General features: G+C 39.1%; 2 protein-coding genes and 1 pseudogene across 2 annotated transcripts; 2 read left to right on the top strand and 1 right to left on the bottom strand.

Annotated features, from left to right (window-relative positions):
* Positions 1 to 6,525: 6,525 nt before the first annotated feature.
* syt6a (synaptotagmin VIa) lies at positions 6,526 to 97,016 on the top strand. The gene is made up of 8 exons (XM_072367212.1): positions 6,526 to 6,682; positions 51,712 to 51,867; positions 82,376 to 82,766; positions 84,297 to 84,858; positions 91,778 to 91,898; positions 92,841 to 93,012; positions 94,137 to 94,287; positions 95,703 to 97,016. The coding sequence occupies exons 1-8, from the start codon at positions 6,526 to 6,528 to the stop codon at positions 95,772 to 95,774; spliced, it is 1,782 nt and encodes a 593-aa protein (XP_072223313.1). The 3' UTR covers positions 95,775 to 97,016.
* Positions 97,017 to 98,588: 1,572 nt separating this feature from the next.
* olfml3a (olfactomedin-like 3a) lies at positions 98,589 to 108,284 on the bottom strand. Its single transcript, XM_072367541.1, has 3 exons — positions 108,136 to 108,284; positions 102,777 to 103,083; positions 98,589 to 101,033 (listed from the first exon to the last, which is right to left on the bottom strand). The coding sequence occupies exons 1-3, from the start codon at positions 108,244 to 108,246 to the stop codon at positions 100,249 to 100,251; spliced, it is 1,203 nt and encodes a 400-aa protein (XP_072223642.1). The 5' UTR covers positions 108,247 to 108,284; the 3' UTR covers positions 98,589 to 100,248.
* Positions 108,285 to 131,759: 23,475 nt separating this feature from the next.
* Positions 131,760 to 132,841, top strand: LOC140271911 (general transcription factor II-I repeat domain-containing protein 2A-like; annotated as a pseudogene).
* The last annotated feature ends 11,338 nt before the right edge of the window (positions 132,842 to 144,179 follow it).

The raw sequence follows: 144,179 nt of genomic DNA on the forward strand, positions 1-144,179 counted from the left end.
GTGAGACAATCTGGCAAAGACTGGTTGGTCCTGCAGATCCTTAAGGGGAAAGAAAGTTAGGGGGTTGTTTCCAACTTTTCAGTTATTTGTTGCATTTAAATGCAAAGTACTGACTGTCCTACTTGGTATTACAGACTTAACAAGTTCAGCTCAGAAGTACATAGTTGTATGGGAGGCCAGCAGCAGCTGCGTCCTTGATGTTTCACTGTAGCAACATGCCTATAACATGTCTGAACCAGTTCATTTTCCAAACATTGAGCTGGTTTGATTATTATTATGACAAGGAATGATATAAACAGTGAAAAAAACAATAATAGTAGTTTATGGTCACTACTGAATTTTAGATCAATTGATCATTAAAACGACTTTCTATTTCCCTAACACATGAACATGTCTATAAACCTTCAGACGGACCTTTACTGAGAAACAATTTTCTAGGTCATGTTTATTGATTGACTTTGTATGTGATTTATTGAGCTAACTTACATGCTAAGTAAAGAATGCTAAAGAAGAGATGTTTCTACAATTAAACATTTAAATGGAAGTTTGCTTCATGAGGATGAAAGAGTTTCTCATACATATCTGCCTCTATTAGTATACTGTATCTGTACATCTTACCCATATCTATATCACCCACTAAACATTACTGACACAAGATTATCATTATTCATTTACATTATAACCAGTTACACACACATGTTCATCAGAAATACTTTATTAATCCCCTGAGGGGGGAATTCATTAGTTGGATTCAGTGTTGGATCTAAGGAACCTGTGGTAGTAGAAAAACGTTTTAGATAAGCCACAGAACAATCAGAAGAACAATATCCTTCTCTGTCATGTCATCATTAATCATACAAAAAATTAAATTAAAAAAAGAAAACAATAATTAAATCAATTAACAATTCATACATTATACAGGTAATGAATAGCTTAAACACAAAAGTAACAACATGTTCAATACGTTTCAAAAAGGAGGAGGCGGTGGAGCCTGCTACGAGGCATGACTTGGATAAAGGAACAGAAGATCACAGGGAGCTGTTAGGAGACTGACTGGAGCTGTGAAGTCGTTTCTCCTCCTGCAGGGCAAACATGACAAGATGATGGAGAGGGTCTCCTGTCTGATGTGTTATGTTTACTTCAACATACAATCAATAAAGTTTGCTGGAAATATTTTTAGTTCTGCTGTAACAGATGGAGACTTTTAAATGACAGTAAATTATCTTTGTGGAAGCACAATGAAATGTTAACATTACTGATGCTATGCCTGTTTGCAACTTTTGTTTTTCTTGTTTTTTCTAGAAAATATAAATAAACGCTAATAAGGCCCCATCCTTTGATTAAAGTATTGCCTAAAGAATAGTTTTAATGCCAGCTAATAGGTAGCACAAGTGTAACTAGAAAAAACTGTTCTTGCGAAACAGCACTGAGAATACTGAAAAGCTGAATAGGAATAGCTGACCATGCTAAGAAAGCTGAATATACTGAAAATTTAGCTGAAGTCAAGTGAGTAATCGTTAAAATGGCTGCAGTGTAATATGTAGCAGAGTAGTGGAAGAGATGTCCTCACAGTGATAGGAATGTGTGTAAGCAGCTGCGGCTTAACAAGCTCACACCCAGTAGAAGGCCCAGAAAATGGCTGAACGGTTACTATGACCTCCTGTAAGAAAACTATAACTACTACTAACTACTACCTGTGCCCAAACCATTTTGTATCTGATGTTGAACACAACAAACACAACAGTGTCACCTCACAGCAAGAAGGTTCCTGGTTCAGATCTTGGCTTGGGCGTATCTGTATCTATTGGGATCCCACAGGATCCGACCTCAACTCTTTTGGGAAGGACAGTAATGGTCAGAAATAAAGCTGGAGCAGGTAGGAGTTGGATTAGGAAAAGAGGACCAATCAGTAACCAAGCAGGACCAAGCAGGACTTCTTCTGGGTAAAGATCTCAGATCATCTTCTTTTTCTATTTAATCGTTTAAGAATTATGTGGCTTTGCAGTCATTTTGACAATAATCTTCCACGCATGCATGCATTTTGAATATTGAGATAAATGAAAAATCCTGTTCTTCATGGACTTTGAAGAAAGAAATCAGGGAATCTTTAAGCATGCAGCAATCACAGTCGAGCTGAAAAATGTATCCATCCATCCATTTTCTATACCCGCTTAATCCGTTGGTCAGGTTGCGGGGTGGATGGAACCTACCCCAGCGGTCATCAGACGAAAGGCAGGGTACACCCTGGACAGGTCGCCAGTCCATAACAGAGCCACACAGAGACGAACAACCACACCTAACATGCATGTTTTTGGACAGTGGGAGGAAGCCGGAGTATGCAGAGAGAACCCACGCATACACAGGGAGAACATGCAAACTCCACACAGAAAGGCCCCAGCTGGGAGATGAACCTGGAACCCTCTCAGTGTGAGGCGACGGTGCTAACCACCACATCACCGTGCAGCCCCTGAAAAATATAGACATGCTTTTTTCCTGTGGTAAATGATGGAGTAATTGCAGTGAATTGTGAGAGCAAAGCTTTGTAAATTGTAAATGTGCAGTATTCATTTAAACATTTCTCCTCTCCTTTGCATTGCAAAAGGGAAAAAAACTGCTAACCTACCATCATGCCTCATTGGTAAAAACAGTCCAAAACAGCAATGGAAACCATGAATTGGCCTTAAACAGCTTAAAAAGATCTGTTTCATAGTCAGTGCTCTTAATTTCCATGACAAGCAGGTGCATCCTTCTGCTTCTTATCTTTGCCTCACTGAAGGTTTTTCTGTATTAACCTGTAAACCATTTATGAGAATGTTGAGTAGCAGAAGGCTGTTGCCTGAGGATTGATATTTGCGGCAGGAGGCACACAGAATCAACTCCTCTGGAATCTTGTGAGCCTTGCTGACAGTTGGCAGGAGTTTGGTTAAACCTCTCATCTCAGTGACATAGAGACATGTTTGAATGAGATACTGTTCTGTGTATATTTCCCTAGGACACAGAATAATAATGCTGATCCTATCCATACCAAAGCGGATGTCATTGTTCTGCACCAGCGTGCTGTGTGCTCAGGCTTACTGAGACACACTGTTATTCAACCTCTTAAGTATTTTAAGATCCTTTAAGGGCCTTTGGAAGTTAGCATGTCTGTATGTAAGTGTTGAATTATTTGGCAAATCACAGCTCACAGATCATTGCTTCATGTGAAGCTTCAGATGCTTCTTACACATTTTAAGACTGTTCATAATGAGCTTAACTATGAGTCAGAGTAGAAATTTGTGTTGCCCCGCAGCCGATGGAAATCTTTGATTAACACATCATGACAATGAAACTCACACTCACACTGTAGGACACACTAATACACGCTCACTGTATGCTGCAGAAGTCCTGCTGTCATGCCCTGCAGGACAAGTTTAAAAGTACTGATGTTGATTAGCATAGCTTTGAGTGAGCCAGCCCTTTGTCATGCATTTAACGCGATGAATCAAGTTCGACATCTGCAGCCACTGGGGCTGCCATCCCTGAAAGATTTGCCATAGATGAAAATGATTTGCATATCAAACCGAAGACCTCATTTGCGACTGCCCCCTCATTTGCTGTGAAAAATATGCCCGCACCTGCTTCAAAAGTACCAATACGATCATCTCAACATTCCTAATTTATTTCTGGCTTATAGGCAGAATCCCTAATGACTGTAGAGAGTTTTAAATATGCTGGATTATTAGTTAGCCTTACCATTAAGAACAAGTTCTATCAGCAACTGTCTTGATTATCACATTTATTTTCCATTATCAAAACTCCATTATCCATTTGTTTTCCTTTCAGCACTTTTTTGGCTGCAGAGCTCTAAACTATTTGGAAATGGAAGTACTTTCTTAAGAGAGACAGTATTTAATGATTGTTGCAGCAGATCTTCATGAATAATGAATGAAAATGATAGAATATTCTTTGCAGTAAGACCTGAGCTCTTTAATCACTGTTTTATTTTTTCTTGATTTTGTAGAGGTTGCTTATTCTTTCTTTTTTTTCTTTCTGCACATTATGTATCAGCTGTGACCATTTTTCTTTTTCAGCTGTAATATGTATACTATGATTCCCTTTTTCTTCTGCTGATTTTTATCTGCAGAGTAAATTGTTTACCTACACTCAAAGATAGATTTTTTATTAAAGGGGACAAGAAGTACGAAGCTTCAAACTTTTTTAGGTAACAGTGCATGATCTTTATCATGTCAGATTATTTCCTGGTTATCTCAAAGTGATGGAATATGAGTTAACAAGAAACCATTATATGCAGTCAAATTATGGTTGGACATCCCTGAATAAAATGTTCTAAGTAACATTACTGCACAAGGGAGATCCCAGGTCAGTTTCTTTTATCATTAGGACATCAAGGTTATATTGGTGGTTTCAGCAAATCTGGAGGTAATTTCCGTGTTAGTTGTTTTCACTGTAAGCTTCCGAATACAGGTATTGAACTTGAATGTATCAATAAGGAAGCACAACAAATGAAAGAGTGGGAGTTGGTATCAGGTGCAGCAGAAGCAGCAATGTAAATGACTCTTTAGAAAACCCTAAGCCAGAAGCAATCTCGTATTTATATCTCATGGAGGCAATCTATCAACAATAGTCCACCAATGTAGATGCCAAACTTGGTTTAAGTAGTTAAGGAGGAGATTCAAACAGGGTCTTGATAAAGGCATGAAATCATTTTTTAGAAGCTTAATTCGTCACAGAGTTTATTCACTTATGGTAGTGGTTATGTTTAATTAAGAGAAAAGTTCAAGCAAGTTCACTTGTAGTTCAGTGTTAGAAGTTAAGCTAGTTCCAATTTCTCTTTTCTCATAGCATTTATTGAAAATATATATATATATATATATATGTATGTATGTTCAGACACAATCTGAGAAATTAATTTGCATTCTGCCTTGAGAGGTTTGTGTGAAAGTAGCACAGTAGTCAACAAATAAAGATGTAGTTGAGCTTCATCACCTGAAATGTCCTAACAGATGCATTAGGGAACTTTCATAGTTGTACAGTTGCAAAGTTGCATCTAATCATATTATGTTATTGTCCATCACCTCCATATTAACATCTGACACTATCATGGTTTCATGAAGTCAGTTTGTAGTTATTCCTGGCCTTATTCTGCGTTCTGATGTATGCACTACGTTTGTGCCCAATTACTATATTTAAACAGTTGATAAGGCATGGTGGGCAATGCCTGCAGACTATGCTTGCGGGGGCTGGGCAGCTTGTCTTGCTTCTCTTCTTACAACAAACATGTTAATATGTGAAAGCACTTAGAAATCTGTTAAACATTTCATGAAGACTTTAATAGAGACATGCACTTTTTTCACAAGAAAACCCAATTTTGAAAGTGATTTTAAAATTTCACAGTCACTGTTTAACAGCTCCTTTATCAACCCGTATTTATAGCTCTGTTCATAGCAGCCAGTAAATTCAGCTCAGACTACCACACTCCAAAGTGATACTAAAGATTGTTGGCTATGATTTTATTCCCTATGTCTGCAGTTTTGTAACAAATAGTTGGTACTGGTCCCTCTTTGTGTTTTTAATTGTGGGTGCCAGTGTAATGCTGAGTTAATTATAAATGGGAATTTAGAATGTCTAACATTTAACTGCAAAAAAGATAAAAGAAAATGCAAAGCAGCAGAGTAGTTTTTCATTACATGTTGCCTTTAATACTATACCTTTCACATTTTCCCAAATGGTGATAAAGTTAATATATTATTTTGACCAGCTATTTGAGCCTAAGAAACTGGCATTTGAGGGTGCGTCTGCATTTATAAGTGACTCACTCTCTTTTTGCAGTTTTGTCTTTTCATACAAACAGCCATCAACATTACAAACTGTAAACGCTCAGGGATTACAGTCAGTGTTATGGGTGGGAGCAGGGAGACCTGGCGGTCTCAGGTGGCTTAGCTCAGGGGAGATTTATCACAGGAGATTCTCTGAACTCCAGGGACCGGCTATGTCAGTCGATCTGAGAAAAACAAGTCTGGTGGTCATTATAAGGGTTACGCTTTTTTTCCTTCTTCTTTTTTAAGGTTATGCCTTGTTAGTTTGTGGTGAGGGGGCTGTTGGTATACATTTTTTGCCATTTCATAGCCTGTAAAGTTTTTGTCCTTGATCACTGTGGTTCATCTGACTTGCTGTCTTTACATAAATATGATGCAATAATTCCGTCCTTATGTCACCTTGAGGCAAGAGTGATTCATTAAGTCTACAAACACTGTTGTACACAAACACACATTTATATGGAATAACTAACACGTGTTCACACAACACTGGCTCAGCTTACACACACACATCAAACACCCACACGTGCACACCAACTTGTGTGTATCTGTGTGGAAACAATGTTGAGAGACCGTGGAAGAAGGAGAAGAATCGGCCGTGGAAGGAGACAAGTTGCATTTATCTTGTGCATGCTAAGCTGCTGCGCGCGTGTGTGGGTGTGTTAGTCCCCTTGGATGAGCACACACGGCTGAGGATGCAGCTGGGAGCATGAGTTCTGACCGAGAGGAATATGACATGGTCTGTCAGAAAGCTGTGACCCTAATTGTTGACCTTTGCCTGCACAACAGCACCCTGTTGGATCAGGACACCTGTCAGGATTTCCTCTTTGTATTGACCAGCCAGGGCTCTCACCACAAAGAACTGGGTAAGTAATATAATTAACTCCTGCTGTACAGTATATTGCACGTAAAGCAGTGGCTTTCCTTATGTGCCTTTTTAGTCTTTGTTCCCTGATGAAGGGCTAATTTAAAAGATTTGCTGAATGATTTTTATGGATGTGAGTGGCAGAGACAAACTACAGTTGGCTGTTTTTGTCATTAAGCATCTGGTTGCGCTTTTCCCTTTACTCATTACATGGCTGGTCACAGATGGTTGCTCGGACAGAGCTTCGACTGATCACTCAAAGCCATGAATTCATCCTTAATGAGTTTTCACCCCCAGGGGCACAGGGAGATATAAGTGGAGACAACAATTTCACGTTGACTCCCACTTTGCTTCAGAGAGGAGAGCTTATATTCTTTGAAGATCAGCAAGAGACAGACTAATGCCATCTGATGCCTTCCTCACAACTAAAACTTACCAAGAAAAGAATGAGAAAAATAATTCCTTTTCAGGATTTTGTGTTTTATCTCTGAGTGAATAACAAATGTGTGTGTGTGTGTGTGGCAGTTAATGCAAAAGAAGTAAGGGTCTGTGTTTAATTTAATGATTTACACATTTGTTGCAGCCGTGTGCATCTGTTGCTTTGGCAGTTGTTGTGAAATTCATTCTCTCTAAAGGAATAATCCTTCTATTTAAGTACATTTAAAATGCAGCCACTCAACTATAAGCTCTGGTTGCTACACTTTGTGTCTTTAATTAATTCCACCCCTTCAGTCTGGGAAACTTAATTTAATTTGATATAACAATGCAGAAAAAATAGTCCAAGATATGACTGAAGGCTGTTTAAAGAACTGTTTCATTAGAAAGCAAAGGCAGGCTTCCCACAGCCCTGATTGTGTATAAATTAATCATTTTTAGATACCAGTATCTAAACGTCAAAAGGGACACAATTCTATCTGATAACTGATAATTTGTGTGAAAATTGAAAATTTTAACTGATGCGGAACCACTCTTTTTTCAATACTAAGTCTTTCAAGAAATACAATTTCATACCAGATCTGTTGCATATAAGATAACCCAAAATAGTTGTTGTTGCCATATCCTTTTATTCTATATTTCGACGTCTTGTGCATGATTAGTGATTTGAGGTTCTGTGTTTGACAGAAAAATGAGTCTTTAGTTTTGTCAGCAGGTGCACAGCAAAGAGGAAAGATTTTTCGAGGATGGTTCCCCATTCACAGAGTGCATGTCACACCAATCCTGACCAAATCCACTGTCACATCACATCATCCTCAGAAGAGGAATTGAACGTACATCACAGTGCCAGTGGCATCCACCACTGAGCTGTGGGGACACTAAATGCCATTGCATGTTATGTAGCCATTGATGTAAATTCTTTCTGCCACGTGGAAGCTAAAGACAAGCTGCTTCTCATAATGTCGGAGGATGTGTAGGTTGGGGGTTGAAGAAAATGTCGTCTTACATGTATTTTTTGTGCAACAATGCGGAAATCCCACAGAGAGCAAATAGGACCTATAATGGAAGTTTGCAAAGAAACTGACATTAAAATGAAATATTTTCTGCAGACTGGGAAGGTATTGCCTGCAGCTGCAGCCGTTTTGTAAATGAACATGTAACTTATTAGTCCTCAAAAGTCATAGTGACTTAAGTTTGAGAAAAGTTTTCTCACTACACAGCTCTTATTCTAACATGCAAATAGGTAGATAGAGTAATAACTTATTTATACAGTAGAGACCTACTGTAATATTTGTAAAGAATAATACAGCTCCACTGAAAAAAATCTCAGCACGGCGACATAGATTTATGATAGCATAGTCTCTTTTTGCATCAGATAATTGAATAGCTCAAGAAACACAAGCCTTTCCATAAACTACTTTTTTCATTACTTCAAAATTGATTTTCTGCTAATCTATTCAGTTGAAAATAACTTGATTATCAAGATTTCAATACTGGTTGTTTTAAGTGGGATCTTTTTTGTTTCGTGGAAATGAGATGGTCTTGGTCTATGGTTGAATCAAATTAAATTGAACTGAATTGAATTGAATTGAACAATACTTTTTAATGGCTCACCATCCTTAAAACAGTTTACCTGCAAGGGAAGGGAATCGACTTGATGACTTGTTGTTGTATGACCAACGCCACAACACCGTTGACTGTGTCAGAGGTTACTTCAATGGGGATTTTTTCTCAGATGATGATGCACTGATAAAAGCAGGATTTTAATAAAGCAGATTGACAGTCTGGAAATTCTGCAAGTGACTACAAGTTGACACATAGTAGAACCTGATTTTCAGTCAAAATATCAGATGCGTTTACCTTTAACAGAAAAACATGTGAATGAGGGCAGGTTTCTTGGGAATTTGGCTGTATTAATATACATTTCACACCTTATGCTTCTCTGTTTTTACAGGAAATTGCAAAAAGATTCAACTTTGGAGCATGTGCAGAGTGCCTATGCCTATTTTAGGTTTAGGATTGGCGTATTAATACAAGAATAATTTAAACCTAAACCACATTCTTTTCAAGTGTCATATAAACATGCTAAGCAGCTCAGATGCTGTTGCCGTAACAGATGGCTGCAAAGCAGATCGCACTCTCCATCACAACAACTTGTGCAGCATTCTTCTTGGCACATTAGCTGGGGCTGTGCTGCACTGATGCTCCAGCACAGAGCTAGTCTTCTTTATCAGTTTGATCAGATTATTAGTGTCACTGGCTCTGATGCTGCTGTCCAGACAAATGGTAGCAAAGCAGATACCACTTCCCACTGCAGACTTATAGAGGAAATGGAACATCTCGTTGCACACACTAAAGGACCTAAGTTTCCTCAAGAAGTCGATTTTGCTCTATCCTTTTTTTATTTCAGGTACACTCATGCATCTTTAGTCCTTTACCACTTCCACCTCTTCTCCTAGGATAGCAATAGCCTTTGGTTTATTCCTGGTCCTCCTAAAATCCATAATCATCTTCTTTTTTTGGTTTACATTCAAGATGAAGTGATTGCTCCTGCACCATGCCACAAAGTGCTCGACCTGTTCCTTATACTCAACCTCAGCGCTCAATATCTGCAGAGTCAGCTGTGCATTTAGGGAGATGACAAGACTGAGTTGTACTAGAGTCCCTTATGATACTCCCGTGCTGCTGACCTCATTCTCATACAATCTCTCCTTTTCACAAACTGTGGTCTGTTTGTCAGGTAGTCAATAATCCAGGCGGTTGTAGAGACATCTGGCTCGATTTTCTGCAACTTCTCATATAACAATGCGGTCTTAAATTCAGATGCAAAAAAAGATGGAACTTTGGAGTGTATGTGGAGCACCTGGGCCCATTTGAGTCTATTTGAATATGTACAACCATAGCCTGGTTTTGAGAATCTTGATTGCATATGATTCTGGACAGACTGACATATTGCATGTGTTTTAAAAGTCCAATTTTGGTTGGACTAACACAGTAATTGTCTTTTTCAGATGTCTTGTAAGCTTGCTCAGTGTGTCCGGATGTGGGGAAAGATGTTGGTGAGGCTGTGTTAAAATTCATGACTGTGGTGCAGGATGATGCTGTAGAAGTGTTACATGAAAGCTGTGGCTCCCGGGAGGGTGTGAGGTCTTTATAGCTGGAGGCAGGGGAGGAGAATGCTGAGCATCGTCCTGAAATAAACCTAAACAAATAAACACCATACTCACATTTTATAGTTGGAAACAAAATAGGCTTTAGGTTCACATTGGTAAGCATTCAAGCAGAGAAGCACACTGTGTCTGTAATAACTTAAAAAGTATTTTTGAGATATACAAGCTGCAGTGGTCATGTGAGTTTGACAGTGAGCAGGGAGGTGGAGAGGTTACGTTGTTATTCTATGTTTAATAGATGAAATCTGTCTATTCTAGGTATTTTTGTTTGGTAAATTTGTCATCAATAACTGATGATATCATGATCATGTGAGGGCAATGTGTCAGCTTGAGGCAGTCTGCTAAACACGGGGAGGCACGTTTGAATTGATTAACTAAAGTTAATCAATTAATCAATTTAATTTTAAGTCCTTATCTTATTGCCAGTTAGCTTTGTCCCACCTCTTTCTCATGTTCCTAGCTACACACGTGGACAAAATTGTTGGTACCCCTCAGTTAAAGAAGGAAAAACCCACAATTCTCACTGAAATCACTTGAAACCTACAAAAGTAACAATAAATAAAAATTTATTGAAAACTAAATAATCAAAATCAGCCATTACTTTTGAATTGTTGATTAACATAATTATTTTTAAAAAAAAAACAACTAATGAAATAGGGCTGGACAAAAATGATGGTACCCATAACTTAATATTTTGTTTCACAACCTTTTGAGGCAATCACTGCAATTAAACGGTTTCTGTATTTGTCAATGAGCGTTCTGCAGCTGTCAACAGGTATTTTGGCCCACTCCTCATGAGCAAACTGCTCCAGATGTCTCAGGTTTGATGGGTGTCTTCTCCAAATGGCATGTTTCAGCTCCTTCCACAGATGTTCAATGGGATTCAGATCTGGGCTCATGGAAGGCCACTTTAGAATAGTCCAACGCTTTTCTCTCAGCCATTCTTGGGTGTTTTTGGCTGTGTGTTTTGGATCGTTGTCCTGTTGGAAGACCCATGACCTGCGACTGAGACCAAGCTTTCTGACACTAGGCAGCACATTTCTCTCCAGAATGCCTTGATAGTCGTCAGATTTCGTTTTACCTTGCACACATTCAAGACACCCTGTGTCAGATGCAGCAAAGCAGCCCCAAAACATTGCTGAGCCTCCTCCATGTTTCCCCGTAGGGACAGTGTTCTTTTCTTCGTATGCTTGGTTTTTGAGTCTATGAACATAGAGTTGATGTGCCTTACCAAAAAGCTCCAGTTTGGTCTCATCTCATCAGTTTGGTCTCAAAGGACATTCTCCCAGAAGCTTTGTGGCTTGTCAACATGCATTTTTTCCAGTCTCGCTTTTTTATGATTTTTTTTCAGCAGTGGTGTCCTCCTTGGTCGTCTCCCATGAAGTCCACTTTGGCCCAAACAACGACGAATGGTGCGATCTGACACTGATGTACCTTGGCCTTGGAGTTCACCTTTAAGTTCTTTGGAGGTTGTCCTGGGCTCTTTGGATACAATTCCAACGATCTGTCTCTTCAATCTGTCATCAATTTTCCTCTTGCGGCCATGTCCACGGAGGTTGGCTACTGTCCCGTGGGTCTTGAACTTCTGAATAATATGAGCCACTGTTGTCACAGGAACTTCAAACTGTTTAGAGATGGTCTTATAGCCTGCACCTTTAAGATGTTTGTCTATAATCTTTTTTCGGATGTCCTGGGACAATTCTCTCCTCCGCTTTCTGTTGTCCATGTTCAGTGTGGTACACACCTTTTCACCAAACAGCAGAGTGACTACTTGTCTCCCTTTAAATAGGCAGACTGACTGATTATGAGTTTGGAAACACCTGTGATGTCAATTAAAGGACACACCTGAGTTAATCATGTCACTCTGGTCAAATAGTTTTCAATCTTTTATAGAGGTACCATCATTTTTGTCCAGCCCTATTTCATTAGTTTTAAAAAAAAAAAAAATTATGTTAATCAACAATTCAAAAGTAATGGCTGATTTTGATTATTTAATTTTCAATGAATTTGTATTTATTGTTACTTTTGTAGGTTTCAAGTGCTTTCAGTGAGAATTGTGGGTTTTTCCTTCTTTAACTGAGGGGTACCAACAATTTTGTCCACATGTGTAGCTAGTGCATGCAACTATGTCACTGCTCTACCTAGACCCACCTCCCCATAATGCTTAGTTTATGCTTCTATGTAATGTCGACGGCATTGACGTGACGTCGTCATTGAGCATTCAAAGTTCTGTGTCCAGGGAATGCGTTGCTCTGCACTTTCACCATGCCGCTAGGGAGTTGTGGCTGTGTGTTTGTGTGGTTTCAGGTTTTAGCCGAATCCTTGCTTTTTCTTCCGGTCACATTTGACAGCAGTAAACAATGGCAACCGAGGTGGAGCAGCTGTATTTGCAGTTGGAGCTCATCAATATTGAAGAACAAATGCTTATATTGCGCAGGCGACAGAGAAGACGTTTGCGGAGGTGGTCTGTGCGGCCACTAAACCGGTCAAGGCTGGGAACGGGTGAATTTACAACACTGGTTCATCCACTGGGGGACCTGGATGAACAAATGCACTTTCAAATGTCAACGGGATGATTTGACGAGCTTCTTTGCCGTGTACAGCCATTACGACCGGAAAAAGCAACTGCTGGAAATTATGTTCTGAGCGGACCAATCACAGCCCGTACAGTCCGCCGTAGCTACGCCGTCGAAATGACGGAGGAGCATAAACTACGCTCAAGGGGCAAAATACTCAACATGGCTGCTAATGCTATAACAAGTGAATGTCACCTCTAATTAAAGGTTGTTGGTCGCGACAGATATATTTATAACCTGACTCACACTGCACAGCAGAACAGAGATTGAGCACAGATAAAGCAAAAAAAGAATGGATCATGGATAACACAGCTATGGATAAAGTAACATGACCAAACTTAAAGATGGTGATGAAATGGAATAAAAGGAATGAATAAAAAGAAGCTTGAGGCAGGTGCGTCAAAGTGCCTAAGAATTGCATACTTTTTGATGTTGCTGCTACTTATGCCAGGATGCCAGTGAAGACGAGTGAAGATGAGTGGGTGAGACGAGACTAAAGACTAGAGAGACAGACAGCAAAGCTGAAAGCAACAGGCATCAGGGAAACAGCACACTGGCTAAAGAGCAGAGCAGTAACAGGGTAAGGTTAAATGAGATTATAGGACTATATATATATATATATATATATAAACATGTTTACATAATGTGTTTATGAAAAAAAGGAACCAATATCAAATTTAAGTTTTAAAAATAATTGTGTTTTTTTCTTATTGAAAATCATTTGTACAACTAATATCTGAAGGATAGTAAAAAAAAAAAATTCTAATTTACTCAAATACTGAAACACAAATGCCAGGCTCTTTGCACACCCTTATGAAGCACAGATAAAGATAGCTAAAACACAGCACAACCATGTAGCAAAGTGTTGTATTGCCACTTTAAGTGAGAGTGCAGCTGAGTCACACTGCTTCCTTTCTGCACACTGTGGATTAGAACTCCGGCTAAAGCAATGAGAGCAATGAGGAGAAATCTGAATAATTTTTGGGTGACCACAGTGGAAATTCATACAACAACCTGAATGAGTTTTTTAATTCTTTGAAAAAAGTCACTGGGATTAAAACTATTGGATACTTTGAGTTGAAATACAGCTTAGATGCAGTACACTGTGTGCAAAATGTATTTACTTGCAGATTTCTTTAACAATGTGCTGTTTTCTGAAATTGATCAGATGGCTGCAAGTTCTGCGCTGAAATAACATGACATTTCCATGCTAGTCACAGCATCATGTTAGCAGTTACAAGGTGTTGAGCCTCTGACCACTCATCTCAAATGTCAGTGATGGTGTCAGTTTTATATGAATAAAAAACATACTCACAGCACATGTAATGTTAAAGCCTGAAAAAACCCTGCCTGGTAGCTAGCTAGCTTTAGAATTTCCATTTGGAATTATGCACCTTCCTTTTTTACTGTAAGTTGGTTAGTGGCCCCTCCCCTTTCTCCCCATTGCCTATATGGAGTCATTTGTGCGGCACTCTGAAAGATTTTGACCAGTGGCGAACAGATTCAGAAGCACTGCTCATTAAGTCGTCATGGTTATTCCAGTTCTATCATACTGAGAGAATAGAAAAACATGATACTTCAAACACAGGATTGGAATATTTTGAAAAGAGACAAATAGAACTGTGACTTTCTACAAGAGACTTGTAGAAGAGTTTTTTTAAATGATATTGTGGTCGAGGGAAAAACAATATGTAAATATACAGGAAACAGTTGTTCCTTCGCCTTTGCAATCATCTTAAGACAATAAATAAAATATTTTTTCTGTGTGTATGTTTCTGTTAATTTACTTCAGACTCCTTCCATTTTAAGTTTTTAAGTGGAAGTTCATCACAGCATTTTTCTCCCTCATCTCATTCCATTCCCTTGTTTCCTTTTTATTCTGAAATTGAATTGCTCAAATTACTAGGCACAACTTTTACGTTGTCATTCTTTCGGATGGCCTTATTCATTTCTCATACTGCTTGAGCCTTGCCTTTAGGAAAATGTGAGGATAAGAATCTTTTGCCCTCATTTCCACGTTCTTTCCTGTGTGACAGCACAAAAGAGTCAGGTTTAGGTTTGTGAGTTTACAGCTGATTACATATATCTACAGCTATCATTTTCACAGCAGCAGAGTCATTTCACCGTTGCAAAATTTTCTCCAACAAACTCCCCGCTGTTGGCTGAGTAACCCCTCATTCACTTCAAACTGATTATGATGAAATAAGAATGACTAATTAGAGAGCCTTCAATTCCCTTGTCCTGATGTAGCAGGGAGATAATAAGCTGTCTTTATCCACCAATTTGTTGAATCCAAAGCTAGCTGATTGTATCCTAATCAAGTTGCAACTTCAGACCCACCTGCTGTTAAAACCAACAGATGATGTTTTAAGCCAATCCAACGATCCAGTTTTATTTATAAAGGACCAAAGTGCTGTACACAATAAATAAAAACAATAAAATTACATACGCCATCATACAGACACAAAAATATAAAATACTAAAAGCCATAATACTGCGCTGTCCCCCCTTAGCTTACGTTGTGTCTGATCAGCTGACCTGAGTGAGCGGGAGGGTGTCCAATGGTGCAGCAGCTCAGAGGTAGGAAGGCCATGGAGATTTAAAAACAAATAAAAGAAGTTTAAAACAAATTGTAAAATGTATGGGAAGCCACTGGAGTGAAGCTAAAATGAGGGGCATGTGCTCATATTTGCGGGTGCCAGATAAAAGACGTGCCGCAGCATTTTGTACTCTCCGGAGCTGAAGGCATGGATTACTGTCTCAAAGTGCTTCCTAGGGAGAATTGGTTTTATTTTGGCCAACTGCCTTAACTGATAAAAACTTGACTTCACAACTGCCCTAATCTGACTGTCAAATTTAAGATCAGCATCCACTTTAAAGCCAAATGTTTGTAATGGCAGACTTCTTATACTGTGCCAACTAAGCTCAAAATAATCTCATTAGGGGGAGTCTCAGCTGTGCCACTAAAAACCATGACTTCAGTGAGACAAATGAAAGCTCAGATCAGCATAACACTCTACAGAGTGAACATTTCCCACAGATCAGACGCTTGTCTTAGATATTGATAGTCACTGCAGAGCCCTGATAAAGGTTACAAAGCCTATCCCTTAAGCCTGTGTAGCTCCTAAATGGCTGAATGCACCTTTCAACCCCCTCCTCCACACACTCAACATCATTATGAATTCCACTTTCATTATCAGCTGCTGCTTCAGGTGTGTGGGCTTGAATTGTTCACGGCTTATTTTGATCATGTTATTTCGAGCAAGCCTGTCTCATCTCCAGGTTTATTAGGCAAGACCTTGGCTGGCAGAGGACATTAGCATCAGCAGATCATTCATTTAGTTCCCACTGGTGTGCTCCTCTGTGTCTATGATATTTGCAGGAACGGATGGTGCATTGCAGGTTGAATCCTTAACAAAAAACAAGAACATCAAGTTAACTGCGGTGTGGAGATTAGCTGAACCACTGTGCCTTTCAATAATTCATACCCACTGTTTTCTGTCTTGGTATTTTATTGATACAACATTTCACTGGAGACCACAAAAGAAAGCCGGAGACAGCTCATTCCTGTTGCAAGAGATAACGCACAGAAAAATGTCTGTCTTAGCTGTCATGAAAAGACCAAACGCCAGTCCTCAAAGGCTTGTGCTATTATTGCTGCAATCGCTGGAGTAGTAAAACACATTTTTGCACTTTGAGTTGCATTTAGTATTTCTTCACACAGCATTTAATTCCCTATGTGTGCCTTAATATGGGAAGGTACAAGATAATATTGTCAGGGTCTTTTATTGACCTGGGGTCAAAATCAAACAGACACAGAAAAGAACTGGTTTGGAATCAGTGAGGCAATTCAGTAGGAAGAGGAGATAATGATAGGCTACGTGGAAGACATTTTTCATTAAAGCGAATGCTCTAAAGACAAAGGTTCAACAGTGGCTTGCATACCAATCAGATCCTCTGTAAGCAAATCTGTGAACAGCATTATAAATGGAAAGTCCTTGATCTCTTTCTCTGAAAGGTTCACTTTTCTCTTCTTAATTTTGAAGCTCCAAAGCAAAGGACATCCCACAAGATGTTCATTTTAAGGAACGATATGTGTTCAACATCTGGGAAGTACACAGAATGTGAATCCATCTTCAGAAATAAATGATACAAATCCTTCCTCTAGGACTCCATAGCACATGCGACAGCAATCTTTTTGTCTCTGCAGTGTGTCAGAAGGCAGCGCTCTCTTTCCTTCCAAAAAATGTTGCAGTGGTAAAAATAATAAACATGTTTGCTGGTTTAGTAATTAGGAAATCAGACTATTTTGCTGTTACACCCACAGATTATGGAATCATGTTGCATGACTGGCAAATTTAATCATAATTAACAGGCCTGCCTTCATATTCTCTCCACTCTATGTTTTTGGATGGTATCTTACTAAATCTTAATCGGTTGTTGGTTTTGTTCAGATTTTGTGAAGTCCTTATCTCATTGATTATATTGATATTGGCCTTGATTTATTTTTACTGCTCATGGTGCTTTTGTTTTAAGCTTTTTACAGATTGGTTTAATTTAGTTTACTCATCTGTATAGCCAGTTTGACCTTATTCAGCACGTCGTATGTTTCACTGTTAACTTGTTCATTCTTTGTTTGCTATTCATTGTCTCCAAATAGGATATTATTTGGTTGTCTTGGTTTGTTTGTGGATTTATTATCAGTATCACTCAAAAATTCAAAACTTATAGATGGATTTGCAAAAAATGTTTTTTAGTGGTAAAAATTTGGCTCCTATCAAGATGACATTATTGGAGTTTTGAATCAATTTGGAAACTTCTCTCTGTCATGAACATCTTTATCAATTCAATAGAGGACAAGAAAATAAACAAAAATCAATAGGGCAATACTCTGAATATAATATAGTCATAGTGTGCAGGGAAAAAAACTGTCCAGTACAGGCTTCTAGTATGCAGTCTTGGACTGCTCCTGTATTGCTTAACACAATGCCTTAACTTGAATGCACTTTGGACCAATAGCTGTTGCCTTTGAATGCACTAAATACACCAATAAGATACACTAATAAGCTCTAAAAGCAGCTGCTTAACAATGTGCAGGCCACCCTTGTGCTGCAAATACAGCTCTGTGGGATACAGGTCGACTGTGGGTTGGGAATCTGTCGATAGCATTTGGGTGGGTCTAGATCTTTGGAGACAATTTTTGCAACAGCCATTGAAATGTATTCTAGTTCTTCTCTAATAATCACTTAACCTGACATGTTATGTAGGAATTACCATGGACCATGTGTCTTACTGAAATGTTATTAGAGAATCGATCCAATAGATTTTGGACCTACAAATTTGTTGCCGATTGCTGCACACACACACACACACACACAAAAACACACACACACAAAAACACACACATACAGAAACACACACGCACAAAAACACACACACACAAAAACACACGCACCCAAAAACACACACACACACACACAAAAACACACGCACCCAAAAACACACACACACACACAAAAACACACACACACAAAAACACACACACACACACAAAAACACACACACACAAAAACACACACATACAAAAACACACACACACAAAAACACACACATACAAAAACACACACACACACAAACACACACACACACAAAAACACACACGCACAAAAACACACACACACAAAAACACACACACACACACACAAAAACACACGCACCCAAAAACACACACACACACACAAAAACACACACACACAAAAACACACACATACAAAAACACACACACACAAAAACACACACATACAAAAACACACACACACAAAAACACACACACACACAAAAACACACACGCACAAAAACACACACACACAAAAACACACACACACACACACAAAAACACACGCACCCAAAAACACACACACACACACAAAAACACACACACACAAAAACACACACACACACACAAAAACACACACACACAAAAACACACACATACAAAAACACACACACACAAAAACACACACATACAAAAACACACACACACAAAAACACACACACACACAAAAACACACACGCACAAAAACACACACACACAAAAACACACACACACACACACAAAAACACACAATCGCAAGGTCGGTGGTTCGACTCTGGCTTCCCCAGGATACATGTCGAAGCGTCCTTGGGCAAGACACTGAACCCCACGTTGCTCCCCCAGTGTATCATTGGGGGAATGAATGTGTGTGAATGATTAGAAAGCACGTAGTTATATCCTAAGACGTGCTGTATGAATGTGTGTGAGTGGGGTGAATGCGGCATGTAGTGAAGCGCTTTGAGTGGTCAGCTAGACTAGAAAAGCGCTATACAAGTACAAGTCCATTTACCATTTACACAAAAGCACACACAAAAACACACACATAGGAATATCACATACCAATTACTTAATATGTAGAGAACAACTACAACACTTTGCAGGTTACTTAAATAAAAACAGTGTTGAAAAAGATATGAGCAATTTTTCTATTTACACAGAAAATAATGCTTAAAGCTAAGTATGATTTGTCAGATGCATAATATTAGTGGACTACATATAGAGAAATAACACACTAATTTCAAGCAGTAGCTACAGCAGCTTTAGAGCAGAGATATTACTGGAGCAGATTTTGTTTATTGATCATGGATAAAAATCTATCTTGTGGTTCTCTAAGCTCATGAAACACAGTAAACAAAAATAAAGAAAGACAAAACAAACGTCATCTTATTTTTGTTTGTTAATTGAATGAATATGTTGAGTGATTCAAGTCAAATAAACCAACTGTACCTTGTCACTGTTGTCTTGCCTGGTCTTTTAGGGCTGTGCTCAGTGCTGTTTGACAACGCCTTGGGCTCACAACTGTGTGCCTCACCAGTGCCACTGCTAGCAGCTAAGTGCAGCTGCCATCTTCGCTGGTGTGTCTGATACCTCCGCAGCACCTTAATAAAGCTTGTCATCTAGAGGCTCTTTGATGCACCTGCCGTAAAAAAGCTTTTTTTTTTTTTAATCTACCTACCTTTTTGGTAACATTGTTGATTTTCCACATATCCATTTTTTTTTAGCAATTACTGTTCAAGCATCCATTATTTCCTCCATTTTAAGATCTTTGGTTAAATTTGGAAGAAGACTGCATGAAAAAGGGCGAATATATATCCACGTGAACCAATTTAATGAAAAACATACCGATTCATATCAAATGCCCTATGTTACCATCCTCGTCTTGGCTAATAACCACACACTATGGGCCATTTGATTAAGGCACAAACAAAATTATTTTAGACAGCAATATTTCCTCCCCTTTAATACTAGGTAGTATATCACTCCAGTTTTTCATGGCTGGGAAAACTGGGAAAACTTGTGCTCTCGGTGGCCAGTCCACTTTGGTATATTCTTGTGTTTACACCATAGATAGTGTTGACTTTATTTTTGAAAATTTCTTTCTGTTCTGTTGCATACAACAGCCTGCAGAGCTCTTCTTGCTGTCACTAAGTCACTATTTTTTCTTCCTTGTATGGAATGCCTTGATGTGGCAGACATGTATGGAGTTTATTTATGGTAAGAATGACGGTATGTGCAAAATTCCAAATCATTTTGCACATGCAGACACAGACAGCTCAGGCTGGCTTTAAAAGTGTCTCACCTTAACTAGAAACCTGCTGTGATACTAACAACAACACAATGTGCAAGGCTTCTGCTGAGCTATTGAGCAGTAACATCGGTTTATTGATTAAAGAATCAGGCCCCAAGCAAGCACAGCGGTGAGAGCCAAAGAGGACGAGGAGAGCCACAACAGAGCATGAGAAAAATCTTTTTTCCTCTCATTTGCACTATTGGAGCTCAACACTATACAACAATGAGATACAGACATAAAACAGCCTTCTTTTTCAAGTCTGTTGTTGTTAGCAGGTGTCCATCCTCACAGTGAGAAATCTATCATTGAAAATTCCATGTAAGTTACTTTCTGATTTTAGACACAAAAACAGGCATGTAGCTTTTAGCCAGCAGACCATTTTTTTCTGCTCATTTCAGGACAAGCTGTCACACACTAAACAGACTAATATGATTATGTTTTAATGTCATAAGCTGACAGAGAGAAACATTTTTGATCTGCTGTTTCATTTTGTCTCATGACATCCTGGCGTTGCTCATGTTGATTCCTTCTAGAAAAGCCTGCGCACATCATCTGTCTCAGAGTTTCATGGCTGGTTCAGTTCATGCAACTGTTTAGTCATACAGGCTGTTGAGCTGTCCATCACGGTGAAGGCTTCAGGCCTCTGCGGCCAACATCCTTTTCATGCTCATCGGGTTGATGGTTTGGAATCAGACATTGGGCCTGCACACTTCATCACACAAATTAATGTGCAGTCTAACAGGGTATTATCACGAAATTGATAAATGCCAAAAGTACTGTATTGTTCCAGAGTAGACCAAACCAGAAGTGACACTGAAAAGACAACTGAAGAAAACTTTATGATATTGAAAGGTTTTGTTTCCCTTTGGTGCTGTCAGAGGAGCTTGATGTGACTGATATCACATAGTTATTGTCCCAAGATAGGTGTGAGACGGTCGAAGACTAAAGGATGCTTCTTTTTGCAAACTTATATTGCAAAGAAAACATTTCTCCACACATGCAAAGCTGAAAATCACAAAGAAAAAAAAACTAAGACAGAAAAAAAGGAAGAGAAAGAAAGAAAAAGAAAGTAACTCACCAAAGAACCAATGTGACCTAGTGAACTTTCAGTGCTTTATTTATATTAAAAGGGAAACTAACTCAAACTTGCACCAGTTTTCAAGCATATGCATGTGGGCTAATCTATTTATGTTTTTCCGGTTTTAATTTAATCATTGACCTGTCCAGGGTGCAACCCGCCTCTCGCCCTCTGGAGCCTATCCCTCTTATTTATGAGAAATAAATAAACTTATAGCTAACTTAACCAAAAGTGCAACAGGGAGCCCAAAAGCAGAAATCTAAAAATACAGAGCGAAGTGAGGCATGAATTGACCTAATCTTAGCATGGAGAATTAATACACTACAGCAAAGATGACAGTCTGGGACTTCAGCAAAGGAAACCTGATAGTTTACATTCTAAGGTCGGTCACTTCTCTCAGAGCAGTTCGCCTACATTTCAAGGAGGGGCACTCTTTTGAGGGTAGTAATTCACACACTCTGGACAGAGAAGACAAGTAGTTTGAGACAATCTATGTTAAACTGGAAAAAAACATCTTTGAATAGAGGGGTGATCTCATATCACCTTCCCAGCAACCTCGACTCTCCTTTCCAGATGGTTTCGAAACCATTAACATGTTGGACATTGTGACCAAAACGTACTTGTTCAGGCAGCTCAACTATTTTCAAGCCGATACTAACCATCGACAAGTTTAGAATTGAAGAAACCTTTCTGATGAGAGATGAAACCTCTTCAAAAGCCAAGAAGAACAAGTCCAGTTGCCCTTTATTCAAGCTCTTAGAACTTTTCGAGTATTACTTTAAATTAATAGAAGATGAAAATTAACAACAAAGATGTCAGTCACTTGTTTACACGATACCACAAAAATATGGAAAAACAATAAAATCCTACATATACATTATGAAGCACTAAAAAGAAAAGCCTGTGTAGTCCATACTGGAACGAAGAGGTTTTAGATACCTGTACTTTTGTAAAGCATTACATTTACATTCCCCTTTATACCTCGACTCTAGCACATATCTGTCTGTCAATTATCTAAAAGTCACTGAGGGTTTGAGCTTATTCCAGCTGCCACAGACAAGAGTCCAGGGCCCACATAAAGGTAGATGACCATACACACGCATACCTGTGGCTGATTCAATAAAACTAATTAATCTCACAGTCATGTTTTTGGACCTTTGGAGGAAACCGGAGCAACAGGAGAAATCCGATGCAGGCCCATTTGTTTCCATGTGGGCACCAAAATTTGCCATTAGGTCTTCCCTTCAGTGCATAAGTTTAGCTGTTGATAGAACAGATACAACCTTTTTAATTTTCTGTTTAATTCAACACACAGGAATATAACCTCATACTCCCACACACCAAAGTGATAAAATAATACTTGGCGGGCAGTTTTGTTCTCAGATGCTTATATTTCTTCCTATATTTAGTCTGAAGATCAACCACAGACAGTATGTACAGATCATTGTTTTATGACCAGAGCCATGTTGATCTGGACCAGGCTGTTAAAACACAGTACCATAGACAGAGTAATAGAACAGCCACATGGTTGTCTTGAAGAGTGCTATATAGAACAGAGGAAGTCTAGTCAACAGTAGTGAATGAGTTGTTTCAACTTTTGCATCCAGGTGGTGAGTTCCTTCTGTTACCACAAAAAGCTCATACAAGATAATGAGGTAGGGTGCTACTACATCTAAAATGTACACACTAATTAAAAAGACGTTGCACTCATGGAGGGCTAAATCAAATATAATATACTAATGATTAAGGGACAACCTAAGGATCTAATAAGCATGCAACAGAGCATCGTGTTACACAATGATGCCAGCATTGTGATGAATTCTGCCGTCATGTATTCTGACAGTGATCGAAGATGTTTTTCTTAATTCATTTTAGGTTAAGCTAAAAGGGACAGACACCAATTTTTATAACAAACAATGTTTTACTCGACTATAAAATGTGTGGAAGATCTTTCATAGGTTGCAGAGCCTATTGTCTCAACATATAAACCTGTTTTGTGAGCTGCCTGTATTAGTCACAGTGCACCTAGAACATACGGTGCCTTAGGCCCTCCTTTGGTTCAGACAGTATCTTTCCCATTTCCTGGAATCTCTGCTGCTTCCTATATTTTGTGTTTTCATTCGTACTGCCATTAACAACCCCCTAAGGAAACATGACTCACACAAAGTACAAAAAGGTAGATGGGGGAGCGACAAATTGAATAACAATCTCATGACAAATGACTAGGAGGCACAGAAAAGTGGGTCTACATTTATGCACTAATTGAGAGTTGTGAGCAGGTGATGTGTGAATGTGCAGGATTTCGTCTGTAAGTACGGTTGCGCTGTCCTTCCGCCTTCTTTGCGTAGAGCAGGGGAAAAGGGGTGCAACTTGAGATTTGCTGTGACATTTCATCCCGTGATAGTATTAGCACCCCCTTGAAAACAGCCCCTGCCTAATCTGAAATGATGTTACCTAAACTGACAAGAATTGATGGGATGACCTTATAGATTGTCCACTGGTGAAAAAATACCCTGTGGTTCCACATGAAACAATGGAGATCTGAAAACAGCTTTAGTACTAAAACATTCTTGGACTTTCTAAGAGCCCTTTACTAGCAGAGTTGCAACTAGTAAAGAGTTCTTTGAAAAAAAGAGCTTCTACAGTGAAAATCTGTGGCAGAAGGAATTTTGACATATAGCTAGGTGATACACACACGCTCGCTGAGGGCTGTGTTCCATTATTCATTAACGGATGCATCCATTAATTTAGCATATCTAATTTATCTCTACAATGCAGTAAGAACACACCACATCAAGATTGTATTCTACAATAGTTAAAATCCATTACATCTGAGACAGAGAGTCAAGTTTGGCCAAGAAAACAATGTAAAAACAAAAAAATGAGAAAATAAAATCAGTACAAGTGGAATTTTTATAAAACCGGAAATTATTCTCACAGAACTCTTGCTTTGGATGGGCTTGAAAAATATAAAAAGTCAAAATACATGGCACATAGAATAGATTTAACCATATTAATCAACATTAAAGTGAGACTGTAAATGCATTTCATTTCAACTGTTTTTATGCAAAAAATTTCCCATTTGGACTGAGAGGACTTGGAAAATGTTTGGAAGATTTATGCATCAAGTAAAGCAAAAGCAACAAAGTGCAGTAGACCATGACACACATAAGCTTTCTTTGGTGCTTCACTGGAGAGACAAATTTAAAAAAAGAACATCATTTCTGTATGAAGTAAAGAGTAGACTTCTTTTTAATGAGTTTTCTAATCTGTTTTTAGTTAGAGCAAATGGTGCTCTTTTAATTGAGTGGCTCAATCAGTACATATGCCAAAAAAGCCTCTGTAGACTCCAGTGGAGTTGGTTTAGGAAATGTTTATCAGATATCTCAAGTATGATCAAACTAAGCCAAGTCAATTCATAACCCATTTTTATCTCTTTTGACTTTATGAAAATGCGTCCTCTGTGGTCGGCTGGTGACCTGCCCAGGGTGTACCCTAATTCTCGTCCACTGATAGCTATAATGGGCTCTGCCCCCCACAAACTGACATAGTACAAAGCAGGTATGGAAATTTAATTAATTAATTAATTATTCAAAATATTTCCTTGGACTGGCACTATTCTGTCACTAACCAAAAAGATGAAGTGGCATTTGAATAAGTGGGTAGAAGAAAAAGAGGAAACCCAAATTTCCTTGCTAATAATGCATCTGTATACAAGGATGCAGAAGCACAGCAATAGGGCCCTACTGGGCTGAACACAACCCCAGCCAGTCAGCTCTGGTAAAAAGCATGCTCTCAGTGGTCACTTACCAACAGCTTAATTTACTGTTTGATTCATTGCCTATTCTTCAACACAATTTACATGAGATCATAAAAACAGAATTTGTTACTATATATAAAGACTTTGGAGGTTTGATATCAGCTTCAGTCAGTCTGGGAATTCATCTGACTGACATCTAATGATGTGGCATTTGGCAATAGCCATTATTTGAGAACAGGTGTAATGGACAAATATATTATGAATCTCTGGGTCAAGATGTCTTGTTCAGTCATTTAGATTTTAAACTCAAATCTTAGTTATTGTTGAAACTGTCACTATTTCCAAAAAAGTTTGTACCACATTACAACTTGTGTTTAGTCAATTAATATATAATAGCAACTTTTATTATCAATCAGATATTAATGTTTATCTGCTTTCAGGGCGGCTGTAGCTCAGGAGGAAGAGCAGTCGCCCACCAATCGGAAGGTCGGTGGTTCGACTCTGGCTTCCCCAGGATATATGTCGGAGCGTCCTTGGGCAAGACACTGAACCCCACGTTGCTCCCCCAGTGTATCATTGGGGGTATGAATGTGTGTGAATGCTTAGAAAGCATGTAGTTATGAATCTTAAGACGTGCTGTATGAGTGGGGTGAATGCGGCATGTAGTGAAGCGCTTTGAGTGGTCAGCTAGACTAGAAAAGCGCTATACAAGTACAAGTCCATTTACCATAGCTCTTTAATCAATTATCTTTTTTTGTTTGTTGATTTTGATCACCTGGTCAAGTAAAATCATAACATATTCATGATTTTCACTTGTGTTGGCAGTTCTGTAATGTCTGCAGTGGATTGTTATCAGCGTCGCATTAGTGTTATAACAGGTGAAATGTGTTCGGAGTATTACAGAGATGAGGCAGCTCAATTTACAAGTCGTAAGTGATGACCTGGAGGTCATTTATGGAAATCTCTCTGTGTGAGTTTTACAAATGGTAATTAGTCTCCTGCAAGATCACAGCTCCTTCTTTGACAAGCTAATCCCCAGCCAAGCGTGTAATTAGGAACAGAGTTGGGTATGCTGGGAACACATTGCTTCTGTGTTACACGTCAGTGAAGCAGCAGTCTGTGCAATCGGTGTGGCATCTAATCACCTGTCACTCGGTGACCAAACACAGTCATAGATGCGTTGAGTGAGCCAGGTTTGGATGAAGACGGAGAAGAGGAGCATTATGAAGTTATGAACAGAGTTTCATTATCAAATTCTACTTCTTACAGAGTCATATGGGCAGGATGTTTCATCTGCATGAGACTCTACTCAACCAAGGATATGTCTTTCAAAAGGTTTTTCAAATGTGAGGGGGGAATAGGGAAGGTTTGGAGCCTCAGGGATAAAGCTTTTATACTGCTGCATCATAGCGTATCAAAATCGCTAAACTACAGCAGAGAAGGCAGATACACCTGAGGGTTTGTTACTGAGAACCTTGTCAGCAATTTTCTTACTTGCTACATCAGATTAAGTTCCCTTGCTTTTTTATTTACCATACAGCCTTGTTTTTATAGATGAAAACACAACTTATTCTTTTCTTGCTGTGAAGCCAAATCAAATAAAACACCCTGCAACTATCAAATCATCATTGTGAATTCATCTTCAGATTATTTTCTAAGGGAAATCTTTAGTGCATTAAAAGTAAAAAACAAAAGGAAATGAAAATCCCTCACCCGAGTTTCTCAGAGTCCAATATAACATTGTCCAACTTTTGTTTGACTAACACCATCAAAATAGGGGATGATGGTCAGAAATGTTTTCATTTTGTTTAGATTACTGGACTTAAAGGTTGGGTTGGCTGCATGAGGCCACCATGCTGGTGGGGGGATGTTTGTACTGGAGACATCCTGTATAATCATTTTACTGAATCATCCTATTTTGTTCAGTTCTCTACATTTGACCTCCACACCTACCACCTCTTATTGAGCAGGTCAATGACACCAAACTCTCATTAATGTCTTCACTGGTTACAGCAAAGCAACCTCAAATTATACAGTCACCTAATGAACTATAATTCCTTTCTTCTTCCAAAGTAAATGCTGCTCTACTAACTTCTTTTAGAACTTAGAACAACTTAGAACTTGAACAACAGACTGGAATGGACTACCAACCAGAGATGGGTACTCGAGTCGTATGGCTCGACTCGAGTCGCACTTCAGTCACACAAACAAAGACTTGAGACTTGTCTTGGACGCGAGGTTTGGGACTCAATCTTCATTCCATGATATGATCGTTTCTGAATTTTATTTCATTAGGTTTCATTCAGGTTATAATGCATTCACGCAGACAGCAAACAAGCAAACGGCCACTTGCAAAGTGTGTGGTACCAGGATAAAAGATACCAGGATAGGATAGATCAGTCTCTTTGTAATGTGAAAGGAAAACTTAACACATATCGACAGCTATCGCCAGCAAAATAATCAAAGTAAACAGTGTTGTAAACTATATGCAGATTATAGCTTCATTGTTCACTACACGGCGTTGCTGATTTATCTGCAGCAGCCTGTGACATTTGGGAAGTGGTTCCAGTAGAGTGCCTGTGTAGAAATCCCTCCGTTAGCTCTCCTATAGCCGCATGTAGCCACATAACAGCACCTATGAGCTAACAGAGCAATAGCACGCGTTCGTTCATTAATTCGTCTTAAAGTATTGGTGAAATAAAGACAGATAATGCCTTATTTAGAGGCTGCATCGTCCCTGCCCCTTTAACTCCGTCATAAGGATATACGCCGATCGTGAGTTATCTAAATAGCTTTCGAAGGATGCAGACTTTCGCCAAAATGTTCTTGGTGAGTAGATAAACGTATTTCATGCCAGAAAAATACCAGAGTTCCCCTTTAAGTACAGAAATGGACCCCATAATTGAGGGTGCGCTTTATAATCAGGTGAGCCTTATAGTACGCAAAATACGGTAATCTAGAAGCTTTTCAGTGATTTTTTGGGACAGTACTGTAGTACAGGAAGCCAAGGGAATGCCATCTGTCGCAACTATGTAACTATACAGTATCTTCCTGACTCACTCAGGTCCAAAGAATGCCTGAACTTAGAAGCAGAAAATTAAGAGTCACTTAGGCCTTTGTCATACTTGTAATCTGACCAATTGATTGTTTTATATGGACTCATGGATAAGTATGGCTGAGTATCATCTGTGCAGCAATAGAAATTTATGCCATGCTGTTTAATAATGGTAGTTAATTGAAGTCCGTAAAAAGTAAACAGTATTGGTCTAAATACAGAACCTTGTGGCACTCTATTACTCACACTGGTCTGTGAGGAAGACTCATCATTTACATGAACAAACTTGAGTCTATCAGATAAATATGACTTTAACTGGCCTGATGTGGTTAATTTAATCCCAAAAACATGTTCGACACTATGTGCTGTATTTAATTTCAATCATTCATGAATTTATGGCATATGATAAAAACCAACATGTGATGAATGTTACGTCTAAAATGTTACTTTAATGGATTGCCATTGTACTTGTACTAAGGCAGTAGTATGTTGCCTTCGTAATATGTAATATTTTACAACTTCCTGGTTTTTCACTTCCTGGTTAAGTTTATCATCATTTGGATAAACTTAGAAATCAAAACTACTTGGTTAGTGTTCGCAAATGGGATTATAAAATGATCATGTTAAGAGTCGAATAGTTAAAAAACCTTTTTAAAAGAAATTTTTTCACCGTTATTCTCATGGACAGTCTTCAACAAATACTTCAACATGTAGTTACTCTCATGACCACTAGATATCTCAATTTCTTTCAGTGTAATTGTATGTCATATATGCTTGCATGAGGCAAATTTGGAGGGATGACAGACATGGATCTGCCCCAATTATTCAAACTGAAAACACACGGACCGCAGTCTACCGCAGATGACATACTAATGTCTCAATTATCCATTAAAAATTTAAGACATTTACAATATTTTCCCCATATAGTATAAAAAATGCTCCAAACTAGGACTGCAAAATTGACATGCATTCAAAACCATACCCTCCATTACCTCTCACTCTGAAGTCGTAAACACACAATATGCTAAACTCAGGTTAGCTTTGTGCTGTTTTTTCCCTTTTAGTGGCTTGACAATGTTTTTTCGCTAATAGTTATGCAGCTGACAGTGACTGAATTCCCTTTCAAGGTCTGCTGCACTCCAAAAATACCCATCACAGAGAGTGGGCTCTGCATACCAACATGACCTACATGATAATGGATGTGGATTTCAACGTCCTATACAGTGTAAAAATAATGTATTTAATAAGATGGTGTTTCTATAGTTGAAGCCTTTGGGCTGGTGTGGCATTTGGCCAGCGCAGAGGAGAGAATGTGTTAATACAATAAAGCTGCCCTGCATTTAGAGTAGAGCAGGTCAGTCAAAGAGGAAATGGAAACACTCTCCTTGACTGCCCAAACCACCAGAAAGCAAAGTCCTGTAATATCCGGCCTCTCCTTGACTTGATCGTGTACTGATTTGTCTCTGTGTGGCTCTGCAGAGAGCTTCAGTTTCAGTAACAATACTTAAAAGAACACCAATTGGCCTCTTGAGTTAATTAACTGTTTGCTAAGCCCCACAAACTTTAGTTACTGTTTCTATTATTCAGTGCCACATTATGCAGTTTACAGTAATAAAAGTCTTACAATACTAAATCATTAGTCATTTTAACAACGTCTACTGGATTTCATAGAGAGGCAGACATAAGCAGGCTTTTTATTTCCAGTTTAAATGGCTTGCCTCCAGATTTTGAATCATTCTTTACACAGAAGACTTCAACTGCATCTCTGTGAGATTTTGCTGTCATCTGAAAACAACATTCATCGTTTTAGGTATATTCATGGGTATATATACTTTCCAGTAACACAATTGTTTTGATTAAAAAACCCAAATCTTCACAGCGTCCCAGCACAGATGTCCAAAAGAAGTCAAGACACAATAAAAGATAGAAGATAGAAACAATCAGAAGCCATCTGCACATATAAAAGTGGGCTGGAGATTCAGTCTGCAGTGACAGCGACAGCAACTGCACTGCATCCACTCAAAACTCCTGGCCAAAAAGTCCAGTCCAGTCAGTCCTCCTCAGAGACCGTGAACAAAGTTTACCCATGCTATTAATTCAGTGTTAACAGTCTGTTGATACATTCACTTTCCATTATCTCAAAATAACCCTGGCAAAACAGAAAAATAATCATTATGTTTGGCATTTATTGTAATGTTTTGCCAATTTGTTTGTTGAGACAAACTCTTCTTTGGATTAGTGTTCATAACTCAATCTCAGAGTCTATACAATAATCTCTGTTTTCTACAACTTTCCAGTATTTAGCCAATTCAGCCATTTTGAATGAAAAATCACACAATTGATTTGGTAGATCTAATCCCTCCTTTTCCTTTAGCATAAAAAGTTTGCTTTGTTGATTTCTAGCAATTTCTTTTAAGTGAAAACTGTTAAACGTTCTTATAATACCAATTAAAAATGGAATTTCATCTTGCTATTACCAGCATCATAACTGTACAATGATAATTAAGGGACTTCAATAATCATTTTAATAATAATAACTTTTCCCCACTTTTTTACTTCTGTTATATAATCTAATGTTATGTAAGTTCAGAGAGGAAAGTTCTCCCAAGTCTTGACAATCTGATTTCAAGATATTTATTCTGTCAGTATATGGATGGCATAGTCTTTTCATTTGATTAATTTGATTAGTATGATGCTTATATCATGTTTGATTAAGGTGTGTCACATTCACAAGATCTGATTACTCCAAGAAGCTAATTTGAGACTTAAAGTTAAGCCTGAGTATTGAGTACTTTTTCAGGATAAAGTAATCATAAAACCCGATTTATGTGGTGTCTTTCAAAGTAACTTTTTAATTAGGTTGATACCAGAATATTGCTTTCCATGTAAAAATTGTCCATGGCAGCAGGTTAGTCACAACAGCTAAAATGTAATCTGTGTAAAACACACATTAAAGGATTGGTAGCGTCATTGGTTTCTCGAGACCTTTTTACTTGGAGTATGTGCCCCAGCAATTATCTGCTGTAAAATATCACATAGAATATTCACCAAGCTCAAATAATAATGAAGTTTTTCCTCATATTTAATGTCAAACAACTTAGTGCAATTAGCTATTAAAGCTGAAGTGAGCATTAAGCTAACTGGATCTGTACAGAGCCCTGCATTGTGTGCAGTAGTCTGCACGTCATTGCTGCAGAACAGTGACTTGTAAGCGGCAGCTGAATGTGTCAGTGTGTGGCTTGCAGTTAGAGACCTACATTAGGCATATGGCACAGGGAGAGAGGGAAGGATTAAGATGAAGATTTTGATAGAGAACTTTTAATCTTTGATTATGGCATGATAACAAGTCACAATGAGTATTGTAAGTAGCGAAGTACACCGCAAGATAGTAAACAACAAAACCTGTTTCAGAGTTGTTTTGGTCTTTAATCCAGGATGGAGCAGTTTATTCTGTTAGGACCACCAAATAAAATCTGAGGAGGCCAAAAGTATTTGACCTGAAAAAGGAAAAGCCTTCCAATTAAAGATATTCCATGTGTTATCAACTTGGTTGATAAAGTCGTGCTCCCAACCTTCACACAGGTGACCTCAATCCCAGTTAATTGCTGCAGGTGGGCACAGTCAGTCAGAGTGCGAAGATAGCTACACTCACAGCTGAGGTGTACAGTGGGGCACCATGTTACTGTAGGATGGAATTAAGCATTTTGTACAGTAAAGTCATTGACTTTAAAGATGAACCAAGTCAGTTCAGTTAGACATTGACTTGGTACATGACTTGGACTTCATACACGTAGCAGGCCTTTATGATAAAAGGTGGTTTTGAGTAATGCCGGGGTCCTGTGTTTCAGCAGAGCTTTGCGTCTAGCAATCCCCCTGAATAGAATAGTCTTGACAGATTCCTTTAGACAGTGCTAAAAAAGGGTAATTACCCTATTAGTTAACATAACAGTTCATATAATATCTCAATCCACTGAGAAAAGCATCGATGAAACCCAAAATGTCTTGAGGAAAAGAGAAAAACTCCAATCCTTCATGTCAAAGACCTTAAGACGATCTAATCTTCATAAAACTCCATTGGCTGAAGTTTAAAGCACACATTGCAAGCTTAAGGCCAACTCATTTTATCAATTAAAGATATTAAGCCTTTATTAACACTGGCAACAGATCAATGAAAAACCTTCATAAAGGTCCTTCATAATACACAGAATTATGGAATTTGCTCAAATGAAATAATGTAAAACTTTCTCTCTATCAGTGAAATGTTATTCAGACCACTGGCAGCAGTACAAGCTCAAAGCATGGTTAATCCACCTCCATGCTTAACTGTTGGACAGAGGAAAAATCCCTCTTGTTCACAACAGAAAACTGTATTTCCTCAGTGGCAAAATTATTTGAACCAACTCACAAAACACAATTTTAATGTTCACCATAAGCGTCGGTTGGGTCATTGGCCTGCAGAGTGCCATATTCTTAAACAAGACTTCATTTCTTATCTAATCTTAGCTAATCTAATTCACTAAAAGGTTCAAACACAAAAGCATTTTAGTGAAAGGGGATATATTAAAATATTTTCCTTTTTATGACAACATAAATGTAAATGTCTGAAATCCCTACCAATTCAAAACCTTTGAAACAATTTTGAAAAAAAAAAAAATGACAGGTCAGAGAATAACTGTGAGCAGCCATACTAGTGGTGGGTTTTTCATCACTCTCTCAGCTCAGCTTTCTGACTTTTGTCTAATTATTTCTAGATTGAAATGACAATTTCCAATTTATCTATGAATGCACCACTCTCTCCCATTTCAAAAACAAACTTCAGTCAAAAGTTGCCCATATAAGAAGAAATTCTTAACATTAATTTCTAAAAACTTTGAAAATTATATTGTAATTTTTTACTTGTGTGGTAATCGACCGCTGACCAGTTTACAACTTTAGCATTCCTATCTTTTCTTGTGTGTGTGTGTTGTTTTTAACAAGAACGCATAATTCACAGCAAGATTGTGCCTAAAAGAGGGATTGGTGTGAACTGCAGATGAGGGGAAAGTAAATATCTGAGAATAGAATGCCAGTGAAGTATTTTCCAATCAGTTTGGTGATTTGCAACGTGGGCTGTGAACTCTCAGGCAGTTTCTGTGTGCTCTCTCATATGGCAATCATGTTCTTCAAGGGTTACTGAATGTAACTCGTGTTCAGATTTACATTTACATAGTAGCTTGCAGCTGTAAGACTAAGACAGATCGCAATAACAGGAAAACAAACCCTGCAGAATAGAGGGGTTGAGTAGCGTGCAGTTGCTCATCCATGTCCTAAAACCAATTGCTATGAAAAGCTGTAAATTCATGCTTTAAAATGGATAATAAAGTGTTTCCAAAGTTCTTACAGTTTGTTTTTACTTGTGTACATTTAATACTTTCTGGGGGTGGGGGGTGAATAAAAAAAAAAACAGTGAGAAGATGGGATGACCGACTGCTGGGATAGGCTCCAGCCCACCCGCTACCCGATTAACGGTTTGACGGTATAGAAAATGGATGGATGGAAGATGAGATGACCACATTTCTGTGAAATTTGTGTATTTTCTGAAAGTACTTGTGATGTGTGGCAGTGAGCGGCAGGAGACATTCATTCATGAAGACATTCTCTGCTTTTTTTCTAGTCTGCCCCGCAACTCTTGAATAAATCTCTCCTTTAACCTTTTTCCCATTTTTCCCAAGGTACTGCACGGAAGGATTTCAGGAAGCCTGCATTAAATCTCCTCAGGTGAATCTGGGAGGGGAACTATGGTTTTATTTTATTCTAAGGCTTTCGTTCCATCCAATCACAATCCTTCAGCTTGAGCCCCCTTCTCTTTGAACTCATCTTAAATTTTCCTGCTGAGCAACCAGCCGTAAACAGATCCAATGTGCAATCCAAGAGAAAAGAAGGGTCTCGATTTACATTCCCTTAGGAAGACGAACTGTGCAGAGTGCATCACCAGTGACCTTTGAACCTGTATATACGAGAGCTTGTTTGAGGTAATTTATATATTTAGCTTATTGCTTTTTCCTCACATTCAATTGCAGCAAGGGTTTCATATCACCATTCCCAAACAATGTTTCAAACATTTAGAAATCAAATGTCTATCCAGATATCAGAAACAAGAACGTCTCAGAACCTTATACTGTTTAAGATTTTTTAAAGACAGTAAGCATCACAATACTTTTGTTAAAATTAGAATTTTGGATTTTGAACTTTACAGTGTAAAAATCAATAAAATTGACTGTTTTGCATTTTATGCTTCTCAAACTTTTGCACAGACAATGCTGAGAGATTTTTGATGAGTTGTGGTGAAAAGGTATAACTCAACGCAGCATAAATCGATTTTTAAGTGCATGAGGTTTTGGACCAACATGAGCCCATCTTTTTTGTTGCATTCAAAATCAGAGCACGCTGCAATGTGCCACTCTTTCAGGATGAGGACAGCAATAAGTAGGGAGATGAGCCAAGAGAAGAAGAATCAAAGAATCAAGCAAGATTAAAATTGAAATAAAAATACAGAGATAAATAAGAGTTTGACTCTATTCTACAACTGGGTGCCCTGGTCTAATACGCAGTGGCTGCTTGATGGGACAGCATTTGGAGCATAAAAATGTTAAGCAGAGAAAGCTAACAAATCAATGGTGGAATATAAGAGAATACTTTTATTTTATATCATTACTATAATACAAAATTGTTGTGATTGCACTTGATACAAGTATTTCTAAGCTTTGACATTTGATACTTCCAAGGGGGAAATATTGTACTTTGCAGTCTGCTCCATTTATCATTTATTTTATTTACATTTATCTTACAGCTTACTAGTCATTTTTTAAAAAATTGTAATATTTCCTTTTGAAAAAATTGCCAATAGAGTTCTGACCTGTTGGTTGGACGGAGATGTCACAGCCACGGCTGCCGCTCCAGGTTTCGCTTCGTGTTTTTTCTTTTCCTGATTTTTCCTTCCACCAACAGGAGGAAGGGATGATATGCAGCCCTGACACCCCCGTTTTCTATCTGTTCCTAATTACCTTCCATGTATAAATACCTTGTCGTCTTTCCCATTCTTTGCCAGATAGTCATTATCAGTTGTCATTCTGGTTTTCTATGTTAAGCCATAGTCTTGTGTGTTTTGGACTACTCTAACCGTTTTGGATTTATTCTTACGTTTTTGAATTTACTCTTCTTTGGATTATCTGTGTCATGTGCCTGAGCTCACCTGTTAGTCTGCTGCCGATCTGCTTCAGTTTTCTCCGCAGGTGATATATGTGTGTTCTGGTCCTCAATAAAGTGAGTTCCTTTTGAAATCACCTGCACTTTGCCCGTTTCTGTGTCTGTGCTCTGGGGTCCACGCTTCAACATTTGTGATGGGGTCATTTTGTGCTACTACTTTCAAAAATTTTCCAAACCAAAAAATCACAGACAATAACCATCAGCTGGAGTTTTATATGTAGCCACACTACAGGAGTCCACCGCCATCAATTACTATCGAAAAATTCTGATCTCAGATACTCATCTGGTTACTGTATATACTCATAGTAGTACGATAAGTACTTTAACTGCTCTGAATACACCTTCCTAATAGTAATCTATATTTACTTTCACTGGAGTACTTTAACATTTAACTAAGGATTGTGAGACTGAATCTCATGGAAGTTACGGTACATTGTTCAGGAGTTTGCTTGAGGAACTCATTTGTGAAAAATGGCCAACATATATTATGAAGTGGAAGTATTCAGAGGTTTTAGTGAAAGGTACTGAGACAACACAGCAGGAAATACTCAGTTACAACTACATATCTTTCAATGATAGGGTGACTTCGGTAAAGGTATTAAGTAATAATAATCATTACATATTTATTACTCTTGTATTGATACGTGTATTCATTTACTTATGCTTTGTCTGTTTGTTTATATTAAACAAACTGAAAATAGTTCATATTAAACCAATCATGTTGATTCATTTTAGAGGTGTCAGCTAGCTTGTAGGTCTGACCCAGAAAGAGACTCAAGGGAAAAGCTGAAAACATCTTGAGAAATGTCATGGGAGTGATAATAAAAGTTGAGGTCAGCAAGCTGATTATAAAACGATGTCCTCATCAGTAATTAGAGCAACAGAATTGAAGTGAGAGAAGCCTCTTATTTCAAAATGCTATTGTTTTCGTTCTGCTTTCCTCTGGACTTTTGCAGTGGTTAAAAGGGGATGATCAACATACAGAAGCACTGTCGAGTGCCTGGTGGCCGAGCTTTGGCTCCTGAGGCTTGGTCGGGCTTAGCCAACAAGAGGAAGTAACAGCACTACATTTTGTGTTGCTCAGGTATAAAAAGCATGGTCATTCACATAAAACAACTTAAATGTATGTGACCTAACAGTATAGTTATTCTACCTATGGATGTGGTGGGTTTGGTACCGGTAGATATATATTGGGAAAAGAGGGCTATTTTTTTACTTCCTGGCTAAATCTTTTTTTTTTTTTTTATGGCATATCCACCTTGTTTCTCGATTTGATTTTGGAAAGGAAAGGAAAATCTGTTTTCTGTTCTGTCTTTTTTAAACACATGCATCTCTTACTGCAGGCAGATCTGCATAGCTACACAACCCGCAGAGCTACACTGTTACAGGTTGCAGCGTTGTTAGCGCATTGGTGATGTTTTGGCTCACAAACAGATCGGATCACTTGCTAACAACAATGTGAATAGCTGGCCCTCAAGATTTAAGATTTGAAAAACAAATCTGATTTGCTTGCAGTGTGAACTTAGCCTCATAAAATTTATAGTAAAAAATTATTTTACCAGATATTACATTAATCTGCCATCAACTTACAGAAAAAACTATCTTATAAATTTAGATTAAAAAAACTTTCTTGACGTAAGAGCTAGCAGAAAACTCTTCTTATGACAATCTTGACACTGTTTTAAACTCTATGATACCTAAGAAATAAATGATTTAGAGAAGTTAAGCTAACGTTAAAGTTAGTTAAAGCTGTTTTCAGAAAATTATGGTTCACCAAACTATCAGCTGTTTTCTAAATTTACCTAACAAGCTCAACTGTCATCATCTTACAAAGTGTACTTTGTAATTACTTCTGGTTGTATTCTAATTGAAGTGTAACAAGCGTCACTTCAGGTTGCCCAAGTTGTGTGAAAAGGTTTGTGTATAAGTGTTATTTGCAAATGTAACCTGATACAGGTTCTGTGTGTGTGGAGATCCATACACACACAAAACAAAAATGTCAGTCTGTTATTTTCATTTATTTATTCATTCTTTTAATTCTATTTCTTTTCAAACTTGTGAACAAGATATATAAGGGAAGCCTGGAGGGAACCTTATTGTGCAAACAAAGACTTTTAGATAAACTGATTAGAACCTGAGTGTAGAAAACTCAAATGTCACAAATGATCATGTAAATAGTGACTAAATTTCACACAGTGTACACAAGAATTAAAGGATTGGACTTCCAAATAGTCTGAGCAGATGTGGACTGCAATTTGATAGCAACTTGAGTAGCTGGCAGAGATGGTGCTGAGAGAAATCTATGTTCTTGGTTTTATTTTGAAAAACATCTTCCTATTAAAAACTGGTAATACTTCATACTGCTTTCAGAAGTCTCATTTGTAGCAAAGCCAAATAAAATCTTCTTTGTCCATTGCAGAAAATAAAATATCATAATCTTTATAACATTTTATATGTCATAACTATGACATTTTTTAATTTCCCCCACTGGGGGATGAATCAAGTATGTTTCTATTCTATTCTAATCTCAGGCTATGTATTCTCTATCTGTCCCATGGGCAAAACAAACAGTGCCTTCTAATCACCATTGATCTACTTACAGTTGACTACTGCACATGCTCAGGTTTTTGCTGCTGCTTGGATACTTTTATCCATCTATCCAGAGGGGACTTATATTTGTTGTCTACAAGTAAATCTTACTTTACACTTTACTCCTCTGATTACTTGTGTACACCCACAATACCATATAGTACATATATGTAGCTTCCCATTTTACCCATATCAATCTGGTGGAATGACTGACTTTTAGTTGTGTGTGTTCTTTTTTGTGATTTTACCTTGTTGTGACTTCCTGTTATTTATCACACTTTGCAGTCTCTCGTGGCACAGGCGTGTAAAATCACATCATGGTGATCTTTTTGCTCATTGAACTAACCACAACAATAAATGCGATTTTCTGCAACTATTGTGGTGCTTCTGCTGCTTCAGTTTTTGCTCTTGGGGCTGTTTTTTAGCATCTTAACTGTCAACCAAGACAATTATTAAATAGCTACAGCTTGCTATTGTAACTGGTTATGTGAGAAGGAGGAAATAAGGAAGTTCACCGCATGTGCAGGTCCTGCATTTGTGCCATGACTGACTAAACACATTGGAGAGATATAGAATTGCTTAGGTCTCATTAAGAGTTATACAAGGATCTTAATAGCTTGTTTCCATTAACCTTGTGAGAGACAATAAAAACCTGTAGCCAAAATTATTGTGGAAAATGATGATGATTGCTGTGACTGAAAATGTTTGGAGTATTAAAACATTTCAAAGTCAACCTGCTTTCAAATCATGAAATAGATACAAAATGAAATGCATTATATTTGTGTTGGTGAACAGGAAATGTAATTGTTGCACCAAACGTAACATTTGAATGAATGAAATTCAATGGAGGTCTCCATCACTTTTTGGGTTATTTGCAGATCTGGCAGATGCTGTGAGAAGGCCTTCTTCAAATCTTATATAAATTATATTTGTCAAATAGCTGTGTTGCCTCGACTAAACCAAACACTGTGTCAAGGCAAAAATAAATTTGTTGAAAATGCAATGGAGGTTTAAAAAAAAAAGAATTATTAATCAAATTCTAAAACTAACCTAAGTTTTCTTTTTTTGTTGTTTCCTTACACAGAAAAAAAGAAAACAAACTACAATAATAATTTGCTTGTAAAATTACTTCTGGCTCGTAGTGTGCATGATGTCTGTATTCTACAGTATTATCTTTTGCATATCAACTGTAGACTGTGAAAATGAAAAAGGTTTTATTTAGTACCATTAAAAAGCCAAAACAATAAACACAGCTAGTATTTTGTCCTTAAAGTAGCCAACTACAGTATGTATACTATGAAAACAATAAAATGGTTTTAAAGAAGGAAAGAAAGGTTGTACCCACAATCATGAGGCACTTTTCAAATGATTTTTTCCCATTAAATTATCACACTTTAATGGGCAAGATCAAATGAGTGAGATTTGTGAGAATAGGTGTGCATGTGTAGCAAGTTTTGTGTGTATTATCTGCACCTCTTTACGCTGGTAAGTCAAAATTATATTTGGCTTTTAATTACTCTGCTCCCAAAGGACCATAGTCTGTTTGTTTTTTTTTATCCAGGGCACAAATTTCTGTCTGAATTTAATCAAAGTTACAAAAATATGATTATATCACCCTCAGCCTCTGTGTGAATAACCTCAGTAGAAGATAAAACATGTTTAGGACAGCATTTCTTTATCATCCCAAAGTATATTCATATATACTTTGTTCAGCTAACACTCATCAGCAGTTCACCTTAAATTGAAGCTCCCCCCATCAATGCCCCAACAAGAGCCTGTCCAGCTGCTGTCAGCTGATTGTCACACTGTTTGCTACTTATAACCCAATCTGTCATGTATTGTTAATGTTTGAAGGATATTCTTGTGTGGGTTGTTTGCAGCAGCATGATCATGAGACTCTAAATGATGTGATTGGACAAGAGAACAACAAGATTATGGATGGATCAGAGCATCTTTAATATAAGGCACTTCTGTTGATTGTTCAGCTGATATGCTTTATTTAACTTATTTCAATATACACACCAATAGAGTATTTGTGAAGTTGATAACTGATGTCAATGTATTTTTTACACCACTTATAACCTGATTTCACTGCACGTGGGAAACTGTGTGAACATGCACCAAAAATAACAAAGAAAATCTTCCAGACTCAATGACAAGGTTTGTTTTTTATACAAGCCTTTGCAAAAGAAGTGTTCATTGATCTGACAACCACAATCTGCTCCAGAATGGTTACAAATCATTGTTGCAATAATTGGATTTATGGTTTAAGGTCCACAGCTTTAAGGTTAAGAGCTTTGTCATTATGGCTACAATAACAGCAGTCAATCTCATGGCAGAACATAGAATAACTATGTCAATTCTCACAATACAGTCTCCACAATTGTTTCTTTTCTACATTTTCCATGCCCACACCCTTTCTACTACCCCAGTTCCAAGGAACGTTGGGAAAGAATGCATCCATCCATTTTCTATACTCTCTTAATCCAATTCAGGTTGTGGGGGCCCTCCAATACTGAAAGACAAGCTTCTAGGAATGGGTGTGGCCCCCTCCCTGACTTTGTGGATTATAGACTATTTGACTGCCAGACCACATTATGTCAGGATTGGGAGATGTGTTTCTGGAACACTGAAATGCAGTACTGGGGCTCCGCAGGGCACTGTTTTGGCTCCTTTTCTTTTCACCCTGTACACATCAGACTTTAGGTATAACTCAGAGTCTCTTCTTCCTGAGACTGCTCAGGTCCTTCAGTGTCTGCAGTGACACGATGTGCATGTTTTATCACACTATCATTGGGAGTGCACTGTTCTATGCTGTTGTCTGCGGTGGGAAATGCACCACAGACAAAAACTGTAGGTGCCTGGACAAACTGGTGGTTCTGTGGTAGGCAGAAGGCTAGACCCTCTCAGTGCTGTGGTGGAGCAACAGATGAGGAGGAAATTATATTCTGTTTTGGAGAACAGTAAACATCCTCTCCACAGCATCCTGGAAGGACAGAGGAGCAGCTGCAGTGAGAGGCTCATCTCTCTGCGCTGCAGGACTGAGAGGTTCAGGAGGTCCTTTGTCCCCACAGCCATAAGGCTTTTTAACAGTGACTGCTGACATGTTCTTCTGAAATTTCTTTATTTCTTTATTTCGTCATTTATTAATATTATTAATAGTCAAAGTCAAATTAATTTGTATAGCACATTTCATGTACAAAACAATTCAAAGTGCTTTACATAAAAGTCATTGCAGCGGGGAGTGGAAAGAGCATTAAAAATATGTAAAAGAATATAAATAGAAAGAAATAAAATGATTAAAATGAATAAAAACAAGCAACTGTCTAGATAAGTTAAAAGATACTGTGCAGATTTCATGCACAGAAATGTTTTTAACCAGGGTTTAAAAATGTCTACATTTGGTGACGGTTTAATCTCTTTAATTAGTAGTAGTCGTAGTTTTAGTATCATTATTGTTGTTGTTTTCTGATATACAATCATTGTAAATATCTAAAACTTTTTTGAGCTACTTGACTAAAGTATTTTTCTATTCTATTCAATTCTATTCTGTTCTACATAGAGACAAACAACCATCCACACTCACACTCTCTCCTAGGGTCAATTTAGAGTCAATTAATATGACATCCATATTTTTGGGCGGTGGGAGGAAGAGAGAACCCGGAGAGAACCCACCTGTACACAGGGAAAACATGCAAACACCACGTGAAAAGGCCCCAGGCTGGATTTGAACCAAGAACCCTCTGTGCCAACCAAAACACCACCATGCAGCCCTGGAAAGAATGCAATGATTTAATTTGAATTTGATGGAAGAAACGTGTCTCAAAAAAGCTGGGGTGGGGTGGGGGGCAAATTGCAGAAAGTAAAGAAACTGTGGATACTTTAAGACGAATGAATGAACAAACGTGTACTCTTGTTCTGTTAGCGCATGGCTACTATTATGTGGCTACTTGCAGCTATAGGAGAGCTAATGGAGGTAATTCTACACCCACCTCTACTGGGACGACTTCATCGACACGCATGGCTGCAGCACAGCTCATTCACTCCGGTAAGAACGTCCATCTTACTCAAAGTCGTCGTTCACGTTGTCAAAATTTGATATATATCCTGCCATGTTCCACAAAACTAGCAGTAGCAAACTCTGTGTGAAGTTAGCCGACTGTCACAGAGCACGGAGTGAATAAACTGTGCTCCAGGGGGGCGTGGATGAAGTGGTCCCAGTAGAGTGCCTGTGTAGAAATCCCTCCGTTAGCTCTCCTATAGCTGCCAGTAGCCACATAACAGCACCTATAAGCTAACAGAGCTATAGCACACGTTCATTCATTTGTCTTAAAGTATTGGTGAAATAAATGCAGCATGATTTGAAATTGAAGTTTGATGGAGATAGAGATGAGGAGACACATTTGAAACTTTGTTCCAGAGCACGTCATGGAGCAGTAAGCTTGCTCCGCTGTGCAGCTACTCGGGGGCGGGGGTGTGGTGTGTGAGTTGCTGCTGACCTCACCACAAGGGCAGAGTGTGGGTAGAGTGGAACAGACAGCTGTGAAATTACGACTGAGAGGAAAGGTATTTTGACCAAAGCCTGTCTCACGAATCTCAATATTGAGTCAAATAGTTAATAAAGAGGCATTAAGGGCATAATATGTCAATAGGTAATTTCTCTCTTGTGATCTTCAAATGTGTAACAGGCCAAATAGCTCCCATTACCAAATCAGATAGTTATGTGGGATGAAATTGTGTTTGTAAATAGTCTGTAAATTGGTTTTCAGTACGGGAGGACTGATGATGAAATGTTGACAGCTTAACAGGAAGTTTAGTTACATAGGAATAGTTTTACATACATTTCTGAAGGAATAATAAACCAGAAGTAGTCATTTTTGTGACTTTTAAAACCACCTTATTTTTACAGTTTCATTCCTTACTTCAAAGATAACCACAGAAGATAGGCTGACTGAAATGAGCGTCCAAATGTATCACAGAAACCGTGCATCAGTGAAGCCTTCAACCAAACCAGACTGTTGTGCGGTCTTAGAGAAGGTGATGATGCTCTCTGGCACCGGTGAACATCAGACAAGTTTTCTAACTTGCATTGCATCAGTATTGCTTAATCTAGAGTGTACTTCATAATCACCAATTTGCAGCAGCTTGATCACGTTGTGTCTATTTTGTATTATTCAAGATTTTCCAATGAAAATATTTATTTCTTTTGAGATATTTTTCTGTACTGGTTTTGAAGTTGTTCTTTTTGACTCTCGTTGTACTTCTGATTCTTTTTTTTTTAACATCTTTCATGATGACCTACCATGCCAATGGAAAAGTTGTTTACAAATGGTAACAGCAAATTGAGCTTGACACATGCCAAGTATTGCCTGAAGAAAGACCCCTAATACCTGATGAGTTGAAGTGGAAACACAGTGGAGGTAGAGCGAAACGGAGACAGAGGTGGAAGAAGTTTAAATTAAATCTTGCCTGGATCCTCGTGTGGAATATAATGCTAGCAAACAAAATGGATGAGCTCCAAACACTGAATGAAGACACAGCAAGAATATCAAGAATGCAGTATTATGTGTTTCAAGAAGACATGACTACAGGAGCATACTGACTCCAACATTTCTCTTCTTGGCTTTCAAATTATACAAGCAAACAGACATCAGAGGCAGCAGAAAAGCAAACAATAGATGGTATAATTCTGGACATGTCACTGTGAAGGAGACGGTCAGCACCCAGAGCTTTGAAGTGTTGAACGATGAATTTGTATCCATATTACCTACAGAGAGAGTTCTCTCTGTGTTATTCTACTAGTGATGTGTATCTTAAAGGGGAACTCCGGTAGTTTTAAACCTAAACCTTTTTTCTGGCATGAAATATGTTTATCTATTCACCGAGAACAGTTTGGTGAAAGTCGGCGTCCTTCGGAAGCTATTTAGAAAACTTGTGATCGGCGTATATCCATATAACGGAATGAACGGGACAGGGACGATGCAGCCTCTAAATAAGTCATTATCTGTCTTTATTTCACCAATACTTTAAGAAGAATGAATGAATGAACGTGTGCTATAGCTCTGTTAGCTCATAGCTGCTGTTATGTGGCTACTTGCAGCTATAGGAGAGCTAACGGAGGGATTTCTACACAGGCACTCTACTGGGACTCCACACGCCTCCCTGGTGCACAGTTTATTTACTCTTTTCTCTGTGACAGTCGGCTAACTTCACATGGAGTTTGCTACTGCTAGTTTTATGGAACATGGCAGGATATTTATAAAATTTTGACAATGTGAACGACGACTTTGAGTAAAATGGATGTTCTTACCGGAATGAATGAGCTGTGCTGCAGCCATGCGTGTCGATGAAGTCCTCCCACTACTTAGTAGCGACATCATCGACGTTGACCCCTCCACCGTAGCCTGACGTGCACCTCCAAAACATTCTAACTACACGTCACGTAGACACGGGCCGTAAGGTCTGAGATTAGTCCGCTCAGAACGTAATTTCCGGCAGTCGCCTTTTCTGGTCTTAATGGCTGTATACGGCAAAGAAGCTCGTTGACATTCGAAATGATCTAAAGTGCATTTGTTCATCCAGGTTGTAAATTCACACCAGTGAATTCACAAGGAGTGCTGTAAATTCACCCATTTCCAGCCTCAGCCGGTCGTACAGACCACCCTGCGAACGTCTTCTCTGTCTCTGTTGCCTGGCTTCAACATTTGAAATTTAAGCATTTGTTCTTCAGTATTGATGAGCTCCAACTGCAAATACAGCTGCTCCACCTTGGTTACCATTGTTTACTGCCGTTAACTGTGACCGGAAGAAAAAGCAAGGATTCAGCTATAACCCCTGAAACCACACAAACACACAGCCACACCCCCCTACCGGCATGGTGAACTGCAGAGCAACGTGTTCCCTCGACGCAGAACTTCGAATGCTCAATGAAGACGTCACATCATCAACGTTCTGGAAGAGTATAAATCTAGCTTATGGGGGATCAGACTGGCCAAAGTCTGGACAGAGCTAATAAGCTGCATATGCATTTCAATAGATTAGTTCAGAATAACATTAAGCATGCTCCACATTTGCCCCAGCTACACAGACCTTATGCCTTTCCTGAACTTTCCTATGACAAATACAAAAAGAGGAGGTACTTTTGGAACTACACAGTGCCTGAACCACCTGGTCTGTTTGATGGCCACGTCTCGCCCATGTGTGTGAAACACAAGAACTTGGGGAACTACATAAGATCACCTCAGTCTTGGATCTGAACGCAGACTTAGCAACATCTCCTCCCAAAGGTCGTTTCAAGGTTTGTATGCAGTTTGAGAAACTGAAATGGGACAAGGCTAAAAGTCTTGAAAACCTGTGTGGAACAGCACCTTAGTCTGAATCAGAAGAAAGTGCTGTGCAAGACATCCACCTTGTTTCTGTACCTAAACAATCTAATTCATCTGCCTTCACTGACTATAAACCAGTTGACCAGACATTTCACATCATGAAAGTCCTGGAGAAGACTATTACTGGCTCTGCTTAGTAAACAAGTGAATATCCCTTAAGGTCTGACTATACTTTGCTATTGTTGGGGACCCTTGAGACTGCTTGCCCTCCTGGAAGTTATGACTTTCCAAAATAAATCAATGGCGTCACAAAGGTAATAATTTGCATAAAGAATTTTACTATACATTAATAACTGTACTTGGACACTTATTGATATTTGCTAATAACTAATTCTGCTCCTGCTTGTTCCCCAGCTTTTAGGTAGGGCTGCAACTAAGACTATTTTGATAGTCGACCAGTCATCGATTAATCGGTTAATTACAGATACAAATAACTGAAAATGCTAATAAGATTGTGGCTGTAATGCACCAACAGTCAAATCAATACCAAAAAGTGAACAAGTGAAAAAGAATACAGCCTGGTTGTAACTTTGGACTGTGAAGTTGAATGATACAATTTTAATGTTCCACTTTAATGTTAAAATCCAAGACAACTCAGCCTTTTTATAGCTAGCAGGCTACGCTAACAAGCTCTTACCATGGTGAGTCCGCGTCTCCCAGAGCTCCAACCTGCTTCCTCTTCAAACGTTCATGCATGACAGACGTGTTCCCGTGATACGTGAGGTCGGCTTTACAAAACTTGCAGGTAAGCTATTTTTTCTGGGTGTTGAGGGTGACATGCTCCCAGACCCTGGACACTTTTGGATGAGAGGACGATAATTCAGCCGCAGTCATTTCACTATGTTTATACAGGTCATCTCCCGCTATTATTTACCGTAACGCGCATGCGTCTCTAAGCAGAGATATTTAAGAAGTGGAGAGGTCTCACTCCGTACGAAAAATCATGTTCAGCTCGACAGCGTGAAAAAGACGTGTGATGACGTAACCGACAATTATCGACAATTAAATACGTCTGCCACTAATTATGCTATTGATTTTTGTCGACAACGTCGACTAATCGTTGCACCCTTACTTTCAGATAGTCCTGTAGTTAAAAAAAGAGCACTTTGATATTTCTGGCCCTCCTAAGTTCCACAATCATCTCCTTAGTTTTGTTCATGTTCAAGAAGAGGTCCACGAGTTCTGTACTCAGCGTCTTGTGTATCCCCCTATAACTGCCGAATCTTCTGAGTTTTTCAGGAGATGACAGGACTCTGTGAGTGTGAACGTGTGTTTTGGAGATGAGGAGAGGAACTGAGACAAAATGGCAGCTGTGATCATGTGAAGATGAGGGCACAAGATGGTGGCTGTTACCATATGCTCAGTAAGTCATGTGTTAGTCTGAGAAGCTACAACAATGGGGATGTGTAGACCATGTGTGACCTGAAGATCTCTGGTCTCTTTGTCTGTGTATGCATGTTTGCCACCATGTGAAAGCGACCGGCAAAATGAATCACAACAGAATCGACCGTGCAGGGTGGGATGGGGTGGCAACACCCATTCCGAAATCCCGCCATTCCGACATCCCGCTATTCCGACATCCCACCATTCCGACATACCACCATTCCGACATGCAAACGTCCCACCATTCCGACATCCCACCATTCCGACATCCCGCTATTCCGACGTTCAAATGTCCCACCATTCCGACAAGGCTTTCCGTATAAGGAAATGTGTGTTACTCAACAGGTGAGTCCCTTCTTTCTGTTCATGCAATTTATATGTTTAACACATGTTTATAGACAAGCGTTATTAAAAACACAAAGTCTCGGCAACTGGAGGAGGAGAAGCAGTCCGCGGTGGTTTTCAATCACACACTCCAATGCCACTTGTTTCAACTTCCGAAAATTTAATCCAGGAAAAAAAGGCTTACAAACATGGACCAAAACGGCTCCATAACACGCACAAGAATCCAAAAGAAACGAAAGTTAACTAAAAGAAAGCAAATAAACAGCATGAAGTGGTCAAAATTGGTTTTACGCATGCCTATGTGCGTCTGGCACATGCGTCTTCGGGCTCTCCCACGTTGGTTTGTGGATGAAAGCTATATGTTCAGCTGTAATGTCATGTAAAAACAATCTCTACATGACATTTACTCCCAGGTGTGACCAGTTAGGTCCTTAAGATATCAACAGGCTGTTTAAAGCCTTGCGCAACGGCTGTGTGTTTGTGCCAAATGCGCAAAGCCCATCCGCGCTTCCCAAAATTGGAGCGAGTACTCATAAATCACGTGAATAACATGAATAAACGTTTTTACTGCATTTTGTTGTGTTTTATACGTTCTATGCTGTCATTTCTCTCTTCTCCTATTGGCAAGGCAAGGCAGAGTGCTCGCAACTGTGTCCTGTGCTGTAGCCGTGATATCTGTAATTGCAATTATTACTTTTGCATATGATGACAGCGTGCAAAAGACGCATGGGCTCTGTGGAGAGCTCCGCTCCAGCTGGCTGCTGTGACAGCTCACTGACACTGTATTTCTGCTTAATCAGTTTCAGTCTCGCCAGAGTTACATTAATATCCGTATTTTTATATTTGAAATTCAGGGGATTTTGACAATAGATTATTAAAGTTTGTTTGCGAGGCCTCTGTGGCCTCTGCATGTGTAGAGCTTGTGCGCCAAACTTTAGGGCGTATTTGCGCCGGCACATCATTAGTGCAAAATGTTTTGGGTAAAAAATAGGCTATTAAAAGGAACTGTCGGAATGGCGGTATGTTAAAAAAAAAACATACCGCCATTCCGACCATAGGAGGAAAAAAGTGTCGGAATGACGTTTGATAAAAAAAATTAAGTGTCGCCATTCCGACAATTGGAGACCCATGTCGGAATGGCGAGATGTCGGAATGGCAGCATGTAACCGGTGGGATGTTCAAATCCCTGTTTTGGTGTCAAATTCTGGTTAACAAAGACTTAAGGTGAGACTTCTATTAAGGTGCACGATTCAACAAAAGGACGGTGGTTAGTTTGCATTCGAGATCACAGCTAACATCAACTCGACTCAAATGAACCTTACTTTCTAAACATTATCAGCACAAAACTTTGAAAAAGACAAGTCAATACGATGTACTTTCATAACAAAGGACGTCCTATGCTTACCCATATGACACTGATGTTACTACTGATGCCCAGTGTGTTCTATTGTAAATCTATTGAAAATACTTAGTCCTTCAAGAAAATGACTGGAAACAATCCTGTGTCCAGTCTTTGGTGTGAATCCCTTGTGTTCTCTAGAAGGATTCTGGTTGCCTCTTCTGGTCCTGTTGGAGTTAGCACTCAAGCTAACTCTGGTTCATCTCTTATTGGACTTTCAGCAGTATACTTGCCATGGCTTGACATGCAGCTTTGTGTGCTGCGAGAGAGAGACAGAGAAGGATCGCGCCATTGGCAGGCCTTGATCCTATAGGTCAGTGTTTCTCAATCCTGGTCCTCAAGCCACCCTGCCCTGTATGTTTTCCCTGCTCCAGCACACCTGAGTCACATGAATGGGTCGTCCTCAGCCTTCTGCAGAGCTTAAATATCTGACCCATTCATGTGAATCAGGTGTGCTGGAGCAGGGAAACATGGAAAATATGCAAGGCGGGGTGCCTTGAGGACCAGGATTGAGAAACACAAAAGCAAATTGAGCAGAGGTTAGCAGGCCATTGTTGTCGCACTCATGGAGAGAAGGGGAGGGCTGCAGGGGAAGGAGCTGGGAGACCTCTGTCTTCAGAGGTCTGGCCAGAAGAGAGATTGTGTGACGTGTGTCCTCAGAAATCTAGCCAGTGTTGCCAGGTGGGAATTGTAGTATTATTGTACCAGAGACATAACAGACACTCGCGGCTTTGCGTCAGTACGGAATGGATTCATCAGCAGCCCCACAGTTGCATTAGGCTAAATGTACCCCATAAACAATGACGAGTGGGAACTAATGAGCCAAATCATGAGGCCTGGAGGCCACCGACTTCTGAGGCAAACGCATGCACGTCACTCGTAGCTCACATAGAAATGCACGATTGGCTTGAAACTTGTCACATGGAAATGGAAATGCCTTCAGGGTTCACAAAAAAATCTGACAGACAGTTGCGACAGGCTGATTACAATCGATTACAACCACACATTCACAGAATGGTCAAATGATCGTATATTTGGCCTTTTTTGGGATTATTGATCGTACATCGTAGACAGGGCAAAATTATCGTACAAATACGATAATTATCGTACACCTGGCAACACTGGTCCAGAACAACATCAAAACAGGCCATGAGGAATCGTCTGTCCGAGGCAAAAGTCCAAAACCTCATGACAATAGCCTCTGCAGAAATCCCACTTGAGACATTTGATTACGCACAAGCGGACACGCAATTCAAGTCCATGCGGAACAGGAGGAATGTGTGAGACTGCATTCAGGCCACAGCAGGTGAACTGTTCATATTTTAAGTGCAATCGTTTAATTTCATTGTTCATATGTAGCTACTGGCCACAGTCAGTGGTTTTGTCACTGCAGATAAAAAGTTACATGTAGGCTATAGTTACATCTGCTTGATGTGTGATGGTACATCACATAAAAATGAATGAAAATGAAATGCTATCGAAAATGTCATTATTATCATTTTTTGAATTAAAGCGACGAGTAAAAATAGATAATTACAGGATTTTTATGACCCTGTCAGTCAAAATCATGGACAAGGAAAAGTCTAGCGCAATCTCTGCCTAAGACACACGAATATATACTTTGAATCACAGAAAAAGTGATGAAAATTTTTTTCATGTTCCCTTCAAATTTTTTATTTGCTCTATCCACTTGATAGATAATAATAATAATAATAATAATATATATATTAGAATGTAACATTATATATAGATAATGTAAAAGGGAATCTTCTCATTTGTGTATTATAATCGTGACCACAAGAGGGCTTCTGTTTATTTTAGACTGCTGACGCTAGAAGGATGATCTTGAACCTGGTGGTTTTTCTAATTCCTTTGTTTATCACATTTATCAATTTATAAGATTAAAGATGAATTAAGTATAAACCAACATAGTCTTCAATCTGCAGTGTTGCTGACTAATGTAAAATGCATTAGCTACTGTAAGTTAGCAAATAAACTCTTTCCCATGATAGCCGGGTTGTGTTTATCCTAAACCAAAACAGACCATCTAAGATCAACATTATGAATGCTAGTAAGATGCATGTGTGCAATTAATCAAATGGTCCTAATTTCAAATTATTTTGTTGGTGTTGTGAAGAAAAATGATTTCAAGCTGTTCATACAGTCAGAGCCTCCACTTAGAGATTCATCCCCTATGGAACACAGGCTGTTGAGAAACTGATGCTTATCATGATAAAGGGTAGAATGAGGGCAATATGACCCACCTCCATCTTTTATTTTCTTCTTCTCACCCTTTGTTGGAGATTGTACTGATTGTGCTGCAATATGTCACATGACCACAGCCAGGACTGCAGACTGGGGAGCTGTGTCTCCCATGCTTATTAAATCAATGGTGTGTGACTCTTGAAGCAGTGTGTGTGGATGTACATGTGTTCATCATAGCAGCTCACTGCAGGCTCTCTTGATGCAGAACAAAGCATTGGCTTGCATGTGTTAAAATACTCCCCTTTTGATCCTTCTAGACGCATTTGCCTAATTTAATTCTATGCTGCCAGAAAATAACAATCTGAATTTGTTATCTGGACATCTATTCAGAGAGCAGCTTTGATATTGATGAGGATACCCTCATCAATATTCATGCACCTTAACTTGTGCATGTTGACTTTTATTTGCTGCATTGCCTGTTTTGGGGAGGCACAGAACACTTTCCTAACTGTGTTTCTTTACTATTTTTTACCTCAGCTGGAAAATTTTGTCTGTTTTCTACAACAGAAGTTAAAGTCGCTTGCGGGTGTTTGAGGATTGACTCGAGAGGCTTTTGAGCTTGTTTGACTGTTCGCTGGACTGAGTGAAGGATCTGCCTCTAGACATTTGCTCTACAGTATCCTGCTGACTTGCTTGCTTGCTCACACTGCCATAGAAACAGGGTTCCTGAGTGCAGTTGAGGCTCATTCTGTTCAGGAGCAAGCAAGGGAGAGGATCGAGAGGAGAGAGTGAGGAGGGGAAAAAAAGGGAGAGGCAGAGAGGAACAGAGAGAAACAGAGGGAGTGAGAAGTGAGAGTGAAGGATCAACAGAGAGAAAAGTGAGAGACGCTGTCACTGGTGAGTACACAGCTGTCACAGCAGATTGAATCAGAGGTTCAAATCTGATGCTTTGAGTGGCTTTTTTTTCTTCTTTGATAGCTTTTGACGATTGATTTCTCTGGCTTGGGTTCACTCGTGCTGATGTGCTGTGAAACAGGTTGCATGTTGTCATTTCATGGATGGATGTGAAAGTGAGAGTTGTGGTGCTCTGCACTCTGATGCAGAGCAGAGGTGGATTTTTATTAATTAATCTGATACTGTTGTAAGCTCCCATTTTGTCATTTTTCTTTTCTAACACTGTATTTACTTTTGAATAATACACGCTGATATAAAACTTCTTTTTTTGGCAGCCTTTTCACCTTTATTACACTCTTCTCAATCATTTATGAAGCACCATGTTAATATTTGATCAGAGTCTGCAGCTGCTCTTTCCACCTCTGTCTTACATACCTCTTGTCAGTGATATTGCTGGCTGAATTACTGAGTTAAATTATTGCTATATCGACTTGTCTTCCCCACAGCTTTTATCAATTATTGAAGAACTGAACTGAGCTCCATCACTCCACCTGCACAGAAAGGTGAAGAGCCTCGCTTGGCTGCATAGCGTAAAATGTTAAGTCAGGTTACCTTTTTATGTATGAGCGTGTGTGTTTTCTGTTGTGTCTGCTTATGTTTGTGTACTCTTATGCTACTTTTTTGTCCACTCGTCACTCCTGCTGGGTTTGATCAACTTGCATTATGACACTGATGAAGCCTTATGGCTAATATGGAACAGATACAGCAGCATAGCCTGTGCCTCCTGTCAGCCTGAGTGAGTGGAAATTTTGTTATTCTGATCACTGTCTGCCATGTTGTCACTTAGGATTTAAACTGCTTTGGATGTGATAACAGGCTAAGATGCACCATGAAGGAAATTACAGCTGCAACTTGTTTCAGACAGAGTGTTTATGTTTATCTCGGCAGCTCTCTACTTCCTTTCACCTGTTCCTATAGTACAGTTTTATGTATTATGGCTTTTATGTTTTCTTCCCCCTTCAGCAGCAACCGCAGCTTTGGGAGGGAGTTGAATTAAACAAATCCAACCAGCATTTTCAGCTTTCTGCTGGCTCCTGCCATGCCTGGACCCAGTGGCCTCTAGCAGGCTGTGTGTATGTATGTGTGTGTGGCTTTATAGGTGTGCAGGCATACATGGTTACAATGTGCATGTGACTGAGTGCATGCATGCATGGGAGTGTGTGTATTGTGAGCAGTGCTGACATGATTATGTGTGATCAGAATAGCCGCAGGGGTCGTTTGCTCTCCTTTGTGGGCAGCTTCAGGAATTCTGGCATTTTGGCTTCCTTCCTCTCTCCTGTGACATGTTTGTGACTTCTTGTTAAAATGTCACTCAGTGAGGCTGGACTGTAAAATGTCCCTGCACTGGGGCTTATTGTGCGAACAATAGTGAAAGCTGGTGCGATAAACCCACTAAAGCACACAGCAGGGAGTACAAGGCTACAGGATGGGTGAGATAATGCTTAGCTCTCTGAGGGCCCCCTTACAGGCACAATTTGTTTCAATACAACATAAAATTGGGTTCAGTTTTGACAGCTCTACAAGCCTGGATCAATACTCTGCTTGTATATGAGGGGAAACAATATCACTCTTGTAAACAAGAGTATATGCTATGATGACAATGATTGTGTTTGTTTAGTGGAAGTAGAAAAAGGTAATGTTAAATCAAGCACCTGAGAGAAAAGCAGAATCCAGCATTTATGAGTTGGCCCAATGCTGCACCTCTGAGAAAAGCTGCTACTGAAATGAAAATAGCTGTTTGACAAGTAGGGATGGGTTCTCATCACTGAATCGCTCTTGGTACTTCACCTGGATTTGTTAAGCTCTGGGGATAAAAAGTGTCTCATCAAATCTTTCTTTCACACTCACTAAAGCTACTTTCACACATGTACAATACTGAAGACATTATTGGGAGGGGCTGCATATGTACGCATCTGAAAGAAAAGACTTTCTCCTTTTGATTTCTACTCTTTCTTTTTATTAACTTTGAGGATATGTTCAAATACATGTAGAATTAATGTTGGTGCAAAAACATCATTCGTCATTATCACAGATGAATCAGTAGCCTTGTCTTCCTTTTTAGATATGCAGGAAACAAAACATTGATTTCCACAGTGTACTTTCACTTCCTGTCTCCTTTGCATTCTACTCAGTTGTCAATCTGGAGTATTTCCAGTGTAGTGAGCTCATACTGACAATCCAACACACGTGTAAGATTTTTTATTTCCAACAGTATGTCTGAAACCTCAGTATGAATTGAGTATGAACAAGTCCACACTCTTTCCAGAGTTTGCAGTATGTAAGCACCAGAGACTGTCGTGGTGTGAATTTGAAATATTGAATCATGCAATGCGGTAGTGATGCATATTATCAAAAAAACTGAAGCAGCTCAACTATAATATTAAAAACTTTTTCGTAAATGCTCGACATTGTTTTTCACATCAATGTATGTAGATCATAGACTGTATGATGTAGATGCATTGTTGAAAGATTACCACAGTAATCAACCTATAAAGGTGCAAGTTTATCTAGAAGGTAGACATGTTAATACACACATGCATACCAATGTGCACTTATAGATATGCTGTATGACAGTACACACAAAGAGTATGTACTGTAGAAATTCAATTTTGGTTTGATAAATATTAAAAAGAAAAACTGCAATATTACAAAAAAAATTTGCCTTGAAAGAGCAAAGTATTGCCATCAATTCTTGAGTTTTATTAAGAACAACTATTACTGGCATCGTTGGTAAGATATCTGTTAATTACAGTGATCCCATATATACAGATGGCATATAGGGTAGGAACTGGTGGAAAGTGGTCATGCTGTCAGCATGCGTAATGTGGACTTTTAGAGTCAGTGTTTCTCTTTGTGAAGAGACGTCGGCTATCACATTACAACAAACTGGCTACCACTTCAGAGTCTTTCTTTAAAATATATTTACATATCATTAGGACTTTTATCTCCCCACTAAGGCCATATTTACGGCTTTGAGGGATGGTGGCGGATTAAGCTATAAGTACTTAAAGTCAAGAGACCTGACTTCAAAATTCAGGATATAAGTAGAGATGCCCAAACATTAAAGTTTGGGATAACTGCATGTTACGGGATATGTTTCTTCCCTTTAACAGTGAGCTCATCCTCCATTATTTGGATTACTACAGTAATTCTTGCCCCAAGTGTAACATCTGTAGAGAGCTTTTGTCTGTGGTCACATGGCTTTTAAGAATGTACTTTCATTTATTCATATGTGATGAGTTGGAGGTGAGAATAGGTTGAACACTTCTTTTGTTTAGTACATGTGTGAACAGACAAATCAGAGCGGTGTTCAGACCTGATTTTACTACATTTTGAGAATTCATTAAAATGGCTTTTTGTTGGTCAGCTGGCATCTTTCTTTAAAAAAAAAAAAAGAAGCCTAGGTTGCTCAACATGATAGGGCATCTTAACTTCATTATACTTGATTCAAGCCAAACATTTGTACAGGGATACCTACTGGTACTATTCTAATTTCAGTTTTATCAGATACTTTGAAATAACTGTTTAAGTAAACAGGACCTTTTATTCATTCGCTATAACTTGTATGACATAAAGGCTTAAGTTGAAAATCATGTACCATATAACTTAGTCAGCCTAAATTTATTTTTTATTTAAATACTCAGAGTTTAATTAGTAACAGCAAATGGTTTTGCACGCTGGTCTCTCATAGTGAGTGACTGGAGCTGGAGTTAAGAAAAACTCATTATTTTGCTAAATTAAGGATCAAGTGTGAACAAATGTCTTAACAGTATCAAATTGTCACCCTCATTAATGCCCCACCATAGATCCCAGATGTGAAATTTAATTTTTATCAGGCTGAGAAAAACAGATACAGAATATAAGGGTCACACATGGATTTAGTCAATTTGTGACCTAATTTTTACAACCAGACTATGCAGCAATGAACATTTTTGCCACCACAATGCATGGTTAGAGCATGTGATGTGTTAAAGTTAATTTGATTTAGAGTTTGATGTTTCTAATGTCTGCAGCTACTGCACAGCAGACCAGTGAGGAAAACACTGCAGCAAAAATAAATAAAATCAGGACAGAGTTAATCAAAGACACACAGCAGACACAGCCTGGCAGCCTTTAGCACCTTTCTCATAGTCCCCCAGCTGAGCGCCTAGGTGTTGGAGTTCCCCCCAGTGAGTGAGAGGTTTGCCTTCATGCGGCTGTGAATTTCGGGACAAGGAGATCTGACTGTTGTTTGTGCTTATACAGCAAATGGCAGTTCAGAATATACAGTCTTCTTATAGTCCTTTGGTGCTGTCCTGGGGGGGTGCCAACTGACAATTTCATTGTTTTCCTGGGGGAGTGACCTGGAAGGGCATGTTTGGGAAGAATGGCCTCCCTGATCTGAACCTAAGCAGTGTTTCATTTTTGGACTTCTTCACAAGTCATGGAGTGGCCTTAACAAATATGATGCTTGAGCGTGGGAGGAATCGACAAGGCCATGGAGAAGGATTTTCATGGCAGCTCTGGCAAACCATTTGATGGCTCAGAAAGGGAAAGCAGGGCCCTTCCCAAGTTGTGTTTTATCTGGGTGGGGAACTATTAACCCTAACTGGGGATCACGTCAAGTAGTGGGAAGGAACACTTTAATCCTTAATCCAGCAACCATGTGCTCCACTGTGGAGGCAAAGTCTGAGGATTTGGGGGCAGGATTGCATTCAATTGATATATATAGCGCCAAATCACAACAAATGTCATCTCAAGACACTTCAACAGTACACTCCAATTCAAGCCAGTTAGAGTCCAATTCATTCTAATCATGATCAAATAAAATCCAATTAATTAAATTCAAAATTACATATATAGCCAATTCAAAAACAATTTCCTTGCTAAGGAAACCAACAGCAGTTGCACGGTGCATGGTGTTTTGGTGGTTAGCACTGTCGCCTCACAGCGAGAGGGTTCCAGGTTCAACTCCTGGCTGGGACCTGGTGTCTGACATTTTACTGCATGTTCTTCCCATGTATGTGTATGTTCTCTGGGTACTCCGACTACCTCCCACAATCCAAAAGCATGCATGTTAGGTTAATTGGTGTGAGTATGAGCATGTGTGTGCTTGTTTGTCTCTGTGTGCCCCTGTGATGGACTGGCAACCTGTCCAGGGTGTACCACACCTCTCGCCCGATGACTGCTGGGATAGGCTCCAGCCCCCCTGCAACCCGACCATCTGGGAAGGGTGGCCATCTGGAGTTTGAAGGGCCAACAAACCCCATAACACTATTCAAAGAGATAGAGAAACACAAGTTAATAACAACAATAATGCTAAGTACATAGTAGTCACCCACAACAATGACATTGTGAGGTTGTCTGGGGTGACATGTCTCTTCAATGTGGCATGGAGGTATGGGACAACACCTGTGGAGTGCCAGCCTGGCATGGTGTGTTCCAACTATAGGGGTATCCTGCGACTCAGCCTCCCAGAGAAAGTTTACTATTGGGTGTTGGACCGACCAATTCTTGAACCTGGGACCCAGGAAGAGCAGTGTGATTTTCGGCCAGATCTTCATCTTCATGGTGTTACTGGGGAGATCACGGGAGTTTGACCATCCAGACTGCATGTATTTTGAAGGCTTAAGACCATGTCTCTAGATGGAGACTGTGGGTTTTATGGGATATTCAGTATCTATATGACCAAAGCAAGAGCTGTGTCCAAATTCTTGGCACAAAGTCAAGCTTGTTTACGGTGTGTGTTGAACTCCGCCGAGGCTGCCCCTTGTCACCCATAGTGTTTGTAGTGTTCTTGGATGGGATCCCAAGGCATAGTCAAGAGAGGAGGGTGTCAGTTTTGGAGGCGTCAGGGTTGCAACTCTGCTCTCTGCAGATGATGTGATTCTGCTGACTTCTTTAAGCCATGACCCTCAATGCATGCTGGAATGGTTCACTATTGAGTGTGAAGCAGCTGGGATGAGCGTTAGCCCCTCCAAGTCTGAAGCCACAGTTCTTAACTGAAAATAGGTTGAGTCATTGGTCATTAGATTTTGGTTGTGACCGAAAGAATGAAATTGCAGATACAAGGAGCTGAAATGAGTTTCTTTGTAGGTTGGCTAGGCTCAGCCTAAGAATAAGGGTGAGGCGCTTGCACATCTGGAAGGGAACTTGGAGTTAAGCCACTCTTTCTCGAAATCAAAAGGAGTCAGCTTAGGTGGCTTGGGCATGTAATTACCATGTCATTACTGGCCATGTCCAGCTGGGAGGAGACCCCTGGGCAGACACAGCGAGAGTGATGTCTGGGTTTCCCTCCTGTACGTCAGATAAGCAGAAGATAACAGATGGATGGATGGATGGATGGATGGATGAAGGAAAGATATTGAATGTGTGAATGCTCACTTATGTGTTATTTCCCTTGTAGGAGTATTTGGTTTGAGAGCCCACACTCTTAAACCTGAGGTTTTCAGTTATTTTACAAGTAAGAATCAGAATCAATTTTATTGCCAAGTAGGTTTGCACTTACAAGGAATTTGACTTGGTGTAGTTGGTGCAGACAATATAGATATATATACAGAATTTATATATACAAATAGAGAATGCGTGTTAACATAATGCAGATGGTCTGAAGATGCTACGTTACTGTAGCTTGCAGGTCTGGAAGAGGAGAGGGAGAGAGTCAGTGTCATGGGGGGCTCCGGGCCTTGTTGATAAGGCTAGTAGCAGATGGGGTTAGGGTTCTTGACGCGTGAGGTTTTGGTCCTGATTGACTGCAGTGTCTTGCCAGAGGGGGGTGTCTCAAAATGTTTGTGACTGGGGTCGGTGGGATCAGCCACAATCTTCCCTGTATGCCTTCAGGACTTTGAGGTGTACAGGGAAGGCGTTCTGGAGAGATGGACGATTGACACCAATCTCCTTCTCTGCAGACCGAATGACACGTTGCAGTCTGCCCTTGTCCTTGGTCATGATAGCAGCATATCAGATGGTGACGGAAGTGGGCTTTCTTGGTGAGGCAGCTGATGTTCAGTTCCCACTTGAGGTCCAGGGAGATGATAGTTCCCAGGAAGCAGAATGACTCCATAGCATCAATTGTGAAGTCACAGGGGATAGATGAGACTGAGTTCTTCCTGAAGTGCACAACCATCTCCACTGTCTTTAGAGTGTTGAGCTCCAGGTTGTTTTGGTTGCACCAGGTTGCCAGATGGTCAGCCTCCTACCTGTAGGAGGACTCGTGACCATCAGAGATAAGTCTGATGAGAGTGGTGTCATCCGCGAATGTCAAGAGCTTGACGGACTGGTGACTGGAGGTGGAGCTGTTGGTGTACAGGGAGAAGAGCAAAGGAGAAAGAACACAGCCCTGGGGGGAACCAGTGCTGATGGGCAGTGAGTCTGAGATGTGTTTTCCCAGCTTCACATGCTACTTCTTGTCAGACGGGAAGTCTGTAATCTGAGTCAGGCACACTCAGTTGGGAGAGCTTCTCCTGAAGCAGAGCCTGGATAATTGTGTTAAAAGCAGAGCTAAAATCCACAAATAGGATCCTGGCATAGGTACCTGCGGAGTCCAGGTGCTGGAATATGTACTAGAAGGCCAAGTTGACTCCATCGTCTACAGACCTGTTGGCTCTGTAGGCAAACTGTAAGGGGTCCAGGAGGGGGTTGGTGATCTCTTTGAGGTGTGAAAGCACAAGGTGCTCAAAGGACTTCATAACCACAGAGGTCAGGGTTACGGGTCTGAAATCATTACGTCCTGAGGACCTTGGCTTTTTGGTTCTGTCTCCTGAAGAGTTTGTTGATGTCTCTCTCATGGATGGAAAGAGTCGTCACTGAGGTGGGGGAGGTGGAGGTAATACACTAAAGCTGGAGCTGTTGAGAGGTGTCGTGGGGGATGGTTACAGGATTGTCCCTTGTCTATCAAAGTGACAGTAGAACTTGTTCAGGTCGTTGGCTAAGCGTTGGTCGTTTATGGAGTGGGGGGCTTTAGGCTTATAGTTGGTTATCTGCCTGAGCCCCTTCCAGACAGATGCAGAGTCGTTTGCTGAGAACTGGTGTTGGAGCCTCTACAGTCGTTTAGCCTTTTTCACCGTCTTGCTAAAGTTGTACTTTGCCTCTTTGAATCTATCTTTGTCCCCACTCCTGATGGCCTCTTCCTTATCCAACCTTAACCTTCTGAGTTTGGCTGTGAACTAGGGTTTGTCGTTGTTGTAACTTACCCTGGTGCGTGATGGAACACAGCAGTCCTCACAGAAGCTGATATATGATGTCACAGCCTCTGTGTACTCCTCCACCTTTAGCTTTGCCGGAAAGTTCTGTATCTCTGTCTGCTCTTTAGAGTTGGAAACCTGCCAGCTGCAGCACAGAGTCCAGTATTAATCCACACAGCCACATCTCTGTGATGCACAAAACAGCAGATGAAGAAAAGTCCCTGTTTTTTCCAGCAGTTGTAATTCATCCAGTTTGTTGGACAGTGAATACACATTAGAGAGAAATATTCCTGATAATGGTGTGCGCAAGGGCCTAAGTTTGCATAGGAACCATAGGTAAAAGTCACAGCCAAATTTGGGAAGGACAGAGTTGTCCTGACCAATATTTTTCATAATATTCTAATACAAAACATTTTTACATAATGCATTAAATATAATATTTTTCCCGAACTCATTCATAGTATTAAGCATTTGTAAAGAACTATTTTTCCGACATGTCGTCTCATCGCAACGTTAAGTGTAACATGCATGGCAACAAGGTTAGATATGCTGCCATTTGATTGGCTGAAGGGTCAGCACATGAAGGTATAAAGTCCCTCCCGAAGAGACGCGCTGTGTGGCAGAGTTGCTGTAAAATGCTGGGGTTGGTGGTGGTCCCTACCAAAGCTAAGAGCAAACTTACACCCTTGGGTGTGCTAATCGGCGCTGGCGAAGACGCACAAACGCACCGGCCTGTTTCACTGCGTAAGCAAAGGTGAGCACACCTTTGACCAGAATGTCCAAAATTTCCAGTGTAGGTAGAAGAAAAAGGAGGGAATAAATCCTCTGGTGATGTTACCCTGATGTTCATGAGCTCTTCTCTGGTGAAAGAGCTCCGGGTACCATTGCAAAAAACACAAAGCAAAACAAGGTGCATCAACACACCGACACAGCCGTCCACGGCGACATGTTGGTACAAGATTATTGGGAAATTATTGGTATGTAAAATTCAAGTTTTGTTTGTATATTCCTTTGTGGGAATTATTAAATATGAACAGGAAATGTGTCATATTTGATCTGTCTTAAAAAGTAAAAGCCAAAATTGAGCATAAAAATCCATATTTGTCGAACAAGACATCCTTCCTCGCTTAACTCTTTAATGTCCTCACTGAGAAAAAAACCAACAGAAAAATCTTTCTTTGAACTTTGCACTGGTTGAGATATCAGTTTACGGCCAAAATATGAAAATATGAAAAAAGGTAATAAAGGTGTAAGATATACTGAATATTTGTATTTCATCATTTCCTAATACAGACAGACAGGCTTAATTTCACTCATTTTTCATGAGAGACAGTATTTTCACTAAAAACAAAAGTTTTTTAAACAAATTTTTTTGTCAATCAACTACAAATTTAAAATTATCTTATGTATAATTTATTCTTTAATAAGTTAAATAAAGTCTTTGTTTGTCACCAATCAAACATAAAAGATTCAGTCATTTTCTTCAAAACTGCACTGATCTCCTTGCATTTCAATTTGTCTCTAATATTATAGCTAAAACTGTTCCACTATCTAGACCTGAAAACCAAATATAATATGCATATATCTGGCATAAAATTAATGAGAGTCAAGGCAGCTGTGAGTGGTAGAGTGTGTAAAAGCCTTTCGCTCTTTAAGGCTCATGCATTGCTCTTTTGTGTAGCTCATATTGCAGGTACACACCGGAGCTTTCAGCTGAAGTTATTGTTGTTTTTGCTGAATTCTGATTTCTTCCCCAAACAAACACTAGCAAATATAACACCAAAGCACACTGAAGGCACTATTTGGCTCTGTGCTTTTCTGGCATACAGTAGAATATAAGTTTAGGTGTCTTCAAACAGTCAACCCAACAACTTGTTGGCAGTTGTATCCAAGAATGGGACACAATTGAATTGGGCAAGAAAGTTATTTTGTGGTGAAGCTTAACATTCAGAAGACCTCACACTAATAGGAATAATAATGTGTACTTCTGTACAAAAACTGCTGAAGTGCATCTTCATCGTGAAGTCAATAATTCAAGTTTTTTTTTTTTGTGTGGCCAAATCACAACACAAGGCATCTCAAAGCACTGTATGAAAAAATGTATGAAATATTATAGAGAGAAACACATTGATTATTTTTTATCAAACACCTTGGGACAGTAAGAAGGAGAAAATTGCTTTAAACCGGAAAGAAACCAAAAACATAAAGGGTGGCAGTTTGCTTTGACTGGTTAAGCTGACAGGCAAGCAAAGGATAAAAGAGGAGCATTAAGGAACAATTTACAATAAATACCAGGAGGGCTGGTCAGGTCTGTAAGCTGACCCAGAGGCGCTCATTAATCAACATCTAAAGCCTCTCCATGTACATGGAGAGAATAAATACGCAGATTCAGCTGTTTTTACTCCGATAACACTTTCTTCATGATAAAACCCTTTGTGCATGCTGTTTTTATTGTTAACTGTTGAGCTATAATGCATCATGAGGCTACTTGCTCCTGAGCACGCAGGATCCAAATGTCAAGCCACGGTTGATTTAGGAGCTTCAGAGTGATGAATGCATCATGTCCTCTTGCTGACTTCTTGTGGCTACAATCATTCAGGGCCCCAAGGCCAAAGGTCATGTCAAACTAAAGTCCAGCCCCTTACAAGTAAATCTGACGTGGTGGCATTTTTTATTGAATGAGTGGGCAATCTTTTGTGTCCAAAATGTAGATCTGGGATAGATTTGACCAAATTATATGTAATCCCTGATTAAGGAAAATATTCTTTTCAAACCTTTTTGCAATTAACTCACATACATATGTAATTAACATTGTGTGAAAACCCCTTCAGGTAGGACATGGTTTAACATTGATGAATACAATGGAAAAAGAATGTATATGTAACATTAGAAATGTGAATTAAATTTGAATTAAATGTTGAATTGAATGTTGCTGACAGCTGCCAGATACTTTTAATAGGCACAGTTTCATGATTTCTTTCTTTACTTTCTACACTTTGTATGATAAAAAGGTAGAAATATGTTTTTACAGCTTAAATTGTAACAGGTTACAATAATCTTAAATAATTTTCATGTGACCACTTTGAGCATCAAATTCACTTCCAATGTTGTTAATTAAATTTTTTTTGTTTGTTGACATTACTTATGAAAAAAGAGTTTAAGGCAGATTTTCATGATTATTTACCAGAAGAGGAGCATGGCCCAAATAAGGAGGGATGAACTTTTGATGTTGATCTAGATCTGAATCCTGCATTTTTTATGAGGTATGCAGTCTGGGTCTTCTCTTGTTAGCTCTCGTAAATAGAACAGCCCTTCTCTATGCACTCTTTATTGAATTTGTAGAATTTCCAACGATATATTCAGTTGGCAGGGTATTTATTTTTTCAAATAGGCAACTTGTTTGGATGAATTATTTCTGCATTGAATTATAGTAACATTTAATTATTGATTCTTTAAAGAATGGTAATACTGCTATTACGGACTTACCATAAATGACAAAGTAAAACCGTCATGCCGTGAAGCCTTCATGGGTCTTTACACATCCTTAACTACCATTTTGGAGTCCATATTTTCTTTCTGTTAATTTATTTACAAAAATCTACTTTATTGTTGGTTCAACGTTGACCATGAAATAATATTTCAAGGGTCAAAACACTGAGACATCATTGACATACTTTTTTTACATACGTTTTGATTGATACCTTTTTAACAAATCATTTTCAACATGATGACTGAAAAGAAAAAAAAAGAAGCCACATCTTAACAATGCACACCATAGGTAACTCTGATACTTTATGAATCACTGCTACACCACTTGCGATCATGCCAACATTTCTCCAGCAGTTATTGCTTGGACTGTTTTTCAATTACACTTTACCCACAGGATTCCTCAAGAATACCTTAATTTAAAAAAAAAAACAACCTTACAACCAGATTGTTTTCACTTCATGGCTTCTCCTGTGAAATCAACAAGAAATACAATTTACATATCTTAAATCAAAGGACAAATGGGTAAGTACGTTGATACCCCTCCCTCTGATGAGTAGTAAGCCAGCAGCTTGTGTGTTACAAAAAAAGCTTGTGTTACATGTCTCTGGATGCCTGCTGGACTCGCAGTGATAATACATGAGTCCTTGGGTGATGTGTGAGCTTCATTGGCTTTAATTGGCTTGATTGTCATTAACAGCAGCGCCTGGTGGGGGCTTGCTGAGGATTTTCACCACTCTTTCAGTTGAAGCTCACATTTTTTTTTCGTTTTTTTTTTCTCACAAGGAATCTTTTGACATTTTTCAGATAAGATGTTTTTCAACAAATTTGTCACAGTCTTCACTTCATGTTCGACACTTGTTTAAAAATATGTAGTGTTTAGCATTCGTACACGTGCATGTGAAATCATACACCGAAAATGATGTTAGTATGTGAATGCATGATTTTTGCCCAAACCTTTATCTTTTCCTAACCATAACCAGTTAGTTTTGATTTATAACCCTAACTAAGCAGATTTACAGCCTAAAAAAAGAAAAAGCCAAAAAAAGTATTTCCAGGTGGTTGTTTAGATCCATGATTCATTTTCTCCCATCACCTGTAGATATGCAAGTTAAGAGGAGGTTTCTATGGGTTATATTTAATAATAAACACAAACTACCTATGAGGTTATTGGCTTAGAAGACTTGCTGTATACTCCAAAAGACAGATCATAACACAAAGGGGGCTCAGCCAGGATTTGAAGCTGAAACCTCTAATTCTAAAGTAAACAACAGTGACAATCTCCCTTGTTTGCCTCTCTCGAAATGATGCAAAACCATTTTCCTCAGATTACTTTTTTATATCTCCAAATTGCAATACCCAACAACAAAACATTATTACGCAATAAAAACATAACTGGCTTTTAAACTAACCACCAAGTGTCATTTCCCCTTACAGCCTCCAGAAAATAACCAAACATTTTTATTGGCTCTTAAGAATGTGCCAAAATGATGAACAGTTCAATTATTTTTACCCCACAAATGTGTCTTATGCATTAGAAAAGCTGTATCGTCTATCTTCTGCTTCCACGTCACTCACATCCTGTCTCCACACATGACAGGGTATCTGCCGGTCATATTTATTCATACTGATTAACAATGCAATATTTCAGAGTACTGAAGCATTCTGAGTGGAGCGAAAGCTTTCACAAGGCAATACCAGGCACATATAACTTCAGACTATAATGGATATAGCACATCCATTTTAATTCCCTGGTGATGAAAATTACTGAGATTCAAAATGAGTTTAAGCTGTTTTTACAGAGCCAGATTGCAGCCCTTTATTTTTATTTGTATACCTCTGGAAATTAAAACATCCATATGGTGGCAAACAGGAAGCACGAGCCAAATCAATAAAGGTCCACTACCCTTGTAATATCGTAAATTGCCAGCCTTTATTATTTGATAGCATCGTGCACTCTCCACTGGTCTCTGCAGTTCTTGTATTGCAGAACCTCCAACACCAGCTGGTTTATGATATTTCTCTCCTCCGCATCTCATACAAAACAAATTATAATACATCATTTTTGATAAAATATAATATCTCTTTATATGGTAAAAATTCATTACGTACAGAGTGACAGGTTGATGGGTAGGTTGATGAATCAGGCAAGAAGCAGATGTATCACAGGTCAGGCTACTGGGGAATGAGGCACAGATCTAACTGACAACACACGCAATGATGAGGTGACGCAAGGTTAGGGGCTCATGTGAACGATGTCCTGTATAACTCACTACCCTGAAAATTGCTCAAACCAAATTAAATGCCTGTGGGGAAAAAAATGTGCTGGTCCTCAGTGTTGATAATAGAAAGGATGCACCTGTGATTTCGCATTCCACCATTTCTTGTCTCCCACAACGTAGAGGCTTGAAGGTTTGTTTACACAAACACATCATTTAGACAACTCTATTTGAACTATAATGTTGTTTCATTGCCTCCATACTGGCATAAAAAGGAGATAATTTCCTCAGCAAAATATCTCCACTCATTAAATCACAGTTGCTTGCCATGCATAGTTACCCAACATATTGAATGGGAAGGCTGTTTAACATACACTTGTGTCCTTACAGCAACAGTTTCGCACATGTCAAAAGAGTTTTGCAAAGCTGGTAGACTGCAGAGTTTGTGATCTGTATGGCAGATGAGATGATAGGGATAGGAGTGATTGGGGGATGCTACGAAGTCAGGTGTGGTATGAAGTCAAATGTGTGAACAGAAGGCTGAGGACAAGATCAAGTTGTTGGTTTAGTATAGGATGATGTGAAAACCCAATTAGGAAAGGGGACAGACATGATATTGTCTAAAAAGACCCTAACCCTCTTTTCATGGAGACGTTGTTAGTTGTGTGTCCCTCTTGAAAGCAAAATCGCAAATAACGATACCCATGTCTTTATCTTGTTTATTGTTGTTGTTCCTATTTGTACTAGGTGTGTTAGCATCCTAGGTGTATTGCCATTATATTTCAGCAGGAGAGTCTTGAGATCTGTTGTGCTGTTCAAAAGATTCAAATGATTTCCAGAAGTTAGATTTCATGATGTAAAGTGTTGCACATGTATTTGTTTTGACCTTGCAAACAATGATCATGGCTGTATGTGCCACTTTCACCGCTAAATCTGAGCAAAACATCTGACAAGCGGGCCAACTCCAATCAGCAGACTTCCATTGTAGTAATGGCAATGATGAAATCTCACTTTGCATTTGTGCAGGATTTTCAGCAAAAAACTCAACACGCTTTTAGATATGGAATTAGTCTATGGAGGAGTTCATGATTTTTATTCTATCCAGGGATTTATGTACCGATTTATTTACACTTTTAACATAAAATCGGCTTGGTATTCTTATCAGTTGACAATCTTGTATAGGTCAACTGGTTTACAATTTATACCATAGCATTTATACCAAACCAAGCTGCTTGAAAATCAGTTAATGTCATGATGATTTTGATCATGGAAAAACATCCTGCTTGTATAGTGTTAGAGGACTCAAATTACCCATTATCTCAGTGAGAGAATGGAGCAAACAGAATAAATCATTCTTTATGGGCAAGTTCAAACACAATAAACTGATAAGTGTTGGCATACTATGAAAATGATTCAGGTGAAAGAATCATAATTTGATGAATTTATTCTTAAATACATTTTTTAGAAGAAAATTTATTTAATCTACCTGTCAAAATCAGTTTTGAATTTAATTGTATTCTCTTTTTTAATCCACTGCAACAGAATAGAAGCAATCCTGTGCAAACCACCCTTATGAGTAAAGGCAATCTGGCACTCTGAAAACTGTGCATAGAGATCACGGCCGACAAGTAGGTTAATTATGTGATAAAGCCAGGTGCCAACACAGGACTGACCTTGACACTCATATTCTCACAGGATACTTGTCTAATGACTTCTGATTGGCAACAGGACACAACAATCAAATAACATTTGGCAGGAGAGTTTGCGCAAGCCAAAATGCATAGACTTTTATAGTGTGTTTGATATTTTAAATTTCCTGGATAGATAATGGCAGTTTTTTCACCACTGAGGTAATTGATAGATGTTGAGGAGACTAGAGATTGCATGATTAACTTCACACTTGTGGAGTAGATAACTGCTCTCTCAGAGTCTCTACTGATGGATTATTGAGTGTGAGCTCTGGCATCATTTAGGAAACCCTATCAAGTCTATCAGCAAACTATGATCTTTATGTTGTGGGGCAGAGGGACCGTAGGCAGTGTACTTTTTTAAAAATGACTAAATAAATTAAACAGATGACTCCTGAATAATGAAAATTGGCCAGGAAAATATATTGCTACAGCTATATATTTGTACGGTCTTATTAAACTAACTACAATAATCTAATAACTCCCACTGTAAAGGGTGTTCTTAACTGATGAAACAGTGTTACATTCAAGCTCGGACATCCGATTACTGTCTTTCACATGTTTATTTTTGCATAAGCATTCCTGTCTAACACATGCTAAGCAAACTAGCACCTGAACAGTAACCGTGCTGTTCGCCAGGTAAACAACTGAAATGACACAAAATAAAACAAGACCACAATATTAATGACACGGACATATTATCCACTGTATAATCCGCATACATGAACGTATTTATAGCATTAAACACAAGTAATCACATTATATACATCTCTTAACTCACCAGCTCAGCTTCACCAGTCATAACAATGGCATCCATATAAAAGATCTGGCAGGTTAATACATCTGCCCAAAATTACAACAAAATTTGGGATAACTTCACAATATTGCTACTCTTGAATGGGACAAAAATTACTTATATTGTGGAAGAGTTGGTAATGGTAGGTGGAATCAAGAGTTCTTGACTTTCAAGCCTCCAACCTTCAAGCTAGAGATTGCCAGTTCAAGTCCTTTCCTCCACATTTCTCTGTCCCTTCGCTTTCCTACTTCAATGATTATAGACTTTTCATCCTCCATCCACTAATGTTTACAGTTAGGAGTCAAAAGCGCGTGGTTAGGCTTACAAAAATATACATTATCACAAGTTTTATACTCATTTGTTGCAATTTCTGTGATGCTAACTGACACAAAAATTTGCCTTGGAAAAAGGTATCTACCAATTTTATAGCCTTGATTGCGAAACCACTACACATTGGATGTTTTGACAAACCATATATTACAAATCCTAGTGAGGCTGAACTCTGCTCTATTGGATTTAGGTCCACATTTAGGCAGGTCCCCTTACACTTTTTGCTTTCAGGTATTGATATCCAACTGTCTCTGCAGTTCAAAACAGTCCCCAAGTGTTGGGGGGGATGTTTTATTTTCAATAATTCAACAAACCCTGCAAAAAATAGGTTTTGCACTGACATTCCGGAGTGCTACACAAATCACACAAAATGTCCAAAACTTGAAAGGGACTGAGAGCCTTCCAGATGCACTAAGGATGACTAAAGTTGGATATGGCAGAATCTATCCACCTGCCAGCATCCTTGAGCTTTTCTGAGTTTGAACATTTTCTTCGTCACAGTTACCTGGACAGACATCTCTGTGCCATGTTTTGGCAAAACCCAGACAGAAGAAAGCACCACCTTTTCATACAGGCAGCTCTGAATCGTTTGAGCAGCATATCTTAGCCTCCCAGTCAGGACGTGTCAACGAGCTGATTGAGCTGAAATATCAGGGTAATGTTACATTTAAGATAGTAGTAAATCCAGTATTCTTTTTTCTCTTAAAGCCTCACTCACACCAGCAGTTTTAATGCTCTAAAAACTCATCTGCGCTCCTCAAAATTAGACATTTGTAAAGTTTTGCTTTGAAAATCCCTTATGGCCTTAGAATAGCTTGGGGTATGACTCAATACCTTTTTTCTCATTCCGTGAATGATTACTTATGCAAATCTGACCCTGTCCATATCTCTACCCTCCAGCAGATGACACTGCGTGTCCTGTTCACTCTGAATCTGTTTACGCTTTGCTTTGTCTGTCACCTCTTATTTTGGGGTAATGCAGTGTAAGTGTTTGAACCAGAAAACACTTTTCACGAGGAGGAACTCAAATTATACTAGGTCGTATAAAATATTGGAAATACATGGCTTGCTAGTCGGCTGGAAGTTTTTGCAGCTCTTCTGCCCAACAGCTCCTGAGGCCTTTGTGACCCTTACAGCCAGCAACTCTCTAAGCTCTTTCAAGAAGTAGCTTTCAGATCTTGACTCTGAAAAGTCTTGCTTATCATGTCACTTGCAACTCCTCAACTCTCAGAGCCTGCAGTTCTCGTAGTTGTCCCAGCCTGCGGGTACCAGCTTTCTCACTTGCGAGCTGCGAGCTGTGGTCCCCAGCTCATTAAGCCTTGCTTTTACTTCCTTCTCCACTTACTCTACTAGCTTGTGCTAGCTAGCTTCTCACAGCGCGTGCAAAAATCCCCACTCAGTCACGACTGGTTATCCAAGTGTTTTATGTAGAACATACGGCTCTCTGTCTTCATCTTTCTGAAATTGGTGGTAGTTCTCTGCAGATTCAGAGCTTAAATACTCAGCTGTCAGGCATTAATGGTAGATACTAGGGATACTCTGTAAAATATTTAACCGTTTGGTCCGCTACAATACACCCTTATGGACCGCGGGTTTTCAGTACTGCAATTCATTTTGCGCTGATGCTTTACAGGCCACTGTGTGTGCCTGTCCAGGCCAGTGTTGCCAGGTGGGAAATGTAGTATTATCGTACCAGAGACATAAAATTATCATATTTTGAGGGAAATTATCATACACCCGTCATAACCAAAATAACAAGTCTATCAATGCGCTATAGTCACTCTAGTGTTGAATAGTGTCTAACAGGCACACACAGCTTTGCATCAGTACGGAATGGATTCCCGTAAACAATGACGAGTGGGAACTAATGAGCCAAATCATGAGGCCTGGAGGCCACCTACTGTTAAGAACTTCTGAGGCAAACGCATGCACGTCACTCATAGCTCACATAGAAAAGCACGATTGGCTTGAAATTTGTCACATGGAAATGAAATGCTTTCAGGGTTCAGAAAAAAATCCAATAGACAGTTGTGACAGGCTGATTACAACCTATTACGACCACACATTCACAGAATGGTGAAATTATTGTATATTTGGCCTTTTTTGGGATTATTGATCATACACAGGGCAAAATTATCGTACAAATCCGATAATTATCATACACCTGGCAACACTGATCCAGGCAGGTGAAAAGCCCTCCGCGCGAGATGCCAGTTAATGTCCAATCACTCTTGTGCCTCTACCCACTCTCCCCCTGGTTCAAAGTGCAGCTGGCACATGGAGCGGAAAAAAGAAAACAAAGAGGTAGTGCCAGGACTAGCGGAGGAGTTGAGAGCAGTGGTGGACTAGCCATCGGGAGCACCAGGACATTTTCCAGTTGCCTGGCCGCCGAACTGGCACGCAATTGCCGATGGTCGCTGGTCTCTGGTCGGGAGGGCTGGGCTAACAGAGTCTAACAGCGGAGTAATGTTCTGTTAGTTAGACTCATTTACATTGCAGCGTGCATTGAGAGGTCAGCGTTTGTGTGCTGCGACCAATGGTGCATTCTAGTTGTACGTGAATGTTGGAATTTCTGTGATCCGAGTCAAAATTTTAATTTTACCATTTGAAAGTTGTGTTTAGTAACTGTTAACTTGAAAGAAAAGTGTTATATTATTCAGTACACCAGTGATACTGGCATGTTTGCAGTTTTTGCTGACAAGCAAAATAAAGAGAGAATTCTGGGAGAAAAATTGTTCTCTTTACACACAAAACACGTACCGAAACTGAACCGTAAACCGTGGCCCAGAAACCGAGGTACAGACCGGTTACCACCCCTAGTAGATACTGATCATAATAGGTCTTGTACCACATAAAAATGTCTATTTTTTTCTAGTGGAGGGGGACTTAAATGGAAAAAAAGCTTGCTCAGTTGTGTCTTCATGGATTGTGTCTCTTTTCATCTTCACTGCTAACATGCCTGGGTATTCCTAAATGGAGTGAATCTGTTTACCTTTATTAGAAAGAGAGTAATTCAAATCTAAGCTATGAGAGATTGGAACGTTTTCTGTTATTGAGGCTACATATTTTCCCACCTTGGTAAAGTGTGGGAGTATTTTTATTTCTCCACAATTTCAGATTCCTGGTCACAACTCCTACTGATCTGCTGGAGTCTAAACTCGTCTTTGCATGTGGTGGCGGAGCTTTAGGGATTTGGGGATCTGAGGGATTATGGGATTTTCTGATTGCTCTGAAAAAAGACACCACAGGATACAGAAATCCACAAATGGCTGAGGTGCCCACATCAAGATTAGAGTGTATTATTTCATGCCTAAGGGAAGAAAGACAGAAAATCCAAAAGTAACAGCCTCAGAATGAGTGTCTTTGAGAAACATTTACAATTTATGAAGATTGTTGACTACAACGCCTATTAAGTGGTGTAATCCCTTCTAAAAAGTTGATGCTTTCCAATTCCAGGAAATGTCACTGCCTCTTGCGTAAAGTGAACATTTCTTAAACAACCATTAATATAAAGTCCACTGCACATGATCTCCTTGTGCTTTAAAAGGGTTGAAATTTATTTTAATGTTGTTCAGAACCAGCAAAGCATGCTGTGTGCACAAATGAAATGCTCCTAAAGGGAGCTACGGCTATATGTTAATTTGTGAAGCTATTTAAATAAACAACTGAGATCTCTAAATATATATTTTCTCCCTTGACATAAGATATGGATCACCAACATTCACATATTTTCTGAATCTTGTTTTACCTACAGACAGACAGGGATCATCATCCTCACACTGCTCGGGAGAACCATTTGATGATTATTCAAGAAGTACAACAAAAGTTATGTAGTGCCACACACCACACCAATAGTCCTGATAAGTGATAGCTGCTTTGGACGCATGAGGGGGTCCCAGACAGATGTTTTAGTTTTTTTTGTTTGTTTTTTGTTTATTGGTATGGCTTAAAAAGCAAACAAACAAAAGGCCAAGTAGCACTTTTCTGAATTTCACATTGAGCTACACTGAGGAAATGCCTTTTCTTCCTGAACCACTATGAATAAATGGTAAAATGACAGTATGTAGAGACAGAGGGAGTGGAAATGCCTGATAAGGTTTTTATTTAAGTTGAATGAGGTAATGTCTTCATACATCCATGAAGGAGTTGAAATCAGTCAATACACATGTATACAATTTTATGATGATAAAGATTTTAAAAACTGAACTATGGATATACAGTTTTATGCATCTGATTTAAAGTCATTCTTTGTTTTAATTAGCTTTTAGCATAATCTAACTTTGTGCCTCACTCAGTGGGTCTACATGATGAAATTAACTGGATTATAGCTATAGTTGGGTTATGCTCTTATCTGAGAAGAGTAATTATCCTTGCATATATGGTGGTGAATGAATCTAATCACTTGCACAAAGCATGTCATACCCCGGTACGATAGGTTGCCCTGTACCCATTTTAACTATCGCTAATAGAGCCTCTTCTGGTTGACGTCTTCACCACCAACAACAAAACTAAGGCATTCGAGAAAGATAGTGAACGAAGAGCAAGATGAAACTACGTCCCTCTACATTTCGTTTGTGTTGAGCTGGTTATGACACAAACGTGATGCACAACAGCGTATTCTCCATCGCGTTGTTTATTTCTTTCCGACGGCGACGACAACAACAGTAGTAATATCGTCTCCTTTGACTTCCAGGTGACGATCCCGGGAAAAAAATCACGAGCATGTGCAGAACGCTCAATCCGATCCACTGCTGTCTACATGCACGTTCAGTGTACATTTGGATCAAGTTGTCTCGGGGTCTTAATTCGATCACGAGTAATCCGATCCGATCCGTTTTTTTGTCAGATTAGGTGTCTATATGAACTGAATAACTCAATGTTATTGTAATTTATCCATTAATCCGATCAGATGGCACTTATGTAACCCCACTGACTATCTGTAGGATAGGGTCATGCTCATGCTGCTAGACTGTGGCTATCTTAAATGGACGGAGTGAGCTTTTTGACTTTTTTACCACTTTGTGCTGATGTTTATCATTTCTACTCTACAACTACGCCTCTAACAGAAAACTAAAAAAAAAACAATCTTATTTATTCAGTAAGTGTCAGATACTTAGTCCAAGATACTTATAGTAACTCCCTATGAAAACCAAATGTAAGTCAGATCTGAATTCAAACAATTACATTATCATGAGTGGCAGTGGGCTAAACCCATAAAAACAAAGTATGTTTCCTGGTTGTCTTAAAAGGCTTGCAATTACCATCTCTTATCAGACTGAAGCGAATAATTAACAAACTAAGTTCATCAAGACTATCGCACCTCGCTCTAAAGTATAAACTGATAAATGATCATTTTCTTCATATCTAGATTGTGCTCTGATTACTGCTGCACCTACGTGTCCAGACTCAAGGTCTTTTGAGCTATCGGGAATAATATATTCTTTCTTCTGTGCCACTTCACATGACACAACCGCTAGGGGTTACATATTCCATGTATTTACTATAACCTCTTAATCCAACTCAGGGTCGCGGGAGGATGGAACCTATCCCAGCTGTCAATGGGCGAGGAGCAGGTACATCCTGGACAGTTTGCCAGTTCATCACAGGGACAAACAACTCTCACGCTCACTCCGAGGGACAATTTAGAGTCACCGATTAACCTGACATGGGCAGTGGGAAGAAGCAGGAGTTCTCAGAGAGGACCCATATATACATGGCAAGAACTTGCAAACTTCATACAGAGAAGCATCAGCCAGGATTTGAACCAAGAACCCTCTTGCCGTGACATTATTTGGCTAACCACCACACCACCGTGCAGCCTGAGTTGTATATATATTCTTCAAATTTAGTTTTAGGGTTGTTGGCACCCCATTGAAGCAAGGTCAAAATGTGCATATGCCAGAAGAGATCCGAAAAGAACCCCAGGGTTATCTTATGCTCACCAGTGTTGGTAATAATGGTGTTACTAGCGGCATTATTTTTTTCAGTAAAAGAATAATCTAATAATTACTTTTCCCATTGTTGCAACGCCGTTGCTGTTACTGGGAATGTGAAGTGGCGCGTTACTACAATTTGGTTGAATGAAGCGCAAAGTATCAGGTTTTGGCCACACATCAGCTGCCTGGAGAGAGCAGGGGTGATGATGATATTTTTAATGTTCTATACACTATAGAACATGAAAAATAACGTCACAGTTACTTTGCTGAGTAACTAATTACTCCTACAATGAGGTAACTGAGTTACTAACTCAATTACTTTTTGGGAGAAGTAATTTGTAACTGGAACTAATTACTTTTTTAATGTAAGATGACCAACACTGATGTTCACAGGTTTTTAATAGCATTTTGAGCAAACCCGCTCTGTCTGCTATTGTTATTTTAGCATACTACCCATGATGAATATCCATGTAGTCCTTCTGGGCTGGGAGTTGTTTTTACTGCTTTACAAGAGGAACATTAGAATCTGTGAATGACAGCAGCTTTTCAGGGAGTTTGGCTTCGTTAAGTAGAAAATACACTGTGCTGCTGTCCGCTAGCTTACTTGAGATGCTAACAAGCTCTGTTCCAGTTAGGAATGCAGCTAAGCAGGTTTTATTAGTTTGCTATTGTGTAAATATGTGACAGTACAACTATCAATAACATCTACGTGTCTAACTTAAACACCAAAAAATTGTTACTTTGTATAATGATATATATAGATATAATGATATATAGTCTTACAAAACTATCTAGGACACTATCTTCATAATCTTCTTTTCCTTATGAACCCTTTCTTGTTAAGTGAAGTTATCACAAAGGCTGATTCTAGACCATCACATCCTGCAACTGCAGCGAACCCACCAATTAAAAAACTCCTGTCTTGATTGACAAACAACCAATTCCTGGAGAGAACCCTTAATGCACAAGGTAGCTCTGGCTGCTCCTACTTCTCCAGTCAGGAAGGGTATATGCAGGGCCTCAGCACTAGAAAGGCACTATGTACAGTCGACTCATCATTTACAATAAATGTGTGAACTGGGCTCTTGAACACCATCCATCTATCCCTTTTCTATACCCGCTTAATCCGTCGGTCGAGTCGCGGGGGGGCTTGAGCCTATCCCAGCGGTCATCTGGCGAGAGGACAGGTTGCCAGTCCATCACAGGGCCACACAGAGACAATCGAGACAAACAACCACACACGCTCAAACTCACTCCTAAGGACAATTTTAGAGACACCAATTAACCTAACATGCATGTTTTTGGACGTGGGAGGAAGCCGGAGTGCCGGACAGAACCCATGCATACACAGAGAGAATATGCCAGATTTTTCCGTCACCGTTTTTAAAAAAAACGGTTGACAACAGAAAATATTTGTACTTGTACTTGTATTTCAACGCAAACTCAAAAGACCCAGAGAGAACCCCCGCATACACGGGGAGAACATGCAAACTCCACACAGAAAGGCCCCAGGTGGGAGTTGGACCTGGAACCCTCTCGCTGTGAGACAACAGTGATAACCACCACCCCACCGTGCGGCCCTATTTATTTATTTATTGGAGTTGGCCTAATATGGAGTTTGTTGTGTTTTGATAATGGCCTCATTGCCTCACTATTGCCTGGTTGTCACCTGACATCTATGGCAATGTGCGCCTTTATGGTAAAAATTCATGGCATTTACACATGTATGACCTTCTTTTAAACAATAACAATTCCTACTAGGGTTGACTAGAAAATCCTGAGACTGAGATGACAAAAAAAGAGTTCCTTACCATCCGTGTAGGTTAATGTCTGATTTGTCTCCCAGTCACACTATGTGTAAAGCTGACTCTTTTTCAAGCAGCATTTGTATGCTTCCATGATCTCACTCTGTTATCTACAATAGGATGGAATATTCCTGCCAAAGATGAATCAATTCATCACAGCAAACAGAGAGAGTGCACACTCTCCCTAATGATCGGGTTACTATGGAAACCAGGTGAGATTTGAAAGAACTCGATTAAAAAAAGCTTCTCGCTTCAATTTCCTCTCTGACTCCAAAACAAATCTTAATTAAATATGCACATCCTTCAGAAACACCTGAAAGGAAGTGACCGAGCCATATTGTTTTGGAACCTGGAACCTAGATCGCTGCTTGATTTAACAGAGATTTGAAAGTGACACTGGTTGCATGCCACAGCACAGCGGTGTGGTTCAGCCTCTGGAAAAGGGTATGCATGCCATAACAAACTAAATACCCATCTTTCGTGCCACACCTCCTTGTCCTTTGCAACTGTTCTAAAACCCAGCTGAGAAGCTTTACAATGACATTGATTCATCCTCTGTGGTGCTGATGGTGAAAGTTTTTTTTGGCATGTAATGGCCCTTTTGATTGACTGTAGGATAGAGATAACCCACTCCTCCATGGCATGGGTGCGATCATTAATAGTGTGTTAAACCCTGAGGTCAGTCTAGTATCATGCTGTCAGGAGAGATTGTGTCCAGAGGTAGTAATAAGTTCACACAGCTCTGCTCCATTACCCATCTGTCTAGAGAGGAGGAACAATGGCTTTTCTATCACTCTATTTCTCTAACCCTCACATCAGTTCTCTATCTCTGACTCACTTTCACGGCTTCATTAGCTTTCTGCATATAGTTAATCTTTTCTACAGTGGAAGGTAATAGAAGGACTGAGAAATTAACAGCATTTCAGCTTCAATGCTTCTATTTTTGCCTTCATTATGGCAGGAATGACTTACTGTGACTTATGCACCACAAATCTGAGTTCTCTTTTTAACCTTATAAGTGGTGATAAGTGGATGTTTCAGATTCAGCTGCTTGATCATTGCGTCACATGTTCTAAATGAATATATATATGAATGTCTATTGGGATTTCTTCTTTTGATATCTGTATCAAGTGTAGAATCTGTCATACAATGTGTTAAAGTTCAAGAGGTGATAGTGGAGCTGTGATATGAATAAAAGAAACAACAGGTTTCCTTAGTTGGTGTTGTTGTCTATAGGCTTTTTTTTTTGCAGACTTTATCAGTCTAAGCTCCAGTCCGGGACAAAGTTGCATCCAGCCAAATTCAGGAAGGGTCAGGTAATTTCCAGTCAGGTTGAAAGCTGTCATAATTTCCCTCTTGGTCCTGAGAGGGGTCCGCACACACTCAGAATGTGTGCAAAGTGAAACTCTTTATTAAACCCAAAATGCCCCCCAAAAATGGCCAAAAAGGATTTTACCATTTTTTTGTTTAAAATAGGAGACCAAAAGTAGGAGGTTAATTCTTCATATTCTTTGAAGCAAGAAAGCAACCAATTTAATTATTTTTATCTCTGCTATCCCTTTTCTCAATTTAGCTTTGCCTTTGATGTCCTCGGTGTTCAAATATGATACCCCGAAGTGCCTAGCAGCAAATCTTTTGGGTGCAGCAGAAGGTCCTCAGGGAATTAGGCTTGTTTGGCCACCTCCAGTAGATGCTCTGTCAGTTTGGGATATTGGATATTGGGATACAGCCTAAGGGAGTGTTCTGGAACCATTTTTTGTCAGGTGTGACAAAATGCATTGTGCTTCTGGGAGTAAATTTATGATTTTTGGGAGCACTATCGCTAAAAGAGGATGTGCTCTGTCTGAAACAATGTTTAGTTACATGTGACAATGAAGCATCCACATGCCAGGCACTTAGAATTATAATGAGATGATAACAGATATTTACTGTATCTGTCAATGCTGTGTCTGTAATTTCCTGCTTTTACTGTTTCTGTGGACCAGAGTAAGCTTTTTTTTTGGACTTGAGATCCTGACATCAGAAAAACTTGAAAACAAGCTGAAAAGTCTATATAAAATTTTGCACATACAAACACAAAAATAAATATTTTTTTGTACAAGTACAGTTGATGACTCCAGAGTTGAAAATGTCAAGATCAAACTGCCTGGGAACAGGTTGTCTGTATAGAGAGAAATATCTCATGTTTGCCAAACTACTCACACACGGTCATTTTTTGCACCCCTAAAGTGCTGACATTTTCAAACTGTGAGGTTCTTCTCAAGATATGGTGTGAGGTGAGTGAGACAGATGAAAAGACTGTTATCTTCCTTAGCATTCAAAGCTGCAGCCTCAAAGTTCAAAGTCTCTGAGCAAATCAATATTAGGCATTCAGATTTGCTATGCCTTAGACTTTCACAGTGTATCATTATATCTAACACACATAATCAAGCATCAATAAATTTTAAAGTTCTAATATGAAATATGTTTGAGCATCATTACATGTCCACTGCAAGCAGGAACATGTAGTGGCTAACTCAGCATATTTTAAATACAGCCAGTTTGAAGAAATGTGAACATGTGTTACAGTATGTAAACATAATACAAAGAGTAATAGCAGGAGTGTCAAAATGAATTACTGCATTCCTCATTACTGAGGCTAACAATATCCCACTTTTCTTTGAGGAGGGTTACATACTAACACACCCTGAAAACCGTTGGTGCTTCAGCAGATACTTCAATTTTACTTAAAACAAGTAAAACTAACCGGAGTTACATTCAACTACAATTTCCTGAAGCGTCAACACATTTTATGTGCTGTATGTCTGTAGTGACAGACATACACATCTGAGTATACAGCGCAGGAGTCAGCTTCGATTTGCTGTGACAGAGGATGGGGACTTTAAGCACCAGTCCAGTCAAGAAGAAGCTTTGTAAAGAGCTGTGTGTAATTTCAGATGACATGGAGAGGCCACGACTGTGGACAGCTAAGAAATCCTCCTCAGGGATAAATCCCTCATACTTGAAATCCTGTCCACTGCTTGGCTAAGCTATAAATTTGCTTTAATGCACACTCCATTTAGCTTGAATGTTGTACATGAAAGCTCTTCATTTCTGCAAAATATGTTGGCAAGTCTTTTTTCAAGTCTTGGGCAGTTAAGGACAGTTTAAACATTAAAAGCAGCAGTGTGTCATGTTATGTAAGTGAGTTATTCTTGAATTCCATTAGACATCAAAGTCCAAAAATGAATTCCTTTAATTGAGTATATCTATTCTTGTACTTTGCACTTCCACCTTACAAAATGTTTAAGGAAATATAATACAGTTTATTCCACTATAGATGAAAATTTCGCATAACACACACATAACACAGTTATACTGTTGCATTATCCCCTCACCCCTTGAGAAGTCTTAGCCTCTTTGATGTTTGCAGCAGGATGTTTCAAGTAACGAGTGCATTTCCCTTTGCAGCCATCTGTTGAGGTAGCAGTATCAGAGCCTGTGACTCAAAGAAACAAACTGATAAAGAACGCTGGTTCTGTGATGGGGACTGATTTAGAGCACTTGAGCTGATTGGGAAATGAAGAATGTTGCACTCTGCACCTCCAAACAATGTAATGTCTAACCAACAAAGGGTCTTCAGCAGAGGCCAGTAAAGATGATCATTCGTGCCAGACACAATTACATATCTGTAATGTCTAATGTATGCTTTTTTATCTATACATACAAAACAATATGATTTACCCATTGAGAGAAACAAAATATTACTCAAATTGATTTTAGAATAATTAATATAAATACGAAACAGTTAAATAAGTCAAAATGACCTCATATTTGCATATGAGAAATATAATAATTTCATATTGAATAGTCCTGTCCCTTTAAGAGTAGCTTTTCTTACAAGACATATAATAAGCTAAATCAACTATCAGCACCATGGTTGGACAATTCTGCTTTGAATCTGCAGAGCACCATGTACAGTGTCAGAAAGAGAGAGTCAAACATCTTGAATGGAGACTTGTAGGCCACAAGTGGTGTTGGCCAGGAGAGCCACATGCGCCGCAGGCAAATCCGCAGCCGGGCCGAGCTAGCTGGGAACGAGCAACATTACAATATTAGAAAGCAGGCTGGGAACCAGCCTGCTTCCTGATATTGTTGAAAGCAAGTGAAAGTGAAGGACTTTCAACTGGGTAACCCCGAAATTAGAAGTGTTAAATGGAGCATACAAAATTAATGCATTCTGTGATACAGGTAGAGCCAAATTAGCATATTGAGAGACCCCCATTAACTTAGCTGTTTTAAAGCAAAAGAGACTGCTTCATGGCAAAAATGTCAAAAAGTACAAATTTGAGAAACACACATTTGCTTTTACAGTTGTTTGCAAGTCATAATTAAACTAAATAACTAAAGCTACCAGATTCAAATTTTCCTCAATTGGAAATGCTCAAGTTAAATAAATAAAAATAGAAATAAATAAATTCAATACATTTATTTATATAGCACATTAAAACAACCTCAGTTGACCAAAGTGCTTCACAATAGCAACTGCATCACATATTGAGAAAGTCATCAATAAAATAGCAATAAGAATAACTGCATCACAGATAAAAGATAAATAAAATTTGTAATAACTTTTTTTTGCTAGTGTTGAAAGCCAAAGAAAAGAGATGTGTTTTCAATCTGGATTGGAACTGACCTGAAAACTGAGAGGACCTGACAGACAAAGGGAGGCTGTTCCACAGTCTGGGGGCTGCCTCTATCACCTCTGGTCTTTAGCCTGGCTTTGGGGACAGCCAACAGGAGCTAGTTGGCTGACCTCAGTGCTCTGGGTGGAGTGTAGGACTGCAACAACTCACTTAAATAAGACAGCCCCAAAGAGTTTTAACTCTTAAAACAATCAATAAAACCTTCAATTTCACCCAAAAGACGACAGGGAGCCAGTGAAGAGTGCACAATGGGTGCTTATAAAGAAATGTGTGCTTATAAGCAGCACTAAAGAAATATTTTAAACTTAGAAAACTAACCACCACAGAAACTTAAGCTTATTTCCCATAACTGATCAATTAGATATACTCTCTCAAACTATAACCTGAAAAACACTTTTTTTTTGCTCTTGTCAGTGCTCATATTTTAGTTTTGGTGAGAAAAGGTCGCGCAAATCCTGTGTGCCTCGACGCAGCCTCTTGCTATTCATGGTGCGTTTTGTGGTGAGGAGGAGTCCATGGATCCTCTGAGAGCCCACAAAATGCTCCTCAGTATGCAATTGTAGAGTTAAATCTTCACAATCACAGTACATGAGAATGAACACTGCAGCAAATGATTGAAAACAGATTTCAATCCCAGATGAAGAGTGTGGAATACACATGAAGCACTAGGTGGTAAAAAATAATTACTTTGAGGAAAAGGCAAAACACAGAGATACAGTACAGTTCGCTATGTTTTTCCTTGGTCTCTGTGAATCCTTGTGAATCCTTGAGTCCTTGTCAGCATTCTTGATGCATCTTCAGGTTTTTGTGTGCTGTTTGTTCCCCAGGAAGCATTTCATATACCAGAAAATAAATTAGTTTGACTGTGCAAGGCTCCTTTTATCTGCTCCATGGTAAAAAAAAAATCCCTGAGGGAGGATGGTGACACTCAGTCCTATTTCTATGATTCTTTTTTTGAATATAAACAGTCTTTTTGTTTGTTTGTTTTAATCATTTGTCACACTGTAATTGCTGTTACCTCTACAGCAAATATGTCATACAGAATTACCCATATATGCATGCATGAGCATATTCTATACTCTGAATAGTGTTTACTTTACTGTGCTTTGCTTATGCCTTGGCTGAACTGACTAATGGAGTTGAAATTAATATTTATGAGGCACATTTCCCAGTGTAGTTGCTCACTGTTCTTAGTGTTCTATTGACACCAGCGGCGGACTGTATCAAAATCCTGTGCTAATAGACTCTCTTTCTCTCTGTGTGTCCTCTCTCACCCTTGTAATCACCATCTGTTTGTCCATATTGTGTGATCCTCTGTTTCTGGTCCCTGCGGTTCACCACCAGACGCTACTTTTGGCCTGCTGCTTGGTGTGTTTCTTCTTTGTGGCCTGGCTCTAGTGGGCCTTGTTACATTCATCTTCTGGAAGCTGTGCTGGGTGCCTTGGCGTACTAAGGCCCACTTCCCCAGTCCATCTCCCAGCCCGGCCTGTGGCCCACAGCACAGCCCGCTACACCCGCCTCCCTTGCTATCTAGTCCCCAGCAGCCAGTGGTCACTATGGCGACAGAAAAGGTGAAGGACCCCATGGGCTCAATGGGTTTCCTGGAGGCAGCAGTGAAGATAAGCCATACTTCTCCTGACATCCCTGCCGATGTGCAGCTCTCCATGAGAGAGCACTTCCTGCGCCGCACACAGCGCATGCAGAGACAAACCACTGAGCCGGCCTCCTCTACACGGTCAGTCAAATACATGCATGCATATGCAAATCTTATGATATATCAAACTGTGTGATGTGTTTGGTATGCTTGGGTAGACTGTGTGATGTTGTTGGTGTGCTTGGGGTTGCATGCTAGCGCAAATTCATGACATGTGGTGGGGACTCTCCTTTAATCCACCGTGAAATAAAATGTGTAAATCAGGAACAGCCTATAACTGCTACATATTTTCCCAGAGCAGGAGCCAAACATCCATAAAATATCATTAATGAGGGAATGAAAATTTCAAAGCAATTTACCATCTACAAAGTTAATTTTAATGAATGTTCTGGCTGTTGAACCGTAGCTCAGAGGCCTCTCTCTGCAGGTCATTCTTGTAAGGCTAATTATATGCTATGCTTCTTTCATAAGAATTAATTGAATGGAGTGCAGAAAAACATTTGTTGAAGCTTTGCCATTAGCACTTTGTGTTTCCAGGATGTTAAAAAGGTGGATATGATTGGTTTATTCTGCCAGTTAAACTTTTACATTCCTCAACTCTGGGCCGTGCTTAACGTTTGATGTGTTTTTTATATAGGCATTTCATCAATTTAGAGCAGATAACTTAAAGCAATAACTTTTATTGCTTTACTTCATCTAAATCTTTCTACTAAATCTTATCATCCCTAATGCAAAAGTGAGGAATTTAGGTATCAGATGAAAAGTAAGCAATGCACTAGTTGTACCATGTACCCATGTAACCACCCACAACCTAGAGAAATAAAACTCTAGCGTATATGATTAAAATGTTATCAACATTATCTCAATGGATACAAGTGAACTTGAGTTCAGTTTGGTTTGTGTGAGGCCTGGAGGGCAGTATTCCAGCTGCCAGTAAAGCAGTAAAATAATATTATGAGGGATGTTGTGAAGGTGGGTGTTTAAATACTAGCTATGATGTTAAGCCAACATTAACCATGTTTTTTTTAATCTCCAATCTTCAACAAATGGTTTTGATATGTAAAACAGTGAGAAAATGGCAATGAATGTAATGTTACACTTGCTATTTCAAAGTAACCTCACATTAAAAAATTTAGTGGTCAGAACAAGACTCAAACTTGATTATTCAGCTCTGTAGTCCTGTGTGTAGCACTATTTCTCAATCCAAACTCCAAATATGGACTGTTTTTCCCGTTCAAATGTGATGCAGTCAAGTTGGGACTGTTTCAAAAAATGTTTTGAGACTGTGTTCATCTGTTTTTTTTTTTTGTCCAGAGGCACTAAAAAAGAACAAAAATCATGTCTGTGGACATGAATTAGTATTAGGTTTTTTGCTTTTTCACATTTTGCTGGGGCACTCGGTATCTAGGCTACATTTTCATCATATATTTATATCATCTTATGGTGAGAAATATGTGTTTCAAGATCACGCCTGAGGGTGCAACTTAGACAGAAAAAATAACTACTGTTTGTTAGCACTGTCTGAGACCTTCAATTCAAAACCTCCCAGTTATCCTCCTTATCCTCACCACCGCTCTTTCTTCATTTCTGTCATTTTTTTTCCCTCTTCAGGCATAACTCATTTAAAAGACACTTGCCCAGGCAGATGCAGGTGGGCAGTCTCGACCTTGGAAATGACTATATGGTGGAAAAGGACGAAAAGCCCACCAGCATTGGTCGCATCCAACCAGAGCTCTACCAACAGAATGCCTTGGAATCAGAGGATTCGTCCAAGAATGGCAGCAGCAAAAATTGTGGCAGGATTAACTTCTCTCTCAAGTATGACTACGAAAATGAGGCGCTCCTTGTCAACATTCTCAGAGCAGTAGACCTACCTGCCAAGGACTTATGTGGCTCTTCTGACCCTTACGTGAAAGTCTACCTGCTGCCTGACCGCAAGAAGTTCCAGACTCGTGTCCACCGGAAGACGCTAAACCCCACATTCAGTGAGAGCTTCCAGTTCCCTGTGCCTTATGATGAGCTGGCTGTCAGGAAGCTCCACATGAGCGTCTTTGACTTTGACAGATTTTCCCGGCATGATATGATAGGGGAGGTGGTGCTGGAGAATTTGTTTGAGACATCAGATCTGTCTCGGGAAACAAACATTTGGAGGGACATCCAGTATGCTACCAGTGTAAGTATCCAAAAACATTTTTTCAAATTTCTGCAGTAGCATTATTTGACCATTCAACTTGTCACGTTTTTTTGAGCATTATAAAAAGTGTTAATTTGCTAAAAAACTAAAGGTATGTACAGAATGTTTGATGCAAGCTTTTCTGCTAATAACTGAAAAACTTGCATCTCTCCCGTTGATAATATAGGAGCTAGAATTTTTTTTTTTTTATAAATCCCAAAGGGAAAAGTACTTAGGTCCTCCCTAATGCACTAGAGCTGATAAAAACCTTTAGTTTGAGTTAACATAATGGCTGGTCTAACAAGACTGAAATTCCAAATAGAAATTGTAAATAGAAATGAGCCAATACCTACTTAATTTCCCAAGGAGCTTGTAAGAGTTCCCTGCTCTAAGAGAATCATCTACAAAAAACACAATTACACAGGACAACCGAAACTAAAGCTTTGCTGCACAACAGTCAAGGTTTCTACAGGTAACGTAGGTAGAGTGTTTTTAGAATGATAAGTTGAAACCCTTGCTGACATGTCGTTTGGCACTTATCAAGACAGATTTAACCGCCAACCCATGCACAAGTTAGTTGAACAGGAAAGAAAACTAGAGGTCGCCAGCTTGACGGCTCCCAGTATTAGGACAAGCAGACAAACAGGCATGGATTGTTGTATCAACACTCCATGGTGAGACTTATTGTTGTTTGACAGCACAGACACAGAAACAGTTATATAACTTAACTGCAATCGTTTTATTGCTCCCACATAACAGCATCAAAGATAGTTCAATAAGACAACCAGGATGAAAATGAAAAATTCAAAAAAGAAAAATTGTAATGTGCAAATGTTCAGTATACATCTAGACACCACAGCTAGTATGCAATATACAGTGTATACATATGCAGATTTAGTGTAGTAAGTGCAGTGCAGACAATCCAGTGAATCAATTATGAGTGATGAAAGTGACAGTGATAATTTAATTATATTGTAAAAAATGATATCATACATTGATACATTTCTATACTGGCAGGTCATTTCTGGTGCCGTGTCTACACTCATCCTGTCAATGTTGCATCTACTGTACCTCCCCCAGGAGAGGCCAAGGCTGTTATGTACTTCAACTGCATAAGTTACCAGTTCTGCAGTTGATATATATATATATATATATATATATATATATATATATATATATATATCTTGTTTCCACGTACTTGTGTGTTCATATGCAGGTCAATGAGAAATCCATTAATGCTAATGTGAGTCCCTGTAATCTGATAGATTTGACAGCCTCCAAAATTCCATTATTTTCAACACCAAAATTTACCTCCAGCTGAATCAATCAAACATCAGCATCGTATGATAATATGTCACTCAGACAAAGGCTTAATCTAGTGTGTCATGACCCGGGCTGCAAAGCCATGGCAACAAAGGGAGATACACACCAAATCAATATTCAAAAGTATTTATTAATAAAAAAAAACAAAAGAAATAATATAAACAACCAATCTGCTGTCAAGAAAACAAATAACCCAAATGCAAAACCAACCCAAACCAAACCAGAGCTGCTGCAGGGGGAGAGAGAAATCTCTGCCACTGAGCTCTTAAATGCAGATCCCACACCCAACCCCAGAGCCCAGGTTAAGTCAATATTCCCTGACGACCCTGCCCACAACAGGAGGGAGATCAGGGAGGGTCATCACAAGTGTAACAAAATATTAAAAACAGCCTAATTTTTCATTTAAATCAGTTAGATAAATGTGCTAAAAATTTTACTTTTTTGTCTCTGGCGTGCATATCATTGTGTGATTAGCATCCTTCAATTTTCTATACCTACTTAATCTGTCAGTCAGGTTGTTGGGGGACTGGAGCCTATCCCAGCAGTCATTGGGCAAGAGATGACCAGTACACCCTGGACAGGTCACCAGTCCATTACAGGGCCACACAGAGATGAACAACCACAGATGCTTACTCCTAAGGACAATTTTTAGAGACACCAATTAAGCTAACATGCATGTTTTTGGACAGTGGGAAGAAGCTGGAGTACCTGGAGAGAACCCACGCATACACAGGGAGAACATGCAAACTCCAAACAGAAAGGCCCCAGCCAGGAGTTGAACCTGGTACCCTCTTGCTGTGAGGTGACTGTGTTAACCACTAAACCACCACAATCAGAACATAGAATTTCAAAAGTTCTCTAGCTTTGTTACACGAAACAATTACACAGTTCATAGGTAGAACTTCAACATGTTGACACATAGAAATGGAAGACATTTCTGATTTACAGCTCAGTAATGCAAGACATTTTCTAGTAGTTTTTACCCTTGCCACAACTTCCAGGGGTCATTTTCCAAAATAAGATGTTTCTTGTCTCTGGCACCACATTAGGCACCTTTGTCATTTTATCTCCATCACAAACTACCTTTATCTGACAGCCCCCTCCCCCCCAACCTCTCACGCTGGCTCTCTCCTCAAGGGTTGTTCGATAATCTCAACATTATTGCTGTGTGGGCAGAAAAACATGCAGCCTTACTCTTGGCACACAAACTTAATTGAACCACCAAATGATTTTATGACAAAATCCCTTGCTCGCATTAAATTCAAGATGGGCAACATAAAGAATGCACAGATGGTGAGTGTTCAACTGAAACAAAAAACAAACATGAAGTGCTGTTCTTTGTAAGAGAACGTGCAGCTTAATGAGTGCAAAAGTCGGCAGTATTGAACAGAGGCAGGAAAACAGCAAGCACCTCTCCTCAGTTCCTACATCAGTAAGTAATGTTCATCAATAACATCAGCCTCCAAGCATTAGCATAGTCCAGAGGACAGCAGATACTTATTGATTTCAAACTATTTGTCCTGCCTGTTCAATCAGTCCAAGTATTCTTGAAGGTTTTTATAAGTTAATCAGTAACATGATTAAGGGATATTATCGATAAAATGGAGGTAACTGAAAAAGCAATCAAGACAAAACTTTGTTTACTCTGAACTATCACATAGATATATATAACTTGTATCAGTAATCCTTATAAAATATATATAATTAAATTTTTTTTTCAAATCAAGGAAATTTGAGCTGACTGTGAGCTGTGGCACAGATTGTAGTTTTGCTTCTACTTATTAATAATATTATTTATAGGAGTTTAGTAAAGCTCCAGAAGTGAAAAGCACATTCAGTAGCAATTTATCAATATTTATGGGGCACCAAAGCCTTTCACTGTTATGTTTTACTCTGTTTGCGCTTATGTTTCAGTCTTGAGGACAGACTAACACATGGATTAAGCAAAGGTCCAAGTTTAGACATGACTTTAGGTAGGTAGAAAACAGAGGCAAGTAAACCAATCGAAACCGGCCAGTAGCCCAGGTGCAATTGATAATTCCAGACAAAAATCTAACAAAGCAGAAACCAAGGGCAAAACAAAGTGAAACTGAAAAAGGTAGAAATAGACTGGAGACACAAGGAAAACATATGAGGGTGATAGCGTAGAAACAAGCAGAAAAACAGATTAGGATTTTACATCCAATAAGACTAGAATGGCATTCTAAGCGCTTTAACCCCCTTGCGAATTTAGCAAATATTTTGCAATTATATGTTCATGGGGAAAAGAAGATTAGACCCCTTGTCAATTCTAAAGGATCACATATCAGGACATGTTAAGAAATAGAGGAAAAAGGAAAATACATCAACAGTGATCTTAGAGAAGCAGTTGTTGCAGCCCATCAATCTGTTTAGGTTTATAAGGTCATCTTCAAACTAAGTTGAGTCTATCATTCTACGGTGAGAAAGACTATTCACATGTGAAAAACATTTAAGACAGCTCCCATTTATCCCACGCGTGGACATGCCAGCGAGTTCACCTTACGGTCAAACCAAAAAATACTCAAAGAATCTGTAAAAAAACCAAGAGCAACATCTCACACTAGATGTTAAATTTCATTACAGTTCAATAAAAATCTTTTTAAAAAAAGACTGAACAAGTACGACTTGTTTGGAAGGGTTGCCAGCAGAACACCCTCTTCTCTCTAAAAAGAACATGGCAGCACAGCTTCTGTTTGCAAAATTGCATCTGAACAAACCACAGTGGAAACCATGTTGTGAAAACCAAACACAGCATATCTTCTTTGCTTTTACCTAATTTTAAGACACACTAAAGACTAGAAGATTTTATTTATTATCAGCTGATACATTAAACCTTAAAACTGACAATGGGAGTACTTTTATTTTTCACATGATGTCAATCAACACTCTGCCCTCTGCCTCCATTGATCGATCTCTTGGAGTTTGGCCACATTGTTTCTCCAAAGATCAATTCAGCCATCAGTGCTAGGTCACCAAATTTCCCTGACATTTAATGGTCTCTGGTCACCCCATCGATGCTATTGCTAGTGCAGCAAAATAATTACTAATGCAGTGCAGATGTTACTGACTTGCACCAAACACCTTTTTGTACATGGACAATCAAGGCGTCCCTTTGTGCTTTTACAATACTTGACTTTTTTGCTGTACTTTCAAATGAGATCCCCCACTTCTACAGAAGAGAAATCCAAGTCACAGCTGTATGTGTGACATTAAGACTGCAGCACTCAGACAGACAGGTTAGGATTTGCCAACCATGGGAGTTTTCACCAAGCTCAGTCAGGGTGATTAAGGCACTCTAAAAACTTAATACTATTGAGAGCTCACATGGGGCAGATAACAGGACACACATTCCACCTGAGACTATTAGCTCAGTGGAGACTCTCCAGGGACTGTTTGTAATAAAGTGCAAGTTCATACTTAAGTATGTTGGCAGGTTTTGCTTGGAAGATAACTTTAAGGAAAGTAAATTTAGGAGAGAAAAAAAAACACTTGCCTAGAAGGATCTTGATGGTTAGAAACCTAAAGCCTATAAGAAACCTTTGTCTTGAACTCATTCAGTTTTTGATTGCATGAATTATTGAGTTACATCATGTCCTGTAAACAAAAGTCACTGTAATTAAGTGTAATTAAAGTCACTAAATAGCAGAGAAATGATGGAGCTGATCTGGAACTTGGACATAATTTTGATTTAAAAAACAAAATTGTTCCAACTAGACAGCATCGTGGACTTAAAGGGAAACTGTTTTGTTATCTGCTGTTGGTGTTGAGGACTTAAGTTTAACCCTTTTCCCACAATGGTTGTGCTTTATTCGTGATAAAAAGCATCCTTGTTAAGCTGCCACTGTTCCCCTTTGGTAATTAACTCACCAAATAAAGGCGCTCAGCACCACATTAGTGTGTGGTTACACACAGCAAGCTGGCAGCACATTATCAACTGAGTGACGACAGTGTTGTTGGAAAGGGCGGTGTAGTCTGCTGTGCCGGCTCACCCTTAAACACATGGTCCGATTGAGCTCAATCTATTTCCGTGCCCGGCTCAGGTGTGTGTCAGTGCTCCTCATTCCACTTCATGAAATTAATTCACAACAAAAGGGCATCAACCCCACCTTTAAACCAATTGTGTGAAAAGGGCCCGTATCTATAGGTGAATTGGGTAAAGATAAAAATTTTCGAACCAAATTAATAATTCTAATAATTGGGCTGTATGGTGATGTGGTGGTTAACACCGTCACCTCACAGCAAGTGGGTTCCAGGTTCAATCCCCACCTGGGGCCTTTCTGTGTGGAGTCTGCAGGTTCTCCCTGTGTATGCGTGGGTTCTCTCCAGGTACTCCAGCTTCCTGCCACTGTCCAAAAACATGCATGTTAGGTTAATTGGTGACTCTAAAATTGTCATTAGGAGTGAGTGTGAGTGTGTGTGGGGCTATTTGTCTCATTTGTCTCTGTGTGGCCCTGTTATGGACTGGCAAACTGTCCAGGGTGTACCTCGCCCGATGAACGCTGGGATAGGCTCCAGCGCCCCTGCGACCCAACCAACAGATTTAAGCGGGTATAGAAAATGGATGGATGGAATTCTAATAATTCTGAATATTTATAATCAGATAATGAAACAGATGACAACTAACTTGCTTTACTACTCAGTATGATGCTCCATTTTATTTGAAGTGAAACTAAAAATAAATCATCACGTGAAAATAATGGAAAAAAAGATTAAGTAATTAGTTATAAACCAATTTTATTACAGAACATTAGTACAGAACCACTCTTAATAAAAGAGGTCAGTAGCATGGATACAAAGGTTTTCATTAACTAATCTTACCTAGATCTTTATTGATGTACAGTAGTGTAGTACAGTATATTATCTCATTACTAATCTTCATCTACCACATGTACCTCCATTATGAATTATTAAAGAACTACTTATCAATGAATCATAATGAATGAATAAATGATAAAGTCGTCCCTTATTCATATCATCACTCATTTTGTTGTTAACATTCATTTGATCAGGGACTAGTACTTAGTCACTTGTCGCTCATTAGTTCCCAAGTAAAAAGGCAAAATTTTATGTCTTTCATCATAAAGATTTAACAAAATGTCAACCGCGAATCAAAACAACACAAGATCAAATCTGGCTGCAGTCAATTTCCGATGTCTCACTGCTCTGTCTAATTACAGAAGGCTTCCACAGGAAGGCTGTGTTACATTTATAGTCCAATGTGGGACAATAAGCAGATATTACATTTGAATCTCCAACTTCCAGTGAACGCTCTCTGCACACTCAACACCCATCTGTGAAAGTCATCAGCAGATCATCCTTTTTTCTTTTCTTTTTTCAAAATTATTTTTAGGTATGCCAGGTAACCAAATAGTCCATTAACTCGTCCTTGGATCACTGAATCTGAGTGGTGTGCTCTGATTGAAAAGAGCAGGTAATGAAATTAAATATCGGCATTGATCCAAGAAACAACATTTTAGGAAGAGACCTTGCGTTTATCTCCTCACTCTGTCTTGAAGGTTCAATGCTGAAATGCTGCATGTAAGTGTTTTCTTTTATTGTGCATGTGCTTCCGCAGGAAAGTGTTGACCTTGGGGAGATCATGTTCTCACTATGCTACCTGCCCACCGCGGGCAGACTCACACTTACTGTCATCAAGTGCAGGAATCTCAAGGCCATGGACATCACTGGATACTCAGGTGTGTTGTGTTTTGTTTGTGTGACTCACTTAGAGCTACAGTGACTCAGTGAAAGAGCCTTCTTTGATTATACATTTTCACACCTATACTTACACATACACTTTTAAGAATAAGATTGATAAACTGTGATGGCCCCCTGTTTGAGAATTCTGTTTATTTCAGCAGTTATTAATACCCTGGGCTTGCATTATTAAAACACTGTCAGCAAAGAGTCGCAGGCGGTCTCTCGTTTTAATAGACTGACATTCCACTTTTCTATTAAACCTTCCCCTACAATTGGGATATCACTTGTAAAGTGTGGCATTTATTGTGCATTAAATGCCACGGTTCAGGTGGAAATCAGAATGAATGTGATATTTTTCCTCCCACATTTAAAGACATTTCACAATCTTAATGTGACTCACAATCTCCTGAGTTTTCAAGGGTTTAGCTTTCTGCCATTATTTTAGTCTGCATGTGGTAAACCCAAATTTATTGTATTGTTCCTTCAAGCATATTGGGCTGTTTATAGATTTAGCTTATATCCGACTGAAATTTGACGTAACGGATCATATAAGGCGATTTATCAGAGACAAATGAAGATTGAATTCAGCATTCAGGAAGCTTGTTCAGTCAGGCAGTTTAGCAGCTATCTTTGGCCTCCAATCTTCTTTATTTACACAAGGAACTGACTCCCTTTTGTGTATGTTACTGATGCCAGTTCTTCCAGGGCTGCTTCCCTGTTAAGTAGAAACACACACACTCGGTGATAAAACAGGAAAGTGATGTTATTTTCTTTGCAGAAGGCAAACATTGAAACTTTGTTTTTTAATAATGCAAGAGGTCTGACTGTCATAATTATTGCTGAATAACTTGGAGAGTCTCCAGGCATGATTGCCTTCATTTAATATTGATATTCCATCGTTTATGGCCTTGATATTCCTCTCTTCTTTTTGCCATTAGATCCCTATGTCAAGGTATCACTAATTTGTGATGGGAGACGTTTAAAAAAGAAGAAGACAAGCATTAAAAAGAACACTCTGAATCCCACCTACAATGAGGCTATCATCTTTGACATCCCTCCAGACAGTATGGACCATGTCAGCCTACACATCTCTGTCATGGACTATGACTTGTAAGTGTATACTAGAGAATAAATCATGGGTCAGTTGACAGTAATGTACACTTAATTTTTTTTTTTTTTTATAGTTTTAAGCTTTTTACTTCGCAAAAACTCTGGACAGTATTGACAGTATAAGTATATAAGTACAAACGATACATGCATTAATTCATTTTAAAAAATATCAGCAGCTACAAACTAGCTGATTAAGCATGAAAGTAAATAAGTGTTTAAATGCAGGCTAAATGCCTAGTAAAGGTGTACAGAACTAATTCAATATCACATTACTATTGGTGTGCAGAATTCAAATAAATTGAAAGTAAATGAATGTCTTTTTTGTGTCTTCCCTTTGCAGAGTAACACAATTCACCTGCTGAATAGGAAAAGATTTGTTCAGTACTCATGTTAAATTCAAGCTGAATATTTATGAATCACAGGTTTAGTGCCTTGTTGCTTGTTTGGAAGCTAAAGGTGGTTCACTAACAGTAGGTACTCATACTGAAGTAGTGTTTCATGATATGAGGAATATTAATAGAATCTGGATTGACGTTAGCACCAGTAAGTGTAATTATTACAATTTTGAATTAAGTAATTTTTGTGGGGGGACAAAGATCATTGAAATCAATGGTTTAAGTTCTAAATAGGTTTTAACAAAATAGGTTCTAAGAAAAAGAAATGCAATAAAATGTTTTTTGTTGACAGTGTATGAATCCAAAGAAAAAGAAAATGAAAAAGTGGTTGCAGTGCAGACATCTGACAGAATGAGGGCATACGGTCGAACTCTGTACTATTTTAAGCTATTGTAGAAAAGGAGTGGATACTTCAAGGATTAGAAGCCTAACCTTCTATTTTCTTTGCAGCTTGCTGTTATGCAAGGATGTAATCTGGCTATGTTATTAATCTAGGGATTATGTGTAGAAAAAAAGTCTGATTTCATTCACATTTTCCCCATTGTTATCAAGATCCAAACTTTGATGCTTCAGTGAAGAGTCAGTTCAAGTGCCAGACACAGGACATCTGCATTCAGATATCTGTGTCCTCTGATTACAAAATGCTCCTTGTGTAATTATAAGCGATAGGAATATGATGTTGAGTCAAGTTAAATCAAATGTGTTCATAGTATTATGTGTGTTTCACAGGGTCGGTCATAATGAGATCATTGGTGTGATGAGGGTTGGATGCCATGCTGAAGGACTTGGCAGGGACCACTGGAATGAAATGCTGGCTTATCCAAGGAAGCCTATTGCACACTGGCATCATCTGCTGGAGTCCAAGAAATCTGAGAAGGAGGTAAGTTTTGGACTTTACAACTTTTGACTTATTTCAAACCTAAACTACAGGTGTAAAACTTTTTCTGAATCAACAAGCTAAGCTTTGGTCTAATGCAATGAGGTGGTCTCACTCCAGATCAAACGGAACAGGCAGAAGAGGCTTTCATCAGCATCAAATGGAAAAATGAACAATAACAGAATAGGGAAAAAGTTGCATTGTTATATGACCCAAAGAAGTTTTAACCTCAACTGGAAAAAAATTGTAAACGCTGGTTCTCTAAAGGTATTTTTTAAATAGCAATTCTGATATTATTTGTGCAATGTGGAACCAAACGTAATAAGATGAAATGTTGGCTTAAATGTGGAAAAAAAATAATTGTCCTTTCCAAAGTCAATTGCAAATAAACATCTGATTGAATTCATCAGAAAAATATGATCCTTAATCCAGAACTTCCATGAGAATTATACAATTGGATCCAGTGCAACAAACAAAAGGATGATGTTTATTACTGGGTAGCATCCCCTCTCCTTTTAAAAACAGTCTGCATATGCCTGGGAACTGAGGAGACAATCTGAGGTCCCGAGGATCACAGGCATCCGATATCCAATATCATCAACTCCTTTGTGCAGATTTCTACCAAATCTCTGAATCTCTTGTACAGTAGATGATGGAATATTGAAAGTCTTCGCAATTTTAAAATGAAGAACAATATTCTGAAAATGCTCCACAATTTGCAGATGGAGTTTTCTGCAGACTACTGAAACTCTGCCCGCCTTTACTTCTGAGAGACTCTGCCTCTCTAGATGCTTTTTTAAAATACCCAATCATATTACTCACCTGTTGCTAAATTACCAGTAGCAACATGTTCCTCCATCTGTCTTTCTTTGGTACTGCTTACTTTTCCAGTCTTTTGTTGCCTGTGCCCCAAAGGTTTTGCTGCTGTCAAAGTCAAGATAAGCTATTTTTTTCATGAAAAGTTAAAATGTCTCAGTTTGGATATTTGTTTTTTTATATTCTGTTGTGAATAAAATATGGGTTAATTATAATTTCAAGTCGTTGGATTCTGTTTTTATGAACTTTTCACAAAGCATCTGTTTTGGGGATTGGGGTTATATATATATTTTTTAATAATTGACGAATGTTTCCAAACAAAAATGATAAATTAAAATGTCAAATTAAATAGACTGTACCAATTTTTTGGTGTGTCCAAATCTTTGACTTATACTGTCCCATCAAGGATAATAGCTATCAGGCTATATGGCTGTAGAAATTCCAGGCAGGTCTTTTGTTCTATTTATTTAATCGCCCTTGTTAGAAAGCACCCAGTCTCCTCCTGGAGCACCTTCCGTTACTCACATATTTGCCCTGTAATGGAAGTGACCAGAGCAGCATATGCTGAATGAATCACTGCTTTGTATTTATGTGTCCTGCAGTGGAAGGCGAGAACAGCCAGCTTTGACAGCCAAGGCTCCTGCCCCTCACCCAGGCCTCCTGCTAGTCCCTGAGCAGAGCCACCTGTGACCCAGCAGCCCAGAAGGGGGTTTTCTCCCTCTTGCTGATCCACTTCCTGTCTGTCCGACTGAGGAGAAACACAACCCCACTGTCTTTCCCTCTCTCTGTACCTACCTTCCTCAAGTCCAGTCCCAGAGCACTTCTAAGAACTGATGTAGGACTACTGTAAGTCAGTTGTGTGAAGCACAGTCTTTTTGGGTAAACTTTTGGGTTTTCTATTTCACTGTTGTGATGGCCCAAAGCTGGCTTTGTTGTCCAAGAGATTGGTTGGGCGTCAAGTAGGCAGACATTTATTGTTGAATTGTCAAAAGCTATACTAAGGTAAACTGATTGTGAAGTCCTCACGGAAGACTTAGCAAAACTGGAGATTCAGCTTTGAACTGCAGACTGTTGGAAAAATTCTTGGATATCACTCCCTGAAAGCAGTGGAAGTTTCAAAGAGGGAAGCTGAGGATACATCCAGGGGAGAAAAAAAATTAAATCTTATATACAAGCTTTTTCAAACTCTGTGGCTCTCTCACATTTCATTTTAAACTTCTGCATTCATTTGCAATGATACTAATTCATAGAAATGTTAAAGTATTGGTTGTAAATTCAACTGATTGTGACACTAAACTGAGTTTAGTGGACTTTCATTCTTATCACTGTTATAATGATTATCTTGACAAGAGGCTGAATCAGAGTAAAATCTAAATTTTCTCAGCTTGGAAATTGGCAGCTTTGGTGTGTCTTCAAAAGCAGCATTTTTACACAGCAAACATGAAACAACAAGACTGATCCACGGCAGGTCAGGTTTTTAATGGTTGGGTTGATTTAAATGACCTAGGCACAACTAGCCTATACTAACTGGCCTAGCCTATGCCAACTAGCCTATGCTAACTGAAACTAACGTGAAAAGAAAATATTTTTCATGAAAAAGAATGAACAAGGAAAACTTTGTTAAGGGAGCCATAGATATTTCTGAAAACTGGAAAAGTGCAAGCAGACTTTACACACCCTTACCTCTATCTCTGTTTGGTGTTCACTTTTGAGCAATTTCATCCTTTCTTCCACAAGAATACTTACAGAAAAGCTTGTTTTTTTTTCTAAAATACACCCTTATATGGCTTTTTTTTGGTCTCCTGTTTTCATTTGATGTTATTCTTAATGATTTTGTTGGATGTGAATAGCTTTATGTACAGGCATCAGCTGGTTACTGTATGTGTGTTTTGTATTACTAAACTAAAAACCAGAAAAAATAATCACAAATAAATATATATATATACGTATGTATATATGTATATATATATATATATATTAGATTTATTTTGCCTTGTTAGTAGTGATAACAAAGAAAAACCTAAATGAAAAAGGTGAATATATTACTCTTAAAGATTAAAGACTTTCTTGATGTTTATTCTCTGACTAATTATACGGTTATCTCCGTGTATACTGTAGAGATAATGTGTAAGAAATTTCTGTTGGAATTCTTGATATATCAAGATATGGTAAACCTTTGAAGTAATTTGATGTGATAGATAAAAGAAAATTTTCGTTTGTATGTAAGGTATGGTTCTTTTAGTGGTTCCTGCCAAGTCAGATACAAGTTTGTCAGCTAAAAGATGTCCCAGAAAGGGCTTTGTTGCTGTATTGTAATTGATTCAACACTGGTTCAGGTTAAAAGTAGCAATGCAGTAACTTGTAAAAGACAGGTTTCCAAAAACTGAGATGCACACGCACAAGTGTAGAAAACAACAAAAGCAAACACGCCACAAAATGCACAAAACATAAAGTATGAAAAATGTTCAGTCTAAGGACAAAACCTTTCATTGTGAGCAAAGGTGAATATTGCCATGTAGCATTTTCAAATCAGATGTCAGTTTTGTAAAAATAACTGGTGAGCAAAAACAACTTTTAAGTTTGACCACCTCACACTACTAAATTGCACTCATAATGTGTTTTTCCTTTTATCTAAAAAACTGTAGAGCTCCTGCATTCCTAGCTAGCAAACAGCAGCAATTTGATTTAAGCTAACAATATACTTTTTACATTTATGCTAATTTTACTTAAGTGAGCAGACACTTAGCAAGCTAACATCAAATTGCAGTGTAAGAAAAAGGTTAGGGAATGTAATGTTTTTTGTATTGTTTTTTTTTCTGTTTAAATGCTAGAAATTGTCATACATTATCATGCCATTGTGTTGTTTTCTACCTCACTGCCGTGTGCTCATTCTCAGTCAGTTGTTTGTAAATAAAAGAATCATGAGAAGATTTTCACTAAAATTTGTAAGAGGTTCAAAATACTGTTTGTTTGTGCAGAGAGTAAAAAAAAAATATTTCCTTCCTTTTAGGGACGACCTTCAGTAGCAGTAGCTTTGTCTTCATACAAATGGCAAGAGATACAATCAATGCGTTCAGAACACAACATACTGAGCTGCAGATTAAATGTGTTACCAAGCAGCAGAGCTGCTAGAAAACAGTCACTAGTTGAATTCGGGAGAGTTTGTACAGATACATTTTTTCTCTATGCTACAGAGTTTGTCTGTCTTTGAAAAGCTCTGGCCAGACATCAAGATACAAACAGATGGATTCAGCAGACAAAGATCTGTTTTAGCCATTTCCTTCATAGGTACATTTACCCCAAGCAGGCTGTTCTGGTGTCTGTATAAGAGAGTGAACTAGGAGAGCGGGGCATAGCTGATGGGTAGACAGGTCAACATTTACACAACAGTGGCATTTCTCTAATTGGCACTTCTTATAGCAAGAATGAGTCAGTGCATTGTTGTTTGTGTTTGACGTAATCTATTTTCAGCATTAACTCCAAGTCTGAAACTTGCTCTAGTTCACATGCAGTTGTTTCAATGGTGAAGGTCCTCCCTAGACTAATGGCATTATTAGAATATAACTTCTTATTCAAGTATATCATTTGAAACAAGTGGTTGAATAATACTGTAGTTTCTGTTACTTCTTTATGAACTTGTACTTTAAGATGGTCATATTTCTCTGACAATGTGGTGTGTTTTCATAATACATGAAACCTATTAGATCAGTTGCCTCATTTTATGGACTGTTTCAAGATCTTCTAGCTTTGCCTAATGTTGTAATGTTTCTTGATCTGATCTTGTATTCCTTCCAGCTGTTATGATAGCATTGGATTTTCAATTTTCTATCAAGCATTTTGTATTTGTAATAATAGAAATGTTTGAAAAAATGTTAGTTTAGACAAAAGTCTATTTTGAGTTCCTTTTAGGTTCTAAATCATTATCAATGACATGAATCAAAGTGATCTAGTGTAATAAACTGAAATAGAAAACAGTATTTCCACCTTAACTACTCATTATTTTGCTTTGTATAAGTCTGAAAATCATCACCTGAAAATTGTTTTATTTTCTGCCATGGAGCGTGATGTGTTTTGTGACATGAGATTATTTTCTTTGATTAAAAGACTTATGCAAAATAGGTTCTCTTTGTGCTGCAAGTTTCTGTCAAGCACACCACATAATAACATGAAAGCCAATGGCATTATAACCATTATATATGGATTGGGCACCAAGGAAATGAGCTTTTGTCTGAATGAAATAGAAAAAATAAAAAGGGGAGGACTTACAGGACAGGCATACAACAGCACAACTTTTGGTTTATCACTTGTATATAAAAATGATCTAATTAGTAAAAAAACAATAACTGTAATATTTTTTCAATATGAATTATTTAAAAATGTGTGATACATGCGATCTGTACTGAATTTACCATGAGATAAGGGTCTTCAGGCTGTACATCCTTCCAGGGACATTTATGTTGTGGGAATTTTGAACAAGGCTTCCACTTTTGTAATTCACTGGACTGACATCTGCTTGCTGTTTGGTGCATGTGAATAAAATAAGATAACAGCCTGCCAGAGGACTCGAATGCAATAATGTGATCGTATCGTATCTGCTGTCCATGCACAATATGTGAAAAAGTTAGAAGTGGTCTAAGATAACATTTGACAGCTTACTTAACAACCTCATTGACTTTCTTACAAATTAGTGACCTGTTTGGAGAAACTGTTAGGCCTGCCAATCCACATTAAAAAAGTTGAGCACATTCTATTAAAGTAGGCAAAGCCCCACCTTATTTATCTCATAGCAGATGGAGAGAGGTCCCACATCAATTAACTTAATGTTCACTCTTTCTAACATCACTGTTTAAGGCCACTCCTTTAAGATCACGTTCCCTCAGTTTCAGCAGGTGGAGGTATAATAACTATGGACATCAGAAGAATAGATTCTTTATGTCATAATAAAAATTTTATGTATCTTATCTTAATATGTTAAGTATCAAATTTGGAATTGAGAATTTTTGAATGTTAGTGGTTCTTCTGTTTTGATACCTTGACATTGCTGCTGATCGTATTAACCTCTTGAAAGAAAACGTTTTGGCAATGGGTTAACACGAATGCAGACTCTGTGACTCTATCCTTGTTTTTAAAAACTTCCCTTCTTTCCTGTCAAACCAAAAGTTTCCTCTTCATAGTCAGTCTGTAAATGATTTGGTAGCCATCATCCCAGCCGTAAAGCTGCCTCTCCTCTGGATTGTATTTCAGACTGGCGTGGGCTCCGTACCTCCTGGGGAAGTAGATCAGAGGAGCTTCCTCACTGATCACTATGTCATTGACATCAAACACACACTGAATCCGAGAACGGCTGGCCAGACGGGTGTTGTAAACGACATAGACAGTCCCGCAGACAACGAAAGCTGCTTCTGCATTCTCCCGTGGGCACCGAGTGTCCCAGATCTGTTCTATATCGAGCGTGGCAGCGTCCATCTTTGCAAGGCTGATGTTAGGTTCACTGTCACTCGGGGTGTAAAGAAGCCACAGGCCCTCATCATCTGCTGCAAGGTCTGCAACAGTCTCTGGATTGAGACTGTAAAGACTAGCTTGGCTCTCCACAGGGAACATGGCAGTTTCTGTCACTGAGCCTCTCAGCAGATCATATTTAACCACTTGCACATCTGCGTTGGCCTCCTTCTTGATGTAGTACAAATAACCATTGTACACAGCACTCCCAAGACCATTCCACTCAGAGGGAAGCTTGACGTTTCCGCTGCTCATAACTTCTAGAGAGCGGGAAAAGTCACGTACAGAGTTGAACTGGTGGAGAGTGTCTCCTGATGTGCCATTAAAGATGTAAACCTTGGATGACCTTGGGTCTCTGGTCCACATGCCTTTGGAACTGCCCACTCTCTTCAGGATCTTTACTGATCTAATGCCAGATATGATCTCTGCACAGTCTGAAGCCAGAGACAAGAAAAACAAAAAAAGAGGATGAAGTTTGTGTTCTTACAGAAGTCCCCATGAAAGACTAGGCTCACAGTTGTTCTTTGACATCACCAAGCCTTTTTTTTGTCAGCAAGTAACAGGATTATGGATGGAAGGAGCAGATGATTTTTACCAAAAGCGTATCTAAAAATCCAGCGCAGTTTTCACAAATCCTTTACCATACACAGAAATCATAAAATCATATTAAAAAGAAAGAACAGCGTTGTTCGGTTTTATATTTAACGACCCAGTTACAAATAAGTTGGGGTGCTGTGTTGAATGTAATAAAATCAGAATACTATGATTTGCTAATTTCATAATCTGGTATTACATACACAATTAAACATCAAATGTTCAAAGTGAGACCATCTAATTTTTCATGAAGAATATTGTGAAGGGCTGCATCCAGATGTTAAAAGTCTAAGTGCTGTCCCGCAAATTGTGAAAAATTACACAGGGAATGATTCGGTTGCTAATATAATCATAATAACTGAATGTAGAATTCTGTTCCTTGTCAAACTTAGCACCAAATTCTCAGTTTCAGATGTTAGTTTTGAAAAACATCAGGTAGTCTCCACATTAAGGCGAGTTCAGAGTCAGAGGAAAATTGAACAGAGACTAGTTATGAGAAGCAGTATGAGTGCAGCTCACAGACAGCCTACAGATGCTGTGACATCATTCAGTCCCTGAAAGAGAAAAATAAGAGGTCCCTCCGCCCGCTCTCACCCTGATCTGTCCAGGAGCAAAATTAACATTATGCTTGCAGAGAAGTGAGTTGGCGCTCTGCTATGAAGTAAAGTTTGTTCTGGTTCACTTCACAGTCAGTCACAATGGATCACTATGTACAGAGCTCATTCCTGCGAACACGTGCATTGGAGAGTAATACTGCTGACCTCGGGCCAGTTTCCTGTCCCTCCAGAGCCACAGATTACACACACAGCAGTAAGAGAGAAGATGTTTTGAAATTGTACTCTCTATTTACCAAACCTGATGTGCATGACTACCATTATGATTCTGAGCACATGGCTTACTATATTACTGAACAATAATTTCTGCAATTGTTGTTGATTTCCTTATGAAGTCAACATCTTTAATAAAGAAAGCAATATTTCTTTATCTGCTTTGTGAGAAGAGTAAATGGTGCCACAGCAATTTATCCATCATCAGCCTTTGCAAATGTTAAGTGCAAAAATGATAGATCTTCTTCTTAATGTACCACACTCTATGAAATCGCTCATTGTACAGTCCCGGATAAAACTCTGATCTCACCACATTCTACATGATGATTTAAACAGGTTTTGAGTCCCTGCATTAGTACATGACTCAGTAGCAGCATGCCTTGGGATGTGAAGATTATAATGACAAATGCTGTGCTCAGACAACACAAACAGGGGAGTAGCTGTGCAGGAATAAATCAGTTGCATCGAGCCACATTTCTGCTGGAAAACATGACTGCACATAGAGTCAAAGTACTTTGCTAAATGACTTGTAACAGTTCTGTGGTTGTTTCCCATTTTCCAAAGGCATGACTTTTCCAAGACTGTAGGTCTGTAAAATGGATGGTGTATTACCTGCTTGGATATCTAATATGTGTAATATAATCCATACATTTCAAACACCCTATTGGTTCTGACTGTGCTCGGTTTCAGCTGAGAATGAAAGAGAGAGATCAAAGATGGCATTTGGCTTATGTGACAGTACTTCCCATAGCTCACCAGAGACTCTTGAGTGCAGCACCTCCCAGTCTTCCTCCTCCTCTTCTTCTCTCTCCACTGGACCCCAGGCTTCTTGCTCCACAACCTTGTTTACTCTGTTCGTGCAGGCTCGTGGGGAAGTCTGGCTCTCAACATAGTCCATCTCTCGCTCCACCCGGTCCACTTGAACTGAAGCTCCTTCCAGGTTTTTGTACATCATGCTGTAATCATTCCTTAACCCATTCATGGCCTCGGCAGCTAGCTTTTTGAAATCCAGCATCTCTGTGTGGTGCCGATGGAATTGTTCGTGCCACAACTGCATGCGGTCCTGTGAGCAATGCACAGAAATATGAGTATTATAATGCAATTCAACAGGAGATTTCTCTGTCAAACTCTGTTTAGCTTGTAGGTATAAGGATGTCAAAATCTGTTTTTTAAAAACTTACAAATTCACTTATTTTCGTTTTGAGTTCAACAAAAATTGAATCTGTTACTTTTTAAGTCTTTTTAACTTGATTTAAGCTTAATTTAACAAATAGAAATATAAGGAAATGACTTCCAATGTATTTACTGACCAACTTCATTGTATTTAAAGAATATTGACAAATCCAGGATTTGATGCCAGCGACACACTCGAAAAGTTGGGAGAGAGGCATTTTGCTACATCAGCCTTCTTTTTAATTACAGTGTTTAATAGTTTCTGGAACTGAGGATACTAATGGTTGAACACGGAGGTATACATGTCCATTTTATATACACACTTAATACAGTCTAGTGTCACAGGGGGCCTTGAGCCTATTCCAGCTAGCCAGCCAACCATGACCACTCACACTTACTCCTTGGGCAAATTTAGAATCACCATCCATCCATTTTCTATTCCCGCTTAATCCGTTGGTCGGGTCATGGGGGCTGGAGCCCATCTCAGCGGTCATCGGGCGAGTGGCGGGGTACACCCTGAACAGGTCGCCAGTCCATCACAGGCCCACACAGAGAAAAAAAACCCACACACGTTCACACTCACTCCTAAGGACAATTTTGGAGACACCAATTAACCTAAAATACTGTGTGGTGGAATGAAGTGTCCAGAGAGAACATGCAAACTCCACTGAGAAAGCCACAGCTGGGTTTCGAATTCTGGCTGGGGCATAGCGACAGTGCTAATCATCACACCAACATGGAGCTTTGTATTTGGAAACATCCATCCATCCATTTCCTATACCGTCAGTCGGGTAGCGGGTGGGCTGGAGCCTATCCCAGCAGTCATTGGGCGAAAGGGTATTTGGAAACATATTTTGTTGAAATGATCAATGATTGTCTAACACAATGTGACAGAAAATGGTGAGTAGCAACCCTTACTTTCAACCACACAAGAATAGGCAAGCTTTTGGTGGGGGCTTTGTTTCATCTGTCACAATTCAATCTGCTAATTGTACAATTTTTCCCAACATACTTGTACATTCTATAAACTTTCTTTGTATCTGTCCCAACTTTTTGAGTGTGCTGGTGGCATCAAGGTCAGACAATGACGGCAATAAAACATAATTCATAGTGTATCCGCCTGTTAGATATAGGTTTAATCAAATTGGCTTATTACAAATTCAGGTTTGTGTCACATTATAGAAAGTTTATCAGCTTTTCTGGAAGTCAGCCTTTCATTTTAGAAAAGTTTTTGACATTTTTAAGCACATCAATTCTTTTTCAAAACAGGAAAACAAAACACCGTAATCTGAGTGTTTTCTTAGTTGTTGCTGTTTTACTAGAATTCAGAAACTTTTTTTCAGATTTTGCTTTTTTTCTAATGACTTTTTGATAACACAGCAAACTTTAAAAAAAAATCCACATTGAAAAATAAGGTATCAATAAACATAAATAGGATATCTTAGCTTTGCTTTTGGAAAATTTGAAATATTTTGTATGCAGAGTTCATTGTCCAGAGATTCATGATGTTTATAATGATAAATCCCAACAATTTCAGCCTCAAAGAAAACCACTATATATACACCCAAGGGAGCCACTTAGGACCCACAGTGACTTTTGGGTCTGCATGACAATTATCTTCAGTAACCTGGCTAATACATTTATCTAAGTCAATGTAGTTCTTAGCATATATAGAAGTACCAGACAGCATTTCAGTTTCACTGTATCCATTCTTACCATTACGGGTGATAAATTATGTAAACTCATCTCGAAACCGAATCAAATTTGAATGATGTTCACTTATTTGAAAAATACCTACTTTCATACATGCATAAATACATACATACATACAATAGTGTTTAATGATATTTTGACGATCAGCTTGCTTCAGATTAATGTGTGAGAAAGTAATATGCAGGCTGACATTGCAAAATCAGTAAACATTTACAGTGGCAAGTCAGTTTGGAAACTCCTTGTAATCATGTAACCATGAATAGTTAAATGACTAAAGTCTAAGATAATATTCAAAAGGCATGAAGTTAAAAAGGAAACATTATTATGAAAATTATACCCAAAATCAGTGTAACTCTGACTGTTTTGTACAGTTTTAGAATTTAAAAAAGCATCATTATGTCAATCTTTGGGCACCCAAAAATATTTACCAAGGTCTCTTAATGCAAGTTGATTTCCAATGTCTTTAAAAATAACCACTGTTATGGAAATGTCTGCATTGATATAATATGAGGTCATTTGCATTTACCAAGCTGCTGCAGCCTAAGAAACAGTAGCCACACTGAAGATTACGTTTACATGAATTGTAAAATTTACATGAGCTTTGTAAGCCTTGATTTCTATGAGCATTTCACTTTGTGTCGTGTCAATGAAGGCTCAACCTTCGTGCAACAAAAGGAATGGATTTCTTTCTCATATTTCAAATCCTATATAGTTAGAGTGCTTATTAGTTGTAACATATAGTGTTAATTTCATACATATTGTTTTGTTTTGGCAATACCTCATTAGAACATCCGAAATCTGCAGAAAAGTACAGATTTTTTTGTAACCTTGGAAGCCTGCTGCAGCGTGGAGTTATTACCTGAAGTTAGCATTATCATGTTCAGTGTGCTACCATAGCAACATTAGCATTCAACTCAAATAACCTTGATGCAAGCACAGCCTCACACTCTAAATCTTGTTTGCTACAGTAAATCTCAAAGGAGAATATGTACCTATTTCAATCAATCAAACTATCGTCACCATCTCAAAACAGGTCTGTGTTTCTCAGCATGGTGGAATTGACAGCGAAGCAATAACTGCTGCCTCTGCCACTTTCTACTCAACCTAAGGTTTAATTTTCCCCCTTTGCTTCCTGTGGGACTGTTTTCAACTGGAAATGAAAGTTTAGCCAAAGCTTACTGATGATTTCCTGGGTTCATATCAGTGCAGAAGTTGAGCCAGCACACAAGAGCTGAAACTGGAGAAAAGCCACGAAGAGTCTTAGCGGTAAATGCACAATTAATTTAAAGAATACCATCCATACAGTTATGAAAATACTTATTATTATAAAGACATAAATGCTCTCCAAAAAATTTGTTTAAAGGAACTATTTAAAAGGTTATCAGTCACGAAATCTCTATAAATACATATCTAACTCTAAATATACTAAATCATTTAACAAGAGACAAAAGACAGAAAAAGCTTCAGCTTTTTTTTAACTCAGGTGGTGTTAACCAGTCATGTTTCAGTTGGCTTTGGTCTCATGCATGTAAACAGTGATGTGAAGAGCAAAATAGGTGATTTAAATTTTTTTCCGCAGGATGAACTGGAAAAATTCGCTAGCAAGACTGGAAACCCCAAAACATTGGATGTTGACTGCCACAACAAAGTAACACATTAAAATATTCAGATTACATATTAGTGACATAACATATTGATTTCTCAGTTAAAGTAATCAATTTCGAGATACTTTGTCAAATAATCATCTGTTTCTATTGACATTTCATCTTATCAGTTGGTGTAAAAGACAAGAATGGCATGATGGTAAACTGTATGTAGGTGATGATAAGTATCTTCCAGAAGAAGCACCTGCAGAATAAGCTCAACCTCACAAGACAGATGGTGCTGCAGCAACAAGGACAAACATGACTAGCTTTCCACTTGGCCGAAGCTGGCACTCAGGTAATTAATGAACATGTTTCTGGCTACGTGATGGATGAGGTGATAACAAAATCAGCTGCAGAGTTCCCATTTTATGTAGGACCATCAATCAATTTGTACAACAGGCTACATCCATTGAGCCCCACACACTTAATTTTATGTTTAAAAACAAAATTCTGAATGGTAAACGGACTGTACTTGTCTAGCACATTTATAGACTAGCTGACCACTTAAACACTTTAACGCTACATGTCATATTCACCCATTCACTTACACAGCACATCTTAATCTATAGAGTTACGCAGTGCTTTCATCTACATTCACACTCCAATGGATGCATCGGTAGGCAATTTGGGGTTCAGTGTCTTGCCCATGGACACTTTAACATATGGCCCAGGGAAGCCAAGAGTCAAACCACAGATCCTCTGATCGGCAGGTGACGGCTCTTCCTCCTGTGCTACAACTGCCCTTGATAAAGTGCTCTACGTGGGATATTGTCCGTCACTCCACGTCATAGCCTAGAGAGTTTTACATTATACGCTGTAAAATATACAATGAACACTCAGTATATTCTTTACTTTCACATTATAAGCAAAGTGCACAATAAGCTTCAAAAGGATGTTCATATTAGGTCATGCAAAAGTATTCTAAGTTACTTTTCTCAGCAAGTAATGTACTAATACAAGAATTTATTGTAAAAGCAACATTACCTAACACTCACTGTTGGTCCCAACAGACTTGCTCTTAGGACAGGAGTTGAGTCTGGCTGACATGTAATCCTATTGTGGTTCATATCACACTCACTTCACCCCAACAAATCTTCTGTCACACAAACTTTGCTTGCTCTCACTATAATGTCAGTTTTAAAAAATAATAGTGAACTCTCAGCAGTTGTAATTAATCTTTGTTGTGAATACATTTTCATTCTACCTTGGAAAAACAATACTCAGTTACACTGATGGGATGTTTGATGCAACACCAGCTGAGGAGTTGAGATTGCACTCATTAATAATGTGTCATTGTCTTAGACGTTGAAGTTAGAGTAATTTTGCTGGACAGAAGCTGCTTGTCGCATGAAAGGGAGCGCTTTGCAAGCATCAACTCATATACCCCCCCAGGACCCTGTGAAGTTGATAAGCCTGGCAGAGATTGCATTAATTGGTTTGCATTAGTTAATATGAAATTCAAATAAAAGACCAAAAGGAGGAGATCAACTGGTGTCTCCATTTTTCTAATGAGAACACAGGAATCTGTACTGCCACTTATAGAACGTGATTTGTCATAAGTCATTTAAAGACGGCTTTCTTACCTCAATAGCCAACAATCTATTCTCAAGATAATCCATCAGACCCTGGTAGTAATACTGGGCTCCAATTAAAGTCCAGGCGGTGGAAATGAGGAGGATGAACAGCGGCTTCATTGTGAGCCGATCAATGGGAATGCAGAGTTTCTTTGTCTGTCCAGGATTCCTCTGGTTTTCGTCTTTAATGTGTTTCACTGCAGAACTGTTATGCAGTATCTAAATACTTGAATGGAGAGTCGCGGAGGACAGACTGAGCAAAAAGGTGAGAGGACAGAGAAAGTAAGAGGATCTCTAAGGGTCTCAGATTCTTTGACCACTCTCACTTTGCTGGAATGTTTTCACAAACTCTCAGGGAGGAGCCTTGCGCCTCCTACCACTCTCTATCCTTAAAACAGTAAATGTGTTCCACTCACTTTGTGCATGTGTGCTTGCTGCACATGTTGCACATACTGTACTGTTCCAGGCCTATGAGCTGACATTAGCACAAACAGAATATCTGAATACCTATTTGATGTGACACATGTACAGCATTTATGGTTTATCAAAATCATCACCAGATCTACCTTATAGATCATACACTCATCACACGTGTTCAATGATGAACTTATCACATAAAAACATCAGGCCACCATCATAGCTAAGTAGACCTTTTGACTTTTTATAGCAAGTCAAGCACAGATAACATAGGTTTAAATAATGGAATAACTTGTTTAGGTTTAGAAAACAGTCATTAGGGCTAAAAAATACATTCTTTTCACAACCCAACCGTCTATGTCATAGACTCCATTTTATTGGTTACTTATTACAACGAAATTTACCATTTAATGATTGCTTTAGAAAAATAAATTACGTGGCTAAGGTTAGAAAACAGTCATGGTTACAACTTAAAATCATTCTTTTTACAATGCAACTGCTGCAGATACCATGGATACTATTTTTCAATTAATCCACCCAATTATTTTCTATACACGCTTAATTCAATTCAAGGTTACGGTGGGGCCAGGGCCTATCGAAGCTGTGATTGGGTACACCCTGGAGGCGTCACCAATCTATCACAGGGTGAGGTTTCATATTTTTTTAACATAGGCATGCACAGATATATAAAAAATACCGATGTTTGGCTGATGTTTAGCTTGTTGGCTGTAATTAGCCACCAAAAGAAAAAAAACAGAAACTAATGGCAGAGGCTGATGTTTATCTGATGTTGCATTTGCTTTATGTCTTGTTTTGAATTTGTGATCATGTTTTATGTTCCTGTCTAGTCTTTAGTTTTGCCATGTTATGCCACTTTTTTCCTCAGTCTCTCCTGCCCTGCCATCAGCTCCATTGCTGCCTTCATTCACTAATCCTCCTCCTCTATATTTAGTCTCCAGGTTTGTTCATGTTCATGGTCAGATCCTCACCGTCATTCATGCTTAAGTCAAGTTGGTTATCAGGTTTGTCCTTGTCCATAGTCACAGTCATAGTTCATGTCAGGTTTTTGTCAGGTGGTTAGGGTTAGGGTTTTTGAATTGCGGCTCAGCTGTACCTGTTGTTACAGCTCTTTGAAATAAATCAAGTTTCTTTTGGATATCTGCATCCGGGTCCTCTCACCACCACCACGCTACATTCGTTCTGACACTTTGCCCTGAAACAGACAGGATTAGCCTACAGCTGCAGATTCTACAAATATCCAATAGGTGGCAGCCTAATTCCAAAGCAAGCAATTTGTTTTTCACAAGAAAATTTTGTTAAAGAAAAGTCACTGGGTATTTGATAGTTGTTTTCACAAGAAAGATTTTTCTCACATGAAAGGTTATTATAAAATGTTGGTTTGTGCATTTATATGAAATAATTTGTGCTCATTCAAAGATATCGTGATGAAGAGCTGAAACACTAACTGTTTCGTTGCTTTTTTACAATGCATATTTTATTGTTTCACAATATTAAAGTAAGAAAAAAATGTCAACAGCAATTGGTATTGGCACTGGCTATCAGCTAAATGATAATTTTCAGTATCGGTATCGGCCCACACAAACAAAGATCACATGGGCACATTTTGTGAAGGAGGGTTTAATCTATTAGACTCATGGACTTAGAGGACGAACTGATGGTGGTATGAACAGATTCTAGCTAGGATGGGTTTCCTCTTGGCTCTACAAAGGCCTCACCACTGAGCTCAGTTGATACAGTTAAATTACCTGCTGCAGAACCTTCCTGCCTAATGATGTATAAATTGCATGATAGTTTGAGGTGTTTCTATTTAAAATGCTCTTCAATGCACCTCTGTCTACCAATATAGACAGAAATGTATGTTTGCCTAATGAAAAACATACCTGCTGATAAAAGGTCTATAAAGAAATGGCAATTAATAGTTAAACTGTGCATAGTAGTTAAACTATTTTTTGTATATCTGTTTTTTGACAGATATGCAAAAAATACAAGACACAATCATTATAACACCCTGGACAGGTCATTAGTCGATAACAAGGCTATAACAGAGATAAATTAGACAAACAACTATACACAGACACTCTCAGTCCTGAGGCCAGTTTAGACAAACCAATCGACCTAACATTTGGACTGTGGGAAGTGAGCCAGACTTCTCGGAGAGAGCCTGCTCAGGCATGGTGAGAGCAGACGGAAAGGCCCCAGCTAAGATTCAAACCTGGAACCTTCTTGCTTATAATTCGTCATCTCTTATCCTGCAGACTCTCTCAGAAACAACTATATTTCGAGCCAAGGCAAGCTATTTCCTCTCCAGGTTTATGCTCACTGAAAATCCGTATATAGTTGTGCTTGAAACTTTGTGACCTCTTCCGATCACACTCTTCAGAATTTTCTGTTTCTGCAAGAGCACAAAATTAAGAGAAAAAACATAAAAAGAGAAAATGATCTAATATGACATATCTATTACTGGCAAATAAAACCTTGTTATCAGTCCCTGGCGCGAGTCTCTTGTGCAGCTGGAAATGCAACTGCTGATCAGTCCAGCACATCCGCTTGTCACATTTGTCTGTACAGATTTCTACTCTGGGATGTTGGGAGGTTTTCTTACATGTACTACTCGCTTCAGGTCTTTCGAAAACATTTTGATGGGAATGAGGTAAAGGCATTTAAAAAATATCAACTTTTCTAACTATTCCCAGGGTAATGGTCTTGTTATATTACCCATGTTCTATTGAGATTCGGTTTGCAGATGTCCTGATGTTTTCCTTTTGTATTGATTTGGGATGCCTCAGGTAATCCTGAAACAACTGCTTAGACTGCTGGGGGACCTCATCTGTCACACCTTTTCTCACTTTGCTCTCTTTTTCCCCCTGTTTAATTTCTCAAATGATATTATGTACATGTGGTTATTAACTTGTGTTTCCCTGTTCCAACAGATATCCTTTGAATGGTGTTATGGTGTTTTTTCCCCCTCTTTTCTGTCTTCTCAAACCCCAGCTGCTCGAGGCGGATGGCCACCCTTCCTGAGTCTGGTTCTGCCAGAGGTTTCTTCCTGTTAAAAGGGAGTCGTTCCTTTCCACAGTCCCTCAGGCTCAGGACGGGAGATTGGACTGAAGACTAGTTTCGGTGCAATCTGTTGGTTTCCTTAGCTAGGAAATGGTTTTTTGAATTGGCTCTATATGAATGAATTGGATTATTTTGAAATTAATTAATTGGATTTAATTGGATTATGATTACAATGAATTGAATTCCAATTGGCTTGAATTGGACTATATTATTTAAGTGCCTTAGATGACAATTGTTGTAATTGGCGTTATATAAATAAAACTGAACTGAATTGAATTGAATCGAATTAGGAGAATTCAGGATTCACTGAGGGCTAGGTGCTCTGATGCTGCAAAATAGTTCCAAACATCATTCTGTCACAAGCATCTAAAAAAAAAAAAAAGCAATTTAGCTCTTACGCTCAAATCCAAACTTTTTCCTTCTCCAAACCCAATACTTCACAATTAAAACAAAAAGTTTTGGCTGGTCCTTTTGATTTTGAGCTGACTGCAGAAAGGAAGTAATACTCTTTTTGAAGAGGGCTGACTTCAGGGACAGCCCTGCTTTGAATGCTGTTGTTGTTTAAGGCCTTTAGTTGCTTAGAGTTTTTTTGTTACCTCAGGCACTTTTAAAAATCTTGCTGACTGATATTTGTTGGTCGACCACTCCAGTGGTGTAGAACTATCATCTTGAATTTTCTCTGTTTGTACATGATCTGACTGTATATAGATTATATCCAAAAGCTTTAAAAGTGTCATATTATACCCTTTTTGGCAAATTGACACAATTTTTTCAAAATACCTGCTGGTTTAAGCACTCATTTTGAACAGTCGGTTTTCGTGGTGGAGACTTTGCAATTGCACAACCCTGCCGTTTTGATGAGGTAGAGATGCTGCTCCTCAGTACAGCTGACAACAGAACATTTACTCCAGAAACTGGCTTCATCGTCTAGCTGGGTGGATAGGAGCAGGTGGGGCTCAGATGTCGAGGTTTAGCAGAGGAGGCAGAGTGATCTTAATGAGTGATGTACTTTTGAAATGAAGATTAAATATTCTCATTAAATGAGAAATACCAGGTTTGTGTTTATGGGGAGTTTTACACTTGTTGGTACCCTCAAACACCCTAATTCATGCTCACGAGAACAGAAATCAGTAAATGGACTTGTACTTGTATAGCGCTTTTCTAGTCTAGCTGACCACTCAAAGCGCTTCACTACATGCCGCATTGACCACACTCATACAGCACGTCTTAAGATTCATAACTACGTGCTTTTCTAATCATTCATACACACATTCATACCCCCAATGATACACTGGGGGGGTAACGTGGGGTTCAGTGTCTTGCCCAAGGACGCTTCGACATGTATTCTGGGGAAGCCAGAGTCGAACCACCGACTTTCCGATTGGTGACTGCTCTTCCTCCTGAGCTACAGCCGCCACCAAATCAGTGATTTGTTTATACACTGAAAAAAACAAATTTGGCCCTGTAATTATTATTTCAATTGTCTATACAAATTCTACAAAAAAAAAATACGAATTCAGTGCTTTTACTTTAGAATAGCAGTTTTTCATGTAGTGCATTACTTGGTGATTGTTTGTAATTAAGTGTCCTCAGATTTGTATGTAAATTGAATAATTCGATCCAAATAATATTAACTAAACCAGTTAATTGGCTTAATTAGTTGATATTTCCAAGTAAAATGTAATTGAGTGACATCTTGCAAATCCAACACTTACAATGCAAGAAATTCTTGCACACATTTCAGAATCAGAATCAGAATCAAGTTTATTGCCAAGTAGGTTTGCACTTAGCATATTTTCCGCACCATAAGGTGCACCGGATTATAAAGCGCACCTTCAATGAATGGCCTATTTTAAAACTTTGTCCATATATAAAGCGCACCGCATTATAAGGCGCATAGAATAGCCGCTACAGTAAAGGCTGGGGGTTACTTTACGCATCAATTAGATGGAGCTGCGCTAAAGGGAATGTCAACAAAACAGTCAGATAGGTCAGTTCAACTTTATTAATAGATTACAAACCAGCGTAGTTTAAGGTATAACATGTAGTGCAATGTTAATACACCCCACATAGTGTGTGTGTGTGGGGGGGGGGGGTGGACTTTCCCTTGATTCAATAATAATCAAAATATAGTAACACTCGAAATAGTGCAAAGCAATAACAATATATCAATAACTCAACGTTGCTCAAACATTAATATCACACAACACACAAAATAAACACGTAAAGCTCACTTTACTAAGTTATACTTCATCCACGAATCCCAGGAATTCTTCTTCTTCGGTGTCCGAATTAAACAGTTGGGCGAATACGGGATCCAACATGCCCGGCTCCGTCTCTTCAAAGTCGTCATTGATCGAGTCAGTGTCGCTGCTGCTGTCCAGCAGTTCAATGACAAATCCTGCCTTCCTGAAAGCTCGGACCACAGTTGAGACTGATATATCAGCCCATGCATTTATGATCCACTGGCAGATGGTGGCGTATGTCGTCCGGCGCTGTCCACCTGTCTTGGTGAACGTGTGTTCGCCTTCTGTCATCCACTGTTCCCACGCAGTTCGCAGTCTAGCTTTGAAAGCCCTGTTGACACCAACATCTAGCGGCTGGAGTTCTTTTGTCAAACCACCCGGAATGACGGCGAGTGTTGAATTAGTGTTCGTCACTTGTTTTTTGACACCATCTGTGATATGGGCGCGCATGGAGTCGTAGATCAACAGGGACGGGTCTGTGTGAAAAAAGCCACCCGGTCTCTTCACGTAAATTTCTCTCAACCACTCGCTCATCTTTTCTTCATCCATCCATCCCTTCGAGTTAGCTTTGATGACGACGCCGGCTGGAAAGTTTTCTTTTGGCAAAGTCTTCCTCTTGAAAATAACCATGGGGGGAAGTTTCTGGCCATTAGCCTGGCAAGCGAGGACTACAGTGAAGGATGACTTCTCATTCCCTGTGCTGCGAACATTTACCGTACGTGCTCCTGTTTTATCCACAGTGCGGTTCACGGGAATATCAAAGGTGAGTGGAACTTCGTCCATGTTGATGATGTGCTCTAGCCGGATTTTCTTTTTCAGTAATCTTGTTGTTGCAATATGTGCGAAAAGTGGCCAGCTTTTCTTGGTAGTCTTTTGGCAGTTGCTGTGAAACAGTAGTCCGTGTGCGGATGGAGAGATTACGTCTTTTCATAAACCGAAAGCACCAAGAAGGACCGCCTTTAAAGTCATTAATGCTAAGTTCGCTTGCTAGCGCGGTTGCCTCAATTCGAATAGTGATTGTACTGACACTTCTGCCTGCCGCTCTCTGTTCAACAACCCACTGTTCGAGTTTGTCCTCCAAATGTAGCCATCTCACTTTATTCCCTCGGAAACTCTGTTTAGTCTTCTTTACCTGGCGTAGGTCATCTTGTTGCTTCCTCCACTTTCGCACCATTGATTCGTTAATGTTAAATTCTCTTGCTGCTGCTCAATTCCAGTGTTCTTCTGCGTGATTGATCGCCTTGAGTTTAAACTCTGCGTTATATGCGTGTCTCTTAATAGGAGCCATTTTGGGGTCTTTACATAAAAAACAAATGGAAATGGAATATATATACCGGTATATATCCAGCATGCACCACGCGCGGTGAAGAAGAAGCGCGCGGGCTTCTTCTTCTACGGAAGAAAATTAAGTCGGCTGCTTACTGTAGTTGCGAGACCTGTTGTGGCTCAATATTGGTCCATATATAATGCGCACCGGATTATAAGGCGCACTGTCGGCTTTTGAGATAATTTGAGTTTTTTAGGTGCGCCTTATAGTGCGGAAAATACGGTAGAAGGAATTTGACTTGGTGTAGTTGGTGCAGACAATATAGATATATTTACAGAATCTAGATATATATAGAGACTTAATGTAACACAGAAGGTCTGAAGATGCTATGTAATGTAGCTTGTAGGTCTGGAAGTGGCGAGGGAGAGAGTCAGTGCCAAGGGGGGCTCCGGGCCTTCTTGATAAGGCTAGTAGCGGATGGGAAGAAACTGTTGTGCCGTGAGGTTTTGGTCCTGATGGACCGCAGCCTCCTGCCAGAGGGGTGTGTCTGAAAGAGTTTATGACTGGGGTCAGAGGGATTAGCCACAATCTTCCCTGTCCGCCTCAGAGTCCTGGAGGTGTACAGGTCCTGGAGAGATGGAAGACTGCAGCCAATCATATTCTCTACGGACCAAATGACACGTTGCAGTCTGCCCTTGTCCTTGGTGGTGGCAACAGCGTACCAGATGGTGATGGAAGAGGTGAGAATGGACTCAATGATGGAGGAATAGAAGCACCATCATTGTCCAGGTTGAATTTTTTCAGCTGCCGCAGGAAGTGCATCCTCTGCTGGGCTTTCTTGATGAGGGAGCTGATGTTCAGAGGAGAAAGAACACTGCCCTGGGGGGAACCAGTGCTGATGAGCTGTGAGTTGGAGACGTGTTTACCCAGCTTCACATGCTGCTTCCTGTCAGACAGGAAGTCTGTAATCCACCTGCAGGTGGAGTCAGGCACACTCAGCTGGGAGAGCTTCTCCTAAAGCAGAGCCAAGAGGATTGTATTAAAAGCAGAGCTGAAATCCACACACAGGATCCTAGCTTAGGTACCTGCGGAGTTCAGGTGCTGGAGGATGTAGTGGAGTTGACTGCATCGTCTACAGACCTGTTGGCTCTGTAGGCAAACTGTAAGGGGTCCAGTGATCTCTTTCAGGTGTGAAAGCACAAGGCGCTCAAAGAACTTCATAACCACAGAGGTCAGGGCGACGGGTCTGAAGTCATTAAGACCTGTGGACCATGGCTTCTTGGGAACAGGAATGATAGTGTAGGTCTTGAAGCAGGCTGGCACATGAGATGTCTCCAGCAAGGTTTTGAAAATGTCTGTGAACACTGGAGACAGCTGATCAGCTCAGTGCTTCAAGGTGGATGGAGAGACAGAATCTGCTCCAGCAGCTTTTTGGGGGTTCTGTCTCCTGAAGAGTTTGTTTTGCTTAAAGCGATGTATGTTCAACCAACATCTGCAGTGGTGCTCACTGCAGGACGACTGGCCGGAACCACTGTGGACGACTGTCCACCTTCAACCCTGAACACACTCTCTGCACCCAGAACGAAAAGGGATTGTTCCTGTGTTTAGCGCCAAGTTTCCATTGCCTACCTACAGACAAGGAAGCGAGAAGAACGTGGCTGAAAAACGAATTTGAAGAGACCCTCGAAAACACTGTTTGTGCGTTCATTTCATTTCATCGACAAAAAGCCAACAGAGAAAAACCTGAATCCTACTTTGTGGCTAGGCTATGACAGACCACCAGAGAAGAGATGTGCATCACCTTTTTCAGCTCTACGTTCTTCCTTGTACCTGCGTCCCACTTTCTCTGTATGTCAGCACAGGATATCCCTGTCTTTCCCTGCCTGACTGCATATTGCCCAAAAATATTGCCCATTACAAAATGCACTCTGTAGTTCAATCAATTAAAATCTACTTGTAAATCACAAAGTGTCATTACAAAGCACATTTCAACAACAATAATGATAATTATAATAATAATCTTCATGGCAATCAATATTTTTACATTCCACAGTATTGCAGCTGCATGGCTGCAAGTTCTCTCTGCTCCTGCAACACATGAGCAGCCAGCTGTTTGTATTTCACCTGCCGCTGAAACTAAAACCCAGGCCCTGTGATGTGGGACGTTAAGGCTCTGACTCGGCTCTATGTCTGCTTTCAGATACATAAGGTCGTGTCACACCTCCTTTAACAAAACCTACTTTTTTGCTTTGGAGGTACTGATACGCCTCAGAGCTTTTAAGATTGTTCATAGCTTCGCCGTCTTTGCCAATGGAGTCGATAAGATAGCAAAATATGCTTGTGTAAGTGATCTGTGGCCACTTCTTCAGATCGTTCTCCCATCCCTCGAGAGTAGAAGGCAGTGGTATGACAATGTCATACCGTTTGAGGTGTAAAAGATGATGTTCCCACATATTTTGTTTACAGATTGCCTCTAAAAAAAGTTGATTAGCATCAGCCGTTACCATGTTAAACACCGGTTCCGGCTCGCACTGGAAGTCACGTCCATAATTTGCGCAAAGGATCATGGGGGCTAGGAATAAGGTGGATAAAGGGTATGCGTTTATGTCACTTCTGCTCCATGACACGCCGCCCTCATTCGGACTGAGGGGCAAAACAAACCACTCACAACATGGCGAAAAAAAGGTCACACCTATGATAATTTGGCCGTTCTGTGAATGTGTGGTTGTAATCGTCAAGTACGTTATTTGAGTGGCAGTTTGGTTTAATTTTGAGATGTTTCAGGTGCCACAACATAATATCCTCTTCAATGAACCTCTGCCTATAAAATCCAGGAGGAAGTAAAAGCTTCAGTCTTGTGAAGTACAGCCCAAGTGATGGAATTACAGAATTGGAAGGGAAAAGTGAACTGTAACACTGGAATATCAGTGCTAAAGTCAGTTGGTGCTTTGTCATCCCGCATTTAATTTTTCAAATTCTACACCGCTTTACTTTTAAGCTTTATAAAGGTCTATGAACTCGCTTGATGTATGTACTCTATGTATCTGTATATATGCACTGTTTTGAAATTTGGTAGCAAGAAGTTCTATGGCCATGTGTTTGTGGTAATAATATTATGTAGATAGTTTACATATATCTATGCCATTTCAAATGTGAAATAAAAGTGTCTTTCAAACATCTCTTAAGCTGCAAATATTTGTTTTTGGAAAATATTGAATTATTGTTTAATAGAATAGTAAAAATATTTACTTAATTCGATTAATATTACCTAATACATTCATAATAAATATTACTTAATGATTACACAGACTATAACAAAGAAAAGATGAGTAAGAGACACAAAGAAACATCAGCAACGTTTACTTGGGTTTTGTAATTAGATGCAATGGTAATCTGAGTGAAAGTTACAATCTATAGGTGAGTATTACCAGTGTAATTTATTTGTGTATTTTTCATAGAAAATAAGTGATTCTAGTAAGTAAAAATATTACTTAAAGAGTAAAGATTACAAGTACTTTCTGTGTGGAAAAACTTGCCCAAATATTTTTCAGTGTAATATGTCCCCTTTGAATGTGATTCTGCGACCTTTTCCAGCCTGATAAGCATCAATAACTTTAGTGAGTTCCTCAATGTTGTACCATGAAACACTTCTGTTAGAATGGTTAGACTTAAAAGTGAAACTCATTCAACAGAGATAGGGGTTCTAGAGATCCTGAGAGGCAGGTATATGAGACACTTTGATAGTTTAACAGCTCTTTTCTAATTATACCAACAAGGTATTATTCCCTAGTTAAGCAAATCCATACATTTTAGCCACTCACTGATAGTTAAAGTACTTAATAATGTTTAATTGGATTAAACTTGTCGAAACGTGGGGCTTACATAAAACTCTGATGCTGTTTACGGTGTTTTTGATGCAGAAATACAGAAAAAATAAAGGATTCAAAGACTTTCAAGCACAGAACACTAGAACTGCCAATAATGTTTATGTTCTTGTGATGAACTAATAATTGTGATCTTTATTAAAATGACTGAACAAAACTGCAAGGAAGCAATAAGTGATCATTGTTTCATTTTCATTTTATTTTTCTTGTACAAGAGAGAAGGAGAGGGAAACTACCTGGGGACCATTCTAGATGTGTTTTTAAGTGAGATGTAAAAACAAAGACAGAGCCAGCAGACCAAATGTTAAGTTGTTGAAGCATTCTCCCAAATTATGCCTAACTGCAGTTACATACAAGTTTATATAAACAAAAAGAAAAGAAAACATTTTCTGTAGAGGATTTGCTTCAATAAATAAGATACAGACATTTATGGCTTCACTGGTCCCCACAGATGATTTGTCTTAATGGTCTGATTATACAGCTTCTCTTGCACTCTGACAGTCTGAATTGGTCACTTACAATGTTTTGGTGGTTTGAAGGAGATTGCATTTCTCTCAAGTGATCAAACAGCATACATTGTATATTATTGTCACTCCTAAGACATCAGTGCATTAGAGTTTGATTGCAAAGGTACTAAATGACATTTAAATTAACCTTTGGACTTTTAAATGTAAGGGATATTGACTTCTTGACAGTTGACAGGAACATGATTGTGTTTCGTTGCATTACATCACTGTAAATATAGTGTAAGTTTAAGCATTTCTCATGACTATTCACTTGCTTTTTCAAGTGTAACAGTTTTCTCACTGGAAAAAAACTGGACAACTTTTCATGATATTCACTGATTTATAGTAAATATGCCTGTGTCAATGCATTACGGTGGTTTGGTCACACATATGTTAATATTTCCACCTTGACAATTGCTTTATAATTCAATAAAATAACTTAAACGTGTTGTCATGCTTTCTGTCATTGTGCTGACATACAATACTCTGCTAGCTTGATAAATTGGATGTCTTGGTGACAGAAATGTAATCATACCATGTATCATACCAGATAAGTGGAAAAACAAAGTAAAAAAAACATACTGTAACACTGGTGAATACAGTATTGCATAGATACAACAACCATGTGTGGTATTTTCCTAAAACTCACAGAGTATTTTCGTATTATGTTCACGAGAGATTTTTGGTTACTTGTTTGTGTTTACTGTTTGTGTCAGTTGTCAGGTTTTTATACCAACTAAAAAAAACTTTAGGAGGAATTTTGAAACGTTTTACCCCTTTTCATTTTCTTCACAGACCTACCTGCTGTTTTTATGTCCTGCAGGGCAACAATCCTCACTTGCTGTTTTGTCGTTAGGGATGGAGGAATCCAGTTCCGTTGAAGGTCAAACAGCATCAATCAAAGGCAAGATTTGGCGTGGAGAGGATACTTTGAAAGATCAAGACCCAGTAGAGCAGAATCTTCTTCAGGGCTCTTGAGATAAAATAAAGCATGACGTGTGTAAATGTATACAGAGAAACTGAACAGCAAGCCCAGGAAATAAGAGGAAATGGGTGAAATAGAAGAAGATTTTCAGATATTCAAAAACTTAGAATGTTGAAGATAAAAGCAACAGTTAATTCAGAATCAACAATTAATGTAACTGTCGGTTTTTGGACTGTGCGAAAACATGCAAACACGGAAAATGAAGATGGTCACTGAAATAAGTAATTACCGATTATTTTCTTTATACTTGTCATATGTGTCAATTGAATAAAAGTTCGATAAGGAGGATGTATTAATTAAGGAAGAAATAATGAATTTAAAACATTTTTGTTTGCCGATTAGACTTTGCTGTATCATCGAAGAGGAGTGATGAAATAAACTAAGTCTATATGTTGGTGACAGCTGGGAGAGATGGCTGAGACTTTGGAAGAGCTTGTTCGGTTGTCATGAAGAGGTGGAGATGAGGAGGATGAGAAGGGTGCTAAGATAGAATCAGACCAGAGTTGTGACATCAGAATTAAGAATGCATTTAGTTGGACCTCTGAAAACAGAAGAAATTAGTAGAGTAGCAGAACAAAAGGCCAATACATCCTAGAATAAGAGCAGGTGAGATGGAGCAGATCTTTTATAAACAAACTACACCCAGAGATCTTTTTAAAGTAGATTCCCAAGTTACAAATTTATGATTTGGGGGCATTGTAGAAAACTTGTTTTTGTGTCTGCTATTGTTTTACATGTTTTTGTTCCCTGTAAATAACATGTATCTTTGTGTGTGCTTGAGTTTGTGTATTTAGTTGATTGTATCCATGGGATAATTTTGCAATTCTTAGAGGCTGTTTAGTCCATCCATCCATCCATTTTCTATATCCGTCAGTCGGGTCATGGGGTGCTGCAGAGCCTATCCCAGCTGTCATCGGGTGAGAGGCGGGGTACACCCTGGACAGGTCACCAGTCCATCACAGGGCCACACAGAGACAAACGAGACACACAACCACACACGCTCATACTCAGAATAATTTTAGAGTCACCAATTAACCTAACATGCATGTTTTTGGACGGGGGGAGGAAGCCGGAGTATCTGGAAAGAACCCATGCATACACAGGGAGAACATGCAGACTCCAAACAGAAAGGCCCCAGGTGGGAGTTAGGTTGTTTAGTGTTTTATTGTATTTGTATAGAATCTCTCTATGGTCCATTCCCATCAATTTGTGACAATTTTGTATGTGTGGAGGCTACCAAATGTTGGCCCATTCCACTCATGGTCGCCTCTGTGAATTTGATCAAGCTGTGAACAATTAAGGTGAGCACACTTGAGGAAACAAACATCAGGGTTATTGCAAGGTGTTGCCTCATCATTTCAGCTTGGCTGGGGGCAGATACACTTGCACGATATCTGGTACAATCACATGTTTTCTTTTTTGTTTGTTTGTTGCCCGCTATCATCTCAGCAAGTCCTGAACTGAACCACAACTACCTGTCTATTTTTAAGCCACCAGACAGCAGACCAGACTGCTCGTGTCGTCATGGTAACAAAGTGCAGAACGACTGCATTTAGAATCGAAATGAGCAAGCTGGAGTTTGAACTAATCTAGAAAATGTTGCCTGTCTGGAGCAGGCAAGTGACGGCGATAACAGTCCAAAGTCTTCAAAATCTTGTGTGTGTGTGTGTGTGTGTGTGTGTGTGTGTGTGCGTGTGCGTGTGTTTTTATTTAACAGATATTTGGTTCAGTCTTTTTTTTTTAACTTAAAAAATTACACTTTACAGTTTTTTGTTTTTTTTCCGTAATCATTTGTCAAACTGCCTTTTTCAATCTATTCTTATTTTCATCCAGTATCGGATGACTTTTGCATACTATGATGTGATCAAAGGCCAAACCGACATTCAGGATTCATTTGTTCTAAGGATTTGCAGATTACTGTCTCGTAACCTTGTAACTTGGGTCCAATGAATTGTGAAAGGCTGTAACTGCTGCATTTGTTTAGTGTGGGTCTTGTTGATTCAATTCCGGCAAGGAAAAGAATACAGAAATATACTTTTCCAGGCACTGTTGCCTCAGAGAAAGAGGGCTTCTGGTTTGAATACCATCTGGGGAATTTCTTTGTTCAGTTTTCATATTCTTCCTGTGCCTGTGTGCTTCGACTTCCTCCCACCATCCCAAAACATGCATCTTAGATCACTTAGTGATTCGAAATTGAACCTTGATGTGAATGTGAATTGTTGTTTGTCTTATTTATCTCTGTGAGGCCCTGTGTTGAAATCACAACCCATCTAGGGTGTACCAACCCTCTCGCCTAATGGCAGTTGGGATAGGCTCCAGCCAACCGCGATCCTGAATTAGATTAGGCAGGTATAGAAAATGGATAGATGGAAGAACTTTTGTAGGCTTTTCTAAAACCCACTGTTGCATATGGATCCTTTATAAACTCACCCACAAGATGGCAGCATCTGTCTTCATGTGAAAAGTCATAAACACAAACAAAGAAGAATTTAGAGCAGAAGTTCAAGTCCTCGATTTCAAATCTTATGTGTAAAATCATTTTCACCAAAATATGTTTCCACGGTAAAAGAGAATTTTAACCTGACATGATATTTAAGTCTATAGAATAGATGCATCAGTATACAAGCAGCATTTACTGTTAAACAGCTGGATGGGACGTAGACAGCTGAATAGCTTACTCCTGTAGTTGTTATCCTGTGAGTCAGTATCTTCCAAAGGTCCACAAGATAAATGTGAAAGCTCATGATATGATTAACAGACGAAAGAAAATGAAAATCTGCTACAAAGCCCTGGTTGTAATCCTTGACTGCTATAATTTTACCTCCTTGTAATAAAACTTTTTTTTTCACTCGATCAAAGAAAAATGTTTCAGCAGTAAAAGTGACAACAACCTGAAGACCTCTGGTATCAAGGTTCACCAACCAGTCTCTGCTCTTATTTAAAGGGTCGCAAGTAAAATTGATGAGAATCAATGATTTATGTTATGTCACTTTAAACTCACCAGTTGTAAACTAATGAGCAACTATGAATCTCACTTTGTTTAAGTGGAATAAAAGCTAATAAAAAGTATTTCACTTGTAAAGTAGTAGATGTAGAATTTTTGTACTTAAGTTCAGTGCTCATGATGTCCCTCCATCAAAAATGGTTTGGGAATGCATACACTGCAAAAATCAAACAACCTTCCCTTTGTTTCTCTATCCTTTTCTCAAACAGTATTAAAGCACATTATGTATGTGAAGTTTACTTCTATACTATGATGAAGACAAACTGATTTATGTGCATCCCATATGTGTTATCCTCATAACTCCAGTGTTATCCAACTGATGCAGTACAAAATCTCTCTAGAAGAAGCTCCTGTCCATTGGAATCATAGCAATATTCATAATCATAGCAACTTTTCAAACAACTACAGTTTTTCTATATCTATATTTTATATGTCAACACATATGCAGCCATGTCACATTTCAGAGTTGTAGAGAACTACTTTTCTATTACAGGGTAAAAAGAGATTAAATACTTTTGCAGTGTGTAAAGCCTTCACATATGCAGTCAGTGCAAAAAGTCTCGAGTCAACCTTCATTTCTTTATATTTTTCCTCCGTGGAGCCATACTTTCTGGTGTTAAGAAACAGTTCCTCTCACTTTCTGGAGGCCTTTAAAAGTTTATACTTGTACTCCACAATTAAAGGAACATGATATCATGAAGAAATAGGACACAAATCCTGCAACAAGCTGGTGCATGATCTGAGAGATGTAGCTAGTTCTTAATTGATTTTCTGAAGTCTCATCAGAAATGGTCTCCATGGAAGGGTGGTAGTCAAGAAGCTATTCTGAGGGAGAGAAACAGGGAAAAAAGGCTGAGCTATGCCAAATGACACAAAAACTGGACTGCAAATCAGTAACAACAGGCCTTATGGAGTAATCAAACCTTCCCCAGAGCCCAGACCTCAACATTATTGAAGCAATGTGGGATCATCTTAACAGAGAACAGAACAAAAAGGAAGCCAACATCCAAAGAAGAGTTTTAAATGTCCTTCATAAAGCCTGGAGAATTTTTCCTGAAGACTAGAGGTTACAAGAAAACTTCAAGAGGGTTCATGGTGTATTGAAAAATGAAGGTGTGCATATCAAATATTGACTTTCAAGCCCATTATAATTGTACAAACTCTGCTATTGAAGTGTGAAGTCATATCTTTATATGGCCATATATTCCTAATAAAGAGATTTTGTACCCAATTCTCTATCAACACTAATTACATGGATCATGACATATTATGAAAGTATATTTCACGTAACCGGTAAGCACAGTAACGTGAAATATACTTTCATAATGTTTTGACCCAAATGATTAAGACCCAAATGAAAAATAGCACTCGATTTTCTGATTCTGACTTATTTATTATCATTATTTATGAGCAGCTATACTTGAAATAAAAAGATTCATGGTGTACTTTTCCAAAGTGATGAAACAAGGACAAAAAGGGATAAATGGTAAATTAAGGGGAGAAATACTTAAAGAAAAGGAATTACAATTACAAAAACTATCTATTTTAAATTCTAAAAGGTGAATTACCTGTGTCTTCATTAAAAGGAAGTGGAAAATTTTTTCTTTACATTATTCAATTTCCTTGAGGCAGGAATAGTAAGACTCATTGTTTTTTAGAAAATGGTTTCAATATCACTTCATAGCAAAAGTTTCAACATTTGAAAAAGCAAAGGAATAAGATGATATCACTTTTAGAATTTATTATCTTAACAGAGTAGGAGAGATGTCTCAGACAAACAAGATTTTTTTAATCGATTCTTAAAGTCACTGAAAAATGTGAGGTCTCATTCTCCCAAACGGTAAAGCAGGACATTAAAGGGTTAAAATGTTATTCCTTGTGAGGTCACAGAATGTTTAATTATTTATTTATATGTTTGTTTGTTCCAAGGCCGTAACCATGGAGTCAACATTCTGGGGGGACTAAACCTCTCTCTTTCTATATATATATATATTTTCCCTCCTAGGTCCCTCCTAATGTATATAGTAATTCCGGCCTTGGTTTGTTGAATTTTAACTACAACTGTAACTGTAACCTTAGGGATTCACCTGTTCTCACAGTAGTTAATGAGCTGATTAATAAAAGCTCTACATAACTACATCAAAGTGTGTGATTAAACCCTTAGCGTCATGATAACCCTTAGTTTGATTCAGCATTTATTTAAGCGTCTTTTTCTGTGCCTTTGTGTCTATAAGTGTGTGTGACAAAGAGCAGAGGTCCTTATGTAATCTCACAATTCTGTGTGTTTGACTTCACACCAGGCATCAGGAGCCAGCCGTAAAAACCTCCTTCCTCTGCAACTAAACAAAAACTAAACACCCGTAAAGGCAACATTCTTTATTACCCTTTCGTATTGATTGAGAGGGTCAGAAAAAAAAACGTTACAGACCGTTGCCAGGTCGTATAAAAGCACAGACCAAGTGCTTGGGTGAGGGTGTGGCTGTGTAAATCCTTTAGTCCCTTGTAAATAGCTTTAATACACCCAAGGCGCCAAATCACTTGACCTGCGTTAGCCCTGCCGTTTGGGGGCTTTCTGGCTGACTGAGCAGTGTGGAGCCAGCCCTTCTCCTCCCATTCTCTGGCTGTCAGTCCTGGTAATAGTCAAGGCCTTATTAGTGACAAGCCTGCGCTGTTTGGCTTCAAACTTTCATCTGCTGGACTTCATCCTCTGAAGACACGTTTTGCAGTGTAGCCTATAACCAACTTTTTTCATATTTTGGTACTACCACATGAAATCCAAATGATCTACTTCGGAACCAGCAGAGGAGCATTAGCTTTGTTAAGGTGGTAATGCTTAAAACCATCATTTAAGTGCAACAAATTGGTCAGTGGGGAAAAAAAACTAATTTGAAGGTTTCAAAATCATTGGTGAACCACACAAAAGCAAAAGTTGTGTTGTGATTAAAAGTATCACCCAGCCACCCTTTAATTCTTATTGCAGCTAAGTGCACCACATCAAAGCCGTTGTACTTTCACAAATTAATCCTAAATTTGGTACCCTCGAGGATAAAATGTAAAGGAAGCAGAAAATATAAGAGATTGCGATTTCATTCTTCATATTTTAGTAGCTTCACAGTTCACAAAAAGTCTATTTTATTGTCAAAGGTATTAATGTATACAATATCTTGAATTTTACATTGTTTCATAAACAATTTATCTTTTTAAATGTTATTTTGTAAGCATTTATTAAAATGTTAACTGTTACCATGATTCTGTGATGTTTGCATGGGAGTATACATTCAATAAAGGTTTGTAAAATAATGTTAAGAGTTAACAAAGGCTATGTAGTCTGATCTTTTTGTCATTTTGAATCAGTTTAAAGTTATCAATATTTTTTTCCTTTCATGGAGTGCCAGTGATGAGATTCGCTTGGGCTCCACATGGGCTTCAACCAGCTCTGCATAGAAATAACAGATTCCTAATACTGCTCTGGTGTTTCTGCTCTTTTTTTTAGCTATGTATAGCTGTATACATTATCAATTCCTTTTGGGTTTTTTTTTACTTCTGCAGGTAAAAACTTTCCATTTCCCATGAAAGTTTTGTCAATACAAGATGCCAGACCTGTGTTTGTGTTGTTGGCCCCCTAATCTTGGAAAGTTAACGGCTTAGTGTGACTACAAACCAGCTTTGGGAACATCCACAGAGCGTCAGTGAGTCATATAACTGCCAGGAATTGTGAAATGGTTTTGAGGTATGAGATTTCATAAGCCAGATTTCAATGAGGTATGCATTATGTACACACATCTAACACATAGTGCACAGGTGTGTCTGGTTTTGATTCGTTGCATAGAGCTGCTTCTTGACAATGTTGCCCTTATTTGAAATGTCTTTCTTTTTTTCCGACATGATATCTAAACTAAGCTGTGACTTATACTAAAAAACCTGTCTGACTGCCAGGATGCACTTGCTTAGATTGCTGAGCATAAGATGCCTGAGGGGCTGTGGACAGCTGCTCAGTTGCTCAGAGGGAAAAACTTTTGACAAAGCTGCATTTATCCATGCTTAAAGCTGCATGGGAGCTTGACCACTGGAAATAAAGACACAGTATGCAAGAGAGTATCCAAGGAAATGCCGTCACAGGCAGTGACCCTGGACAGGAGCGCACAGCTGTTAGCCATACTGCTCCACAATCTAGATACTATTCTGTGCTGTCCTGTAACATGATGTAGGCTGAGTATCCATGAACAGTACAAAGTCACTATCACTGCAATGCAAGAGGTGCCAGCCAATTTTTCAGTTTAAAGCCAACAGACAAATTAAGTCTCAAAGTTTCATTCTAATGACTAAAACAGTACTTCAAAAGTTCAATAAAAGTTGATTTCTAAAGCAGAGTAGAGAATTAATCTTTTTTTTCTGTATGAACATGTTTTTCTTAAAGCAGCTATCATATGTATTTTGATAACAATATATGTGGAGTTTCTCATTGTGATGCAACCCAAGAATCCGTGTTTGGAAGGATCTTGTATTCTACACCATAAATGGTATGGTAACAAAAAAAGGTAAGATTTTTCACAACAACAATCTTTTAGCTTGCCACCCAAGTGAGGTAAGTCAGTTGCCTCTTTCACATATCCTTTGAGCCATATCGGCACAAAAAAGACTTTCTTGTTGAATGGACACTGTTCCTCCCGTAATTCTCAATTAATTGCCTTTAATTGTTGAGTCCTTACACACATCAAGCCATTATCACAGAAACAGCTGAGTGACGACAAAACTTTGGACAGTGTCACGTCTTTAGGTTTTGATTCATGTCTTGTCTCGTCATTTCCTGTTTTATTTTGAAACACTAAATGCTCCTCTCGTTTCAGGTACCGTGCCCTTCCTCCTGTGTCAAGCGTCTGATTGTCTGATTCAAAAGTGTTTCCACCTGTTCCCCATGGCACCTCTTGTGCTCAAATAGTCTGCGTCTCCTGTAGCATACCCAGCTGAATGGTGGCCATAGGCCTTGACTGATGGTTCACAGTGTTTTATTTTAGTGAATTTTCTTCACTCCTGAACTCACTGTAAGAGCTAGATAAAAGAACACAAAACATTTCTATCCCTTCTCAGAGAAAGCCTTTTGAATCATAGCTCTTTGACAACACAAACTAAAATCATGCATTCCCCAGCTACTGCAACATGAAAGCACGCCTTCCATAACTCATACCAAATCAGTAACAATCTCCGATAGTCCTATGCTATTGTTTCCAACGTACATTCTGATTTTCAACGTCATTTCCATATCAAACAAGCAGCTCCAACACACATACCATGAAAAACAACACAAGGCACACAAGTACATTGTTTTTACATGAATGAACTCACTTGTAAATTAACTATAGAACGACCAGGAGCTCGGCTAACGCCGATTAGCATTAACGCTAGCAAAACACGTCTCAGCAAAAAATATCCTAAAAAAAATCACACAAAAAGCACAACAATTCCAACTCGGTGTTAAACCTTTATTAACTTAAACAATCACAAACCTTGTGCCATATCAGCCAGGAGCTTATTAATAATAGCGTTTTCTTCTCACTCCGTGAATGTACTTCTCTGCACACTTTCACCTGCGGATTCACCTTCGACCGGGTGCTTTCAAAATAAAAGTTTCCATTTCTAATGTAAATAATTAAATAATAACCTGGCTTCAAAGAATATTAATTAACTTAATGAAAACACTATGTGCTTAGAAACAATCACATCAAAGGTAATTTACACTCCCACCAAATCATTACTGGTTTTCATTCCAATATTAGATGTAAAGCATGAATGATTTCTAAACAAATATGACCTTCAATTTTTAACGATTGAGCTTATAAAATTGTCCATAAACTCTTCATACTGTAAAGGATATGGCTGTGGATGTGATGGGTGGTTAAACAGTCTCTAGGAACAGGATCAGCTTCTGTACTGAACGTTCAACGATGGATGGTTTGCCAGAACGCTGTCCCTCCCTTCCCATCTTCAGATCTCCAACACAAATCCTCACTCTTCTCACCAGTCCATCTTTATCAGTTATTGTCTCTACAACTTTAGCCAACTTCCACGCGTTGCGAGGCAGATCCTCTGTCCTCTCCATCACGATGTCGCTGACCTTGAGATTTCTCCTTGGAATATCCCAGTGTTGTCTGGTGGCAATATTGTAGAGGTATTCTCTTCGCCACCGACCCCAGAACTGCTCCGCCAAATACTGAACACGACGCATGTCTTGCATGCGGAGCGTTCGTTCTAAAGTCACACTGTTTCTCAGACAAAAACGTGTTCAGATGATTAGCATCCACTTGCTTGAGAGCTTCATTTAGTTCGTTTTTAGCTCCAACAAAGTTAGATCCTTGGTCACATCTTATGTCACGTACTGCTCCTCTTATAGCAATGAAACACCGAAGTCCATTGATAAAGGCATCTGTCGACATGTCGTCTAACATTTCAATGTGGATAGCTCGACAGCAAAGGCAAGTGAAAAGCAGACCGTATCTCTTTTGTACTTTGCGCCCTTACTTTGTGAAAAACGGACCAAAACAATCCATTCCACAATAGGTGAAAGGTGGTGATGGATCCACACACTCAGACGGTAAGTCTACCATTCGCTGTTCCTCTGTGAACCTTCTGAGTTTCCGCCATTTAACACATTGAGTTGCCTCACTGAGTGACTTTTTCTCTTTTCGATATGCTTGTCTCTGTAGGTCTGTTATGGTGACGCAGCGTGCATCTTCTCGTTCTTGTACAGTACTGTGGTCTGTTGACTTATCACTTCTGACGCGACGAATGAGACGAGCAACAGCCTGGGTTGCTTTTGACCATGAAGAAAACCTTGACAAGCGGTCTGAAAGACTGTTCCAGTGTCTGTGTGTTTAGAGCAGACCTGGGCAAATTACGGCCCGCGGGCCACATCTGGCCCTTTGTGCGTCCCTGTCCGGCCCGCCTGCCAACCATAAATCACAACATAAATTAAACAAATATCTATGTCGTACGTGCAATACAACTGTGCTGCTTTTATTTTGAAAGCGCTACATTTGTGTTACTTCCATGTGGACGTATGTGCGTGCCTGCGTGAGCTGTGAGTGAAGGTGAACAGCCAAGTGATGCTAGCCAGATTACCCCAAGATGTCAGCTCACGCGAAGAAAAGAAAAGTTGATAACGAATGCCGTGTTTTCAACAAGACATGGACTGCTAAGTATTTCTTTACAGAAATTAAAGGTAACGCTGTGTGCCTAATTTGTGTACCACACTGCGGTACACAAATTATAATTTGAAACGCCACTACACCACCAAGCATGAGGATAAATACAGAATTCTGACTGAGAAAGTGTCACGGTGCGTGGTGCGAGAAGGGACCCAGATGCAGTTCTTCTCAAAAATCAAAAGGTTTATTTACAAAACGGGGAGCAGGAACAAAAGGCGCGGCAGAGCCGGATTATCAAAAATACTTAACATGAAAAAACACTAAACAAAACAAGGCTATGAAAAAACACTATGACTAAGGCTATCTTAAACAGGCTACGAGGCAGGCAATCAAACTTATCTTTTGTCGTGGAAGCATGAAGGGATCGTGAGGTAAGGATTCTGCAGTGACTGAAAGGAAACAAGAAGACTAAATACTGTGGAGGGAGTGATCAGTGAATGAGGTGCAGCTGTGAACAATTAACCAGGTGACTTGAGTGAACTGAGGTGGCAGGGGAAAAACAGGACTAGAACATAACTGAAACCATGATTAAACAAACTGTGACATAACATAAACTTCTATAGCCGACTGTGACAGAAAGAGCGTGCAAGGGAGTCTGATGCATTGCTAGCAAAACTGCAAACCCAGCAAGGACTTTTTACCAAACTACACACCCCCAGAGATGCAGCCGTCAGGACAAGCTATGTAATTTCTCACAAAATCGCCAGAAAAAGTTCATTTAGAAGTTTTTATTAGACTCTGTTGCACTGATATGCCCGGAGAAAAAGGCTGCGTTTGAGAACGTGTCACTCTCCCGACGCACTGTAACGAGGCGGGTTGAGGACATCTCTGAGAACTTGGAGCTTCAGCTGAAGAACAGAGCGGCCTACTTTGACTATTTTTCTCCGGCTCTGCGATGTACGCGACACCGCCCAGCTCCTCATCTTCTTACGTGGGATAACTGCAGACTTTCAAGTCACGGAGGAGCTGGCAGCCATGCAGTCAATGAAAGGGACAACCACTGTTAATGACTTATTCATAGAGGTAAATGCATGTTTGGACATGTTAGGACTGAAATGGGACAAGCTGGCAAGTGTGACAACAGATGGTTGTCCAAATCTGACAGGGAAAAATGTTGGACTTTTAAAGAGAATGTAGGATAAAGTGACAGAAATTAACCCTGTGCAGAAATTGACATTTTTACATTGTATTATACATCAGGAAGTGTTGTGCAAGACAGTGTTAAAAATGAAACATGTTGTTGATGCTGTAACTAAACTAAAACAGTTAACTTCATCAGAGCCAGAGCATTAAATCACTGGCAATTTGTTGCACTTTTGGAGGAAAATTGGATTGGACGTGGTGACATAAGCTATCACTGCACCGTCAGGTGGCTCAGCCTGGGCAAAGTGCTGAAAAGTGTCTGGGACCTGAGAGACCAGATTCAGGAGTTCTGTGTGAAGAAAGGACATGACATCCCAGACCTTGGATTCACTGTGGATGTGACCGCACTCATGAATGAACTAAACGTCAAACTGCAGTGCAAAGGCCTTTTTGTACATGAGATGTACAGTGCAGTGAAGGCTTTCATGAGAAAGTTGCAGCTTCTCTCAAGCCAAGTGAAGGACAACATTCTGACCCACCTGCCAACACTAAAGGAAGCCACAAGATCAGCCGATCACCTCCACAAGTACTAATTCATGTTAGAAGCACTGAATGGAGAGTTTTCGAGGCGATTTCAAGATTTCAAAACTCTTGAAAGTGAAATGCACATGGTTTCTTCTCCCTTCAACTGCAGTGTGGATAATGCACCAATTGATGTTCAGATGGAACTCATTGACCTGCAGTCTGACATGCTTCTGGCAGAGCACTTCAGGTCAGTCTCACTGCTGGACTTCTACTCCTCCCTCAAAGAGGAGAACTTTCCACACCTGAGGAGGCATGCTCAGAGGATTCTAGTCCTCTTTGGATCTACTTATGTATGTGAACAGACATTCTCAGTGATGAAGTTTAACAAATCCAAACACAGATCCTCTATCACAGATGACCACCTCTCAGCTGTCCTTCGCATAGCCACCTCAGACATTCAGCCAGATTTCAATGCCCTTGTTCAAGCCCAGAACAGACTGTATTATTCTCACTGAAGAGTTAAATGAGGTGGAAAACATTACAAGTTATTGTTTGTTGTATTGCTGTATTTCTATAAACTTGTTCAGATACTGCATTTTAGTGCATTTTACAATGGAATAAAGTTGAGCAGAATTAAGTTCAAGTTATCGTCGGTGTGGCCCTCTGACACAATTCAGGTTTCTCATGAGGCCCCATTAATTGCCCACCCCTGGTTTAGAGCCTGAATCCTTTTGACTTCAGGATCTCCAATCTGTATTTCCGCACCAACATCTGCAGCTGGAGGCATCTCTTTCTCCCATAGGAACTGAGGTCCTCTGAACCAGCTTGATGTGAGAATCTCACTTGCGCTTGAACCTCTCGATGCGAGGTCTGCAGGGTTGTCATTGGTTGAGACGTATCGCCATTGTTGAGGGGACGAGCTGAGATGCATTTTCTGTATCCGATTTGACACAAAAGTATGAAAACGACGTGCCTCATTGTTGATATAACCCAAGATTACCTTTGAATCAGTCCAGAAATATTCAACAACATCTGTCAAACCAAGCTCGTCCTTCAGAGTGTTGCTTGCTGTGACTGACACGACAGCAGCTGTCAACTCTAGCCTCGGGATTGTTGTTACCTTGATTGGAGCCACTCTGGACTTTCCCATAACCAGAGCACAATGAACACTTCCATCTTGATTCACTTGTCTCAAATATGAACACTGGCCATAACCACAGGTGCTTGCATTAGAGAAGTGGTGTAGCTCCTTTCTAACAACTTGTCCGAAACCAGGGGGCGCATAGCAGCGTGCTATGATGATTTTTTCTAAATCTGGAAGATCATTCTTCCAGCGCTCCCATACTGGTTGCAGTTCACTGGGAAGGGGATCATCCCAGTCTGTGCCATGCCTACACATTTCCTGAAGCACCCTATTTTCCAGTGAGCAGGAAAGAGGCAACAAACCCCAGCGGGTCGTAAAGGGAGGCAACCGCTAACAGTATACCACGTTGTGTTGCTGGCTGGTCCTTTTGGCAGACACAAAATCTGAAGGTGTCTGATTCAATGTGCCAGTGGATTCCCAAGGCTCTCTCGAAAGTCACATGCTTGAAGACTAGGTCTAGAGCTTTCACTTCAGCAGCATGTTAAGAAGGAGGTATACTCTTCAGCACAGATTTGTCATTACACATAAATTTGTGCAGTCTCAGTCCACCCATAGCACAGAGCTTATGTGCTTCCTGTGCAAGCTGAATAGCATCAACCACATTTTCTATGCTAGTGACACCATCGTCAACATAAAAGTCTTTCATGATGAAACGTGAACCAAGGGGAAACTGACTCTCATTGTCCTTGGCAAGCTGTTTCAGTCCGTAGTTAGCACATCCTGGAGATGACGCAGCACCAAAGAGATGAACTTTCATGCGGAACTCCTGTAGCTCTTCATTAAAGTCACCATCTTTCCACCACAGGAAACGTAGATAGTCTCTGTCAGCTTCATACATGTAGAACTGCTGAAACATCTTTTCTATGTCACACATCAGTGCAACACGGTGCTTTCTGAATCTGAGAAGCACACCATTCAGATTATTCAGCAGGTCTGGGCCTGACAGAAGATGGTCATTCAGGCTAGTGTAGCGAACTCAAGTGTGGAATTTAATACAAACTTAAGATTTTAAATGACTGCAACATTCTTTTGTGGGGATGGTCAGTGTGGAAATACCAGATGGGGGATTCTACATCAAAGAAGAGAAATTTACAACTACCTTTGCCCACAAAAGCATTTTGGGGGAGTTTTCTCAGCCCCTCTTTCCACAGACCTGTGCCATAAATTTAGATAAATGCATTAATAGCTTAGTGCTAACTAAGCTGAACAAACAACGGACCCTCTCAGGAGAGTATTGGGGCAAACCAGAACAGGACCCCTCCGACCATATATGGTTCAAAGTAAACAATGGTGACAGTTTGCCCTGACTCTGATTCAAGCCAGAGACAGTCGCTGCACGGACCTCTGAAAAGGATCTCACCCAGAATCACTTCTAGCTGAATCTTGAAACTGTATTAAATGTGCTTTATATATTTGTACAAGTTCTTTCGTGTTCTCAGTGATATCACAAGCTGCATTTTAATACCTTTTTCATGATCGTACGTGGAACGATACGGAAGATATTATGATTTTGGAAAATTACTAATCAGCTTATGGAGCCACATTGCCCCCGAGTGGTTCATAGTACTGAATAGTTAAACCCAAAACTAATCAACAACTTGCATATGACATGTGACATTTATATGGAATAATGCAACTATTAACCAATAATCAGCTGTTTCTTATTGTATTCTGTGTTTAACACAGGAAAATAACATTAGTTGGTTCGTTATTCATACTTCATAACTTTACAGATATCCATCTGAATTTTGAGACTCATAACCATCATGTTATGTTATGTTATGTTATGTTGTTTTTTGATGTCTTTATATCCTAAGTTTATGCTATATCTTTACCCTTTATATCTTAACAAGTTATGGTGTTTTAGAATCCTCTGTAGAAATGTTTATGAGACGAATTCCTTTGACGCAAACCTCTTTGCAGGTCGCCGCCTTACAAAATACGCCCAGGCAGACGTCACAACAGTTTCAGGCATACCATTGGCTGAAATTGTAGCGTAGGCCTACGTCATGCCCCGCCTCCGCGAATCAAACTCCAGAACCCGCGAGGAAAAGTCAGTTTATGGTCCGGTTATGGCATAAGATCTTGAATAGGATATGGATGGAATATTGAAAGAAAATATTGAAGGTCCAGATCAGTAGAGAAGATGAAGAGCAGAGAGCTCTAACTGATGGAATGAGAGTCTGGCGGAGAGTCTTTGGAAATGGCAGGAGAGGAAGATGAGATGGAAGAAGAAGGTCCAAACAAAGACAGAAAGAGAAGAATGTAGTAGAAAGATACATTTTGCGTTTTTGTTCATCTGTCATCCTGTCTCCTCTCTATAGCACGTTTTAAACTCTGCTGCTGCAGCCTCCTCACCTATTTTTTTGATCATAAAATGGAGCCAGCGTTCAGCTTGTCAACCTTTTTGTCAATCTTTGAATTTAAGTTCACCTCATCAGAGTTGGTCAGCAACCAAAACCAACTCGACCCTTGGACAGTTTTATCATTACTTGCGTGAATTCCGACACACCACCCGTTCGTCTTCAAGCTACCAGAAGGAACCCAGGAAAGCGACCGGTCTAGTCCCTGAAAGTCAACCACAACGAAGGCCGCGAGACGCGGAACCGAGAGAGAGAGACCCAGTGGGACCCGCTGACGATTACCTGTGGTTTGGAGCTGACCTAACCGTAAGATCTGCCCTGTTCTTACATTTCAGACGGTATGCGGTGGGTGTCGAGAGAATTTGCCGTTAAAATGATAAATTAACCCAAGCTGTTAGCCTTTAAATTCAGATAGTAACAAACCTAGACTATTTGAATGATTCCGGTCCCCTCCCCTTAGTTCTTTTCAATTCACTAAGTGTTTCTTATATAATCATCCATATTCAAAGCATTTCTCCTGTTGTCTGAAGGTTCATGTCTTTGGTCATATCATTTTAATAAATGGTTAATTTATACATATATAAAATCAACCGGCTTTTGTGTATGTGTTCTTTACGTATGTGTGAGTCCAACAAAACGAGAATTCACGAGTAGCGACTATATGAGACTGAAATTTATTAGTTATTAATTAATAATTGATTATTAATTTAACATACCAGAATCGTAAGATTCTGTCTTTTTCCTTCGATTGAAGGTGGTGCCCTAAAACGAGGTTAAATAAGGCTTATTCAGATAGTGAGAACTTTCAGATAAATCCTTATATCTTATCACATCACGCTACGTGTGTCTGCTATAAATATATATTGTTGGTGCCTTGTGTGCCGGCGATATATAATTTGGCTACACTAGTTCCCTTGTACTTGGCACTATCAGAAGTGTTCTATCTGAAGTGTTGGTGGATGGTTCCTCAGTCTCCACACTGAGAGACATAGTGGTTGCTGTTTCCTCTGTTATGCTTTGATTTGAGCCTGACGTGGGTTTGGCTTTAGTGTAGTTGTCATCATGTAGAAGCGTAGGATGTCTTCCTTTGCAGCTATCACACGAATGTCTATTGCGGCAGTCCTTGGTATTATGGCCTGACTTCAGGCAACCATAGCAAAGTTTCTTTTCTTTCACATATTTCCTTCGATCTTCCAGAGCTTTCCCTTTGAACTCAGAACAGTGATTAAGATGATGTCTACTGTCTTGACAAAATATACATGGTGGCTTTAAACTTGTTTTTAACTGAACTTGAGATTCAGCCTCAGTGACTGTCTGTGTATGAAAAACACTGGATTTAGATCTCCTTTCTTTCAGATGACGTTTCTCTGCGTTAGCCTCTGACGAGTGGAGAGCGTGGAATGAAGTAATAGGATTACATGCAATCTCTGCCTCAGTTACAATGAAGAAAACAAATTCCTGGAAGGTAGGAAACTCTTGGTCATCTCTCATGACTTGAGTGACTTTATGGTTCCACTGTGATGCTGCCCAGTCAGGTAGCTTCTTAACCAGTTTATGATTTTCTTTAAAATCGTTCAAAACGTCCAGACCTTTAACATAAGGCATGGCTTCCTGACATGAGTGTAAGAAATCAGCAAATGCCCTCAGTCCCTCAGCATCTATTGGATGGATCTTTGGCCAGTTTGCCAGTTTTTCCCTGAATGCTCTCTGTATAACAAAAGGCTGACCATACCGTTGGTTGAGACGGTTCCATGCATCCTTATAGGCTTCTTCATCATTTCTATAAAATATGCCATCAAGTGTCTTTCGAGCTGGACCTCCTACATATTTTTTCAGATAATGCAATTTGTCAGCTGAGGAAATGTTCTTTTTATCTATCAGCGATGTGAAGGCAGCCTTCCATTCAATGAATTGGATAGGGCCACCAGTAAATACAGACGTTCCGGCATTGGGAGCCTGTTGAGAGCTATGCTATCTTGGACTGTTTGAGTCAGATAACTCACATCTGTCCGTGCAGGTGATGTTGTCACTGTGACATTAGCGGGCTGCTGGATGGAAGCTGAAGACACAGGTTGTTGGAGATACACGTGCCGTTGTTCCTTTGCGCTCCTCTGATTAGCAGAATGAACACTGGCTTCCTGCATTATTTCCTGATCATAGGTTGTAAACCTAGCTCGTGCAGCTCTTATGTCCTTCTCTGCCTTTAATCTTTCCAACTCATGTTTTTGAGCTTCAAGTTCTCTCCTCTGTTGTTCCTCTCTGAGTTGAATTTTTTCCTTTTGTCTCTCCTCCTCTAGTAATACCTCATACTCTGCCTCCTTTTCTGCTAATTTGGCTGCAGCGTCTGCTCTTTTTACTGCTATGACGGAGTGTTGGCTGGAACCTTTACTGGAGTGTTTACTTGAACGTGAAGCTGTGGATCCATAGATGGAGTGAGCATAATCTCTCTGAAGAAGCTCATGAAGGCGTTGCTTTACTTCTTCACTATCCAATTCCCCATCAATGCCTGGTATCCTTTCAAAAGCAATCTTAACAATATCTCTTGTCACTGCCTCACAGGCATCAACACAACGTCTTGTCTCACTAGATGGTGTGAGGTGAGCTCTAATTTCCATATACATGTTTACAACATTGTTCTTTTCGTCTTCTGGTGTGTCTATAAGAGCTGCAATGTCACTCTGTGGAATGTTTACCTTTAGCTGCTCTCTACCCTTACGTGCCTGGGTCTTCCATTGTTCATAAATGTGAGTCAACCTTTTCTTCTTTTTGTGAGCCTCTTCCTTATGAAATGCAAGCATCTTCTCCGTCGGATTCCATATGCGACCAGAGCGACGAAGTTCCTCCTCTTCATTATCCTTGTCTATTATCTGTTTGGAGTCTCTGTCGTCTGGAGGTAAGTTTAGCGATGCTTCCATGTTGTGAGAAGGTGCCACAATCCTTGACCATCACATCAAGTCCCTCCGCAGTTGTCTTTGCTCAGCGGTGTGATGGGACTGATGAGGTGAAGCTCTTACTGTAGCATACCCAGCTGAATGATGGTCATAGGCCTTGACTGATGGTTCACAGTGTTTTATTTTAGTGAATTTTCTTCACTCATGAACTCACTGTAAGAGCTAGATAAAAGAACACAAAACATTTCTATCCCTTCTCAGAGAAAGCCTTTTGAATCATAGCTCTTTGACAACACAAACTAAAATCATGCATTCCCCAGCTACTGCAACATGAAAGCACGCCTTCCATAACTCATACCAAATCAGTAACAATGTCCGATAGTCCTATGCTATTGTTTCCAACGTACATTCTGATTTTCAACGTCATTTCCATATCAAACAAGCAGCTCCAACACACATACCATGAAAAACAACACAAGGCACACAAGTGCATTGTTTTTACATTAATGAACACACTTGTAAATTAACTATAGAACGACCAGGAGCTCGGCTCACGCCGATTAGCATTAACGCTAGCAAAACACGTCTCAGCAAAAAATATCCTAGAAAAACCACACAAAAAGCACAACAATTCCAACTCGGTGTTAAACCTTTATTAACTTAAACAATCACAAACCTTGTGCCATATCAGCCAGGAGCTTATTAATAATAGCGTTTTCTTCTCACTCCGTGAATGTACTTCTCTGCACACTTTCACCTGCGGACTCACATTCAACTTTCAAAATAAAAGTTTCCATTTCTAATGTAAATAATTAAATAATAACCTGGCTTCAAAGAATATTAATAAACTTAATGAAAACACTATGTGCTTAGAAAAAATCACATCAAAGGTCATTTACATCTCCCTTGTCTTGTGCCAGTGTGTCGTAACTATCCATGTTTTTCACTCCAGTGTACTTGTCCCAATTAATCCACAGCCTTGAATCCTAGAGCCTGCAGTCAGCAATCCTCCTGTAGAGCATTCTTTGTTTGTAATTTATTCCTTAGCCTTAGATTAGTCACAGTAAATTCCATAGCCTGTTTTTGTTCCTCCCTTAAGGAGTGTTTTTGATTTCATTAATGTTTCATAGCACCTCCGGTATAGGAGCGGTTGCGTATAGTTATTTGTAATTTCATAGAGCCTCCATTAGAAGGAGAGGATTTTTGTTTTCTGTAAGTTCTGTAAGTTTTGTTTTCTACTAAGTTTAAAAATAATCTTTTAGTTTTTTTTTTTTACTCCTGGAGTGGATTGAGTTTTGGTTTCTGATCATTTTCATAGCTGCACCCTCCTCAGACATATTTATTGAGGAGAGTGCTTTAGGATTTTCACAGTCGCTTTGTTTTGCTCTGTCAGGAGATCCTCAACTTGTTCATTGTCAAATAAACATTCTTGCCTTGAAATCGACCCTGCATCTGTGTCCTGTGGTCCGTGACAGACAGTAAGTTCCACGATGCGGATTAAGGCATATATGATGTATATATATGATTATGATATATGTACGTATATATTTATTCTTATAAATATATATATATATATATATACACATGCATTTATATTGGGGGAGATAAGCAACAGAGTCAAAGAATTGCCTAAAATTTGTTTGAATTAAAGGTTTTAAATAATTGACAAGATATTGAGCTATATCACAGTACAAAAGTTGTTTTTTTTTCAAAACAGCTCTCAGCTACCAGATCAGATCTCTTTTACAGTTGATCAAAAACATTATCCGACTTGATGACAGATACCTCCCAGCAACCATTGCCCGTATAAAAACTGAACAGACCCATCATGACACTGCAAATTGGTGCTTCAGTCTTGTTTTGTTGAAAGCAGACATGGCAATCAAGGGATTGACCTGACTAGAACGCCCCTGCACCTCATATGGTAGAAACTGGTCAGTCACAAGTTTCTTTCTCATGTATCTTGTCCAAAATTGGATCATAATGAATAGTTTTTAGTTAAAAAGAAAATAATTTCTATTGAACTTATAAGATATAAAAAAGTGAGAAGTGGGGTAATTTCCTCAGACTTCTCCAATGTCTGACTTCATTTTGCATTCTGTCTTGGGTTCTTGTTGGCCTCAAAGAAGAGTGCAGTTTTATAGCAATTCAACACTGTCTTCACTTTTTAAACTTGGACCTTATGTCTGTCTTTTAAATACAGTACCTTTATATGCTTTGCAAAACAAAATTTCTGCTACCATAGAATAGTCAAAACAAAAATTACTGCAGACTAAACTTAACATAATTGAATATTAATATAATCTTCAACATTAAAAACCTTTTTGTTAAAAAATCCAACTTTGTGTTTGGGAGAATATGTTATTAGGTTGGATTAATAACATAATTAGATTTTTTTTATGGAAATAGGGGCTCTTTCAACTGCTTGTATGGATGAGAGGATTTCAGTGTTCATTAACTTTGTTTACAGCAATTCTGAAGAAAAAAAAACTTTTCCTTTAACATGCATGACAGAGGCAAGTGGGAACAAAGAGCCTCTGAGCTGTCAGCTGTACTTGGAGTTTTATTCTGTGCAATCAGCCCCTCACTTCTACAATCGTGCCATGTAGAAGTCAGATTACATTGCCTACACACCCTGCCAACTCAAACTTTTCTACATGACATGTTTCGGCATTGTTCTTGCTGCTGTTTCTGCCTCTGAAGCTGAGTGAGGAAACATAGCAGGAGGTGGGCTTGCGCATACCATTATCTCACAAAGCACTCATTACAGGAGTGTCTCCCATATCCTCTATGCCAGCAAAACATGTCACCTCATGCTGGCCGCCTCATTGTGAACACTGCAGCATTCAAACCCAACACCTCTCTGGCATAGGGCTCTACTCTATCCATGACTCACTTGAGTGAAATGTCTTAAACATTACAGTTGCCAAATTATGAAGTGAATAGAAATGTATGCATGGGGCTGGGCATCCTCTTCCTGCAAGGTGGGGAGAGGGTAGGTGGCACTGAATGGTACCTCCATTGCAAACCTAGGGAAAGCCTGATTTTTATCAAAGCATTGCTACATGTTTTGCTGTCATACATCACCGGGACATATATTTGATTTTCTGTAAACACTACAGCAATGAAATTGAGGTAACATTGTGCACAAGAGCATTGAATCACAGCTGGTGTAATTGCTCAGGTTAACTATGTAGGTCTGTGGTGTGTGGAATACACTTCTACACTGGTTAGTTCACAGACAACAGACTCAAGTGGTTATCTCGCTGAAAATCCCCATATCATCTAGTTTTACATTATGTTAAGTGTATGTAAACAGAACGTAGGTCTTTTAAAATATAATTACATGTTTAGTGGCACCATGTTTGGATTAGCGAAAGTTTGTCCTGAACTGAGATTTATCTATATTTGCTCTATAATTACCATGTCACAAATTCAACATCAATCCATGACATGTGAATGCTTAAAGCTGAGATCACACGGAAAAGAAGCAACTATTAGTCAAAGTACACAGCTGCAAGCTGGAGATAATTGCTTAAATCTTTACTTGAACTAAATTGTACTTTGTATCAAGCTCATAACATACAAATATGTTGGGCCTTCATCTCAAGGATCATCCTGAGAGCAGATTTTTCAAGAAACTATGTCGCAGTCAGTGCATCACAACAGACTGGAGCAGGACTCAGGAGAGGTGGACTTGTCAGCAGCTGTTTCAGTCTGTCACATGGTGAAGAAAAGCTCTGTCATGGCCTATCTAATGGTAATTGTCTGGAGCACTGAGAGCTCACCGTTTCGTCTGCAGGATGCTATCTCGGAGGCTTGCATTAGTAGAGTGAAAGGTGGGCTGGTACAGTTTGTTCTCTGTTAAAGGTTATTTAATTAGCTACATTTGGTATTTAGGATGCTTCCCCTAAAAGACTAACCAGGACTCAGTGGAATTTCTGAGCCAGGTTGGCTTTTCTATATTAACATTGTCACATATTTTAGTATATAAGTGAAATTCAGCATGACACATCGAGCCATCTTTATTTATTCTTGAAAATCCTTATCAGCTTCAAATAAATAAATAAGAGAGTAAGTAGAATATTACATTTGCATTTTATACTATACAATAATGATGCATTTTCCAGTTTTTAAAGTTATGTCTTTCTGATTTTGAATGGCTTATTATGTCATTGATTTATTCATGGTGGGGTTTTTTTACATCTGGTATTGTTGAACCATCTTGTTTTTTGTGCTTATGTTAAATGCACTGTTATTGTTATTGTCAATGAGGATCACCTTTGAAAAAAGCATGGTACCTCTAAAAGGGGCCTTCCTAATGTAGACTTAAAAATAGAATTATTGTATAAGTGGTGGTCCTGTGAAAGTTCTGTGATGTAAAGTATTGTTTTTGTGATTGATTGTACTGCCCTTCTTAAGTTTTAACTATCATCTTTTCCTAAGCTCTTTTCCTTGGCCATGTAAAAAATGTCATAGAGTTATGTTATGGTGGTATGAAAAAATCCATAAGGACTTAGGAAAACACAAGTGCACTGCAATGAGAATTCAACCACACTTACAGTAAGCTGTGGGTCTTCCGCACTGAAACGTCTGGATGAAAATAGTGTCACTATAAAGCTGTGGCTGCATGGAATTGTAGGACAGAATTATTTCCTTTCTCTCATGAAGGATAGTCCAGTATATACTATGCAAAAGGAGATAATTAAGGAGGCATTGCATTTCTTTTCCTTAGTATTTAGACAATTTGAACAGCTCTTACCTTGGCTGCTACACAGATACTTCCTGGTCAATTTATTCAGTTAAGAAGGTTCCTTAACAAAATATACTATTCAACTGGACTAATCAGCACAAGCCCAGGGACACTGGCTGCAGGAAAGAAGATTGAGAAACACAAAGTTCATGACGGTGATAAGAGCATATAGTAATGAGATTAAGATCAACATACATTCCACCAGTGGCACAACAACACTTTACCAAAACACTTTTCTCACTTGATTGTTGGGTTTAGACAAACACATTACTTTGGTCTAGTTAGAAAATGATCACAGTTTGAGCTAAAATAACATTCTTTCAATGTGATGGTCACCTACATAGAATAGAATAGAATAGAATAGAATAGAATAGAATAGAATAGAATAATACTTTATTCATCCCCCAGTGGGGGAAATTCAAATTAGTCAAGTAGCTCCAAAATTTTTTACATATTTACAATGATTGTATATTACTGAAAAAAATGCTTTATATCATACTTTTTTTGCTTTTTATAAAAACAAAGCACATGACTAATTTCTGTACATAAAAAATCAATCTGTCAATCCTTTCCGTGTTGTGTCAACAACAACAATAATAATAATAAATTACTTACTGATGTCACAGTCAGCTCTGTCACAGTTTATGTTTAATCATGGTTTCAGTTATGTTCTAGTCATGTTTTCCCCCTGCCACCTTGGTT

This window comes from Leuresthes tenuis, unplaced genomic scaffold (assembly GCF_036924035.1).
Source record: "Leuresthes tenuis unplaced genomic scaffold, fLeuTen1.0.hap1 SCAF_16, whole genome shotgun sequence".
Classification (NCBI taxonomy): domain Eukaryota; kingdom Metazoa; phylum Chordata; class Actinopteri; order Atheriniformes; family Atherinopsidae; genus Leuresthes; species Leuresthes tenuis.

Bases quoted from the DNA above. Each gene is read 5' to 3' on its own strand.
- syt6a (XM_072367212.1), top strand. From the start codon at position 6,526: ATGAGTTCTGACCGAGAGGAATATGACATGGTCTGTCAGAAAGCTGTG. The intron at 82,767-84,296 runs GTCAGTCAAATA...TTCCCTCTTCAG, and splicing joins GAGCCGGCCTCCTCTACACG to GCATAACTCATTTAAAAGAC. The intron at 93,013-94,136 runs GTAAGTGTATAC...TGTGTTTCACAG, and splicing joins TCTGTCATGGACTATGACTT to GGTCGGTCATAATGAGATCA.
- olfml3a (XM_072367541.1), bottom strand. From the start codon at position 108,246: ATGAAGCCGCTGTTCATCCTCCTCATTTCCACCGCCTGGACTTTAATT. The intron at 103,084-108,135 runs GTAAGAAAGCCG...CATTGCTCACAG, and splicing joins ATAGATTGTTGGCTATTGAG to GACCGCATGCAGTTGTGGCA. The intron at 101,034-102,776 runs GTGAGCTATGGG...CTCTGGCTTCAG, and splicing joins GCTGCACTCAAGAGTCTCTG to ACTGTGCAGAGATCATATCT.